General features: G+C 38.5%; 1 non-coding gene and 2 pseudogenes across 1 annotated transcript; all 3 read right to left on the reverse strand.

The window, feature by feature from the left end:
- Nucleotides 1–16,963: 16,963 nt before the first annotated feature.
- LOC113920380 lies at nucleotides 16,964–65,641 on the reverse strand (annotated as a pseudogene).
- Nucleotides 38,673–38,808, reverse strand: LOC113921080. The gene has a single exon (XR_003519490.1). It is a non-coding gene; the product is annotated as a U4 spliceosomal RNA (small nuclear RNA).
- A 4,143-nt stretch (nucleotides 65,642–69,784) lies between the features above and the next one.
- LOC113920586 lies at nucleotides 69,785–71,121 on the reverse strand (annotated as a pseudogene).
- Nucleotides 71,122–144,179: the final 73,058 nt, after the last annotated feature.

Here is a 144,179-nt window from a genome sequence, read left to right on the forward strand (position 1 = left end):
ACATTCACTCTTTCACTCAATCTCTTTTGCATATGTACAAATGGAAGCCTACTTTAATCTTTCGACTTCGAGAAGATGACAGCAGGGACCATTCCACCTCCACAAAGATCTAATGTTAGAATATGTTCCCTTAAATTAAACTGAGATTTGCATCCATCTAAACATAACCTTATTTGTTCCTGGAGCAAAATAAACTTGAACTGTTCTTGAGTTCATTCAGTTGGCCAACAGAACTAAAAACTTCCCCTTAAATTAAGAACATACTAGGAGAGATTAAGTGCTCGCGGGTTCAGTAGCACATTAGGTGGAGTATTTCCTGTGCCTTCACTAGAGCAAGGCTTCAATGTAAAGGAAGTCAAAGTATTCACAGAATAGTCCAAGCTGTTATATTCCTTTCAAAACCAGTCTTTTGAGTCTGCTCGATAGCTTCTGGCTAGTTGATCCCCAGACCTCATTTTTTTTTTTTTTTGGGTGTTTAAAGTAGTTTGGATTTTATTAACTAGATTGAGTTGAGGGTTAGGGTTGGATAATCAGATACTTCCTTCAGAAAATTGTTTCACTGGGGGTGAAGGTTGTTGCTTAGAGTATGAAGCATAAAAAAAGTCATTTGTTTTATTCTCAATTACATGAAAGGCTTAGAACAAGACATTACACAGGGAGCAAGTTCAGGGTCTCTATTCGAATTATACGGGCAACCTCATGAAAAGTGGACAGCCTCTGTGTTAATGACTTTCAGCAACAGTGTGATAGGCAGGAGGGTGAAGGAATGCTTCCTGGTTCATCCCTGTCTTCCAGAAGACCCATGTTTATTGCAGCATTATTCACAATAGCCAAGATGTGGGAACAACCAAATGTCCATCAATAGGAAAATGAATAAAGAAAATGTGGTATATGCATACAATGGATTTATTCCACCTAAAAAAAGAAGGAAATTCTGTAGTGTGCAACAACATGGATTCCACATATATGAGGTATCTAAAATAGTCAAACACACAGAAGAAGATAAAGGCCAAAAAAGCAAAAATAAACATGTAGGATGATATCAAACTAAAGTGTTTCTACATGGCAATGGAAACCATCAACAAAATGAAAAGGCAACCTACAGACAGAGAGAAAATATTTGTAAACCACAAGTCTGATAAAGGGTTAATATCGGAGATATACAAGGAACTCTTACAGCAAAACAAATAAATAAATGAAAAACCCAACATAAAAATGGGCAAAGGACCTGAATAGACATTTTTCCAAAGAAGATATACAAATGGCCAAGAAGTACATGAAAAGGTGCTAAACATCACTCATCATCAGGGGAATACAAATCAAAATGACAATGAGATATCATCTCAGACCTGTTATATTATCAAAAAGCAAATGATAACAAATGCTAGTGAAGATGTGGAGAAAAGGAAAACCTTGTGCAGTGTTGGTGGGAATGCAAACAGGTGCAGCCAGTATGGAAAACAGTATGGAGGTTCCTAAGAAATTAAACATAGTACTAAATGATCCAATAATCCCACTTCTGGGTATATATCCAAAAGAAACAAAACCATTATGTCAAGATAGATATATATCTCTCCTTGATGTTCATAACAGCATTACTTATAACAGACAAGGTATGGAAACAACCTAAGTGTCTGTCAACTCATAAACAGATAAAGAAAATATGCCATCTATATACAATAGGATATTCTTCAGTCTTAAAAAAGAAAGAAATCCTGTCATTTGTGACAACGTGGATGAAACTGGAGGGCATTATGTTATGTGAAAAAGCCATACAGAGAAAGACAAATACTGCATGGTATTACTTATATGTGAAATCTTTGAAAAATTAGTTGAATTCATAGAAAAAGAGTAGAGAAGTGGTTGCCAAGGGTGGGGGTGGGGAAATGAGAGATTGGTAAAAGGCCACAAACTTTCAGTTATAAAATGAATAAAGTCTGAAGATCTAATGTATAACATAGTGACTATGATAACATTATATTATAATTGAAATTTGCAAGGAAAGTAGAACTTAAATGTTCTCACCAAGAAAAAAAAAAAAAGTAAATACGTGAGGTGATGGATGTTAATTAACTTGGTGGGAGAATCCCTTTCACAATGTTTACATACCAAATCTCCACATTTTCCACTTTAAATATCTTCCAGTTTTGTCAATTATACCTCAATAAAGCTTAAAAAAAAAAACAGAAAAAGATAAAGAGGAAGATGGTGGGAAGGATGGTTTTCAAAGAGACGTACTCATTAACCATTCATTATGGAAGCTATGAATCAAGTGTTGGATACTTACAGACTACCAGGCTATGGGTGGGATATGCTGTTCAAACCAGAATGGTAAATGGCATAAAAATAGGGCAACAACACAGAACAGCACTCAGCCTTTGACCAAGTATTCCCTGCTGTATGCCTGCCCAGCACACCTGGCCCTACACGGGGCTCTGAGGAAGGGCAAGGATCCTGTTCTCCGTGAAGGCGCTTTCCAGGGCAGATCAGTAGAGCACACCAGTTACCGAGAATGAGGTCCCATGAGGGCTTACAGAGTCCATTTTGAACTCAGTGGACAGCAGCCTGTCCAGCCCTCAGTGTCCTGCCAGACAATGCACTAGCTCGTGCTTGAAGATGCAGAAGTGGGGTGGTGATGAGAGGTAAAGAACACTATGGGCCTGGAGAAAAGGTAAGAAAAGGCACAGAAGAGAGAATTGTCTGAGGGCAAAGATCTCCAGGGGACTTTCTGGTGTCCACATGGAGCGTGGGAGAGGAGCCCAGGCAGGGAGGTTGAATGACCGACTCTGGGAGGCCCTGATGGGATTTTAAATGGTCCTATAGGACTTGGAGAGGCTTTAAAGGGCCTGTCCAAGTAAGGAATCTTCCAGCAGCAAGTGGCCTTAAACCTAGCTCCAAATAAATGTATTGGCTTCTGTAACTAAAAATGTCAAGGGAAGAGAAAACTAAAGCAAATTAAAAGTTTAACACCACCACTACCACCCCCCAAAAATAAACACCATATAGAAGCAGAGTGGAATGGTGGTTGCCAGGGGATGGGTAGAAGGGGATATTGGGAATTGTTAATCAAGGGGTATAAAATTTCGGTTACATAAGATGAATAAGTCCAGAGATCTGCTGTACAACATTGTGCCTATCATTAACACTACTATAGTGTACACTTAATAATGTGTTGAGGATAGATCTCATGTTAAATGTTCTTACCACAATTTAAAAAAATGAAATCTCTATTGAAAACTCAATGAGAGCATCAGGAGAGGTTGCAAGGAAGGCCAAAGCACAGACCTCTGCTCTGCACTCACATTTTCCTTCTTTTTTCAGACAAATGGAGTGATTTGACATTCTTCCATCCATCCTTCCTTCCATCCATCCCAGGAATTCCTGGTTCAGTCACAGCATCTGTACCCACTGAGATTACTGAAATGTACATTAAAAGGAGTGCCCTGTTTCCTGCTCCAATTTCTTCTTTGGTCGTATGTATTGAGAAAGGAGGCTTCTGGGAGAAGGAGTATGTAAAGCTGTGTCGTATGTCAAAGATAGGCACGTATATTAGCTGATTTTCTTCCCTTTCCCTGGCCTTGACCAATCTCTCCATTTTTTATCTCCATGATAAGAACCAGAAGGTAAATGGGACGACATCTTGAAATTCCAAGGTTGCCTTGTCCACACACACACACACACACACACACACACACACCACACACACGCACGTGGAAATTTCTGATCTACCCTAAAGTGAAGTGCTTTTATGCAGCCCCAAATTGTTTTGTCAAGCATACAGCAGCTTCAAAATTATTTCTTGCTTCTATCATTAAAGTGCAATCTTAGTCTGCACAGAGACGTAAGAAATCTTTCTGTCTCCAGGATAATTTTTGTAATTGTGTTCCCATAGCCATTTGTCTTTGTTTTTTATTTTTTCCTCATAATCCTCTTGCCAACGTCTGTTTTAAGGAACGTGGGGGTATCATAGACCTTTAGGTGTTGGAAAGAATCCTGGAGACTTCTTGTCTAAGAGTCTAAGACCCAGGAAGGATAAAGATTTACCCTCAACATAGTCACACAATTATTAACAACAGAACTGCTTTGAGACACCAAGGTCTTAGAAAGTCCACTCTTCCATCCAGACAGACCCGGGTTGCTTCATTTGACTGTGTCACAAATTTGCCCTTCTCCTGCTGATGCAGCTTTCTATCGCCTTCCCTGATCACTCTTGATGGAGGCTATGGGCACAGAGCTTCTGGGTCCCTAAAGTATTCCTGGACATCTAGTTTTCTCTCTCTCATCTTCTTTTGTATCAAAACTGATAAGCCCAGAAATCACATCCTGCTTTCTCTTCCAGGAAGCACAAGCCTTTTAGCCTGAGAAGCACCTTGGCAACTCCTCAGATGGAATCCATCTGTTTTCCTACTTTTGTCCTGTTCTTCTGCCTTCCTCAAAGCTGCTCCCACATTCCCTGTCCCTTGGTTTCTGCCTTTCTTAAAACTCTGCCACAGTATTTCAGCATCCCCACACCACCACTAACTTTGCTTTGAAGAAAACAGAGGACGGACATGAGGAAGTCTTAAATTCCAGAACCTTACAAATTTCTCCCAAGTCCTGTTTCCAATTAAGTTGAAGCTAGTTAGATTCTAGCTTTTCTTTTGTATCCCGAGACTGGAGTTTCTCAAAAGCCATCTTGATTTTTCCCATTTTCTGCATTTTGAATAAGGCGTACATACTCCTTCTCCCAGAAGCCTCCTTTCTCAATACATACGACCAAAGAAGCAACTGGAGCAGGAAACAGGGCGCTCCTTTTAATGTACATTTCAGTAATCTCAGTGGGTATAGATGCTGTGCCTTTAGATAATTTCCATTCTCTTCACTAAAGGAAGCTAATAGTTTTATCTTTCTACATATTTTGAAAATAAAATATTCTGATTTTTAAATGGGGAAATGGAGCATATTTTACTGCCTCTTGGAAATTTGAAGGATATATAAGCAAAGTCTAGGTTCCAAGCAGTTTTGCCACAAAGAAATGTAACTTTATTTAAACCATTATTTACTAAGTCTGTTGAACTGATGCTGGAATCTCTGGAATCTAGGTTGTTGGTGCATATTAACATCCTAAACCATACGTGCCTGGAAACGTTTCTCTACTATAAAGGCATCACTGACTTGCTGTAAATGTTTCCTTCCTTACAATCCCATATATCTGACCCACTCCTTTAGAAAATAATTTCTGTACCTGAAATGTTTAGTCTCATTTGATCCATATTTTCTACATACCAGACATTACATATACCAGGTATTATTTCCACTAAACAAAGAAATTTGGATGAAACAATGTATTGGTGAGTTTCTGACTGTAAATAAGAAAACTCTCAACTCACAGTGGCCTAAGCGATTAAGGAATTTTTATTATTTATTACCCCCTAAAGCAAGAAGTCCTGAGGCAGAGTGATTCTAGTCCTGATTAATGCATCAGCTCCATGACATCATCAACAATTGGGACTCTTGCCATTGCTAGTCTCCCATCCTCAGCATTGCCACTGTGTCAAAGGCCAGCTAATCTCAGGGTCACACGTATGCCATGCAGATATGACAACGTAGAGCAAAAGAAGAGAAAGGCCTGGTGCGCCTGAGTGGCTCAGTTGTTTTGGCGACTGCCTTCAGATCAGGTCATGATCCTGGAGTCCTGGGATCGAGCCCCGCATCGGGCTCCCTGCTTGGCGGGGAGTCTGCTTCTCCCTCTGACCCTCCCCCCTCTTACATGCTTTCTCTCCCTCTCAAATAAATAAATAAATAAAATCTTTAAAAAAAAAAAGAAGAAGAAGAGAAAGGCCTCTCTTCAATAGCGGAAGTCATTGTTTTTCTATCAGCCCCTATCAGGAAAAAATCAAACCCTCCACAATTAGCTATCACTACACATGATAATTAAAGAAGATAAGTTCAAATCTCAACAAAACAATTGATTCTTAATATCTTACTGGACCAATTGTAGGCAACTCCTTTCACATTCTTCTAATCATGTTTCCTTAATTATCACTGCAGGGTCTGACCCCACCTCTCCTGCTATGGATTTCTGCTTTCTTCTACTTGACTACCCCAAACCCTTCCCTGGCATTAGCCACAAGGTAATTCCTTTTTTAAAAAAATTTTATTTATTGGGGTGCCTGGATGACTCAGTCATTAAACATCTGCCTTTGGCTCAAGCCATGATCCCATGGTCTTAGACTCGAGCCCCACATCGGGCTCCCTGCTCAACAGGGAATCTGTTTCTCCCTCTCCCGCTTCCTGTGTTCCTGCTCTCGCTGTGTCTCTCTCTGTCAAATAAATAAATAAAATCTTAAAAAAATTATTTATTTATCTGTGAAAGAGAGGGAAAGAGAATGAGCAGGGGGAGAAGCAGAGGGAGAGGGACAAGCAGACTCCTTGTTGAGCATGGGGCCCGATGCAGGGCTCGATCTCAGGACCCTGAGATCATGACTTGAGCTGAAATCATGGGTCAGAGATTTGACTGACTGAGCCACCCAGGCACCCCTGGCCACAATACAATTCTTAGAAGAAGTCTTAGCTTTTACCAGTGTACAAAAGAAAGTCTATAATTTTGATGTCTTAAAGAAGTGGGACTTGATGAATGCCTAGCTACTGGCTTGTTTAACATTTCCCTTCATCCTTCCCACAATGAATTCTTAGGAAACAATAAGGTCTAATTTAAAATTCTTAGTCTGTGGTCTAATTTCTGAGTAATGATGGAGCACAGACAAAACTGGGACTGTATCAGCAAAAAGAAATGAGTAGTGACTCTTTGGTCAGCATCCAATAATACTTGCTGTAAGTATCCTATTATCTGAGTATTAAATACACAAAGTTAATCGGTTCCTTGAAGACGCATGCTCATACCCTCTCATCTATACCTCCGTACACCACCTTGAACTCAAGTGAGTACTTGGTAATGAGGAAGTAGTGTTACCCTTCTGGGGCCCCAGCAACAAGGATCTCCAAGGAGAACTGCTGACCATTAGAATGAGAATACCACTAAAAATTACCAGTACATATTTATATTGTCATTTATTCCCTTGGGGTTTAAATAACATCAGCTTTAATTGTGCAAATATCATATGCTGTGCATCTATAAATAAGAGTTACTTCAGGGAAGAATATCCCAATCCAAATATTTGTAGCTTAAAATATATATTTAAAAAAGAAAAAAAAAAAAGTGACCCAGATACAGGCCATTTTTTACCTGGTTCAATCCAAATGGTTTGAAATTTATTGGCACAATCCACAAATCTAAAAGATTTTGAGTCTTAAAAACATGAAAGCCCCAGATGGTTTTATTGGCTCAGACATCTTTCCATAATTATATTTTGTCAGAAAAGTCACCTAAGAGCATAGATAACACTGATTTAAGTCAGACCCTTCAAAATGTGTCCAAAAATGATTGAGTCAAAGAGAAGAATACAGCAATAATAAGTTGTTGTTTCATTATGAAATGCAAGATGATCTGCATAGTTCAATAAAACTTCAGGGCCAGAAATAACTTAAATGGCAGTGGATTGCAGACATTGGCTTAACTTGATCCAAAAATTATTGGGTGAAAGATGGTTTAGGGATGATTCAGATGTTACTAGCTTCCAAATACTTGTACTTAGAAATATGGAAAATCTATGTATGCTATTTCTCCAAGTCCACCTGGCTGTCTAAAACTGACAGTCTACAAACCAAAAGGGAGTATTCCAGTGATAGAAGGAAATTAGAATTTTTGTGGGTTTTACACTTTTTTTCAGAGACATCTGCTTACAGTCATCCTTATAGACTCACTATTTTTATAGTTTTAGAACAACTACTTTCAATTTTGAGGCTGAAGCATGTTTTCTTTTTTCCAGACAATCTGTATTTTGTAGAGAGTTGGGCAAAGTGCTAAGTTTATATTAAATAAATTGCTCACTAAGATAGACAATCATAGTCAAAACTGAAAAACAGGATTCATTTGTATTCTTCAGAGTCCCCAGAAAATCCACTGTTTCTCTTCTCTATGTCTTCTTTCAATTTTGGCTAGCCAGTTTTACTCTCTTAGCAAAATCTCTTCTTGAGGACAGACATATGGACATATACACATATAACACACACATAGTGTGTATATACAATGATGTTAGTCATTTATACCTTAGTCTTAATGGATATTTGCATTTAAAAGTCTTTTAATAATTATAAATTAAGAGGCTTTGCATTTTCTGTAAAATAAAAGTAATCCAAACATTTCTGGACCTCACCAGTTTTTGGATGCAGGGCAACTTAATCACGATTACAAATTAAACATATCTTATCCTCATCTGCTAACCAGGATCTGTGATCTCCTGCAAATTCTTCTCCATCTGACCCATCAGCTCTAGCAGGTTTTCCTATGTGTTCGTGAACTGATCCATCAGCCACAGTCACCACTGGACCATGTGGTGTTTTCCACATTCCTCCTGCCCTGGTCTAACTCTTCTTGGTCAATGTCCTTTCCTCCTGGGATTCTGGCATGCCTAACCTCTGCCGTGGTTTGGTGGCCTGCCAGGAGAATATCAGCACTATGCTGAGACTTTGCTGCCAACGGTCCCAAACTTTGCCATCCTCGAGGTACTTAGAGTATGTTGCCATTTTGGTAGAAAGGAAATGGTTCTCCCTATTACTGAGACACACTATTTTATCCAGAAATCCTAAAAATGATACTTACATTGGCCTTATTTCTCTTCTTTCTGTGCACCCGTTTATCATTTCCCCCAATTTCTTTAGTTAAATAAACCAGGTCCCTATTTAACTTGATTCTTGCAGTTAGGCCCTAGAGGAGTGCCTTCTGTCCCTGGGGCATTTATAATCTTGTACGAAGACAGGTGTAAAGTATGCAAAAATAACCGTAGTAAAAGGACTAGTGTGTGATTTTAAAGTAGATATGTGATTTGTGGCACAGAGATTTTTCGCTGAAGGGGCTGAAGATTTGAAAGACAGAAATGTACTATTTGGACCAGCAGCCCATTGAGAGTGGACTAGAATGGACAAGAGAATAAAGGAACAGAGATAGGACATGCAGTGTTTACAGGGCACGCTGAGTCCTATCATTCAGGGTCAGGGTCACTGAAGGAAATACAACTAGAGAACCTGAGCTTCCCTCTGTGACAGTTACATTCACTACATTTTGTGCCATGTCCCCCCTCAATGCAGTTTGAACTTGATGGTCCAGATCCAAAAAGTCTTTTAAAAGAGAAAAACTGGTTTTCATGTGTGCCTATTTATATTGGAAAGAATATAATCACCAGAAGCTGCCCAGAACAGATTCCTGGTGATTTTTGAGACACATGAGGATGTAGATTGTGTTTTCATTTACTCTTGATAGAAAGGTATCACTTTGGAAATGAGAGTAGGATATGAGTAACGCATAGTACAGTGCTTTGCCAATGGTGGGTGCTCAGTAAATATTCACAGAAGAAAGGAATTGCCATAAATAAAGATTTTGCTTAACGTGACCACGGCTTGCAAAACTGTGCTCTGCAAGGGATTTGGAGCCACAGAGGTGTCACCTAGAGGAGGTCTGCTTCCCCACACACATACACCCTTCATCTAGAAGAACTTCACTTTTATCTATTTTACATTTAAGGGCTCTGAGTGAGATTTCCTTTAAAGGAAATAAGGATTCCATGACTTAAAACTTTTGAAAATGATATTCTTACAATAATTAAATTTGGTCCCCTGAAAAGGGACAAAGAACATTTAAAAAAATTCCAAGGGAATTATGATTCCAGGGAATGCACTAACTTGATTAAGAAATGTTGAGAAAGAAAAACAAAGCTGGGGCCATCACGTTGCCCGATTTCAAGCTATATTACAAAACTGTGATCACCAAGACAGCATGGTACTGGCACAAAAACAGACATATAGACCAATGGAACAGAACAGAGAACCCAGATATGGACCCACAACTCTATGGTCAAATAATCTTTGACAAAACAGGAAAAAACATACAATGGAAAAAAGACAGTCTCTTCAATAAATGGTGCTGGGAAAATTAGACAGCCACATGCAGAAGAATGAAACTCGACCATTCTCTAACACCATACACAAAGATAAACTCAAAATGGATGAAAGACCTCAATGTGAGACAGGAATCCATCAAAATCCTAGAGGAGAACATAGGTAGTCACCTCTTTGACATCGACCACAGCAACTTCTTTCAAGATACATCTCCAAAAGCTAGTGAAACAAAAGCAAAAATGAACTTTTGGGACTCCATCAAGATAAAAAGCTTCTGCAGAGCAGAGGAACAGTCAACAGAACAAAGAGGCAACCCACAGAATGGGAGAAGATATTTGCAAATGACACTACAGATAAAGGGCTGGTATTCAAGATCTATAAAAAAACTTCTCAAACTCAACACCCAAAAAACAAATAATCAAGTCAAAAAATGGGCAGAAGACATGAAAAGACACTTCTCTGAAGAAGACATGCAAATGGCTAACAGACACATGAAAAAAATGTTCATCATCATTAGCCATCAGGGAAATTCAAATCAAAACCACATTGAGATATCACCTTACACCAGCTAGAATGGCAAAAGTGGACAGGGAAAGAAACAACATATGTTGGAGAGGTTGTGGAGAAAGGGGAACCTCTTACACTGTTGGTGGGAATGCAAGTTGGTACAGCCACTTTGGAAAACAGTGTGGAGGTTCCTCAAAAAATTAAAAATAGAGCTACCCTATGACCCAGCAATTGCACTCCTGGGTATTTACCCCAAAGACACAGATGTAGTGAAAAGAAGGGCCATATGCACCCCAATGTTCACAGCAGCAATGTCCGCAATAGCCAAACTGTGGAAAGAGCCAAGATGTCCTTCGACAGACGAATGGATAAAGAAGAAGTGGTCCATATATACAATGGAATATTACTCAGCCATCAGAAAGGATGAATACCCAACTTTTACAACAACATGGATGGGACCGGAGGAGATTATGCTAAGTGAAATAAGTCAAGCAGAGAAAGTCAGTTATCATATGGTTTCACTTATTTGTGGCGCATAAAGAATAGCATGGAGGACATTAGGAGAAGGAAGGGAAAAATGAAGAGGGGGAAATCGGAGGGGGAGATGAACCATGAGAGACGATGGACTCTGAAAAACAAACTGAGGGTTCTAGCGGGGAAGGGGGTGGGGGGATGGGTTAGCCTGGTGATGGGTATTAAGGAGGGCACGTATTGCATGGAGCACTGGGGGTTGTACAAAAACAATGAATCGTGGATCACTGCATCGAAAACTGGTGATGTATTGTATGGTGACTAACATAACATAATAAAATTTAAAAAATAAAAAAAGTTTTAATGTACTATTTTCAGGACAGAGGGGAAAAGGAAATATTATGGCAGGCAGTAAGAATGATATATAAATAAAAATGATTATACTGGAGATTCATAGTAACAAAATAAGAAATACTCATTTTCTCTAATTTTTATAAGCTACCCACTGAATAAATGTTTTAAACAGTTAAAATTAAATTTTAGATTCTAACAAGTAAATATGGTCTTATGAAATGCTCACATTTTATAGTAGGCATTCATGCGTAAGAATGCAGAATGGGAAAAAATCACTTTTAGACAGAAACAGATCTAGTAATGGGGGAATAATTAATAGTACTACACCCCAAATGCTACTCTCAAGAAAATCTCTGAACTTAAGAATGGAGATTCATGTACAGAGTACCTCGTGAAAGTGTACTACAAGCAATTGGCCAGATGCAAGCCTTTTTGGGGTGGTTAGAAGGAAGGTAATAATACATTTAAATGAGTAGGAGGAAGAAGCCTGGGAAGGGGACAAATTCTACAATGGGAGATGTCCAATAAAGGTAAAAAACAGATGGAAATAATAACCATATTAAGATTAGATTGGCCTATAGGAAAGAATTTGAAACAAGACATATAACCACAATGTAAGTTGGGATCATAAATAAAACTGAATATAGAATGGAAGAACTATCTTGGTGAGGGCTAAGCCAACTGGGGGATTGGCTAAGTGCCATTTATTGTGGGAATTTAAAGGATAAATTTTGAACAAAGTTGCTATAGTTATATTTGAACCAATAATCATGGTAATTTATAATAATAAGACAGTTAATGCATCATTTGCAAACTAAATTGTTATTAATAAAGAAATATGATATGTTTTATTAATTAAAGATTTTTATTTGGAACATGTATACTGCTGTTCATCTTTCAAGTACTATAATAAGATATATAATGATTATGCTATCCTTGTGTCCTAAGAAGGTGAGTCATGCTTATCTCTCTATGAGAAGTGACAAATAAGGGCAAATAAATGTCATTTCTGCGTGATACTTGTCCTTGAGAGTCTTTAAGCAACATTTATCAAGTGAGTTGATAAAAAAGGAACAAGGAAATAAATTCCACCGATAATTATGAACCTAGTGTTGCACATCAGGATGCATTAATGTAATAGACCTGGTCAACAGCCTAAAATATTTGGATACTGCCAGGAAAGTGACTCACTTTGCCAAAAAGTTTTGCCAAGATAGAGGAGCAGAATATGGATTCTTTCATATGATATAAAAGAAAGGGTTTTTAATATGATCTTGATTAACTTGGGACAGATCCCCCAACACCCACCCACCAATCACTCTTTTTATTTGATAGAAGAAATCCACTCATAAAACCATTTGGCACAGAGCATGTCTTTCTGAACTGGCTCACTTGACAAATATTTTCAGCCTCGGGAATAATGTAAACCTTTCCATTAAGGCTCTATGGTCAGCATTATAAATACTGTTTAAAAACTAGGAGACGTTTTGGCTAAAGGGACATTCTGGAACAAAAGATTGAAGAGAGACAACTCTGAAAACTTCCCTTTGCTGGAGGAAGTGATTCTGTAGGCTCAAATCAAAAGCAATAAAGCCTTCTAAATTTTTAAGCAAACCAAAACCTACAGACACTTGGAAACAACACAGAATTTTTTTAGAAGCTTACTTCCTCTCAGATAACCTAAAAATGAAATGTGGATTCATAATCCTTATTTTGCTGACTTGCAGGCCTTATGAAAGTTCATCTCCTTGACTTGAGAGCAAAGGACATGATACGATAGAAATCCCACCTGAAGACCTTGGAAATTCTGTTGCTCATTGAAACAAATCTACTCTCATCTAGCAAAACCGGTAATGGGAGTTCTGATTCCATTGTTTTGCTATGCCAGACATTTGTCAGTTAGAGTCTCCAGCATTTGTAGACAAAGAAATGAAAACTCAGAAATGACTGTCAAAAGATGATTTTCAGCCCCAGCAGCCACAGCACGAGGCAAGTGAGGCGAGAAGATGCTGTAGCAGCCGCACCAGCTCCCAGCAGCAATGATGTGTGAAGTGATGCCCACGATTAACGAGGATACCCCAATGAGCCAAAGGGGGTCCCAAAGCAGTGGCTCAGACTCAGACTCCCATTTTGAGCAGCTGATGGTGAATATGCTAGATGAAAGGGACCGTCTTCTAGACACCCTTTGGGAGACCCAAGAAAGCCTCTCACTTGCCCAGCAAAGACTGCAGGATGTCATCTATGACCGAGATTCGCTCCAGTGACAGCTCAGTTCAGCCCTGCCACAGGATATCGAATCCCTAACAGGAGGGCTGACTGGTTCTAAGGGGGCTAATCCGCCGATCTTAAGATCAAATCATCCTGGATTTAAGATGGGCTCTAAATCTAATGACAAGTATCTTTATAAGAAGATGAGAGGACACTGAGAAGCACACCGAGGAGAACACCATGTGAAACTGGAGACAGATTGCAGTCATGCACCTACATACCAGTGAATGCCAAGGATTCCTGATAACCACCAGAAGCTGGAGAGAAGCATGGAACAGATTCTCCCTCAGAGTTTATACAAAAAACAAAACAAAACAAAACAAAAAAAACCTGCCCAACAACTTGATTTCAGACTCCTGGCATCCAGAACTAAAAAAAGAATAAATATCTAATATTTTAGGATTAAAAAAAGGTGATTTTCACAGTTATGTTAGTCATTCCACAATGTTTACTTCTTATTCAAATCAGAAAACTACCTGTGTTCTCATTGAAATTCAAAGTTAAACATGATTTAAGTTTACAGTTTAGTTTTATACACAATTATTATTGCTATAATTTTTAAGGCAAGTAACATTTTTCACATTAAAGTTGAGAATAAGAGAAGCCTTTTTTTTTAGAAAATTTGTTTTGTATTCTGTCTCCATGAAGGAAATGAATATCCAATGCAATAAAAAGACAGTATGAAGTTGTGTGTGTGTGTGTGTGTGTGTGTGTGTGCGTGTGTGTTTCCAGAAAGGAAATAAATAGCTTTCATATAATTCTCAGAGATTCGTGACCCAAAAAGGTCAAAACTACTAATAAAGCATTAGTTCACACTCACGTCCTCGGTTCTATTCAACTTTGTAATAAATATTCGGTTGAGCCATATACAACTGCAAATGTGTAACCATTTTGGACCCATAAAATTATAGGTCAATATTATAAGACTCAGCCTAACATCTTAGATCGATTTGTAGGAAGCATGAAAAACTAAGTAAGAAAAAATATGTTGGACCCAGAATCAAATTTGAAAGAAATCTGGGCATTCTGAGGTATGGGATAGAAAGCTATTGCAATGAAAAAGAACAAGGATAAATATAAAATCCTATACTGAGCAGGATAAACATTTTTCAAGTATAGAATAACAGAGCTATTTCACCGTGCAGGTGAAACTCCAAGGATGTAAATGACAATAGGCTCCACACGAGATAATAATGAATGCTAACACAATCTTAGCCTTAGGAGAACCAGAGAGGTTCACCAAGTACTCTCTTCATGCAAGACTTGGTCTCTGGTATTTTTAGATTTACTTTCTCATTCAGTTCTCACAATATTACTTTGAAGTAAGTATTAACGGCTCGATTTTACAGGTGATGAAACCGAGCATCAGAAAAGCCACATTGCTGGTCCATAGCTAGTGTCAGTGATGGAAAATCTAATAAGCATAATTATTAATAATTATTAATAATAATAATCATTGATAAACTTTACTGAGCTTTCTGCAAACAAGGAAGTATGATGAAACACATTACACTATCATTTCATTTAATAATGATATTCATATTGAATAACTCTATTAGGTAAGTATTATTTCCATTTTACAAATGAAAAAATTGTGGTTCAGAGATTGTAACTAGCTTGATGAAGTTCTTCAGACTCCAGCCCCAGACACAAAAGCAAAAACACAGAGAGTATTTAACCAGCTGTCATGATTGAGAAAGGTCAAATCCCTTATTTTATGTGTATCTCCAAATAGTTTTGCTCTTCTGATGAAATTGTGACAGATAGACATGTATAAATCCATCCATGTTTCGGGTTATATAGAACTCTGGGAGATTATATAATAAAATGTTAAATGGCTATGTCTGAGAAGTAGAGTTTGCCGTGATTTTTGACTTTTGTTTGCTCATATTCATGCTCTAAATTTTTAACAGTGAACAACGTATGCTTACTTGAGGCCTAATAATTTTTACAATAAAATAATTTTTAATCCTCCTCATCAGTGAGTCCATTTATTTAAAAAAATAGTATAACTGAACCCATGAATCTGAGTTCAAAAGTGGTACCACAAATGCATGCAAGTTCTCCAATACTCAGACACATCAGTAAAGTATGTGGGAAAAGGTGATAAAAGCTAAATTCGGCATTTAAAAAGCAGATTAGGGGAGCCAGAAGAGTGCTCTGCCTTCCAAATGCATCAGCTCGGGTACTAACTCTTTCTGCAAAACGTCTGGGGGGATGATTCTCCCTGCCGTCATGAAGTCTCCCTGAGCAGGAGGCGGGTGGGGATCGAGGGTGCCCGTGCTGCTCTGAAGAGTGTGGTCACACCCGCGGAGGCAGGGGCAGGGGGGGCAGGGGGCAGGGGGGCGGGGGGGGTTGGGTAGCTGCCTGCAGTGGCTACTTGCAGTGGCTGGAAGCAGCGCAAGGTGAAAGGCAAGCTGTAGTGACACTTACCAGGGGATGAGCCCGAGGGTTGTGCTGGGAAACAAACAAAAGGAGGAAGTAGAAATGAAAGACAGAGTCTGGTAAGAAGTTCAGAGACAAGTAGGAAATTAGGTGTGGGCAAGAAATGGGCAACCAAGGCTTTGGGGGTGAGACAGGAGAAATGGGGAGAAGAGGAGGAGAAGCCAGAAGAAAAGTGGGAGGAACAGAGTGACCCACCTCTCATCACACATCCTCTCCTGATGAGATGAAAACCACCTCCTTCTTGTGCTTGTCTCTTTCACCTAATTCATCTCTCACTTTTCTGGCGTTCCCTTCTCTCTGCCATTTTTCTCTCTTGCTGTGTTGCATCAGATCAAAATCCCTTTTGTCCTGGGAAGCCTAAATAAGACATAAATAGGGAAAGAAAAAGGCTTTGGAAAGAGAGCAAGGGGAGAGGTAAAAAGGTTGTGGAACTGTAGCACGTGCCTCCAGTGAATTAAAAATTTGCAGGTGAAACTACAAATAAATCTTAAGCATGATACAGAAACTCAGGTAGGGCTTGGGGCACTCCTGAACGCTAGTTTAATCCATGGCTCCTCATTTGCCTTCCAATTATTATTTGGGCTGAAAGTTGGACATGTTCACAAGCATGTGTTTAATAAAAACAGACCTGTCATTAGGATTGAATCTCTTGACAAAAACATAATCTTAGAATGTAAATATATATATATATATATATATGTATATGTGTGTATCTGCATTTGGAGGTTTTAAAAATAAGATTATTATTGAGGACAGGGGTCATACAACTACAGCCCAAGGGTCAAATCCAGTACTCCCTCCCCCCTCTTTTTTATAACCATTGAGCTAAAAATAGTTTTTATATTTTTAAATGATTGAAAGAAAAATCTAAAAAGTAATATTTGTGGCACATAAAATCTACATTTCGGGGTCTAAAAATACAGTTTTATTGGAAGAGAGTCACACCACTCTCTGTATTATCTACGGCTGCTTTCACTCTGCAATGGCGGAGTTGTGCAGTGGCAGGAGAGACTCTATAGACCACTGAACGCAGCATATTCACCATCTGGCCAATTACAGGAAGTTTGCCAACCTCTGACTTAGGGAACTGCTTACTGAAAGAGAAAGTGCTTTTTCCTTCATTGATCCTTATGGTCTGAAAGAAATAAGGTACTTCCAAAGGGCCAGGATGTCACTCTTCCCGTGCCTCCCCTTAGATTCCCTACTCTCTTTTCTCCAGTATAGTGCTGTTCCAGAAGAAGTAGGCTATGGGTGTGTTAGTCTGACTTAATTTCTTAAAGATTTTTTTGACCCATAAACAACAGCACCCAGACTATCACCCTGGTGTTATTGTTTCTATTTGGTTAAAAAAGAAAATGGTAAATGAGTGAATAATAAATGAATTTAAATGCCAAATATATTCTGTTTTTGCTTCTCATGTTTACACTTATATTTCTGGAGACTAACACATCACCAAACCAAAGGAAAACCCATCTTCTTCAGATAAACACCCTAGGAGGGAATAAAATTAAGTCTTAATTATTCAGCTCCTGTTTTGTATTTTCTTGAATGACAAAAGTCCTTTCTAGATATTAAGAAAACATTATGCTAAATGAAAATACATGACAACTTTCACAAGAACCTTGAGATTGTCATGCTTAGCCTTGGAGTAATGTTGATGCTCAGAGCAGGAGGCATTGCCAGGTAAATCAGCTACAATTTCAACCCAGGAAGTTGCTGTAGAATTTCCACAACGGAAGATAAACAACTTGGGAAAAAGATGTTGCTTAACCATGTGATTTTCATGTAGTTTACAAGTGTAGGAAGAAGATTTCAGAAATCACAGAAATAATGGACACATAATGATACTCTTTTCCAATTCCTAAGTGAACGCTCACTAAAATTTGCTTACTGAGTTACACAGGAAATCTTATTAACTCAGCATGTAAGTTCAACTAGAAAAATATGTAAGTAATACTTTTTTCTTTTTGAAATGGTAAAAATTCAACACAACTATAGCATCAAATACTTTCTCAGCAACCTTTATAAAGCCTTCTTTTCTATATTCACATTTATTGGGTTTTATGTAGATGAGACCATTGTTTTTATAAACAATGGAAATTGAAGCATGATGTTGATACTGGAAAATGAAAGCCAAAGATATTTTTTCTCTCAATGCATTTGTTTGTTTCCTAAACTGATTGCTCCACAGCATCCATCCCTTAGAACATTTAGGTAAGTAAAATAGTAAATCTATTAAGCAATATCAAAATAATCGTAATTATAAAAATGAATGAAGCTAAAGTGGAAAGTTCAGATGCTGTGTCTCACCCATATAGCCTCAAAATACAATACTGCTAAAAGCTGAGTCACCCCATTAACCGTTAACCTTCCAATTAGAACTTTGGGGGTAACCTTTTGTGTAATTGGTACAATATTTTAAAGTAACCAGTAATTATATAATTTATAAAAGTCTCCATTCATTTTGACAAAGCTACTCAGAGGAGACAGGAATACATGTAATGTAATAGAATAGGCTGATTGTATAAATGGCTTGGCCACATCACCGCTGTTACCATTTGCAGAACAGTAAGTAATGGTTCAGTTCAGTCTAAAGCTCATCACTTCCTGAGTGCTAACATCTTACACTGCTAGTTCAGGTCTGTCTAAGACAACCAGCTGATGATGTCAAATGTAATAGAAAAGTGACATCCCTAGACCCTTACTTAAAATCAGTGTGAAACAAGTTTGTGTTTCAATCCATCAAAAAGAAAATTGCTTTCAAAATAGGGCTGGTGCCATGAATTAAGAGTAAATGGAAGTGGACAGGAAGGATGTTGCTGTAATTTGAGAGGCCCACTGCTGGCCTCCTCACTCATTTGTTGACTCTGTACACAGGGGGTTTGCTGGAGATAATGTCATATTTTATGTAGAAAGTCACATCTAGCTTCCTTGTTACCATTAGTCCAACTACTCTCTTTGCAAACCTTAGAACTATGACACATGGATTACATGAATATTTTCTGATTTGGCACATGCTGTAACTCCTGCATTTAAAATTACATATTTATCTCAAATTGATGTTATTTACGATTGTTCAAACAACCAGAAGATGTCCACAATGATACAAAATAATTCTTAAAAACTAAATGAGGGGGAGGCGGAGCAAGATGGCGGAGGGTAGGAGACCTGGATTTCATCTGGTCTCAGGAGTTCAGCTGAATAGGGATCAAACCATTCTGAACACCTACGAACTCAACAGGAGATCAAAGAAAAGAAGAGCAACAACCCTCTGAACAGAAAAGCGACCACCTTCTGGAAGGTAGGACGTGCGGAGAAGTGAATCCGGGGCGATACTCGGGAGGATAGATGGTGGGGGAGGGGGCCTCCGTGGGCCACTTCTGGCAAGTGATAGAGCCACAGAGCACAAAATCGGAACTTTTAGAAGTCGGCTCCACTGAGGGACATTGCTCTAGTGGCTAAGCGGGGGGTGGAACCCTCACAGGACAGTGTGGTCTCAGGACCCTCGGGGTCACAGAAAGACCGGGGGTGCCTGAGTGCAGCAGAACTCCCAGGTATCGGAGCGGGGAAGCCGGCTGCAGAGACGGAGCCGAGGAGCGGGCACTCAGCTCAGGGTTGCCATAAACTGTGATCGGTGACAGTCGGGCCACTGCTCCTCCAGCAGGGACCCAACAAGTGGCAGATCCGGGGAGACTCCCCTTCCTCCCCCAGAAGGAGTGGCGCGGGAGCGCACCGCAGGGGTCTGCTGGGTTTGGCGACTCCACACGGGGTCGGGTGCCAGAGATAGAAATGCTTGGTCACAGGCCGGGTGAGCACGGAGTGCGGCCGGAGACCGGGGACAAGGGAGTGACTGACTGCTTTTCTCTGGGGGCGCACTGAGGAGCGGGACCCCGAGTTCTCAGCTCCTCCAGGCGGAGATTGGGAGGCCGCCATTTTCACTCTCATCCTCCAACACTGTGCGGAAAGCTTGCAGGGAACAAAAGCTCCCGAGAGAAAACCCGAGCAGATTGCTTAGCCCCCACACGGCAAGGGCGGGGCAATTCCGTCTCTGGCAAAGACATTTGGGAACCACGGCAACAGGCTCCTCCCCCAGAAGATCAGCACAAACAGCCAGCCAAGACCAAGTTTACCCATCAATGAGAACGGGAGAACTCCAGCGCTGGGGGAATAATGCACATAGAATTCATGGCTTTTTTATCATGATTCATTAGTCTTTCAAAGTTAATTTTTTTAACTGGTTTTTTTTTTTGTATTTTTCTTTTTCCCTTTTTCAACCAACATCTTATCAATCTCTTTTTTGAAAAAACATTTTTATTTTTCATTTTTAGAGTTATATTCTATCCCTTCATCGTAGTTACCCTTATCTTTGGCATATATACATAAGTTGTTCTCTCTTTAAAATTTTGAGATAGTTTCTTCTAACATATCAAAATATACCCTAAATCTCTAGTGATGGCTTTGTTCTAGTCTCCTGCCTGATCACATTCTCTCCCCCTTTTTTTTCTTTCTTTCTTTCCTTTTTTTTTAATCCTCTTCTTTCTTTTTTCAAACATCTTATCAATTCCTTTTTTAAAATTTTTTATAATTTTCTTCTTTACATTCATATTCCATCCCTTCATCGTATCAACCCATATTTTGTACATATATAAGTCTTTATTTCTTTAAAATTTTAGGAGGCAATTTCTTCTAAAAGACCAAAATACACCCAAAATCTAGTGTGTGGTACTGATCTATGCACCAGCCTGATCATATTTGATCATATTCTGTTTTTTTTTGGTTTTGTTCTGTTTTTGTTTGTTTTTATCTTTTTCTTTTTTTCTCTCTCTTTCTTTTTTCTTTCTTTCCCTTTCTTTTCCCCTGGTTTCAGGACTTTTCTGATTTGATTAGAGTATATTTTCTGGGGACGTTGTTAACCTGTTAGCATTTTGTTCTCTCATTCATCTTTTCTCCTCTGGACAAAATGACAAGATGGAAAAAATCACCTCAACAAAAAGAACAAGAGGTAGTACCGTCTGCAAGGGACCTACTCAATACGGACATTAGTGCAATGTCAGACCTAGAGTTCAGAATCATGACTTTAAAGATACTAGCTGGGCTTGAAAAAAGCATGGAAGTTATTAGAGAAACCCTTTCTGGAGAAATAAAAGAACTAAAATCTAACCAACTCGAAATCAAAGAGGCTATTAATGAGGTGCAATAAAAAATGGAGGCACTAACTGCTAGGATAAATGAGGTAGAAGGGAGAATCTGTGATAGAGAAGATCATATATAAATATGGAATATATAAATATTTCCATATATAAATATGGAAAATAAAGAAGCTGAGAAAAAGAGAGATAAACAACTACTGGATCACGAGGGCAGAATTCGAGAGATAAGCGATACGATAAGATGAAACAACATTAGAATAATTGGGATCCCAGAAGAAGAAGAGAGGGGCAGAAGGTATACTGGAGCAAATTATAGCAGAGAACTTCCCTAATGTGGGGAAGGAAACAGGCATCAAAATCCAGGAGGCACAGAGAACCCCTCTCAAAATCAATAAAAATAGGTCAACACCCTGACATCTAATAGTAAAACTTACCAGTCTCAGAGACAAGGAGAAAATCCTGAAAGCAGCTCAGGAGAAGAGATATGTAACCTATAATGGTAGAAACATTACATTGGCAACAGACCTATCCACAGAGACCTGGCAGGCCAGAAAGGACTGGCATGATATATTCAGAGCACTAAACAAGAAAAATATGCAGCCAAGAATACTATATCCAGCTAGGCTGTCATTGAAAATAAAGGAGAGATAAAATTCTTCCAGGACAAGCAAAAACTAAAGAAATTTGCAAAGACAAAACCAGCCCTCCAAGAAATATTGAAAGGGGTCCTCTAAGCAAAAAGAGAGCCTAAAAGCAGCATAGACCAGAAAGGAACACAGACAATATACAGTAACAGTCACCTTATAGGCAATACAATGGCACTAAATTCTTATCTTTCAATAGTTACCCTGAATGTAAATGGGCTAAATGCCCCAATCAAAAGACACAGGCTATCAGATTGGATTAAAAAAACAAGACCCATCAATATGCTGTCTGCAAGAGACTCATTTTAGACCCAAAGACACCCCCACATTGAAAGTGAGGGGGTGGAAAACCATTTACCATGCTAATGGACACCAAAAGAAAGCTGGGGTGGCAATCCTTATATCGGACAAATTAGATTTTAAAACAAAGACTGTAATAAGAGATGAGGAAGGACACTGTATCCTACTTAGAGGGCCTATCCAACAAGGAGATCTAACAATTGTAAATATCTATGCCCCTAACATGGGAGCACCCAATTATATAAGGCAATTAATAACAAAAGCAAAGAAACACATTGACAACAATACAATAATAGTGGGGGACTTTAACACCACCATCACTGAAATGGACAGATCATCTAAGCAAAAGATCAACAAGGAAATAAAGACTTTAAATGACACACTGGACCAAATGGACTTCACAGACATATTCAGAACATTCCTTCCTAAAGCAATGGAATACACATTCTTCTCTAGTGCCCATGGAACATTCTCCAGAATAGATCACATCCTAGGTCACAAATCAGGTCTCAACCGGTACCAAAATATTGGGATCATTCCCTGCATATTTTCAGACCACAATGTTTTGAAACTAGCACTCAATCACAAGAGGAAAGTCAGAAAGAACTCAAATACATGGAGGCTAAAGAGCATCCTACTAAAGAATGAATGGGTCAACCAGGAAATTAAAGAAGAATTAAAAAAATTCATGGGAACCAATGAAAATGAAAACACAACTGTTCAAAATCTTTGGGATGCAGCAAAGGCAGTCCTGAGGGGAAAGTATATAGCAATACAAGCCTTTCTCAAGAAACAAGAAAGGTCTGAAATACACAACCTAACCCTACACCTAAAGGAGCTAGAGAACAAACAGCAAATAAAGCCTAAACCCAGCAGGAGAAGAGAAATAATAAAGATCAGAGCAGAAATCAATGAAATAGAAACGAAAAGAACAGTAGAACAGATCAACGAAAGTAGGAGCTTGTTCTTTAAAAGCATTAACAAGATTGATAAACCCCTGACCAGACTTATCAAAAAGAAAAGAGAAATGACCCAATTAAGTAAAATCATGAAAGAAAGAGGAGAGATCACAACCAACACCAAAGAAATACAAACAATTATAAGAACATATTATGAGCAACTCTATGCCAGCAAATTAGATAACCTGGAAGAAATGGATGCATTCCTAAAGATGTATCAACTACCAAAATTGAACCAGGAAGAAATAGAAAACGTGAACAGACCTATAACCACTAAGGAAATTGAAGCAGTCATCAAAAATCTCCCAACAAACAAAAGCCCAGGGCCAGAGGGCTTCCCAGGGGAATTCTACCAAACATTTAAAAAAGAATTAATACCTGTTCTCCTGAAACTGTTCCAAAAAATAGAAATGGAAGAGAAACTTCCAAACTCATTTTATGAGGCCAGCATTACCTTGATTCTCAAACCAGACAAAGACCCCATCAAAAAGGAGAATTACAGACCAATATTCTTGATGAACATGGATGCAAAAATTCTCACCAAAATACTAGCCAATAGGATCCAACAGTACATTAAAAGGATTATTCACCATGACCAAGTGGGATTTATCCCTGGGCTGCAAGGGTGGTTCAACATCCACAAATCAATCAATGTGATACAATATATTAACAAAAGAAAGAACAAGAATCATATGATCCTCTCAATAGATGCAGAAAAAGCATTTGACAAAGTACAGCATCCTTTCTTGATCAAAATTCTTCAGAGTATAGGGAAAGAGGGTACCTACCTCAATATCATAAAAGCCACCTATGAAAAACATACAGCGATTATCATTCTCAATGGGGAAAAACTGAGAGCTTTTCCCCTAAGGTCAGGAACGCGGCAGGGATGTCCACTATCACCACTACTATTCAACATAGTATTAGAAGTCCTAGCCACAGCAATCAGACAACAAAAAGAAATCAAAGGCATCCAAAATGGCAAGGAGGAAGTCAAACTCTCACTCTTTGCAGATGATATGATACTGTATGTGGAAAACCCAAAATACTCCACCCCAAAGCTGCTAGAACTCATACAGGAATTCAGTAAAGTGGCAGGATATAAAATCAATGCACAGAAATCAGTGGCATTCCTATACACCAACAACAAGACAGAAAAGAGAGAAATTAAGGAGTCAATCCCATTTACAATTGCACCCAAAACCATAAGATACCTAGGAATAAATCTAACCAAAGAGGCAAAGGATCTGTACTCAGAAAACTATAAAATAGTCATGAAAGAAATTGAGGAAGACACAAAGAAATGGAAAAACGTTCCATGCTCATGGATTGGAAGAACAAACATTGTGAAGATGTCAACGCTACCTAGAGCAATCTACACATTCAATGCAATCCCCATCAAAATACCATCCACTTTTTTCAAAGAAATGGAACAAATAATCCTAAAATTTGTATGGAACCAGAAAAGACCCCAAATAGCCAGAGGAATGTTGAAAAAGAAAAGCAAAGCTGGCGGCATCACAATTACGGACTTCCGGCTTTATTACAAATCTGTCATCATCAAGACAGTATGGTACTGGCACAAAAACAGACATATAGATCAATGAAACAGAATAGAGCGCCCAGAAATGGACCCTCAACTCTATGGTCAACTCATCTTTGACAAAGCAGGAAAGAATGTCCAATGGAAAAAAGACAGTCTCTTCAACAAATGGTGTTGGGAAAATTGGACAGCCACATGCAGAAGAATGAAACTGGACCATTTCCTTATACCACACACAAAAATAGACTCCAAATGGTTGAAAGACCTAAATGTGAGACAGGAGTCCATCAAAATCCTAAAGGAGAACACAGGCAGCAACCTCTTCGACCTCAGCTGCCCCAAATTCTTCCTAGAAACATCGCCAAAGGCAAGGGAAGCAAGGGCAAAAATGAACTGCTCGGATTTCATCAAGATAAAAAGCTTTTGCACAGCAAAAGAAACAGTCCACAAAACCAAAAGACAACCGAAAGAATGGGAGAAAATATTTGCAAATGACATATCAGATAAAGGGCTAGTATCCAAAATCTATAAAGAACTTATCAAACTCAACACCCAAAGAACAAATGATCCAATCAAGAAATGGGCAGAAGACATGAACAGACATTTTTCCAAAGAAGACATCCAAATGGCCAACGGACACATGAAAAAGTGCTCAACATCGCTGGGCATCAGGGAAATCCAAATCAAAACCTCAATGAGATACCACCTCACACCAGTCAGAATGGCTAAAATCAACAAGTCAGGAAATGACAGATGTTGGCGGGGATGCGGAGAAAGGGGAACCCTCCTACACTGTTGGTGGGAATGCAAGCTGGTGCAACCACTCTGGAAAACAGTATGGAGGTTCCTCATACAGTTGAAAATAGAGCTATCATACGATCCAGCAATTGCACTACTGGGTATTTACCACAGAGATACAAATGTAGGGATCCGAAGGGGTACGTGCACCCCAATGTTTATAGCAGCAATGTCCACAATAGCCAAATTGTGGAAAGAGCCAAGATGTCCATCGACAGATGAATGGATAAAGAAGCAGTGGTATATATACACAATGGAATATTATGCAGCCATCAAAAGGAATGAGATCTTGCCATTTGCAACGACGTGGATAGAACTGGAGGGTGTTATGCTGACTGAAATAAGTCAATCAGAGAAAGACATGTATCATATGCGCTCACTGATATGAGGAATTCTTAATCTCAGGAAACAAACTGAGGGTTGCTGGAGTGGTGGGGGGTGGGAGGGATGGGGTGGCTGGGTGATAGACATTGGGGAGGGTATGTGCTATGGTGAACTCTGTGAATTGTGCAAGACTGTTGAATCACAGATCTGTACCACTGAAACAAATAATGCAATATATGTTAAGAAAAAAAAAAGAAGATAGCAGGAGGGGAAGAATGAAGGGGGGGAAATCGGAGGAGGAGACGAACCATAAGAGATGATGGACTCTGAAAAACAAACTGAGGGTTTTAGAGGGGAGGGGGGTGGGAGGGATGGGTTAGCCTGGTGATGGGTATTAAAGAGGGCACGTTCTGCGTGGAGCACTGGGTATTATGCACAAACATAATCATGAATCCATGGAACACTACATCAAAACTGAATGATGTAATGTATGGCGATTAACATAACAATAAAAAAACTAAATGAGGGAACAATTATTCCTTATCATTTTGCAAGCCACTATTTAAACCTACCTGCTTCATAACTTAAGTGTATCAAATATTAGCATAATGTACATAATTACAAGGTTTGGTTTGGTTTTGATTTCAGAGAGAATGTACCAGAGGTGGGGCTGGGAGAGAGGCAGAGGGAGATGGAGAATCTTAAGCAGGCTCCACACCCAAGGGCGGAGCCTGAGATCATGACCGGAGTCAAAAGATTTTAGATCTTTGTCTAAAATCTTTCCCTCTGTAGGGCTGGCCCGCCAGGCAATCACCATAGCAGTCTCTTTTCCTTCATTATCAAAATACTGAAAATTAGTCTAAACCCGTGGCCCCTGAGGCCTTGGTTTTACTCCTTCACCCCTTACAGTCTGGTTTCTGCTCCACACAGATACCTCTTTTATTGTGATCAAATCCAGCAAAATTTTCTATCCCTCAAATCCCCTTCTTTGTCTGCAAGATTTGAGGTTATTGGCGTCTTGCTTCAATTGTCCTTTCCTCTTTAATATTGTGGCATCAAATGATCTAGATTAAACTGCTAGGTCACTTCCAGTCTCTTCTCAGGACTTCTCCAAAGCTCTCTACTTTCCTCACAGAGAGAATCTCTTTGTCACATCCAGAGTCACACTGCCAACCACCCACTCTAGGCATTTGTCCTGGGATTTCCCCTCATGGTCTTGAACTTAATCTGTCTCATTCTGGTGTCAGCACCCTCTCATCTCGATTTGCTCCTTCTTTGGTGTTTACTTTCTATCAAAGTTATCACCTTCCCCTGGCTCAGTATGTTAGAATCATCTTTTGCATCCTTTAATTCTTTCATTTGCCATGTTATACCATTTGGTGAATCTTGTCCGCTCTGCTTCAGTGAGTGTCTTCACATTTGTCTCTTGCTTCTCATGCTCACAGTTGTCATCCCTGTATGAGCTGTTATTTACTGGCACAAGCTCTTAATTTGCCTCTATGTCTTCAGTTCCTCACTTTTTAGTATTAGTCTATAGGGAATGTTTTAAATTCCTGGCATGTTCAGAGCCTCACCATTTTGCAATTTGCCATTTTCAATGCCTGCAGGGGTACTTTCATTCTGTAACCCTTACCCTAGCAAATAGTCTTTATAAACAAAAAAATCAACCCTAATTCTCAGACTCATGATATTGGGAAGGTTATCAATGAAAATGATAAGCCTGACAGTTGTAATGTTCTCCTAAGCCCTCCAGTCATTGAATAATTCATGTAACCTTTACTTCCTGCTCTCTTCCAGGCTTGCTTGTGGCAGCAACTTATAAAACAGCGGTAGCATCCAGCCCCTGGATTTCCATTCTGACTTCAGCTCAGAAGAGAGCAGACTTGGCCTCCATCCTTGCTTGTTAGTATTATGATAATGCATATTATCCCATTCTTACCTGACCAATGAATAAATAGACAGAAGTCATTTTGAGTTAACTCCAAAGACGCTGGAACCATGAAGTGAAGAACTGAGTTGGAGTCTCTGCAGTTTGGGTTCTCACCAACAGACCTCCTGTCAATGATGCCCCTTTTTCTGGCTGCAATTTAGATGTCAGAGCAGCAAAGATGATGCAACAGTGATGGGAAGGAAGGGATGCTCAGGGCATCCTGCACAGTCTGCTGAGGACATAGCTGGCCCCTGATCTCCCCTTGATATAACTGGTGTCCTGTTGTAACAAGGGCTTCTTAGTTATAAAAAATAAATAATCACTATTTAATGACACGTGGTTGGGATTACTAGTTTTTGTCTTTGGCAAATTTATACAGAGGAATGTTAACCCACATGGCCCGAAAAGAAGGGAATGGGGAATATTCTGACATGGCCCTCATCTTTTGGCAGCTTAGAATGTAGTGATGATTAATTTTATGTATCAACTGACCGGCCACAGGGTACACACATTAAACATTATCTCTGGATGTGTGTGTGAGAGTGTTTCCGGATGAGAAAAGCATTTGAATTGGACTCAGTAAAGTAGTATGCCTTCCCCACTGTGGATGGGCATTATCCAATCTGTTAAGGATGTGAAGAGAACAAAAGCTGAAAAAAAGAGGAATTAGCCTGTTTTTGCTGCTTGTCTCCCTGCTCGAATTGGGATGTCTCTCATTTTCTCCAGCACTGAGGATTTAAACCATTGGTTCCCCTGGTTCTCAGGTCTTCGAACTCGGACTGAATTACCCCAGCAGTCCTCCTGGGTCTCCAGCTTGCGGATAGCAGATTGTGGGACTTCTCAGCTTCCATAATCTTAGAAGCCAATTCATCCTAACAAATTTCCTTTATATAAATAAAATATATTTACACTGCATGTAATATAAATATATTAAAATAAAATTAAAATCTTATAAATCTTCTACTGATTCTGTTTCTCTGAAGAAGCCTGTCTCATATAGATGTAGTGGGAGAAAGGACTATGTTTTTGAATAGAGATCCCCTCTAGGAGCCATATGGAGGGTCCTTGTTAACCCATCCTCTACACTGCCCCCTGCTGAGCTTTCGGCTAATGTTCCTACTGCTCCTTGGCTGGTCTTTTACCAAAGAGCCCGCCCAACTTAACATAGCCACTTCACTCTGGCATTAGAGGACCACCTTACTGTCAAAATCCTTCTGATACCCTAGAGTCTTCTAGAAGCCCTTATATTAAACTCACAGAAGATACGATCACTCAGTTGATCCACTTTAGACTTTGTGTAGACCATTTTTATGGCCCTTTTCTTACACTATAGGTGAAGGAAATAGAAACATACTGCCGATATGCATGTATGTATCACATGATGATGAAAATCACATGCTTTGGAGTCAGACTACCTGGTTTCAAATGCCACCACTTCCAATACTCATTGTGGGACCTTGGGAAAATTATCTGCAAAATGAGAGTGATACTAATAGCACCTACCTCACAAGATTCGGTGAAGATGAATCAAGTCGATATATGTAAAGCATTGACACATCACACAGTGACATGTGCCTCAAGAACCTGTCAGAGTCCCCCATCACCTGGGAGAAGTTTGCTTTCACTTCTCAGGTGTTCTCTCCCCAGTCCCCAGAATTGGGCCTTGGCCGTCATCAGGGTTCTACAAAGAAGACATATGGCAAGGTGAGCTTCCAAGCAGAAAAGTGAGTCATCAAGGGAAGCTGCAAGATGGGGAAGAAATTCGGAGCCCTAGAGGCAGGCCGAGATGAGTTCAAATCCACATCTGCCAAGTTATTCCAGCTCTCAGAACCTGTGTTCTCACATATAGAATAAGATTGTTATAAAGATTTGAGAATGAGGCCCACTCTTATGGTGTAACTTCTAGGGCCCAGGGAGAGCCCTCTCCTCTTCAAAGTGTTCAATAAAGCGAGACATCCCTTTATCAGAAACTAAGATTGATTCCATGATAACTTGGTCGAAAGTTCTCTTTATACCCAGGAGATATAGAAATTGTGTTCTTCAGAAAGCAGGACACTCTGTGATATAGACTCATTCTCTGTCTCTCTGAACAAGAAAGCTGTTTCTTGTTATCTACCTGTAAAGTCCCTTTGCCTCTCATGAAACTACTGTTTTACACTGCATTTGCTTTCCACATACATTGCCAAATTCTCATGTTAAGATTTTTTTAATTTAAAAAAATTAAAAACTTAAATTAAAAAAATTCACGCCTACCTATTATCTTAGAGAAGTGTCTAGCAATTCTGTTAATTCTGAGAAATGCAGTATTACTTCTGGCATCTAAATAGCACTCTTGAAAGAGAGATTTGGGGGCATATTTTCATGATGCCTCACAACCCCTAACAGAGTGTTACTGTTGAGATGTTCTCCGGAGAACCAGTCAGTGGCTGCTTTTCTAAGACAAAATCTCTGTGACCTCAATGTGACCTTTCATGTCTATAAGGCAGATACAATCCAAAAAGCTCAAAGCAAGCAAATACACACACACATACACACGGCTTTATAAACTAACACTGTCTGTAAGAAATTAGGCACAACTAGGGTGCCAGGAGTATGCTCTGACTTTTTACAAAAGTTACTTGAAATTCTGGAGCAGACACAGCATGCTTTCAAAGCTCATCACTCTGCAGAATTTAAAAGGCCTGGAGTTAGATCTTGACACCCTCTATGGTACATGCTGAGTTCAGCTCTTTATTAGAGCCATGGGTATTGATTTTGATCTTTCCATATTTTTAATGTCATCTTGATTTGGATACATGGGTTCTTGTGGGCTGAAATTGATTAGAACTGATGCTAAGAAAAATTATGAAGAAGGCAAAATTTATTTTTATTGGCCTTTCCCATCTTTTTATCAGCACCTTTTCTCCCATGCCCGCTGCTCACACACCAAGTTTCTCAATGCCTTCATGATGTTTAGGGCCCCCATTAATACTGGACCATCCTCCCTGGAAAATACCTCATACCAGCCTTGTGAAATTTATCCATTGAGCGTGGCCATCTCTTAGCCCTTGCTTAGTGACAACTAACCACTATGATTTATGCCATCCGTTCTGATGGGTTAGTGAGTACTTGTCTTAATCAGCTCAGGCTGTTACAACAAGATACCACAGACTTGGTGGCTTAAACAACAGACATTTATTTCTTAGGGTTCTGGAGGCTAGGAAGTCCAAGGTCAAGGAACCCACAGATCCTTGATACGGTGAGTTTGTAAATGGTCATCTTCTTGCTATATCTTTACATGGCAAAGAGCAGAGAGAGAGAGAGAGGAAAGCAATTATCTCTCACCTCTTCTTGTAAGGGCACTAATCCCATCACAAGGCCTCCACATTCATGACCTCATTACCTCCTAAAGGCCTCCCCTTCAAATACCATCACATTAGGGATTAACATATGAATTTCAGGGCAACACAAAAGCTCAGTCCACTGCAGTACTACTATCTTAATGAGCTTTTGCTCTCTCTTCCTAGAGTGAAACTCCTCTGCTCCTTTGAAAAATTAAACTCACCCAACTCAATTTCTCTGAATCTTTCTGAATTCCTTCTAGGAAAAGTTAAACATTATTCTGTGTTCCCATAATACTTTGTATAGGTAGTCTAAGCTATTGCTTATAAGACTTTATTTTATTATTTTATTTTTAAAATTATTTTCGGTGTTTGCATGTCCTTCTTTTCCCATTAAACACTGAAATTTTCAAAGACCAAAATGTCAGCTTTTTTGTTTTTGTTTCCACCACCTAGCATAGAGTATGGCACTTAGTAATTGCTCAATAAATACTTATTGAAAAAAATATATATATAATATATATTTTATATATATATATATATATATATATATAAAACTATAATAACGTGACTTTGAAGTCCTTTCGGTTCTCCTAAGCTATCCAGTCTTTGAGAGTTTAAAGAGAAAACAATCTGGTGTTGATCCACATTAAAGGATACTTTGAGCAGATTATTTTCCTCAGAAACCAGTCTGAGGACAACGGCTTGCTCAGAGTCATAGCCTTTTGTACCACACATACTTTATCATAAAACTTGGAAATGACAGAGCTCCCAACCACAGATTCCTTTGTTCCAACTTTGTCTGATCAGAGTGATTCTGTACTGTTGCTCTCTTTTGTGCCAAAGAAAATTGAGCTATACAATGTTCCCGTCCAAGGACTTGGTTTCCCAACGTCCCTGTGAGTCAACAACAGGTTCTTAAGGCAATGAGGATATATTTTATCATAAAATCTATTCGCTTGCTGGGTCTCTTGTCCTTTTGGAAAATGACAGCAATCAGTGATTCTGAAATCCAGCCAGCTAGAGGGGAGGATGTTTGCAGGCTGCAGGCCTTTCTTCGGTGCTTCCTCCCAGGCATATCACATCAGAAGCCATCTACGCGACCACGCAAACGCAGATGAGAAGAATCCATGGAAAATGAGATATTCTCATCATTCATACAGATGCTATTACTTCCCAGAGTAACAAAAAACAAAAGGATAATGCACCTCAATCCCTCATCATAAAAATTGCCTTATTCCACGTTTTAACATGATGAGAAGAGCATGATGAAAGATATTTGTAGTGGCACTTTACTAGATATTGTTTCTTGTTGCTATAGAAAACTATGTTAAGGGACACCTGGGTGGCTCAGTCGGTTAAGCGTCTGCCTTCAGCTCAGGTCATGATCCCACGACCCTGGGATCGAGTCCCGCATCAGGCTCCTTGCTGAGCAAGGAGTCTGCTTCTCCCTCTCCCTTTGCCTGATGATTCCCCTGCTTGTGCACTCTTTCTCTCTCTCTCTCTCTCTCTCTCTCTGACATATAAATAAATAAAATCTTAAAAACAAAGAAAACCATGTTAAATAACCATTTTTTTTATTTTTGTGGCCCAAGATATGTAATCACAAACATAAGATCTAGACTTTGGTGGGAAGCCAAACACATGTTAAGTTAGCCATGAAAAACACTGATCTTCTTTGAATCATTTGCTTTGGGAAATGTATTTATATAGCTCTTAGATATTTCCAGAAACAAATATAACATGTTGAATTGTGCAATATTAGGGATTACGGTTAAGAAAGACATAATGTAGGTAAAGCAAAGGAGAAAAAAAATCATCTGACTTTACCAACATATTCTGGTTGATCTCAACCCTACCTTTTATTTCCTCTGTTTCTCTTATTTCTCTCCTCTTCCAGATGTCTTTCTTTAACTAATCACTTTGTCTGCATGCTGATTCAGTTAGCTTTATTATCTGATTCCATATGTTTATAATCTTTTGCCTGAAATACTTCTGCTTGAGTTTCTTACATCCCGTTTACTAAATGTCTTTAATTAATTCCTCCAGCTATACTCTTAATCCTATCCTCTCCTAATTTATCCAAGACCCTGCCATCGGTTATTGGCAGATAACAGCCATCTGTTTTTCTCCCTTGGCATATTCTGCTTTCCCCCAAATAGGAAGATGGCAGCCTGAGTGGTCAGATCACCCCACAACTCATTAGCCACGTACGGAATTTTGTACAAGTGAGCTTAATCCTCTGAACTGCAGTTTTCTCCTCAATTTCATCTATTTTTTTCACTACACCCCAGATAAGCAAAAATGTAGAGGGCTTCCAGGGAAGAAACAAGCACTCAGAACTCGTGTCTGAAAAGTGTTTCACCATAGCCCTGGTATACAACAGAACTCCAGGATGGGTGTATGATGCTCAAGAGTAAACCCCAAAATGAGGCTTTACTCCAAGACAAAATGTCTGTTTGGTGCATCTATGTACTCCAGGCTATGCCTGCCCCACAGACGCCCCAACTTGAGGATGACCAGGAGGAGAGAGAAAGCTGCCAGGTCGGAAGGTCCGTGAAGAGACCTCTCAGCAAAGAGCCACCTGGGCCCACCTGAGCACAAAGTGGAGGTCGTACATCCTGGGAGAAAGAGGTACAAGGATAAATCCTTAACTAATCTGACATTTTCTCTTCCATGAGAATTTGAAATAGAAATTACATTGAGTTACAAACAATATCAACATAGTCTAGGTCTCGATTCTCAGTTTCTTCAATGCTTTACTGGTGTCATATTATTCCACTCACATCAGTTTACTCAAACTGCTGCTTCAAGGGTCAGTGATGACCAACACTTCGACGGGACCAGTATCCCTCTCTCTGTCTCATTCTAGGTGGCCTCTTTACAGATGTTGCTCTCCCTTGAGCCTCCCCCCAACCTTACCTCCCTAAAACATTTCTTTTCCCACTGCTACTTCTCCACATTCTCAGGAATCTCTTCTCTTTTCTCCTTTTTGAACAGATTTTTTAACTCTGCAGTTTCTCAGTCCAGTATCATTCTCATCCATGTCTTGCTCCATATTCCTTTCTCACTCTTCACTTTCTCCCAGATAATTCTATATACATACCATTAGGCTTTAATTGTCACCTTTACCCATGGCTCTCAAAAGTTTTAAAGAATTAAAATAACCCAAGAATATTTTTAGAAAACAGATTCCTGGACCCCATCCTCCAGAGAAACTAATCAAGTATTCTGTGATAAGGCCCAGGAATCTTCATTTTTACAAACACCCCAAGACCAGTATCTCTGATAAACAAGTTCTCAGATCACATTTTGAGAAATACTAACCTCTCCTGCTCATGGCTTCCAAGTCCAAATCACGGGTATCTTAATCTGCCTCTTGACTTCTAAATGGATCTTTCCATCTGGCTACTTAATACTTCCATGACTTAAAATGTAATGTAACAGTATGAAAAATAAATTCTAATTCATCCCCCATTTTATTTCCTTGTTTTCTTATTTCCTGTGTTAAGTCAAAATAGTATTGTCATCTTAATCTAGAAATGAGATATTTGCTCTCTTCATCATCTAAGAAGTCATCCAGTCCTTTTAATTTTATCTCCAAAATATCCCTTAAATCTATCCTTCCCCTCTGCCCAATTTAAACATCCATGGTTCCTTCCTGGGCAATTAAAATCACCTCTGTCTCCCTCATCTCCAATCTTCTCTTCCACACTGCCAGCACTTTGTTTTCTAAAAGACAGAGCCAAGCATATCAGTACAATGCTAAAGTAAAAATCTAAGACAGAGACAAAATAAGCCTTTGATGTTTTCTTGGCTTACAAAATTATTACTACCCCAGCATAGCATTCAAGAATTTACTTAGCCAGAATCTAACCTCAGTTCCAAACCCCTTTTCTTCAGCCTTCCCACCAAACACAATGGCAAACTCACTGCTCCCTTCACCCCTACCATGCTGCCATACCTCAGGCATTCTTCTCTGTCACCCAGAATGCCCTCTACCCCATCTCTATATGTTGAAATCCTTCCAAGCTTCAAACCACACTTCCCACTGAAATATGTCAAAGACAATATTTTAAACTAGCCCCATACGATTTCTCTAATTGTGAGGATGTTTTTATTTATTCATCAACCAAATATTTGTTGAACACCTAGGATATACCAGGTTCTGTGTTAGGCACTAATGATTCAACAATGAACAAGACAGACTGTGTGTGTGTGTGTGTGTGTGTGTGTGTGTGTGTTTGTGTTTGTACGTGCGTGTGCGTTTGGTTGTATGCAATGAGAGGTAGGAGAGCGAGAAGAGGAGAGTAAGGATGTGTTTTGAAGGGAGGGGGAGGAGTCCTGTTTTGGAGGGCGCTGTGAATTGGCTGGCTCAACATCAAACCCAATCAACAATTCCAGGTACAGACAGAAGCTAATGAGCTAAAATCCACATGCATTATATAGGGTAAGACTGAACTATTATAATCGAAAAAACCAAACAACATTCCAGTGACTTAAAGAAGATTCAAGTTTTTCTCACTCATGTAATCATCCAAAGTGGTCAAATGGACTTTGTTCCACAAAGTCATCCAGGAATCCAGGATGTACCTCTACATCCTTTGGCACTGTCATTTGCTGGGTCAGGTTGAAGCTGGGTCAGGTTTCAGCCAACAATGAAGAGAAAAAATGTGGACAAGCTATGACCATTGCCTTAAGGTATATGTTGTTTCCACTTACCTTCTCTAGGCAAGGACACAGACACACAGCTACATACCACTACAGAGGAGACTGAAAAACATAGTCTAGCCATGTACTCAAAAAGAAGAAAACTGATGATTTTAGTCAACAACAGCATTTTTCATAAAACATTTCGTACAGCCCCTTGTAGTGAGATTTCAGTATCATCTTAGTCTGCACACTGATTCATTTCAGGAAAAGAGCTTTCCATGTTGCTCATACAGAGTATGGCAAAGGCAGCCTGGTTCTGGAACAGGCAACTCTAGCACTGATTTCCTGATTCCACAGGTAGTTTCCTCCTTTGGCAGATTCCTAGCAAAGGCTAAGGTATCATTCTGGAACCAATAGTCATGATGACATCTTTCTGATTGTATCATGAAGTTTCTGATCATGGCAGAGGCAACACCTTGCCTGGCCCAATTCTGTCACATGGATTTGGAAATGCTTCCTGAAATCTCAGCATGGGGATTTTCTTTAGCCCGTGCAGTGGTTTTATAAGTCACATGATACCACATAATAACACCTTGTCTGCTCAGAGAGAATGGATTCTATTTTTGGTAAGTGAACTCTAAGCAAAACACTCTTTTTTTTTAATTTTAGCTTTATTGATGTATAACTGGAATATAAAATTGTAAGATGTTTAAAGTGTATATTGTGGTGATCTGATATACATATACATTGTGAAAATTCCCCCATCTAGTTAATTAACGCATCTATCACTATATATATATATGTATATATATATATACACACACACACATACATATATGTATAATGTGTGTGTGAGAGAGAGAACATTTAAGTTCTACTCTCTTAGCAAATTTCAATTATCCAATACAGTGTTACAAGTGTTTACATTAGATCTTCAGACCTTATTCATCTTATAGCTGAAAGTTTGTACCCTTTTATCAACTTCTCCCTATTTCCCCACCACCAGACCCCGGAAACCATGTTTCTACTCTCTGTTTCTATGAGTTTGACATTTTTTGTTTAAGATTCCAAATATAATAAGTGATACCATGCAGTATTTGTCTTTCTCTGTCTGGTTAACTTCACGAGCAATACACTTTCTATGTTTCCAAAAGCCTGAAATCTCCTTGGAAATCTCTGGCTTACATTTTCATGATGCACATATAATTTACATTGAATTCCAAAGAACATTTACTAAGAGATATGACAGTCTTAGATCCCCAAAGAGTATTCATTTTTCTAATATTTCTAAGATCCTACTCTCAAACATCAATACCGAATTGCGGTTTATTTTGTAGACCCCCAGAAAGATCTGTTATGTCAGAGGCAGGAAGGAAGAATCCAAGGTGCCTAGTGAGTGGGGCCACAGCCAGAGCTCCAGGGCAACTTCCTTTAAATGTATTTAAATATAAATAAAAATGTCATTTTTTAAAAAATATTTATTCATTTATTTGACAGAGAGACAGAGAGAGAGAGCACAAGCAGCAGGGGGGTGAGGGGGACGGCAGGCAGAGGGAGAGGGAGAAGCAGGCTCCCCGCAGAGCAGGGAGCCCGATGTGGGGCTCAATCCCAGGACCCCGGGATCATGACCTGAGCTAAAGGCGGACACTTAACGACTGAGCCACCCAGGCGCCCCCAAAATGTCATTATTTTACAGGGTGAAGAATTTAGGAGAAAATGGACTGATGTGTGCACTTTACTTTGAAATCCATCAAGAAAATAAAATGGAATGAGGAATGGATAGAAGAATAGATAAATAGATATATGATAAAGCAAGTAAAGTAAATGTTAACAGGGTAGATTCCAAGAGGTGTGTATATGGATGCATAATGTCAAATTATTTCAGCTTTGTTGTATGTTTGATACTTTTCATAATAAAATGTTGGAAAAAATATTATTCATTAAAAGTAATATTCTTCTTTAAAAGAAAGTATGTGCTTCTTGCAATATACAAAGAGTATTAATATATTTTGAAAAAAGTAATAATTTTTTCTCCGATTTATCTACTGCTAACTTAGGATGTATTCGTTCATATTTTTCCTTGTTTATCACAAATATAAAACATTGTGTATTGTGTAAAACTGACGAATCACAGACCTGTATCCCTGAAACAAATAATATATTATATGTTAATAATAAAAAAATAAAAATAATAAATAAATTTTTAAATAAAGGAAAAGAAGATTAGACCAGAGTTTGTCTATAAAGACTTTGTACACGATGGGTTACTCTCATCAAAGGTAGCGGGAAATGGCTTTTCAGGATATAGCACTGTTATTCTCTTTTTTGAAAATGTGGTTATATGGAAACTGCTGATTGTTTAATTAGAATGGAAACTGATACACAGAAAAACACATGAACTGTATCAAGTGTATTAACCTGATATTCATAACCAACATCTGATTGCTTAAAATTGACCAGATTTGAAATTCATTAAAATTTCTTATTAAAAAAATACATAAGTATAAGGATTTAATATCAAATGCGATGATACTGTATTTTATTTTGTAAACTGTTTTTTCACTTTATAAATGCACCGTGGATATCTTTCCAAGTCAATTTGTATAGATCTATATCTATTCCTTCCAAAAGATGCATAGTATTCAGAATATGAACTAATATGGTCTAATTTGTTCAATTATCCAGTTATTAACAATAATTGAGCCTGTCTCCAGTTCTTGGTTGCCAAAAGCAATTTCTTATATGTGTGCCTTTAAATACTGGTATTTCTATATCTAGTAAATAAGCAGAAGTGGAATTGCCGTTCAATGGGCATATATATTTTAAATTTTATTTAGTTCTGTCAGATAACTTTCTAAGAAGGTTGTTTATAGTCTAACCAAGAGTGAATAAAAATCTCTCTTTTCCCACAGTCTCACCAGCCCTAGAGATGATCACTTCTGGGCATTCTGATGGTGATCATGGGATGTTTTAGGACTTTTTCCAAAAGAAACAAGACTGAAGAATGAAGGTAATTCCAGAATAAATGATTTACTAGGACCACATAGTCTATTAAAGCCAGAACAGGTAAAGGAACTGTGGATTTCTATTAGCAATAATCGCGCCTCAGATAAACCTCCGTGGCTAAGATACCACCACTGCGCAAAGCTAGGAACTGTGGATTTCTAATTTGCAGCGTTACTTCCTTTGTTTGAACACAGCCTGAAGACACTAAGTAAAAGGACTTATGCTGATAGTTCTCATTTTTTATCAAAACAAAAATTTTGTTATCTTTCAGCCAAATTAGTTCTTTTAGTCTCTTAGCTTCCTGATGTTTCAGCTCTATGACCCTAATGGTAGGCAGTATGGTCATATACAGAGCGTAAAATATGAGGGATACTTCAGTGTTTCATCAAGTGGAAAGGGGTAAAAGTCTAACATGTCCTCTCATGCTGCTTCCAGAAATGGGGGCCAAAGTGATGATATTAAACATGGAGAATGGTCATTAAATGCACCATCTGCCTGGAATAGAGCTTCCAAGCTCATTTTACAAATGTAGGCAAATCTCTCCACTTACCTATTTGCATTTTCCTTACATGTAAAATGAACATGTAACATGTACGTGTTACATGTAACATGTAACATGTAACTTCCACATACAAGCAAGCTTATTCTAGGTTTTGAAACAAATTTTAGCCAAGCCTCTAGATAGTAAAACCTTATTTAAAAATAATCTATCCTATGGGGTGTGTGGGTGGCTCAGTTGGTTAAGCGTCTGCCTTCAACTCTCTCATGATCCGGGGATCCTGAGCTCAAGCCCTGCGTCGGCCTCAGCAGGGAGCCTGCTTCACCCTCTCCCTCTGACCCACCCCCCCAGCACTGCTCACTCTCTCTCTCAAATTAAAAAATCTATCCTACAAAGAAAATAAAATGAGAAAAATCAAATACTTTGAAACAAGTCTTGTTACATAGCATGCCTTAGTCTGATTCTGGAATATTTGAGTAATTATGTTGCATTACCCTGCATTATTTATTTTGACAGTATTTTTTTTTCCATAGGATGGAAGCAGCTAGTCAAACACTTCACAGCAAACAGTTAGGCAATTTAAGATATGTACTCTTGCCCCATAAAGTGGTACACAACCATTTCCGACTCATGGATTGAACCACTGAAAGGTGTTATTTGTATAGAACTCCTTATGCTGAAACTTAAAAGGATCTATACTACACCTCTTTTCTTCTCTATATTGGCCAGGAGGGTTTTTTTTTTTTTTAAATGTGACCTGGTTAGTAAATTTTCCCAATGTCAGAAAAGCAGAGAACCAATAGTAAATAATGGCAGGCCCTAAAAATTAATAATGCTACTAATCAAAAGGCAAACTAGTTGTTGAAGACTTTGAATGAATTAAAGTGGAGCAAATAACTCAAATTTTTCAGGTAACTAAGCGTGGTTAGGATTGATTGTGGCTGTTCTAAGACTTAGAAAGAAAAAAAAAAAGATTCACTTTTCTTTAGGCTATATCTTCAAGTTCTCAGGAACCCCAATGTCTAGGGAGTACTCAGATCTTTCCAAACATTCTGAATCAAGCACTCTGCAAAGAAAGGATAGCAATTTAGCCACAACCAAAACCCTAGGGAATGGATCTTTTTATTTAATCACTAACAAACCTGAAAACTTACATTAATATGGTATTAACTCACTGCATTTTTGGGTCAACGCTCTTCAAGATCATGGTCATTTACTATGTCACTTGTTTCTATGAGGTAAGAATATGTAGACTGGAGCTACCTACAGCTCAGAGTCATTTCTTACCCTTCCTTCAACAAGCACACACACACACACAAACAAGTATTCTGAGAAAGCCCTGGGATAGCCAGTCTATGTCAGCTGTTTTATTTCTTATTAAGCTTTTTAATTTTGATTCCAGTATAGTTAACATATAGTGTTATATTAGTTTTAAGTGTACAATATAGTGATTCAAAAATTCTATACCTTATTTCTCAGTGCTCAGTCTTAGGAGAACATATTCACTTTTCTTTGGGTTACCTCTTCAACGCTTTAGGTGTAACATCAAGCTACTAGATTATGAGAAAGAAACCAAGCCAACTAGTTGTCCTGCTTTTCGACTATAGTTAAGGAGATGCAGTCTTCCCAGGATAGCCTTAGTTAAATCTAGCCCTTTGGTTCCTAACTGAGGGTGATTTGGCAATACCCAGAGTCATATTTGGTTATCACAACTGAAGAGAAGGTATACCACTGGCATCTAGTGGGTGGAAGCCAGGGATGCTGCTAACCATCCTATAATGCAGAGGACACCCCCTCTCAACAAAGAATTGTCCAGTCTAACGGTCAGTGTCAGAGACTGAGAGTGCAGAGTTGAGTGCAGAGGTTGAGAAACGCTGATCTAGCCCACAAGAACTAGAATGTCACTGACAGGTTTAGGGCCCACAACATACTTAACGTCCTCCTTCCCTCCCTCCCTCCCTCCTTTGCTCCAAATATGGGAAACAGACTACTCAGTTACCACTCAGAATGATTCAAAAACTGCAATCACAGCTAACTCCTCTTTAGAAATATAACTAGTTGGCCATTTTTAAATGTCTTAGTATTTGCATTTCTTATGAGTTGAATGATTAAAGAAAAGTGAATAATGCCAGCTTAAAAAGTCACTTTGGGCCATAACTATTTGAACTGGCCATGTTAATATATTATTATGCAACTCAATATGTTCAACTTAAGTGTTCCTCAGTTTAAAGTTATTTCAGAAAAAAAAACTCAAGGAAAATGTTCAAACCAACCATGAGAATGGATTTTAGTTTCTTTGTACGCATGTAAAAAATAGAGTTACTTATATTTTTTGAATATGAAGAATCATATAGGAAAATTTTTTATTTGGTTTGATTCTGTGGATTGATTCAACAGGCCAAATGGCAAGAGTAAAAGTCCATGTAAATTTGTGCCAAAGGCAAACACAAGGTATTCTCTGGTCCAGGGAACTTTCCACTTATACTAAAAAATAAAATAGGGACGCCTGGTGGCTCAGCCGTTAAGTGTCTGTCTTCGGCTCGGGTCATGACCCCCGGGTCCTGGATCAAGTTCCGCATCGGGCTCCCTGCTCAGCGGGAAGTCTGCTTCTCCTTCTCCCACTCCCCCTGCTTGTGTTCCTTCTCTAGCTGTCTCTCTCTCTCTGTGTCAAATAAATAAAATCTTTTAAAAATATAAAATAGTTGTAAACATTGACAATTAACATTTGGGACATGGCTCAAATGTGAAAAGGGCATTTCCTCTATATTTATGGAGAGACCGTGTCACCTGAATCCTGCAGATGTGGTCTTTGATATGCTAAACTAAAGTAGAAAAATAATTTACTATCTCAAAAAGCCTGGCTTTTGAGCCAGTTGCCTTACTGTAAAATTCTACCTTGGATGTCAAAAGTTGAAAAGTAATTCTTTCTCTCTCTTTACAGTCTTAAATTATATTCCTGCTATTACAGTCTTGAACCACTCCCACAACCATTCAGTACCAGCTACATAATTTTTGGTACCAAGTACAAAATGAAAATATGGGGTTCCTTGTTTAAAACCTTTATTAAGAATTTCAAGATGATGACAAAAGAGCATCAAACCAAGTATGGGGACCTTCTAAGTCAGGAACTTCTGCAACTGCATGTTACCTGGTTATGAAGCCAGCTCGGCTTCCACCCCACCCCAATAGAGTTTGGTGAGGTCAAGTACATAGAAATGCCATTTCCAGCTATTACCTGGCGGGGCCTCCACATTCAGTTAAACAGATTCTACACTGCACAACAAAAGGGCATTCACGTCAGAGGCTAGGGGAACTGCATTCTCTGGAATTGTGTGGCATACCATCTGCATATTCTCATGTACCAGCCCTAAACACCAGTTACACAAACTATACTCTTCTCTATTTTAGCAAAGAAAGTCATAATACATAACTACTACCTTTTTCATCCCCCCAAAATGAGGAAGGATTCAGTTGATCTTTAAATTCAGTGACTCTTCAGTCTTTCCCCTTGTCACTACAGAGGGTGTTTTCCATTTATTAAACTTGTTCAAAGACCATAAGAAAATTCCTTGTATTTTTCTCATAAACAGGAGTATAGTTCATGTTTTTCCCAAAGGTTTGAAACATTAATTTTATAGGATTTCCATGACACTATCACCCATTTATAGACTAGTTCTGTCATGATTTACATATTACTTGAGGAAGCACAAGGGTCAATGGAAGATTTCCCAATGTAGGTCAGAGAGAGTGCCCCATGAACACTGAGCCAGCACAGATTTAGAGAAATAGTAGACCTGAAAGTGATCTAGGAAATTATCTTTTCTCATCTTCTCCTTAGATAGATAAGGAACTGAAAACTGGGCTTGCCACAGGTCTCATAGGTAGATATTGGAAGACTAAAGACTAGATCCCAGATCCCAGGGATCTTGATTTCCAGTATAATCAGACTATAATGTATATGCTTAAATCAGACCCAGCCTGAGAGAAACATGATAAATGCTTCTGTCAACAAGAGAAAAATCAATGTCTTATGAATAATGTTAACTGTGACTCAGATTTGACAGATGACAAGTTAGCAGTTACCCTAGTCAGATCCCGTGAACTCATACTATCACTACAGCACCACTGCTAGGAATGGATGCTGTTTGTCACTGCAGTATATTAGCACCTTTGTTAAGATTCCTTATGTGTTGTCACTGTAAATCCTCTCTCTTCAGGTGTTTATAACAAGCTCATAAGCATTCTGTTCATATTCAGACATCTGAAGCATTAAAAACTCTCAGCAATAAAAAGAATTCAGAAATATTTGCTAATAGTTCAAAACCATCTCTGGCATTTACAACATTTTATCAAACAAGAAAGGGAATGTTTACCGGTCTTAAATTATTTTGCAATATATTTAAATTTGAAAATCATCACTAAATCCTGAAAGAAACATTTTATTCTTTCTGCCTATACAACAACCTGTCAGAATTATTGCCCTCTGAAGTGATTTCACTTTGTCATTGTCTTTCTTTGTCACTTGGAGTGAATATTCCTCTCTCCCATGGTAACAGAGGGGGACACTTCTTATCACCAGAACCAGGCTGTGTGAGTTCTAAATATAAGGAGACAAAGCTTCCTTAGAAGCTCATGCTGCCCACTGTCCTAATAATACAGAGCTGATGGTTGTCCTGCCAATTCACTACTTCCTGATATTCTTTGCCTCAAATGAACTATAAGATTCTTTCTTTTGTAAGTATTAAAATTGAATCTCTCACAAAATTTGCCCATCAAATCAATATCAGATACCAAGTAATCTGATACCTCCTAGTTCTAAAAAAGACATTCATGATTTCTATAAAGGCTAGTCCTTCTCTTAAGGTGACATAATTGTAACTTGGTGAGCCAACACTATTTTCAAAAAACACTGCTAAAATAAATAAAATCTTTTTTTAAAAAAATCAAAAAGCACTGCTATAAGATAATATGTACAACAGGAACAGTTTCTAAAGCAGTATATCAGATATTTCCTCATGTTAGTATAGGCTGTATTATTGTTCCAATTCTTCATCCCTCCTATATCCATACTCTGTCATGTAATTTTGCAATTCTGTCCCTTGACCTTGGACTTAACCATGTGACTTATTTTGGCCAAAGTGATATGAGTAGAGACAGTTTTCCAGTTGCTCTTTCCCACTTTTTTCATTGTCACGAGAAGGGCTTGCTCTGGCTAGTCCATGCGAGGAAGATGAGTGACAGGTGGGAAGAACAGAACCTCCCCAGGTGACCCACAAAGGAATATTGAGAAGCAGTGTGGCCCTAGGCTCTGCTTCTGCAATCTGAAGCTGAGCTGCCCAGCCAAGCCCAGCCTAGATCAGCCGAACTCCCAAAGTCCTAGAGACACATGGGTGATAATGATTCTTGTTTAAAGCCACTGAATTTTGAAGTACGTTCTTATTCAACAATACTTAGCTGATTCATTGGCCTTTCATTGTGAAAACCAGGAACAAGACTAGCTAAAAATATATGTGCTGGACTTCTCCTGGAGTCTAAAACAAGGCCAAAAACAAAAACCCTGTCTTAATTTACTATGTTTAGCATCCTCAAATGTAGAGGAAAAAGCTTCTATTGGAAATGACAGTAGATGAAAATGGTCCATATTTGTTGAGTTTGCTGAGAAAAACATGGTTTCCCATCTCTGCTGAAGTAGTAATTTCCAAAGTTTAGATACTCTGGAAATGTCTCTCTAGAGACCAGAGGTTCCTTCCCATTCTGAAAATAGCTCACTTTAGCTAATCTGCATCTGTCACTTAGAATCACAATGCTATTTCCCAAAAATAAGATGTTTGATTCTTATTTAACAAGATGGACAAGGTAGTCAATGGATAACTACTATACTTTCAATTTACTAAATAATGCATATTTTTTATTTTGTTTTGTTTTAATGCATAGAACAGAGGCTAGCAAATTCAAGTTGGGGAAACAGAGACCTTGGATGATGAATAGTTCTCATGAATACTGTAAACTTTTGACCCAAATATCAAAGTAATTTCAATTGTACTAATATTTAAATGAATGAAAGAAAAATAAATGGGTTGGGACAATACATTCTTACATCATGTTTGTTGGTTTCCTAAAGCATTTTCTGACTAAAATATAGAAGCTTCCCCGCAAGCATAATCTCCCTAATGATTTACAACAGAATCTTGGTCTGAGACTTGCTTTGAGAATGAACTAAGGATGTTTACTCAAAAAAGCAATGGTGCAGAGTAAATAGCTAATGAAGATAGAAATATTATAAATAATTTTAAATATTAAATTAAGTACCTAAAATGGATTGTGCTCTTGGAAACAAATAACTATTTTTCATTTACTTCCCATACAGTAAGCAAAATGGCTGTAGAGGTTTAAAAAAAAAAATCAATGTTTCATTACCTTAAGACCTTGCTGAGGATTGAGAATATTTTTCTGCTGTTGACATCTCATTAAGATTATTTAACAACTAAGCAATCCATTTGCCTCCTTGGTGCTAAAATTGATATATTTTTCAAAATACAGTCCAGAGTTTTCAGAGAAAAACCCATAGATTTTTGACCCAGTGTCAATATCTATCACTGAAAGGTGTGAATAAAATGAAACAATGTGTTGAGTCAAGAAAATACAAAATGTATTAAGCAATAAATAAAGTTTTTCCTTAATGATGCTATTAAAAGTGGCAAAGACATAACGTGAATATTCTTTTATAATGAGATTATTTTTTAAAACCCCACTTTGCATTAATTGGATATTGATAATATATGTATTTTATTTTATAAGCATGAATAGAAAGCATGAGTATTTTCTTTATTGTTATCTTATTTTCACATACAGAGAACAGAGGTATTTCCCAGATTCTTTGAAACAGAAAACAAGATTTCTTTGTTCATTTTTTATATAAATTCAGGCTCACAGAAAAATTGTTAAGAATAGTACCCAGAGGCGCCTGGGTGGCTCAGTCATTAAGCATCTGCCTTTGGCTCAGGTCATGATCCCAGAGTCCTGGGATCGAGCCCCGCATCGGGCTCCCTGCTCTGCAGGAAGCCTGCTTCTCCCTCTCCCACTCCCCCTGCTTGTGTTCCCTCTCTCGCTGTGTCTCTCTCTGTCAAATAAATAAATAAAATCTTAAAAAAAAAGAAGAAGAAGAATACCCAGAATTAGAATTCCTATGTACCCTTCATCCAGATAGTATAAATGTTAACATTTTACCATATCTGCTTTATCACCCCAACTCTTAATCTATGTATTAGAACTGCTTCAGGCAGACAAGATACTGTATATACCCTGAAATATTTCAACGTGTATGTCCCTAAAACAAGACTGTTGTCTTACATTATCACAGTACAATTATCAATGTCAGGACATTAACATCAATAAAACATTATCAGATAATCTATAGAACTCATTCAATTTCACCAATTATCTCAACAATGTTGCTTATAACAAAAGAAAATCTCAGTTTATGTGTTATATTTAGTTGTAATGTTTATTTCATTTCATGGATATTTTCAAAAAGTACAGTCTCGTGATTTTGTTGAATGCCCCTCAAATTGGGTTTGTCTAATGGTTCTCCATGATTAGATTCAAAACATGCATTTTGGGGCCAGAATATCATAGAAGTGATGTTTTGTTCTTTTAAGTACAACATATAAAGATGCACATGATGTCAACTTGTCTCACTGCTGGTGATGTTAATTTTGCTCATTTGCTTCAGGTAGTATCTGTTGAGTTCCTCACTGTAAAGTTACTATTTTTGGCCTTTTAATTAATAAGTATCTTGAGTGGGGGTGTTGCCTGGGTGGCTCAGTTGGTGAAGTGTCCGACTCTTGATTTCCGCTCAGGTCATGATCTCAGGGTCCTGAGATTGAGCCCCGCTGAGCGTGGAGCCTGCTTGAGATACTTTTTCTCTCTCTCCCTCTACCCCTTCCCTTTTGCTCACACACATGCATGCGAGGTCTTTAAAAAAAAAAAAAAATAAGTATCTTGTGGAAACATAGGTTGAGGCTCTGTAAATATCCTAGTACTTTTCACACTTTCAACCACTAGTTAGTAACAATTGCTTTTTTTAAAGATTTTATTTATTTATTTTGAGAGGGAGAACCCTTGCAAGCAGGGGGAGGGGCAGACGCAGAGGAAGAGACAGAATCTCAAGCAGACTGCGCTGAGTGCAGAGCCCCATGTGGGGCTCAATCTCACGACCCTGAGATTATGACCTGAGCTGAAACCAAGAGTTAGCTGCTCAATGACAGAACCACCCACGCACCCCAGTATCAACTGATTTTTGACTGAATCAGATATTATTATGAAGATTGACAAACAGTGACTTTTGAAATTCCATCCCACTCATTGGCTGGCTTTCTACTGTTAGAAGATCTTTTCCTTTTTCTCCATGTATGTATATGTGTGTGTGTGTGTGTGTGTGTGTGTGTGTATGTGTTTCTTTGTGGGAGTCATGAATTCTTATTTTATTCAGTGGGTTATAATGCTTACCTATCATTATTTAGAAGACCAGATGGTCCCAGATTTGGCCTTAGTGAGCCACTTCATGTTGGTTCCCCTATCCTTATTTCTCAGAGAACTTTATTTTATGGCACTCACAAAAAAATGTCCCTTCCCTAGAACTAGCCATTTCTCTAAGGAGCCCTGGTTCCTATTAGTGTAGTATTTAGAAAGCAAGATTTGGCCTGTAGGTGGGTCATTACTTCTAGGCACTCTCAGCAGAGAGAGCTAAGAAAAAACTTAAAACACCCATGCATGCCCACATCCACATCTATTTCTCTATCTACCTTTTTATCTCAGCATTTCTCATCCTCAAGATATTGACATTTTGGATCCGATAATTCTTTGCTGGGAGAAGTGGGGGGAGCAGTGCTGTCCTCTGCATTGTAGGATGTTTAATAGCACCCCTAGCTCTTCACTAGATGCCAGTGACGTATCTCGCCTCCCAGATGTGAAAACCAAAATGGCTGGAGGTTGGTAGAGGGAATTGATTTCAAACGACACAAGAGAACTTTTGAAGATTATATCTTGATTGTGGTGGTAGCTCTAAAGTTCTCAAAAGCTGACAAACTATACTTTTGGAGGGTAGAATTTTCCATCTGAAAATTACATAACCATAAACATGAGTTAAAATGAATCTCTGTAAGATAAAAAGAGTTACTGCTTTAATATCTAGATAAGTAAATTGAGGCTAAACAAGTCTAAATGGTCTGTTAGAAACCACCCCGGGGCGGGGGGGGGAATGGCAGTGGCAAGGCTTCAGTCGAGATCACTGAACCCTCATCTGAAGCTTGTTCATGATGTTACATGTTTTTCCTCTGATACAAGCACATTTATGACCTTTCTTCACAAACAATGTAATACGAAGAGGATTTAGCCTTGAATTGTGTCCTTCCACTGGAGTCATATTAGGTTCAGTAGACCAATAGGTAGAAGTTGTAGCAAATCAGACTTTTAGCTCAACATAAAAAACTACTTAAACAATGAAGCCTTCCTGAAACAAGCTGCTTATTGATAGTGACCAAGTAAAAGCCAACAAGCTAGAGAAAGTAGAACAGGGGAAGCGACGGAGGAGCTAGATTAGGCGCACAGTGGCAGCAGCTTGTCTCTAAGGGTCCAGCCATCACTCCTACTTTATAAAGAGGTAGAAGACATGTATTGCCCCTGATAATGTGAAAAGTACAGCCATAAGGCCTGTGAATGTTGCAAAGATGAAAAAGACATAACCACCACCTTGAAGTTGATTATGATAAAATGTTAGAGTCTATACCTGCAGAAAGTGGTTGTACATGTGATGTTCTAAAAGCAAATACACAGCATAATAGAGTTAAATACACTTCTTTATATAGCCCAGATAAGGAAAAATAAAGATTACTACCATCTCAATCAACAATATAAAACACTTGGTGCAAACTGTGATAGACACTAAGAAAAATCTACAAATAATGTGTACTGATTAAAATTAAGCTAATTTAATTAATCAGAGATGGAATATAAAGCTTTTTCTATTTATGGATTTCAATTTAAATCATTATGTTGGGGTGGTGGGAGTAGGTGGTTTGAGCCTTTTTGGTATGGCAAGAAAGTATTTTAATTTTAAAGCCTGTAGGATAAAGAAATGCAGCTAATTGCTGTATATACAAGAGGTAGGCTAAACATCCACTGGGCTGGGACTCAATTAAAGCCCCTGAACTCAAGGACAGAATTTAGTCCAGATCATTTGAAAATAACAGCATCCTCCCTCATAATTATAAGATCAATGACTGACAAGATAATTAGTATATCTGGTAATTAAGGTAACAGCTTTTACAGACCTAATTAGAGTATATTCTGTTGCTTGGAATACATGCCAAAGGTGTTAAACTAATCTTCTGTACTTAAACATGATAGCTGAGTCTTAGGAAACTAATATGTATAAGCTGTATTCCTCACTTCATAAACAGTGGTAGGCAATGAATAAATCAATACTAATTATGATTATAGTTTTAGAGCATGGTAAGAGCGAAGCAACTATCCTTTCAGGAAAAGCATCAGTTTGAATACCTAAAAACCCCATCAACTATCTGACTCTGTGTCACTAATATCCTTTCAATCTAACTTTTAGATGTGTATTAGAGATAAGCTCAGGATACTTACAAATCACAAAGCTAGTCTGGTCACCATCCAAAACATCTGTCTATGGCAGCTTGGTCTCAGAATTGTACAGGCCTAGTTTGAAGTCTGTGCTATGAGATGTAGACCTTTGACAACTTTTACAGTAAGTATCTTGCTTTGCTTGCACACCTTGTCTTTGGGTCATAGTGCCTTCATTTTCTTTGGAGAGTCCTCCAACCCTGATAGCATACAGTCTGGGTGGGACTGTAGAATTTATATTCCAACCTTGCCTGTCATAGACTGAGTTCAAGGCCAAGATGGTCAATACCTATACGCCACATGTCTAAGAATGAGAATGCGAGCCAGGCAAGGACAAGAAGAGTACTCTCCATGGTTGATATAATTGCTAAGTCAGTGGTGGTCATTTTTGTTACTGAGCCAGCCTACACATGAGAGTTAAGCCACCAAAAGAAAGCAGAGCTGAGGCTCTACATGTAGAGAGATACAGAAAGAACTCTAATAACATTGCTTAAATTTCAAAACTGTGTGTGCCAAAAAGCCAGATTCATCCATCAAAACTCCTAGTAAAAAGATCAAAATACTCATTTGCTTAAGCAAGCAACAAGAGAATCTTGACTGATACAACCTGCCTAGTATTTTTATGCTTTGGTTTCCTAGTATATAAAATTGAAAATGAAAGTTACTGTTTCACAGAATTATTGAAATTAAAACAATTGTTGTTTTACTGCTTTTAATATTTGTGGTGACCCTATGAAATAAGTGTTAATTTTATCTCCATTTTACAGATGTGGAAAGTTAAGCTTGGAGAAGTTAAGGAATTTGCCCAAGGTCATTTATTAGTCAGGATAATCAGCATTAATTAATGTAAAAATATCTCTAAATGTCCTATAATGAAGGTGCCTTTCTTTCCTATACTAGAAGAAATAGATAATCTAAACAGGCCTACATTTGTTAAGGAGATTTAATTAATAATAACTTTCCAACACATTAGAAATCATCAGACCCAAATGGTTTCAAAGGTGAATGCTACCAAACATTTAAGGAAGAAATTATATCTATTCTCTACAATCTCTTTGAAAGGATGGAAACAGAAAGAATATTTCTTAATTCATTCTATGAGGGCAGATTACCTTAATACCAAACCAGAAAAAGAAATTGCAAGAAAACTCAGACCAAAATCTCTCATGAAAACAGGTGCAAAAGTCCTCAACAAAATATTAGAAAACTGAATACAAGAAGGTATAAAAAGAATTATACACCATGACCAACTGGGATTTATCCCAAGGGTGCAAGCAGGTACAATGTTCAAAAATCAATTAACATAATCCATTATTTCAACAGGCTAAATAAGAAAAATCACATTATTATATCAACAGATGCAAAAACAGCATCTGACAAAATATAACACCTATTCATGACAAAAACACTTGGCACACTAGAATAGAAACTTGCTCAATTTGATAAAGAACATCTACAAAAAATCTACAGCTAACATTATACTTAATGGTGAGAACCTAGAAGTTTTCCTTCTATGACAGGAAGAAGAAAGGAAGGATGTTCTCTCTTACCACTCGTTTTCAACATTGCGTTGGATGTCCTAGCTAATGAAATAAGACAAGAAAAGGAAATAAAAGGTATATAGACTGGGAAAGAAGAAATAAAACTCTCTTTGTTCACTAATGACATGATTGCCTAACTAGAAAATCCAAAAGAATCAATAAAAAAGCCTCTTGGAACTAATAAGAAATTAGTTGCAAGGTTGCAGGATACAAAGTTAATATATAAAAATCAACTGCTTTCCTATGTACCAACAAATGACATTTAAAATTTAAAACAATTCCGTTTGCATTAGCACCCCCAAAAGAAAATACTTAGGTATTTCTAACAAAATACAAGATCTATATGAGGAAAACTACAAAACTCTGATAAATGAGAGAGGGGAGGAGAAAGATGGCGGAAGAGTAGGGGACCTCGTTGCATCTGGTCCCTTGAATTTAGCAAGATAACTATCAAATCATTCTGAACACCCATGAATTCAACCGGAGATGTAAGAAAAGAATATCTGGGATTTTACAAGTAGAAAAGCAAACACTTTCTGCAAGACAAGAAGTGCAGAGAAATGAATCTGAGGGGATAAGGGGAAGGGAGCCTGAGTAAGCCAGTTACTGGAAAGTAATATAGCCCTAGAGGGCAAAATTAGAACTCAGAAATCTGCTCTAATGAGAGACATCCCTGCCTGAAAGGTGCTCAGGTGGTGAAAAGGGGCAGAATTCTAGGTGGGACATTGTGATCCCCAGAGTCACAGAAATAATGGGGGTGACTGAGCCAGTAAAGTTCCCAAGCATTGAAGTGGGGAAACTGGTTACAGTCAGCAAGCCCAGAAGGGGGCTCTCAGCTCGGTTTGCCATAAACCTTGATCGGGTGACTGCTCTCCGTGTGGGAACCGTGCAAAGGACAGGAACGTGGGGCCTCTCCACCTTCCCCTGGGAGGAAGGGAGTGGGTGCCCACAGGACCAGGAAACAGCTCTCAGGGCAGGGGCCCTGTAAAGGACAGTAATGGTTGATCCTCTGCCTTCCCCCAGGGGGCGCGGATTGGGTGCACACACAGTTCTACCACTGCTCTCCCCACCAGGGCCCCACAAAGTGCAGTAACTCAGGACTTCCCGCCTTCTGCCAGGAAAATCAGTGAGGGTGCACACTGCGGGTGTTTGCAGAGTCTGGCACACACAAAAGTGAAGACTGTCTATCCTTGAGGGTTTACTGAAGAGAAAGGACCGCAAACTTTTGGCTCTGGAGCTAGAGATCAAGGAGTGGCCATTTTAATTTTGATCCTCTAAAAAGGGATAGAAAGCCTTCAGGGACAAAAGCCACACAGAAGACAACCTAACACTGAGCCCGGCCCTCTGGAAAGGGGCAATGCAACTTTGCCCAGGCAAAGACACCTGAGAGGCAGGGCAGCAGTCCCCTCCCCAAGAAGACCAACTGGAAGAACAGGTGCACAGCAAGTTTATGGACCATATAAGACTGTAAAACTCCAGCGCTAGGGGAAAATAGTATATAGAATTCATAGAACTGAAGTTTTTTCTCATGATTTGTTTATCTTTCAGTTTAAAATTGTCCATTTCTCTTTTTTTCCCTTTTCAACTAGTTTCTTCTTTTATCAATCCCTTGTTTTTAAGTCTTTTTTTAACTTTCATTTTTTACATTTACATTTTATAGATATATTCTTCATTTTTGGCTTCCTTTCACTCTATTCAATTTTATTTTTGTATAAATATATATATATATATATATATATATATATATATAAAGTTTTCCTTTCTTTACAATTTTAGGATTTAGTGTCTTCTAATACACAGACAAAAATACACTCAGGAACAAGTGGATCACCCTCTTTTGTCCACCCTGTGAGATTATATTCTCTCTTTTTCCATATTTTTTTATTTTGCTTTTCTTTTTTGGTTTCTGACCTCTTTGGATTTATCTAGTATGTATTTTGCTTGGGTTGTGGTTGAAATTTTTGATCTGTTCACTCATTCATCCATTCTTCTCTGGGCCAAATGACCAGAAGGAAGAATTCAGAACAAAAGAAAGAACCAGAGGTAATACTCTCTGCCACAGATCTAATCGATATGGATATAAGTAAAATGTCGGAGATGGAATTCAGGATAACAATTAAAGTTATTAGTTGGGCTTGAAAAAAGCATAAAAGACATGAGAATATCTTAGTACAGAAATGAGATCTAATCAGGCTGAAATTAAAAATGTTCTGAGATGCAGTCTAAATTGGATGCTTTAACAATGACGACAAATGAGGCAGAAGAGAGAGTAAGTGACATAAAAGACAAGATGATGGAAAGGAAGGAAGCTGAGAAAAAGAGAGAAAAAAAACTAATAGACCATGAGGGGAGGCTTCAAGAAGTCAGCAATGCCATAAAATGAAACAATATCAGAATTATTGGGGTTCCCAAGGGATACGAAAAAGAGAGAGGGCCAGAAGGTATATTTGAGCAACCATAGCTAAGAACTTCCTTAATCTGGGGAAGGAAACAGGCATTCATGTCCAAGAGGTAGAGAGGACCCCTCCTAAAATCAGTAAAAATAGACCAACACCCCAACATATAATAATGAAGCTTGCAAATTTCAGAGATAAAGAGGAAATCCTGAAAGCAGCTCAAGACAAGAGGTTCCTTACCTACAGGGCAAGAACACTGAATTGGCAGCAGACCTATCCACAGAGACCTGGGAAGCCAGAAAAGGATAGCAGGATATATTCAGGGTACTAAATGAGAAAAATATGCAGCCAAGAATACTTTATCCGTCAAAGCTGTCATTCAAAATGGAAGGAGAGATGAAGAGCTTCCAGGACAGACAGAAATTGAAAGAATATGTGACAACCAAGCCAGCCCTGCAAGAAATATTAAGGGGGATCCTGTAAGTGAAGAGAGAACCCAAGAGTAACATAGACCAGAAAGAAACAGAGACAATCTACAGAAACAGGGACTTCCTAGGTAATACAATGGCACTAAATTCATATCTTTCAATAGTTACTCTGAATGTAAATGGGCTAAATGCTCCAATCAAAAGACACTGGGTATCAGATTGGATAAAAAAGCAAAACCCATCCATATGTTGTCTACAAGAGACTCATCTTAGATCTAAAGTCACGTCCGGACTGAAAGTGAGGGGGTGAAGAATGATTCACCATGCTAATGGAACTCAAAAGAAAGCTGGGGTAGCAATCTTCATATCAGATAAATTAGATTTTAAACCAAAGACTGTAATAAGAGATGAAGAGGGACACTATGTCATACTTAAAAGGTCTATCCAACAAGAAAATCTAACAATTATAAATATTTATGCTCCTAATTTGGGAGCAGCCAATTATATCAACCAATTAATAACCGTAATAAAGAAACACATTGATAATAACACATTAATAGTAGGGGACTTCAACAACCCACTCACAGCAATGGACAGATCATCTAAGCAGAAGACCAACAAGGAAACAAGGGCTTTGAATGACACACTGGACCAGATGGACTTCACAAATATATACAGAGATCATTCCATCCTAAAGCAACAGAATGCAAATTCTGCTGGAGTGCACATGAAACTTTCTCCAGAATAGATTGTATACTGGATCACAAATCAGGTCCCAACTGATACCAAAAGATTGGGATTATTCCTTGCATATTTTCAGACCACAGTGCTTTGAAACTTCAACTCAATCACAAGAGGAAATTTGGAAGGAACTCGAACACTTGGAGGTTAAAGTGCATCCTACTAAAGAATGAGTGGATCAATCAGAAATTAAAGAAGAATTAAAAAAATTCATGGAAACTAATGAAACTGAAAACACAACTATTCAAAACCTTTGGAATACAGCAAAGGTGGTCCTAAGACGGAAGTACATTGCAATATAAGCCTCTCTCAAAAAATTAGAAAAATCTCAAATATACAAGCTAACCTTACACCTAAAGGAGCTGGAGAAAGAACAGCAAATAAAGCCTAAACCAAGCAGGAGAAGAGAAATAATAAAGGTTAGAGCAGAAATCAATGAAAAAGAAACCAGAAGAACAGTAGAACAGGTCAACGAAACTAGAAGCTGGTTCTTTGAAAGAATTAGTAAGATCAATAACCCTCTGGAGAGACTTATCCAAAAGAAAAGAGAAAGACCCAAATTAATAAAATCATGAATGAAAGGGGAGAGATCATGACCAACATCCAAGAAATACAGACACTTTTAAGAACATATTATGAGCAACTATATGCCAACAAATTAGGCAATCTGGAAGAAATGAATGCATTCCTGGAAACTTATAGACTACCAAGACTGAAACAGGAAGAGGTAGAAAATATGAGCAGACCAATAACCAGCAAGGAAATTGAAGCAGTAATCAAAACCTCCCAAAAAAACAAGAGTTCAGGGCCAGATGGCTTCCCAGATGAATGCTACCAAACACTTAAAGAAGAAGAAATAATACCTATTCTACTGAAGATGTTTCAAAAGTAGAAATGGAAGAAAAATTTTCAAACTCGTTCTATGAGGTCAGCATTACCTTGATCCCTAAACCAAAGACCCCATCAAAAAGGACAATTATAGACCAATATCCGTGATGAGCATGGATGTCAAAATACAAGATACTAGCCAATAGGGACTCAACAGTACATTAAAAGGATTATTCACCACGACCAAGTGGAATTTATTCCTGGGCTGCAAGGGTGGTTCAACATTCACAATCAATCAATGTGATAGATCCATTAATAAAAGAAAAGACAAGAATCATATGATCCTCTCAATTGATGCAGAAAAAGCATTTGACAAAGTACAGCATTCTTTCTTGATTAAAACCCTCCCCAGTGTAGGGATAGGGGGAACATACCTCGATATCATAAAACCCATCTACCAAAAGCCCACAGTGAATAACATTCTCAATGCGGAAAAACTGAGAGATTTTCCCCTAAGGTCATGAATATGACAGGGATGCCTGCTCTCACCACTGTTGTTCAACATAGTACTAGAAGTCCTAGCATCAGCAATCAGATAACAAAAAGAAATAAAAGGCATCCAAATTGGCAACAAAGTTGGAGAACTAACACTACCTGACTTTAAGACTTAGTATAAAGTTATAATAATCAGTAAAAAACAGTATTAGTGAAAGAAAAAAATTGATGAAAGAAAGAAAAAAATTTACTCAAGTAAAACATATGAAACATTCAGGAAAGCAGGAAAATATGACCCATAATCAAAAGAAAAAGTAGTGAAGAGCAGACTCACAAAAAATTGGAGTCCCAGAAAAAAAGTCCTGTAAAGAATATTTCAAAAAAAATAAAAAATTTTCTAAATTTTTATTTTTATTTTTTAAGACTTTTTATTTATTTATTTGACAGAGACAGAGACAATGAGAGCAGGAACCCAAGCAGGGGGAGCGGGACAGGGAGAAGCAGGCTTCCCGCCCGGCAGGGAGCCCGAAGTGGGACTTGATCCCAGGGCCCTGGGATCATGACCTGAGCCGAAGGCAGGCGCTTAACGACTGAGCCATATGACCCAGCAATTGCACTACTGGGTATTTACCCCAAAGACACAGATGTAGTGAAAAGAAGGGCCATATGCACCCCAATGTTCACAGCAGCAATGTCCACAATAGCCAAACTGTGGAAAGAACCGAGATGCCCTTCAACAGACGAATGGATAAAGAAGATGGGGTCCATATATACAACGGAATATTACTCAGCCTCATCAAGAGGCAACCCATCAGTTTACTATCTTTATGTGAATCATTCTGTTTTGGAACAAAAATATATTCCGTTGTATATATGGACCCCATCTTCTTTATCCATTCGTCTGTTGAAGGGCATCTCGGTTCTTTCCACAGTTTGGCTATTGTGGACATTGCTGCTGTGAACATTGGGGTGCATATGGCCCTTCTTTTCACTACATCTGTGTCTTTGGGGTAAATACCCAGTAGTGCAATTGCTGGGTCATATGGCTCAGTCGTTAAGCGCCTGCCTTCGGCTCAGGTCATGATCCCAGGGCCCTGGGATCAAGTCCCACTTCGGGCTCCCTGCCGGGCGGGAAGCCTGCTTCTCCCTGTCCCGCTCCCCCTGCTTGGGTTCCTGCTCTCATTGTCTCTGTCTCTGTCAAATAAATAAATAAAAAGTCTTAAAAAATAAAAATAAAAATTTAGAAAATTTTTTATTTTTTTTGAAATATTCTTTACAGGACTTTTTTTCTGGGACTCCAATTTTTTGTGAGTCTGCTCTTCACTACTTTTTCTTTTGATTATGGGTCATATTTTCCTGCTTTCCTGAATGTTTCATATGTTTTACTTGAGTTCTAGGCATTGTATTTAAAAGAATAGAGGCTGAAATATGATTATTTTTTGCTTTTATTTTCTAGATAATTTAAGCCTTTTCCTCTGTTTGGCAATTGGAAGAAATGGATAAGGATTTAGATTTTTTTCAAAGTCTGGGTGAGCTGAGGCTGAGCCATAGAGCATCAGCTAGACTGAGTTCACCTTTGGTTAACCCTTTCTGCACTCTCCTATTCCACTGTCGTTAAGGCCTGACCATGATTTTCCTGACAGCATTTGAGCTAGATGGGGTGGACCAAGCAGCTTTGGCTTATGTTTAGATTCAATATCCCATTGGTTTTATTTCTCTAGAGAACTGTAATACAATGGCAAAAGGGATTTTTGCAGATGTAATTAAGTTTATAATCAGTTGACTTTGGCTAATCAAAAGGGAAATCCATCTAGGTGAGCCTGACCTAATTACATGAGCACTTTAAAAGCAGAGTTTTCTCTAGTGAACAGTGGAGGAGGAAGTCAGATTTCTGGCATAAGAAGGAGTTGAAACAAGGTTCTTGGCTTGAAGATAGAAGGGGCCTCGTGGAAAGGACCTGAGAGAAGCCTCTAGATGCTGTGAATAGTTCCCAGCTGACAATCGGCAAGGACATAGGGACCTCAGTCCAATAGCTGCAGGAAATGTAATCCTGCCAACAAGAATAAGCTTGAAAGCAGATTCTCCCCCGGTAGCCTCAGAACAAGAACTCAGCTCTGCCAACATTTTGATTTTGATCTTACAAGATCCTGGGCAGAGAATTCAGCCTTTCTGCCCTGGGCTACTCACATAGAAGACTGTGAGCTAATGAATGGATGTTGTTTTAAGCCACTAAGTGTGTGACAATTTGTTATACAGCAATAGAAAACTAATATAGCCAAGACATAAAAATGAACTACACTACCAAGGATAAAGGTGGTTTGGGTAATGGCCACCTGCTTGGTCTGAATACATATAGTACTACAAATTCCACATTTCAAAAAATAATAATCTCTCTTGTTTACTATTCAAAAGTCAGTTGATGGGATGATCTAAAAAAGTATCCTGACCACATGCTGTCTAAAAAAAGCTTCTCACAAATCTCTACATGCCTTTTTTTATTCTCACACATATACATTTAAATTTATAATCAGCAGCATAAAATGTCAAGAATCTAGAGTGACACTGGCTGTCTAAGGGGTATTGAAACCAGAGTAGTGGGAATTGCCCCTCAGGAGCTGAAGATGCAAAAGGTAAACTTGTTGGTACATGATGGTAACTTATTTGAAGTTCACTCACAGGAACTGTGAATCTTTTTTATAAAGATTAAAAGAATCTGGTTCTTCGGGACAAAATTGACATCTGCTAGTACATATGTATTCTGCACAGGTGTCAGAGTATTGTAAATTCGACATCTGCCTTCACTGTATTGAACAACCTGGTTTTAGCTAAATTGTTTTACAAGATCCTTATTGAAAACCCAGGAGCAGAGAGTCATTTTTTTTTTTTTAACATTTTAAAAGCATGTTTCCTTCTTAACATCAGGCTGCAGCTGTAAACAGTGGTCTGAAAAAAACAAATGCCCTCCTCAGAGCCCTTGTTCGCATAACTCTGTTTACCTAACTGTTCTCAACCTGCCACCAAGACAGCTGGCTGATTATGGATGGGGACAAGAACAAAGATTTTGGAGTCCACAATATATAAGTATACATGCCAACTTTACCACTTATCAGTTGAATAAATAACACCTCTGCACCTCAGTTTTCTCATTTAAGAAGTTCCTTTTAGAGCCAAGATGAGGATTAAAATCAGTCCAGAGTTTCACTGTTCTAATCTAATTCATAGTACCTATTTTTGTTAGTATTTTTTTCTGAAATCGAATTGTTTTGATCTCTCCAGCTCATTCCAAGTTTCACCAAAAAATTCTTCAATTGCACTTACAAAATTTTTTCTCTTGCTGTTATTTATTCAGAACCTGTTGCTTTTGTCAATCGTTCTTTTGCCTCATTATCAAGGAATGAACACTAAAGTCACCCGTATGAGTTAAGGACACTTTCTATAAGGAAGACCTAGTAGCTTAAAGTAAATTTGAAAAGGTATTTTAAATTTAATCCTCTAGTTGTAATGGGGATATTTAGTATTTTCAGTAAAGGTTTTATTGGTCCAGACCAGAGGGACCATATTGTAACTTTTCTGTATTTCAGTTGCTGTAACCACTTTATGCCAAATTCTGTTCAATGGTAATCACTATTATAATGATATGGTAGTATTCATTTCCCAGGTTTTACTATGTCCAGCAAATATCCTTTTTACGCATGAAAACCATACTCACCAAGCTCTACTTAATGAGTCTAAACTAGGCCATTCAGTATTTTATAAATTCAAGGCAAGACTCTATTATTTATTCCAAATGTGACAGCATAGCTTTAGAGGTGGGCAGCCTCCACACAAGTAATCTGCTGATTAGTAAGAGTATGCATATCAGAAGCCAGCAAACTCCAATTTGCATTGAATGCCAGCCACATAACAACTTATCAGAGAAGGCCAGATAGAAGGGTAAAGAAATATCCCTTCCGTAATTATGAGCATGTGTATGCCAGTGTGAACCTGCATCAATATGACCGCGCATTCTGGGATAATAAGTTAATGCTATTAAGATTCATTACATATTCCTAATATGCATACCAATGCTTCTTAGCAGTAATATGTTAGATCCCAAGCTCCAAGTCTGTGCTGACGAACTCTGGTGAGAATGGAAAGAGGTCCAGCCAGGAATGCCAGTAGATGTCCTAATAATGTTTTGCAACATTTTGGGAAAGATACTTTTGGTGATTGTACATACTACTAATTCAGTATTAACATCAGGTAATCTTAATTTTCATTAAAAAAATAACTTTCCTGTTTTGGATGTAGACATCTAAGTTATTTGTAAGAATATAAGGACAACTGATGTTAAGTGAAGATCTAATTGGTGAGGGCCTACTTTGGCTTCAGACCTATTTTATTGGGCTAAAATTTAAATTTGAATGACATTAGGTGGCACTTGCACTGCCTGAGGCCTATTGATTTTTTTTTAAATTTTATTTATTTATTTGAGAGAGCGAAACAGAAAGTGACAGAAATAGTGAGAGAGAGCACAAGTAGGGAGGAGAGGGAGAAGCGGGCTTCCCGCCGAGCCGGGAGCCCGATGCGGGGCTCGATCCCAGGGTCCTTGCATCATGACCAAAGCCGAAGGCAGACGCTCAATTGACTGAGCCACCCAGGTGCCCCTGGCCTATTGCTTTTATACTGGATTTATTCATTTACATTTTCTGACTGGTCGCTGAAGGCAGTTGAGCTTGATGCACCAGTTCTAAATGAAGATCTATTTGAGAAGCCAAACGTTTTCTTAAGAGACAGACCGGGCAAGTGAATGGGACTCTGGATCTTTTGCTTACTTGTTTATGTCAGACTCTGAAAAAACACAAACATGGGATCCTTTTGACATGGGAGACTACAACAAAATGGGAAATGTCTTGATTTGGGAGATAGGAAGTAGTGTTTCATTCATCTAATCATTTAATCATTCAGTAATTCAGATGACCAACATGTATGACCCCGCCCTTGTTTTTTGCAAACAACTCCCAAGCTTTATTATAAACAGACTGTGGCTCCCCAGCAAAGGAACGCCACAGACTGGCGAGAGTGGTGGCTGGGCCGAAGCTTCACGCCCGCAGAGGCTCCGGGCGGCAGGGCACAGGCTTCTGTTGAGGCAGGTCTGGCATCGTGGGTGGACGGGCAGACACGTCTGCTGGCCGAGACCCACCAACAGTCCGTTGATCTCCCTCCACAGCTCTCTGTGAAGGTGAGAGGTCAGGGGAGATAGCAGAAGCCCCGCCAGCCCCCACCCTGTCGCACCAGGGCAGCCACTCTTCCTGGGCAGCCGGAGTCTTCTCCGGGGACTTGGTTGCTGTCTTGGTCGACCCAAGTCTGTTGGCAATTCTGTGCACGTGCGTGTCCACAGCAATGTCGCACACGGCGCCCGAGGCCACCGCCATGGCCAAGGATGCCATCTTGGGCCCAGTGCCCCTCCCTGCCATAGCGCTGCTGCAACATAGCACTGGTCTGCTTGATGTACTTTACCTTGTTCCTCCAGAAGCCTACGGGGTAGATGAACGTGCCCAGCATGCTGTCATCTGCCTGCAGGATGCTGTCCACTGTCAGGCCCCGAGCTGGTCTTCGGTTTGACTGGAGAGTATCAGTGACAGCAGCACCTGGTACCTCCACCCCTTTGGGGGGTACACTGGGATCATAGTGGTGCTCAGTCCCCAGCTGGTCCACAGGTGCGTCCTTCCCACTCCTCATGGTGCGAGTGTTCACCCACTGCTGCCACCAGTCCAGGGTACCCGGACTGCCCACAGGGTACCATTATTGGCATACACCAATGAACGGGATAATAATACTGATCTCTTAAGACTGTTACAAGGATTCAATTTGATAACGCATCTGTACTGGGTACAAATCTTCTTTTCAGATGCCCTCGACTGCCTCCATTTGTCTCTCTCTTGGTCAGCACCTCACTGAGCCGCACAGCCTCTTTATGGTTGGGTGAAATCCATACCCTAGGGATCTAGCTTGCTGAATGGACACCAGGCTGCTGGATAAGCCCTCCTGGAAGTGTGAGAACCTGAGCTTCCTGTAGAGTAAATTTCACCACGGAGAAATGATATGTGAAATGAGATGAGGCAGATAAATTCCTCCTCTTTCTCTCTTCATGGACTGCTTCTGGCCCCCAAAGCCTATTTTGTATCTCCACATTAAAAGGAATTGCAATAGGTAATTTCTAAATGAGCCAAACATCTCTAAAATTCTATAATTTTATGATTCCCTTTGGACAATCTCGTGTCTGAATAGGCTTCTTCAGAGGGGAGAAAGGAATACTTTTATGCCAAAAGTATAGTGCTAGGCCCTGAGCAATTTACTTTATATACATTATTTAGTTTTTATAAATGCCCTGGAAGGCAGGAATTATTTTCTCTAATACTGAAGAAACTAAGGCACAAGAGAGTAATAAATTGTCAAGTACGCACAGCTACTAAGAGGCAAGCAAAGGTGAAAAGCCATCTGCCAGGTCCAAAGCCCAAGATCTCTCACTGAGCATGTTGTTTCACTTTTTAAATTTTAATCTCCTTCCCCTACTCTTCTTTCCTCCATAAAAAAAATCTATTATTCAGAAATCATTCATTGACCCACAGCTACACAAATTTAATACCCTTTTAATTATTTACTTTTTGCCCCCATGGTAAAACATCTGGTAATTTAGAGCTATAATATCTTGTTTAAATAGTACATGTGGCTGTGTCAAGGGTAACTGACAAGTTTAAAAATTCTTTGACTTAGTACCTCACAATATGTACTACAATTCACTTCCTGGATACATTTCAACTAGTTCAATATTTCATTCATTGTAGTAATAGCATCCAGCAGTGTTTATTAACCAGCATATCTGTGCTTTGCCAGTACGACTATAAAAGAGTTCACAAGGTAATTCTCACATTTAAGAAAGACAAAGGGTCTTTTTCCATTTTCAAAAAAGGCTTTGATTATATTCAATTTTACTCTAAGCATAAGTTGATTTTATTATATTTAAATAATTTAAAACCAGTAATGCATACATGGACTAAGGTAAATCTATCTTAGCAAAATATGAAATTATACCAATATATCACTCACTAACTTTAGGAAGCATGACATGAAATAGAAAATTAAATCTATTTTTTTCTGACACAAATTGAGCTCAGTTTTTTTAATCACTAAATTATCAATATAATCAGACATTAATAACTTCTCCGTGATACAGCTAAACACATCAGTGAGAAAAAATGTTTACATTAAGTATTAAACATAATGAAATGCTATCCTCAGAGCATAGCTTAAATAAATGTCTCAAAAGTAAAATAATCTTATATATCTGTGCCTGGTTCCTACACACTGATTAATAATTATGATTCTGACTTAAAACTTGATCTAAGTGTTGACTGGTTAGAATACTCTAAATATCCTAGTTAAAACATTTGGTTATTAGAAACCTTTATAGTATTGAATTTTTTACGTATTACAATCGTCTAAAAAATCTGAGTCAAAAACTGTAAGATGGCATGGAAGGACAGAATGTAGATAAGACAGAAACATGGGTAACACATCTACGGTGCTTCACTTTTAATATAAAGCAAGGAGCCTCATTACCAAACCAAATAAAAGCTTCCAAATGACCCCATGTGGTCCCCAGAAGCTCAGCCAAGAGTTCTAGCTCCATCACCTATGGATGATACAGAGTTTCTAGGGAAATGACTCCCAAATGGCTGGATAGCGAGACACCAATACTCCAGATCAAGACAGAACCCAAATTTAGTCTTTCAGGTGGTGGGGGAAATAACACAATTATTTTTAAAGTGTTTTGTTTTACCCAAAGCCTTCTCACTACTGTTCTAGGAATGGTGTAATAAATGTCGATCAACATTTCCAGATTCTTAGCAGCCAAAGTCAAAAACAAGAAGGAAAGTCCAAAGCAGATGAAGTTGTCATCAGGCTCACACCTCCCTCCTGCATATTCTCCCCAACATCCCGCATTCCAGAGTCCTTTGGCTTCCTGCCAGCTTTTAAGAATGTCTTATTTCAGCCTTCAGCCTAAGTAGTCATTCCCAGATCAAGCTGTTGTATGACACATTATTAAAGGTGCTGGTAGGTTATTTATTCATACACAAATAGATATAATGATTCATTTATTCATTCAGTTATTCAACAAACATGTGCTGGGTGTCTCTTTAGCATCAGGTACCATGCTAGTCACTAGAAGAATACTACCATCACCAAGTTGGTGAACACAGTAGTAAGAAAGATCGATCCTTACTCAGTTATTCACAATCCCACTCTGCTGCATTTTTCAAGAAGTACTTTGTAGATTGTTAACCCAAAGACGTAGACACTGGCTAAAGAATTTTAAGCAGAAATATACATATTTTAAATAAAAATGTCTGTCCTAGAATTCTCAAATCCCAGGGTATACAACCATTCTCTCTGTTCAGAAAATCAGCCTTGAACTTAACATACAAATTGTTCAACAACATGTTAAATGGAACTTGTCCTGTTACCTTGGAATTTGAGATTAAGTCCTAAACAGGACAAAAACCAATAAATTGCCTTATATTATAAAACGCTGCCAAATAGGGGCGCCTAGGTGGCTCAGTCACTTAAGTGATTTGACTCTTGATTTCGGTTCAGGTCATGATCTCAAGGTTGTGGGATCAAGCCCCGTGTCGGCTCTGTGTTCAGTGTGGAGTCTCCTCGAGATTTTCTCACTCCCTCTCCCTCTGCCCCTCCCCCACTTGTGTGCACTCTCTAAATAAATAAATAAATAAATAAATAAATAAATAAATAAAATCTTACCCAAAAAAGCTGCCAAATACATCCATGTGAATTATTAAGAGTTGACAAAAATCAGTCCTCACCTCCAAACACCCCAAAGAGCCTATATAATTAACTGACTAGCAATTCCCAGGGGAACCATAGAGATTAAGTAGTTACCAGGTCTTGGACACATTTTGACTTTTCTTTTCTCAATAGGGTGAAGTAGAGAGGACTCTTCCCTTTTAAAGAAAGTAGGGAAGGTTCTGCAGACTACTCATGATAATTAGACGGGCAAGGAAAAGAGATGCCCATTTCCCTTCACTGTGAGTAGTCATAAGCTGCAGTTCAAATCCACTGTGAAAATATTCTTGGGAGAGTTTGACATGCTTCCCTTGGGTTTGGGAGGCAACGGGGCACCTTGAAACTGGTGCCTGCCTCTGCCTTCAGGATTCTGAATATGGAGATCAACCACAGCCATTGTACTGGGGTGAGGAGGGGGAGCAGCTGTGGGAGCAGTCTGTGCTCTGATCATTTGGCAAGGCCAGCTCAAAAGGATGTCATGCAAAACCCAAGCCATCTGGAAAGTACCTGTACTTGTTTCCCATTACTACTGCAAGGGATTCCACCAATTTCATGGTGTAAAACAACACAAATTTATTCTCTTAGAGTTCTGCAGGTCAGAAGGCTAAAATGGGTCTGCAGGGCCACTTTCATTCTAGAGCTCTAGGGGAGAATCTGTGTACTTGTCTTTTCCAGCTCCTAGAGACTGCTTACATTCCTTGGCTCATGTTCCCTTCCTACATCTTCAAAGCCAGCAGTGTAGCATCTTCTGTCCTCTCTGACCTCTCCTTCTGTCTTTACATGTTCTTGATATGACTCCAACCCTCCACCCCCCTCTCATAAGGACCCTTGTAATTACACTGGATCCACCTGGATAATCCAGGCTAATCTCTCCATCTCAAGATCCTTAATTTATTCACATCTACAAAATCCCATTTACCATTAACATTCAGATTCCAGGGATTAGGAAGTGGATATATCTTGCCCAAGAAGGCAGCTTGTTGGGTCATAGGGACTCCGGCATTAAGAAACTTGGAGGTATAATACTGGGGTGTGTGCATCTCAAATGACTGAGGACAAATGGCCCAAGTCAGAGCTCTCAGAGGACTTCCAAGGTACCACATAAATATGTCCCATGAAGGATCCAACATCTGAACCTCTGCCCCACAGAGACAACAATGTTGAATCCCAACAAGTCAAGGCTTCCTTCGGTCAGCCTTCTCCTTCCCCTTGGAAGACCCAGGGGTGATATTTGGGGTTGAAGTGAAGAACGAAGAGAAGTGAGAGAACACAACAAGCCCGGCCCTCTGATCAGGCCTAAGACAACAGGAAGTGAGAGGCTATGAACTAAACGTGAGATTGATTTAGACAACACTGAAACTTTTACTACCCCAACATGAGTCTCTATTAATAAGTTGTGACTCTGCTAATATTGGAAAAGCATGAATTCTGCCAGCAAGGCAACCAAGGGATAGGGAAACAGAAATCCAACAGAGCACATTGGAAGAGTAGGGTTGAAAAATAATTAAGCCCTTTCCTATTTGTAGAAAACAGATTTCAGCCTATTCAACAGAGTGGTTCCAATGGGTTTTTTGCATATGTAACCAAGTCTGTGGCTTCTGATTTTTTTTTTTTTTTTATATTTTTCTGCCTCTGATTTCCTATATGCACCTGCCTAGAAGTGCTCTTTATGTTAGCTGCTGTGCGGTCTGCCACTCCCATACTTCGCAGCAACCTGCCCATTCCAGATCCGCCTATGCTCATAATTATTCAGAGCCTGCCTAATTCTCTAAATGTATTAACTGGCACTGGATTGACACCTTGTATGTTGTTCAGCAGTTGTTACACTGGCTTCGAAATTATTTCAGCTTGGCATTACAGAGATAATCTGTCACTAATGCAAACTTGTGTATTTACAATATTAGAATCGCTATCTTGTTATTTTTTCATTACTACTGTATTTTCTGAGTCTCCCTCATTACCATGTGTATTGTTTCATTATTTACATTTTGAATGCTATTATCTCTAAGGCTGTCAGCAGAAGCATTGAGATAATGATGCTGTGGGAAGAGAATTATCTAAATATGGATCTTCCTGCTTATGCTCAAATAAATTATTATCTAACTCTTAAGATGCTTCTTCTGGGTCCTCATTAAGACACTCGTGGCCTCGGGGAATTACGGAGCATCAGCTGCCTTTGTCTGAGGGTCTGAAGGTACAGACACAAAACTAGAGATAGAGAAACCGATCAAGACTTGAAGTGAAGGACGTTCCTGATAGTAAGTAACAGGGGATGTGAAAACATCCAATGACATATGTATTTAACAGCAATGGCCTTGAAAGAGAATGGTACTTGAAAGTCTGAAGGTAAAACAATGACTGAAATGAAATGTTGCAGGTGTTTTGTTTCATTTTGATTTAGATATTGCCTGTTAAAAAAAAAAGCAGACAATCTCCATGGGACTTTACCAAGTGTCATGGTTTTAAAAACCAACTACACATCCATTCCTCCCAAATTTCTATTTTTATCTCTGTCCTCCCCACTGAGCTTCAAATTCAAATCTCTAATTGCAAATCTGACATTTACATTTGCCTGTCCACTGTCATCTCAAATGTAATATGGCTAATTCAAAACCTTTTCCTCCCCAGAAGTCTTTCTCTTCTTGTCCCCAGTCCTTCAGTCTCAGTTCATGGCGTCACCATGTACTGTACAAAATCCAAGAGATTTCCTTCGACTCCCTTCCTCTCTTCCTGCCCGCATGGAGTTGGTCAAGTCCTGTAGGTCCATCTGCAGGGTGCACCCTGAGCCCACTGAGGGCTCTCTGCCTCCACGGAGACCACCCTTGCCCAAGACATCCTCATCTCTTAATGCGCACCACTCTCACCAGAGGGGCCAGCATGCCCTCTTGCATCTCCACCCACGGCAGCTAAAGTAAACTGTACAAGATGTGCATCATGTCATGTCTCTCTTCTGCTCCAAGCTCTGTGGCTTCTCATCACACTTAGAATAAAATCTCCACCCTGCGCCATGGCCTACAGAGCTCCGAGTGACCTGCTCCTGCCCATCTATTAGATCACATCTCCTCTCATTCTCTCCATCAACGGTGGTGTTCTTCTAGGTCACTCCTGCTTCATGCTCTCTGCACAAACTGACCCTTCCGTCTAGAATATTCTGCTTCCAGATCTACACATGCATGGGTGTCTGCTTCTCCTCATTTAAGCCTCTCCCAAACTCCTCAAGGAGAACTTTCAACTCCGCAGACACTCTCCCTCTTATCTGGTACTCCTTGCTGGTACCTATCACTCTCTACAGCATCCAGTCCATTAGTTTGTTCTCTTATTACCTGTTTTATCCCACCAGAAGATAAGTTCCCTGAGGGCAGCAACCTTGTCTCTTTTGTTTTCTCCACTGTATATCTAGGGTCAAGTTTGGTACCCAGCTCGTAGCAGTCCCTCAGTAAATATTCATGGATAAATAAATGACTGGAATCCAAATTACTTGTGACTCAGTGTCAGAGGCCCACACTGCCAGTCTTCTTAGTTATACTAAATAGGCTCATCTCTGGCTATCTTTCTACATGTATGAAAGGATCCAAGTTGGAGACTCAATTTCCAGGTATAGGGGTGGATGCTCACTGCCTTTTGCAAAATCAGCACCTCAGGCTCTGCCCAGTCACTTCACCATTTACCTATTATCATCATAGTGAGACATCTGTGTCCCAGCTCCTGTTCTAGTGTGGGGAAGTCCTCTCCATTCTCTCGACTACTAAAGCCCAGAACCTTCTTTTCTGGAATGTGTCTCTTTGGTAACATTATCTCTCCTGACCTCTTTCTTTACAGATTTCCCAGTCATAGACAAATTAGATTTACTCTCCTCAGGTCCCAATAAGAATGCCAGGTTTACTGGAAAGACAGAAATTTCTGTTTTAATACTATTGTTTCAATCCTTTTTGACATCCTGCCGTGGTGATTCAGCATAGAATTTAGTTATAGGTTTTTGTTTATTTTTGAGAGGGGTAATATAAAGGAAGGAGAGTGAGTGGCAGAATTTGTCTCAAAGAATGTTTCTTGAAGCCCTATATTCTTTACCATTTTAATGCCAAAAACAAACCAAAAAAGTGTGTCCTTAGTTCCTAAGACAGGTATCACCCACATACAACCCATCCGTTTCTCCACAGATAAAACAAAATGTAAAAAGTAAACAATCAATGCCACCTTTTTTTCATCTGTGTAAATACTTTATTCTGTTTCTACATAGGATATTGAAATTTACACATGATTTTTAAGACAACTAATATACAGCTAACTGAAATAAAATATACAAGAAGCGTACGAGTTATGAGATACAGATGAGAAAACCTGAGAAGTTTTTAATTTAATTTGCCCTACTGGGAACATCAGGACTCCTGGACTTGATATTGGCCTTGTGTATCAATACTTTTTTCTGTAAGTACTAGCTGACACCCTTCCAAAGAGCACATTGTACTACTGTGTCTAAAAAAAATCAGTGAATAACTAGGTCTTCCATCTTATCAAAGTAAAACCATTACTTCAATTCTAGGCTCTCTGACAGAATATATCTATTTTTACTAAGTTCTTTAATGAAATTTTATTAAGAAATTATTGATTCAGAAAGTAAATACAAGGCATCTTTATATTACAAAGAAAATCAAGAAGACAAAAATCTAGTATTTTAAACAAATTCCAGATTCTGACATTTGGAGCAGTATGATTCCCCGATTATCTTTTTCTAAAAGAGATTTCTTCCAGTTTGTTTCCAGACTTCTTTTACTCCTTTAATGCTTTCTCTTTTCACACATTTCCAGTATTCCTGTACACTTTGTTGTTGTGGTACCCATAAACCTCGATGCATCCTGTTTTTTAAAACCCCGAGAAACAGTCCATGAGTAAGACATTCATCAACAACCACATCAAAGATCTTGAAGACAGTGTCCAAAATATAGTTTGAGAGCTCTTGTCCTGTTGCTACTTTCATGGCCCTCTTAAACTCAGCCAATCTGACAGGACGATGAGCTAAACTGAACATTTGCATAGCAATAGCAAAGTCTTCCAAGTGGGTCCTAAATGACAAAATGACTTGAACTCATCCAAACTAATGCTCTCTCCTGCTGACAACTTCTCTCTTACATTTTTCCAATAGAGGTCTTCATTTTCAGTGTTAGTGAAGAAAAGTAGCCACTCTGCAGTCTTCTTTTCTCATGAAACTCAAACCTTTAGGAAACTGAAGGAATTCCATTTCTTGGACCTCCGTTTGTAAATTCTCCATAAATCTTCGAAATTCCCTATAATGAAGTTTTCTTTCTCCTCTTTTTCTGAAGAAATGTATCTGAAGGGTTGTGGTAATTTCAGGTTCTTTCACTGTTGATTCCTGGCATTCTGTTTCATTAGCTATTGTTGTCTTCAAGTCATCTTGTTTACTTACGATCTTCTGTAGCTTAAAAAATTCCTTTTTCTCAACCATCTCATTACCATCTGCATCCAGCATTTTAAAAGCAACATGAAACCCAGTATGAGGTTTAGTGAGCATTGTAAGCAAGAAAAGATACTCAGTATACTAAATTAGTCCTTTATCGCCAAGGTCTCTAAAAAAGGTTGAGCCACAATGAGCTGGTCAGATTCCTGCTAGTATATCCTGGATATCCTCTTTTTGTCAGCTTCTTCACTGAAGTTTTACGTTCCATTTTGTCAAACATTACTGAAAAGAGGAAGTCTCGTGGTGTCATATAATATTCTCCTTCATTTCCAGTGGAGGAAAAACTGCATGAATTGCTGTTTACGAAGGGACAATTTTTCTCCCATCTCTCCAGAGTCAACATTTTCCTGGGCTAAGACGGTGAGGTGGCCCTCAGGTGCAACGACATTCATGCGGCCATGGTACCATGCCACTCCTGTGCCTGCCAGGGCCACACCAGCCACTGCCGCGGTCCAGGGGCCGGGGCCGGGTAAACCTCGCCGGCCGGCAGCAATCCCACACCGCAGTCTCCCTTTCGCCCCAGGCCGCCAGCCAAGCGCCTCTTGCCGCGGCGGCCGCCATCTTTGCGGAAGCGCCCCGTCACCTCAATGCCACCTTCTACAACTCACCAAGATCCCCAGAGAGAGGAGATAATGAAGAGCTGTTGAACTGTTTTCTTGAAAAAATGTAATGCAGATCATATTTCTGAAGGTCAAAAAGAAGGTCAGTAAATGGTTCAATGTTTTATGGTTAATGTTTGCAGAACAGTTCATATTTGAATAGTAATAATACAGAATAATATAGAATCTGACTATTCAAAAGATACAAATGAAATTAGTTTCACAACTTAGACATCTGTAAACTATCAAGACAATTATTTTATCTAAACGTGTCAATTTAATAGAAAAGTACGATAATTCTGTGCTTTTAAGGCAGATATAAATTGTTTGCAATAGAATTACTGCTGTTAAAGAGTTCTATTTAGTTTAGCGCTTACTATGGGTCAGACAGTATTGCATGTGCTTTCTGGATGTTCATGCCTGTCCTCCTCACAAGCCCCTCTGAGATGGCCAACAATGCATGTCTAGTTAGAGCAAAGAAACAGAAGCATAGAAGGATAAGCCACTGCCCACTGGTAGAGGGCTCTTAGTAATAAGCTGGGTTTCAAACCCAGCTATACTTGATTTAATCACCAAACTAAGCTACCTGTACCCTACTATCGGGGTGGTAATTGGTGACATTTACTGAGCCCTCCCACTTTGCCATGCACTATGGAGAGCATGTTGCCGGTTTTCTATCACCCGATCTTTCCAACAATCCTGAGTGGAGGAACTATTATTATAACCATGATTTAAAACGGATGATGGTACGATTTTGCAGCAAGTTTCTCCCATATTGCTCACTGCTAGAAACAACTTAGGTTTTATTCAATTTTGCAAAGCATGAGCAGTCGCTGGCTGCTCAGATCACCCTGTTTTCTTCAGTAGCCCCACACAAGGCCCGAGAATTGCCAGGTGTGTGTCATTTCTACTTCTTTAATGTAACCTCTGTTTTTTGCATCTAGAAAAAAACCTTAATCATTTTTTAATAAAGATTTTATTTATTTAGTTACTTGTCAGAGAGAGAAAGAGAGAGAGCACAAGCAGGGGGCACGGCAGGTAGAGGGAGAGGGAGAAGGAGACTCCCCACTGAGCAGGGTCTCCATCCCAGGACCCTGGGATCATGACCTGAGTCGAAGGCAGACACTTAAATGACTGAGCCACCCAGACATCCCAAATCTTAACCCTTTTATTCTTAACTGAGGCAGGCATATTTTTAAGGTGATGCTTCTAAGTTTTCTAGCTGCACAGGCCTGTTTCATTCCAACCCAGCACTAGGGCTGAACACTCCAAGAGAAAGCTTATCCCCACCGAGGAGGCTCAATAATACCCCAATCTAAGAGGGCTGCAAATCATAAAATATGAGTCCCTTCTTCAGCTTAATTAATTGGACCATATAACAGAAACACTAACAAAGGACTTTTATAGACTCCAGCCAGTGAATCTTTTTCAAAGTGAAGCCTATAATATTATTTTATTAGTCCACAAGTAACAAACGTAATGCAGACGTCAATCTCATTGGAATAGTAAAGAAATCTCTGGAGCCAACAGAAGAGAACTGGGAGCTCCATCAAACAGCGATAACAGGGTGATTTAGCAACAATCACCATTAATGGCAAAACATGCATGCCTAATAAGGGAGGTAAACTAATACTAAAATTGGGACTTATCACTTACAATCAAGAGTTAACAGGGATGCCTGGGTGGCTCAGTTGTTAAGCGTCTGCCTTTGGCTCAGGTCATGGTCCCAGGGTCCTGGGATCCAGCCCCGCATCAGGCTCCCTGCTCAGCCGGAAGCCTGCTTCTCCCTCTCCTACTCCCCCTGCTTGTGTTCCCTCTGTCCCTGTGTCTCTCTCTCTGTCAAATAAATAAATAAAAATCTTAAAAAAAAAAAAGAGTTAACACCTGTTCCTTATGATCTGACATGCACTGTTCTGAACACTTCAAATGAATGATTTCAAAATAACACACATGGGGAGTTACAATTATCATCTCATATTACAGATTGGAAAACTGAGGCTTAGACAACTCAAGTAAATTGTGCAGGGTTATACAGCCTGGAAGCAGCAGAGCCAAATCGTGATCCTACATTCTGGACCTTACATATTTTTAGTTTGTTGTGTTTTGTCAGCCTTTAGTGACTTAGAGTTGTTAACAGCGCAGGCTGGCCACACTGAACTGCATGCAGTTCCCACAGCACGGCAAGTACCTGTGCCCCTGTGGGCATCCCTGCCCAGACCACCTACCTCAGCCAACTCGCTTTCTTTTTTTAAGATTTATTTATTTTAGAGAGAGAGCACGAGCGAGTGAGGGAGAAGGACAGAGGGAGAGGAAGAGAATCTCAAGCTGACTCCACGCTGAGCGTGAGACCGAGGTGGGGCTCCATCACCATGAACCGGAGATAATGACCTGAGCCAAAACCAAGAGTTGGATGCTTAACAGACTGTGCCACCCAGGTGCCTCTCTGCCAACTCACTTTTTCCTAAGATTCAGCTTAAGTGTCACTTTAGAAAGATTTCTATTATGCCAACCACTCCTGTTCCAGTCTTCTGCCAGTGGCATGCTAAGACATCCTTTCTCTGGCTTAACATACATGATCCATTGTGTGCAAAAAAAGAAAAAAATGGAATCAAATAGCCAACCTGGAGTGAGAAAGAAAACACTGATAGCCAGAACTACCATGGTCTTATACAGAAAAAAAGAAAGCTACATTCACCTAACTGTGGCTAAATACCTTTGATTTTTTTCAGTCACTGACTATCAGGTAATGTTTACACTATTTGTCTATTTTACAAATGCTTAGGGGTGAAGCTATAATGAAATATGCATCCATTATTTATTTGAGCCTTTTGACAGTACATGGTTCTTCCTTATTTCAGTCCAATTTAATTTCAGCAAGCAAAAACAAATCATATTCTAAAGATAAGCTAAACGATTTTTTCCTTTCCTGGTGTAGGAGGAAATCAACTATATGGAGATCTCTGGATGATAAATAACTTCTCCACCTCTTGCTTTTCTTGGCAGGCTTGTGAAATATTTATTACATTTCTTTCTAACAGCTTAAAAGTATCTTTCTCCTCCAGAGAATATTATCCTATGACCCAACGCATGTCCCACTGTTGCCTGCTTCGGCCGTGCTTGCATCTCCTGCCCCCTCGCCTGACCCCTGTCTTTCAATGCTGCCTTTGGGTTAACGTCTTCTGACAATTTCTGTTGCCTTTCATTTAAGCTGTTACACTCCATATGGCTTCTCTTTCTTTGATGTGGCCCAAAACATATTATAAACCACTGAACACAAGCTCAACGATGTACTAGTTCACCTAAGAATCTCTGCAGTATTCTAACAAGGGCAGAGCTTAGCACAACTCTAAAGAAATGGAGAACACCTAGACAAAGAGGGAGAAATCCCCATCCGTGTATCAACTCAATGTGTAAAGGAAACTATTCTTCAGAACCATATGGCTACTTTTTACCTGTGGGCAAATGTAAGAGCAAACCAACCACTGGGGATATACCCAGCGATGAAAACCAGACAAGCTGACCACTGATAATCAGTTAGTGAGCCCGATTGGAGATTCAGACTTGAGATTCAATGGCAAATTGATCCAAAGCAGATTTTTTTTAAAAAATCCCAGAACTAAAAGCAAACAGATTCAGATAATGTTTTTAAAAATTATTCATCCAAAAAAAAAATTATTCACCCATTCCCCCCCGCCAACAAATGTACAAGAGGAGTTAAGCAGCTTCAAGAGAAACTGTTTATTGAGTCAAGCTAATAGGACAATAGAGAAGAGAATAAAAAATTGTCTGTCTTTATGACAAATATTGGTGAATGTTGAAAATGAAATGAATTCCTCAACTGAAGATTAAAGATTCTTCCAGCATTTATAGACTTAGTTTTGTGTATAGTTAAGTGAGATAGAGAGAGAGAGAGAAGGGGGAAACAGGGAGGGAGGACTAAGCTATAGGGTATCAAGAGACTGTGTTCAATTCAGATTGTACAGCTGAGCTGCAGAATATCCTCGAGCAAGAGTCCCAACCCCTGTGACCAAACAGACTCATCAGCTGGGCAAGGCTAATTAAGACCATCCACCTTCCCCACCTAAAAAGCAGAGTTCATGGTAATTAACTTGGACATTTTGAACAACCTGAGCTCCAGACACAAAAGGTGAAAAGGGTATTTCATGGTTGTTAGCAATTACCTGTGAAATTATTTAAGTTGTCAGAAAGACAGAGATGGATCTGCCCCTGGGAGAGATCTCCCATGCTACTGCACTGACCACACAGTATATGTTTTTAAAGAAAGGTATCCCTCCCACTCCACTCTCATTTCTTCTTCTGTCCCTCTTTCTCTTGTCTCGTTCTCTTAAGTATTCTTATTCTCTAAGACTGTCATTATCTTTTATAATTTTATATTGTCTTCTAAAAACTAAGAAGCCACTTACAGTAAAATTTGATGTACCTTCCTCCACATTTTCCCCATCCATCCAAAACCCCAACAGATACCTTATTATTTCTTCTTCCTCTATTATACCAAACCATATTTTCTAGTCATGTTATATTAGTAAACAAAATTCTTTGCTCTTCTCTACTAATCCCATGAAACAGATTAATATGGATGCACTTTTACATAGCATTGGCATCCAATTCTGGACAAGTGAAAAGAAGAAAACTTGAGGACTGACTTTAATGTCTTGTTTTGTGTTTTAATGACTACACACACACACACACACACACACACACACACACACAGAGGATGCTAAAGAGTTAGCTTTATGCTAAAGTAAATACATCATGAAACTATCTCACTGGATGTAAGTCCTTGTGTTGCCTCCGGACACTTGCTTTCTTTCCCCTGAAGTGCTTGTGAAGAGCAGTTCCACTGTGATTTGCAAACACACTTCACCTTCTCTGACTTTTGGAGAGTTCCTAGAGTCTTGTGTTTTAAAAGGTTAGGTTATATATATCAAAAGTATACTGCAAAGTTATTAGCTTGATCTTTGAACCAGAACGGGTTATCTGGTGTCCAATTCATATTTTGTCAGTAATATATAAAACAAGTAGAATGGAAAAGGGAAAACAAGGAAGAAAAAAGAAAACCTTTTAAAAAGTACTATTTAAATAACTATTTTTATATAAAACCTTTAAATATCACTAACTAACAGAAGATGTTTTAGGATAGACCAAACTAGAAATCATAACTGCATGTAGCCTTAGAAATTAAGTCCGAGGAACTCTGAAAATTATCTTACAGGAATTCCTTTAAAATGTCACCATTATCCATTCACCAGGTTTATTCTGTTATAGAAATAATAAATTTACCTGTTAGTTAAACTTTAATTATGGATTTGGCTACTTTGTTCCGGGTACTATAGTAGCTTCTGGGAATAAATCGATGAAAATGTGGCCTTTTATCACAACTCCTTATAGTTTAGCCAGGGGGAAAGACAAGTATGTGAACAATTTCAATAATGTAGGAGTACACAGGAAGCATGCTTATCTTTGTTGATCTATCCAAACCACAATTAGAAAGGGTACAGGGGTAAGAAAGGGAAAGGCAGGAGGAAAAAAGTCTGCAATGCCACACATCAGTGAAACAATGAGTGTTTTAGTACACTTAGAGCATGAGTGTGACAGCTCCCAAGCACAGAGCTGCAGAAGAAAGCACAGAACAGAGCACAGGGAGCCCTGAATGACATGAGAAGTAATTTTTACTGCAGATAATGGCAGGCTATGGCAATATCTAAGCAGTGAAATGATAAAATCTTGTTAGAGTTGCACTTTAGAAAGAGCACTCTGAAGACAGTATGAAAGATCTATGTGAGAGATTGTCCCTTGAACACGAAAGATCCAAACATACGGGTTTTTATTGACTCCTCTCTAAAACTGACAAAAAAGAAAAATGCAATTAAAATGGTGTGAAGCCAGGAGGACAAACAAAAAAAGGGAAGGAAATAGATTTTTGCATGATGGCAAGTCAATGGAAGAGTATTTATGCAGTGCAGAGAAAACTGAAGTCTAAATGCCTACAGGGAGAGACGGGAATGAGCATCAGAATTATTCACAGGAGAAGGCTAGACTTAGCAAATAGAGACTCAAGGTGTCTGAGATGGAGGGGGGTGGAGAATGACGTGGCTTAAAATAGGATTGATTTCAAGCTTTTATGAGGAATAACTAGATCTCAAGTCTCCACTCCAGCTCACACAACTAGGTGACTCTGTTCCCAACCTGGAGGAAGAGCAGCTATGTATTCTGTAGAGAAATGGAAGTGGAAAGGCTCTAAAATCAGCACTACAAGATTCAGTAAAGGGTAGGCATGAGATCCATTTAGAAAACAAGAAAAAAAAAAATCAGTGAAATTCCACATCCTAAAGAGATGAGAATTCTCTTTGATTCACAGAATACTGACTTCTTTTGGGAGAAATTAGCTAGCCTAGAGAAAAGAAATGCAGACATCGATAGTTAGGACTTTCCAATAAATTGGTCAAATTTCCTTTAATCATCCTACCATAAAGCCAACTCAATGACAGTCATCTCTCTCCATAAGACACACATACACACCACATAAACACACTCATGACACAGAGTTTCCATATGACTTTTACTGCTTCAATCTTATGTATGAACAGAGAGGCAAGAAAATTACACATCCAGACATATGACAGAACCCTCCTGCAAAAAAGGCAGAAAGGCAGAGGAAAAAAAAAGAAAGAAAAAGAAAAAGGAACAAAAGAAAACAGAATTAATGGAGGAAATATAAGAAAATACTTCAAAATGGGATTCTATAATTCACATTCTAAGTTAAATAAGGTGTTACATCCATGAAATAAGAACAAGAGGTTATAAAAATGGAACCGTATGAGAACATCAGATTAAAAAATTTGAGAATTAAATAGAATAAAAGTGTTTAAAGATAAAGCTAGAGAACTGTCACAAATAAGAAAACAAGAATATAGATGGAAAAAAAGAGCAAAGAAGAGGATAAATCCAGTAGGTCCCACATTTGAATTATATGAGTACTGTGGAATACAGAGAGATTTATATTAGAGATACAATAGCATTTCCCAGAACTGAAGAACATGCATTTCTCAACTAAAAGTACTGTATGCATGCTCAGGAAAATGTCTGAAAAAGACCCACACCAAGTTACACTATTGTAAAATCTCAAAATGCAAGGGATATAGAAAAAATATTGACAACTTTCAGAGAAGGAAAAATAAATCACAGAGAATGAAGAAGAACAATGCTGTGATCGCACTTATATGTAGAATCTAAAAAAGTTGAACACATAGAAACAGAGAGTAGAATGGTGGCTGCCAGGGCCTGGGTGTGAAGAAAATGGGGAGATGTTGTACAAAGGGTACAAAGTTGCAGTTATGCAGGATAAATAGGTTATGGGGATCTAATGTACAGCCTGGTGACTATAGTTAATAATACTGTATTGTGTACTTGAAATTTGCTAAAAGACTAGATCTTTAAGTGTTCTCACGAGAAAAATGAGAGGTGATAGATATGTTAATTAGCTTGCTCATTTTACAATATATACATATATTAAAATGTCACTACATTGTACATCATAAAAGTATACCATTTTTATTTGACATTATACCTCAATAAAGCTGGAGTTGGGGGGTAAAAAGAGCAATATTGAAAGCAGACGAAAGGAAACCAAGATTGGAGCCAAAATCAGTAAAGTTGAAAACAGAAAAATAATAGAGAATATCAATCAACTCAAAAAGAGATTCTTTGAAAGGATTAAACAACTGATAAACCCCTATCTATTTTGGGCAAGGAAAACAGAGGAGACACAAATTACCAATATCAGGAATGACATCACTACAGATAATACAGCTATTGAAAGAATAAGGGAATATTATGAAAATTTTACCCTAATAAATTCAATGACATAGTTGACATGGACAAATTCCTTGGAAGATACAAATTATCAAAGCTCGCTCAAGAAGAAATAGATAACCTGAAGAAACCCACATCTACTAAAAAAATTAGTAAATATCTTCTTACAAACAAACTTCTTACAAAAACTCCAGGCCCAGATGTCTATACTTGAGAATTCTACCAAACATTTAAAAAAGAAATAATATCAGTTCTGCAGAAACTCTACCAGATAACTGAAGAGGAAACAACTTTTAAACTCATTCTATGAAGCCAGTAGTATTCTGATATCAAAACCACATAAAGACATTTCAAGGAAAGAAAACTATCTACCAGTATCTCTCATGAACATAAATATGAAAAATTTTAACAAAAAATTTAGTAAACTGAATATTATATTAGTAATAATATATAAAAGGTATAACACATCACGACTGAGTGAGGTTTATCCCTGGGATGCAAAGCTGATTTAACATTCAAAAAAATCAATGAAATTTACTATATTAATAAGCAAAAAAGAAAAAAAAACATGATCATGTCAATAGATGCAACAAAAGCAATGGACAAAATCCAGCACCTTTCTGATATAAATTCTCAGCAAATTAGAAATAAAAGAGAACTTCCTTGATCTGATAAAGAGTATCTATGAAAAATCTACAGCTAATATCATAAGTAGTACTAAAAGGCTAAAACCTTCCTCACTAAGATTATAAAAAAGGCAAGGAAGTCTGCTCTCCCTATTTCTATCCAACTTTGTTCTAGAGGTTGTAGCCAGTGCAGCAAGATAAGTAACAAAAATAAAAGGCATCCAGATTAGAAAAGAGTAATAAAAGCTGTTTTTATTTAGAAATGGCATGGTCATATGTTGACCTACATAAAAGCTACTAGAATGAATAAATTAGTTTAATAGGCTTTCAAGACATGAAATCGAAATTTCAAAAAATCAACTGTATTACTATACACTAAAAAACTCAGAAATTGAAACTTTTAAAAAATACTATTTATAAAATATCAAAAATATGAAATAATACAGATAAGTATATTTAAATATGTGCAAGACCTTTACACTGAAAAGCATAAAACAATGCTGAGAGATATTAAGGAAAACTTAAAAAATGGAGAGGTAAATTGTGTTCATGAATCAGATGACTCAGTATTGTTAAGTTGGCAATCTCTGAAAATTGATCTATAGATCCAATGAAATTCCATCAAAATCCCAAAGTGTATTTTTTTGTAGAATTGAAAAGCTGATTCAAAAATTTATATGGAAATGCAAATGACTTAGTATAATCAAAGCAACTCTAAAAGGATGAACAAATTCTTAGGACCTATACTACCTAAACTCAGGACTTATTGTAAAGCTATAGTAATAATAACAGTTTGGGCTTGGCATAAAGATAGAACAGATAGAGTTCAGAAATACAACCACAGATATGGAAAACTGATGTGAAAAAAAGGTTCAGAGGAAATTCAGTGGAGAAAGAATAGTCTTTTCAACAAATGATTCTGGAGAAAACTGATTTTTGACAATGCTCAAAGGATAAAGGTGAAATAGAGAAAGGACAGTGTTTTCAATAAATAGTATTGGAAAATTTTAGATATTCATATCAAATAAAAAACTAACTTAATCCATAGTTTGCACCATACTTAAAAATAAAGTCAAAGTGGACCACTGATTTCCATACAACACTAAAATTATAAGCCTTCTAGAAGACAAAGAAAAGTTTTGCAACTTTATGTTAGGCAAAGTGTTCTTATATACTATACAAAACATGATTCATTAAAATGTACAAACACACATATATTCCTCATCAAAACAGACTTCTGCTCTTCCAGAGAAACTGTTAGTAAAATGGTAACACGATGCACTGAATTAAAAAAAATATTTGAAAATTAAATATCTGCTGAAGCATTTGTATCCAGAATATATAAATAACTTTCAACACTCAATAAGAAAACAAACAAAAAAACTAAGAGAAAGGGGGCAAAAAATCTAGAGACACTTCACCAAAGAATGTACCACTGACAAGCACATGAAAAAGCATTCAACAGCAATAGCCATTAAGGAAAATACAATCTAAAACCACAGTGTGATAACACTAATATCTAAAATTAAAAGAACTTCCCATGCCAAGTGTTGGTGAGAATATGAATTGACTGCTAAGAAACAATTTGGCAGTTTCATACCAAATTAAATATATATTTACCTTATGACCCAGTAATCTCTTCCTAGGTATTTACCCAAGAGAGATGAAAGCAAATACCCCAAGACTTGTATGTGAATGTTCATAGCAGTTCTTTTTGGTAATAGTATAAAACTAGAAACAACCAAAATGTTCATCAATAGGTGAATAGCTAAACTGTACGATATCCTTACAATGGAATATTATTCAGTAACAAAAAAGAACGAGTTACTGACAAAACAACATAGATGAATCTCAAAATAACTAGGAGTGAAAAAGAACCCAGAGCATATATAGTGTATGATTTCATGTATATAAAATTCTAGAAAATGCAAACTAATCTATAGTAACCTAGGCAGATCAGTGGTTGCCTGGGTACTGGTGAGGTAGATGGGGCAGAAGGGAGGGATTAGAAGGAACTCAAGAAAACTTTTGTGGATAATGGATATATTTACTTTCCTTGATTGTAGTGATGGTTTCACAGGTGTATAAACATGTCAAAATTTATCAATCTGTATATTCCAAAACTCTGCATTTTATTGTATGTCAATTTATCTTTAAAAAGTTTTAAAAGACCTTAAAAGTAGAAAAAGAAAATTGAGTGAAAAAAATTTATTTTTACTTTTTTAATTTAATTTAATTTTATTATGTTATGTTAGTCACCATACATCATTAGTTTTGTTTTTTTTTAATTTTATGTTATGTTAATCACCATACATTACATCATTAGTTTCTGATGTAGTCTTCCATAATTCATTGTTTGTGTATAACACCCAGTGCTCCATTCAATACATGGCCTCTTTAATAACCATCACCAGGCTAACCCATCCCCCTACCCCCCTCCCCTCTAGAACCCTCAATTTGTTTCTCAGAGTCCATAATCTCTCATGGATCGTCTCCCTCTCCGATTTCCTCCCCTTCATTTTTCCCTTCTTACAATCTCCTTTTTTCTTTTTTTTTAAACATATATTGTATTATTTGTTTCAAAGGTATAGGTCTGTGATTCATCAATCTTACACAATTCACAGCGCTCATCATAGCACATACCCTCCCCAATGTCTATCACCCAGCCACCCCATCCCTCCCAGCCCCCCAACCACTCCAACATCGTCAGTTTGCTTCCTGAGATTAAGAATTCCTTATAACAGTGAGGTCATATGATATATGTCTTTCTCTGATTGACTTATTTCACTTAGCATAATACCCTCTAATTCCATCCACGTCATAGCAAATGGCAAGATACCAGTTTTTGTTGATGGCAGCATAATATTCCATTGTATCTGTGTACCACATTTTCTTTATCCATTCATCTGTTGATGGGCATCTTGGCTCTTTCCAGAGTTTGGCTATTATGGAAATTGCTGCTATAAACATTGGGGAGCATGTACCCCTTCGGATCACTACATTTGTATCTTTGGGGTAAATACCCAAGTGCAATTGCTGGGTTGTACGGTAGCTCTATTTTAAACTTTTTAAGGAACCTCCATACTGTTTCCCGGAGTGGCTACACTAGATTGTATTCCTACCAACAATGTAGGAGGGTTCCCCTTTCTCCGCATCCTCACCAACATCTGTCGTTTCCTGACTTGTTAATTTTAGCCATTCTGACTGGTGTGAGGTGGTATCTCATTGAGGTTTTGATTTGGATTTCCCTGATGCCGAGCGATGTTGAGCACTTTTTCAGGTGTCTGTTGGCCATTTGGATGTCTTCTTTGGAAAAATGTCTGTTCATCTATTCTGCCCATTTCTTGATTGGATCATTTGTTCTTTGGGTGTTGAGTTTGATAAGTTCTTTATAGATTTTGGATACTAGCCCTTTATCTGATATGTCATTTGCAAATATCTTCTCCCATTCTGTCGGTTGTCTTTTGGTTTTGTTGACTGTTTCTTTTGCTGTGCAAAAGCTTTTTATCTTGAGGTCCCAATAGTTCATTGTTGCCCTTGCTGCCCTTGCTTTTAGCAATGTTTCTAGGAAGAAGTTGCTGAGGCTGAGGTCGAAGAGGTTGCTGCCTGTGTTCTCCTTTAAGATTTTGATGGACTCCTGTCTCACATTTAGGTCTTTCAACCATGTGGAGTCTATTTTTGTGTGTGGTGTAAGGAAATGGTCCAGTTTCATTCTTCTGCATGTGGCTGTCCAATTTTCCCAACACCATTTGTTGAAGAGACTGTCTTTTTTCCATTGGACATTCTTTCCTGCTTTGTCAAAGATTAGTTGACTATAGAGTTGAGGGTCCATTTCTGGGCTCTATTCTGTTCCATTGATCTATGTGTCTCTTTTTGTGCCAGTACCATACTGTCTTGATGGTGACAGCTTTGAAATAGAGCTGGAAGTCTGGAATTGTGATGCCACCAGCTTTGCTTTTCTTTTTCAACATTCCTCTGCCTATTCGGGGTTTTTTCTGGTTGCATACACATTTTAGGATTACTTGTTCCATTTCTTTGAAAAAGTGGATGGTATTTTGATAGGGATTGCATTAAATGTGTAGATTGCTCTAGGTAGCATTGACATCTTCACAATATTTGTTCTTCCAACCCGTGAGCATGGAAAGTTTTCCATTTTTTTGTGTCTTCCTCAATTTCTTTCATGACTATTTTATACTTTTCTGAGTACAAATTCTTTGCCTCTTTGGTTAGATTTATTCCTAGGTATCTTATCCTTTTGGGTGTAATTGTAAATGTGATCAACTCCTTAATTTCTCTTTCTTCTGTCTTGGTGGTGGTGTATGTAAATGCAACTGATTTCTGTGCATTGATTTTATATCCTGCCACTTTACTGAATTCCTGTATGAGTTCTAGCAGTTTTGGGGTGGAGTATTTTGGGTTTTCCACATAAAGTATCATATCATCTGCAAAGAATAAAAGATTGACTTCTTCTTTGCCGATCCGGATGCCTTTTATTTTTTTCTTGTCTGATTGCAGTGGCTAGGACTTCTAGTACTATGTTGAATAACAGAGGTGAGAGTGGGCATCCCTGCATGTTCCTGACCTTAGGGGGAAAGCTCTCAGTTTTTCCCCATTGAGAATTATATTTCCTGTGGGTTTTTCATAGATGGCTTTTATGATATAGAGGTATGTACCCTCTATCGATACACTGTGAAGAGTTTTAATCAAGAAAGGATGTTGTACTTTGTCAAATGTTTTTTCTACATATGGTTCATATGGTTCTTTTCCTTTCTTTTATAAATGTAGTGTATCACATTGATTGATTTGAGGATGTTGAACCAACCTTGCAGCCCAGGAATAAATCCCACTTGGTCGTGGTGAATAACCCATTTAATGTACTGTTGGATCCTATTGGCTGGTATTTTGGTTTGAATGTTTGCATCCATGTTCATCAGGGATATTGTTCTGTAATTCTCCTTTTTGATGGGGTCTTTGTCTGATTTTGGGATCAAGGTAATGCTGGCCTCATAAAATGAGTTTGGAAGTTTCCCTTCCATTTCTTTTTTTTGGAACAGTTTCAGAAGAATAGGTATTAATTCTTCTTTAAATGTTTGGTAGAATTCCCCCAGGAAGCCATCTGGCCCTGGGCTCTTGTTCGTTGGGAGATTTTTGATTACTGCTTCAATTCCTCAGTGGTTATGGGTCTGTTCATGTTTTCTATTTCTTCCTGGTTCAGTTTGGTAGTTGATACATCTCTAAGAATGCATCCATTTCTTCCAGATTATCTAATTTCCTGGCATAGAGTTGCTCATAATATGTTCTTATAATTGTATTTCTTTGGTGTTGGTTGTGATATCTCCTCTTTCATTCATGATTTTATTTATTTGGGTCATTTCTCTTTTCTTTTTGATAAGTCTGGCCAGGGGTTTATCAATCTTATTAATTCTTTCAAATAACCAGCTCCTAGTTTCGTTATCTGTTCTACTGCTCTTTTGGTTTCTGTTTCGTTGATTTCTGCTCTGATCTTTATGATTTCTCTTCTTCTGCTGGGTTTAGGCTTTATTTGCTGTTCTTTCTCCAGCTCCTTTAGGTGTAGGGTTAGGTTGTGTATTTGAGACCTTTCTCGTTTCTTGAGAAAGGCTTGTATTGCTATATACTTTCCTCTTAGGACTGCCTTTGCTGCATCCCAAAGATTTTGAACAGTTGTGTTTTCATTTTCATTGGTTCCCATGAATTTTTTTAATTCTTCTTTAATTTCCTGGTTGACCCATTCATTCTTTAGTAGGATGCTCTTTAGCCTCCATGTATTTGAGTTCTTTCCGACGTTCCTCTTGTGATTGAGTTCTAGTTTCAAAGCATTGTGGTCTGAAAATATGCAGGGAATGATCCCAATCTTTTGGTACTCGTTGAGACCTGATTTGTGACCTAGGATGTGATCTCTTCTGGAGAATGTTCCATGGGCACTAGAGAAGAATGTGTATTCTGTTGCTTTGGGATGGAATGTTCTGAATATATCTGTGAAGTCTATTTGGTCCAGTGTGTCATTTAAAGTCTTTATTTCTTAGTTGATCTTTTGCTTAGATGATCTGTCCATTTCAGTGATGGTGGTGTTAAAGTCCCCTACTACTACTGTATTGTTGTTGATGTGTTTCTTTGATTTTGTTATTAATTGGCTTATATAATTGGCTGCTCCCATGTTAGGGACATAGATATTTACAATCGTTAGATCTTCTTGTTGGATCGACCCTTTAAGTAGGATAGAGTGTCCTTCCTCATCTCTTATTACAATCTTTGGTTTAAAATCTAATTTGTCTGATATAAGGATTGCCACCCCAGCTTTCTTTTGATGTACATTAGCATGGTGAATGGTTTTCCACCCCCTCACTTTCAATCTGGAGGTGTCTTTGGGTCTAAAATGAGTCTCTTGCAGACAGCGTATCAATGGGTCTTGTTTTTTTATACAATCTGATACCCTGTATCTTTTGACTGGGGCATTTAGCCCATTTACGTTCAGGGTAGTTATGAATTTAGTGCCATTGTATTGCCTGTAAGGTGACTGTTACTGTATATTGTCTGTGTTCCTTTCTGGTCTATGTTACTTTTAGGCTCTCTCTTTGCTTAGAGGACCCCTTTCAATATTTCTTGTAGGGCTGGTTTTGTGTTTGCAAATTCTTTTAGTTTTTGTTTGTCGTGGAAGCTTTTCATCTCTCCTTCTATTTTCATTTTTTTTTTTTTTAAGATTTTATTTATTTATTAGAGAGCGAGCAAGAGAGAAACAGCATGAGAGGGGAGAGAGTCAGAGGGAGAAGCAGGCTCCCCACTGAGCTGGGAGCCCGATGTGGGACTCGATCCCAGGACCCCGGGATCATGACCTGAGCCGAAGGCAGTCGCTTAACCAACTGAGCCACCCAGGCGCCCTCTCCTTCTATTTTCAATGACAACCTAGCTGGATATAGTATTCATGGCTACATATTTTTCTCGTTTAGTGCTCTGAACATATCATGTCAGTCCTTTCTGGCCTGCCAGGTCTCTGTGTATAGGTCTGCTGCCAATCTAATGTTTCTACCATTGTAGGTTACAGACCTCTTGTCCCACGCTGCTTTCAGGATTTTCTCTTTATCTCTGAGACTTGTACGTTTTACTATTATATGTTGGGGTATTGACCTATTTTCATTGATTTTGAGGGGGAGTTCTCTGTGCCTCCTGGATTTTGATGTCTATTTCCTTCCCCAAATTAGGGACGTTCTCTGCTATAATTTGCTCTATTATACCTCTGCCCCTCTCTCTCTTCTTCTTCTGGGATCCCAATTATTCTAATATTGTTTCATCTTATGGTATCATTTATCCCTTGAATTCTGCCCTCGTGATCCAGTAGTTGTTTATCTCTCTTCTTTGCAGCTTCTTTATTCTCCATCATTTTATCTTCTATATCACTAATTCTCTCTTCTGACTCATTGATCCTAGCAGTTAGAGCCTCCATTTCTGATTGCACCTCATTAATAGCCTTCTTGATTTCAACTTGGTTATATTTGAGTTCTTTTATTTCTCCAAAAAGGGTTTCTCTAGTATCTTCCATGCTTTTTTCAAGCCCACCTAGTATCTTTATAATCGTCATTCTGAACTCTAGTTCCGATATCTTACTAATGTCCGTATTAAGTCCCTGGCAGTCGGTACTGCCTCTTGTTTTTTTTCTGAGGTGAGTTTTTCCATCTTGTCATTTTGTCCAGAGGAGAAGAGATGAATGAGAGAACAAAATGCTAACAGGGTAACAACGACCCCAGAAAAATATATACTAAACAAATCAGAAGAGACCTTCCAGAAAGTGGTCGCTTTTCTGTTCAGAGGGTTGCTGCTATTCTTTTCCTTGATCTCCTGTTGAGTTCGTAGGTGTTCAGAAGGTTTGATACCTATCTAGCTGAATTCCTGGAACCAGACGAAATTTAGGACTCCTACTCCTCCCCCATCTTGCTCCTCCCCCCACCTACACCATTAGTTTTTGATGTAGTGATCCACGATTCATTAGAAAAATAGAAGTCTCAAAATGAAGAGAACAGGAAGCTGGGACAATATTCAAATTAAAGGTAATGTCCTGTACTAAGGATTTAGCGAATGGAATGGAGAGCAGTAGACAAATTTTCAAATATTTATTGAATTTTAGTAATCAGAACTTGGTATTTGCTTGGTAGGGTGGCAGTGTGAAAAGATCAGTAAAGAATGATTTCAGATTTGGGACGTGGATTCTAATTGGCTGGAACACCAGTGTAGGGGTAAGACTTGGCATGAAAACATTAGTAGTTTAATTTTCAATATATTGAATTTGAAATACACATAGAATAGAAATGCCCAAAAGGTAGTTGTGTAATGGATCTGAAACTCCAAAGGGTGAGGTAGGATTTTAAGTCCTCACCAGACAGTTGATAAGTGAAGCAAAGTATTAATTGGTGAGATCACCTAAGAAAAGTTGAGATATGATTTAAATGCTGAGGCTAAAACCCTGAGAAATACTAATATTTTATGGTTGGGCAGAGCAGAGGATCTCACTATGGCAACAGAAATTTATTTTGGCAATTCAACTTTTAAAACAGGTACCTAGGCATTAAAATTCATCAAAGTTAGAACTTTCAAATCCAAAAATATCAGTCTACAGTGGCTCGCTATGAACTGGTAGACATTATCAACAGAATAGGCATTCTGCTATTAGTTGGGAGAAGCAATAGTTCTTAGTTATTAGTTGGGAAAACTCTATGATGGACATTTGGTCATGCATACAATTCGACAACCCCGCCAACACACACAAAATAACATCTGCACTTAGAATAATTCTCACAAAATGGCTCTCATTTAGACTTTTCACTAATTATGGCAGTTACAATCATGTGATTAAGAAGAAAAATTAGCAGAATTCCACATGGCATTTTTAGCCTCATAAATTTGAAATGAGAGAATTTTTCAACCACATTGCTGCTAATATTTAACCTGCCCACACCTGGTATAATATTCCACATTAAGTAACATACTTGGAGTTATCAATACCAGCTTTGACTGGACCAATATAATGACTTAAGATTGTTCATATTTGCTGAAATAGAAAAAAAAAATTAACCAGTGACAGACATATAAGTGTGCTATTATGTTCCCATGAAAGATATTTCCATGGATATTATAAATATTTAATAGAAAGCTATTCCTTTGGGCTTATGTCTAATGCTAAATATGAAATCCTAAGTAAAAATGCAAATAAATGATTAGTAATCCATTATATATTAACTACCAAGAAATACATCCATTAAACCTCATACATTTCATTCCTAGGAAAGTCCTAATCAGATTTAATTCACTCCTATTTTAGAAATTTCTAACAAGCTTGGTTAACTGGTTTACTGCCTAAAAGCAAATTAGAAGTAATAAGCTGGCTGCAGACAGGACCTCATTTTGAGACATGCACATTAACGGCAGCAAGCTGTGATGACAGATAAAAAAGAATACGAAAGAAAAAAGGCTTTAGAAAGCAGAAATAAGAGCTCCAAAAGTAGACCAGTCTGTGGCCATTTAGTGTGGAGTAAGCAACCTTCTATAGTTCACTAGCTTCTGATGGTAGCACTAGCCTCTGATGATTATAATAGTCACCAAAAGGCTAAATATGTAATATTATATGAAATTCATTTAAAAGATATATTAATAGTTAAAATCGGTTAATAGTTACGATCCATTGTTTACAAATCTTGCTTATGCAGTTTGTTTTCTAATAATGAATGTTCTCCCTTAACAATAAAACCCATTCATAAGTAATAATGTATCCTTTAAAGACTATTCATGATTTCAAATACATAGTACTTGTTAATTGACCCTCAGATGATCTCTTTGTGTGATTCAGAACTCCTTAACTTCTACCTAGCAACACAGTTATTTGTGAAGAATTGTTTTAGCTTGTTAGATTATTAGCTACTTGAAGATAGAGAAGAAAAATCAGACTGTGTAGGGGCGCCTGGGTGACAGTCAGTTAAGCAACCGACTCTTGAATTCAGCTCTGGTCATGATCTCAGGGTGGTGGGGTCCAGCCCCACATCCGGCTCCGTGCTCATTGCGAGTCTATTTGAGATTCTCTCTTTCTCTCTCTCTCAAATAAATAAATAAATCTTAAAAAAATCAGACCTTCTAATTCATTTTGTATCATGTGTCCCCCAACACATTCTGCAGCACCTAAGATGCAGAAAGTGCTCAACAAAAAAAGAGACACACTTACATCCCTTAATTTTTTAGTGACAATAAATAGTGTCAAAACCCACATTTGGATAACACTGTAAAAAGTAAATTCCCATAAAGAAATTAATATATGTAATCTCAAATTCAAGTTAACTGGGAGAAAAGTCAGTTCAAATGGGTGAATGAAGAACAATATAAATTATTGAATATCCTTAAGGAATTAGAGTGTAGACAGCACTGTTGTTGCTTATTAATAAATTTTCAGAATGTATAGATTGAAATATTTTGTTAGTATCATACATCATAGTAATTTTACAGTCTCATGTAGATTGCAATTTGCATTTCATGTTGAGAAAAAGCTTTAAAACAAAGTTTTATGGTAATATGCTCTCTTACTAAATATTTTTAAATTTCTAATTAATGGGGTCCAAAATAAATGATTTTGCCCTATATATATCAAAAAGTCATGAGTCTTGGCTCTCTAAGGCAATTTCTATTTAATTTATTTTATATTCAAGAAATTGTTAAACAGAATATTTAAACCTTTGAGAGACATTTATATAAATGTGTTCATAACTCTTGTCTTATAACATTTTTATTTTGAAGAATATTTTCATTATCTCTGTATTATATTCATGCTCATGTTTAAGGCTCAATCACAATATATTTGGTATAACAGGATTTATTCAGAAATAAATTAACAGTTGAACATCCTAAATTTCATAAAGATAACATTTCTGATAAATTATCAAGCATTTTTTGATGCTTATAGTAAAATGCTATAAAGAGGGAGAGACTAGATTTTAGTTAATAAGAGAATGCCATTTGACTGTAGTGTGCAACTTTGCTATCTAGGTATAGTTTTTGGGTTAGAGAAAACGAGATGATTTCTGAACAACAGACAAATCCTCAGGATTCAATCACACTAGAAGATTAGAGGTTTCCTGTGTATAACAGAAAGTTTTCTCATATCTGAAGCAGGAACAATTGGTAAACATAATAAACATTCTAGTGTAACTCATGGAGGAAAGTAGATAGCAAGATGTACAAATGTCAGAGCTGAATCAGCTTGATAAGCAAATAGCCAATCACTTGTTATTACTCTTTTTGCTTGTTAAATCCATTAAGCTCTTTTACTAATATAACAATGTAGGTGATCCTGTTTTGAAAAGATAATTACTTGAACAGGGCATTCACTCACTCATTCAATACTCAGTGCCTAAAATGTGCCAGTCAACTGTGCCAGAAGCAGAAGATATAAATACGAATATGACATTTTTCCCTTACAAACTGGATTGTCATCCATGAAAAAAATAGTTGAAAAGCTGGACTTTATTAAAATTCGAAGTTTCTGCTCTGCAAAAGATAATGTCAAGAGAAGGAGAAAACAAGCCACAGACTGGGAGAAAATATTTGCAAAAGACACATCTGATAAAGGATTATTATCTAAAATATACAAAGAATTCTTAAAACTCAACAATAAAAAAATGAACAACCTGATTAAAAAATGAGCAGAAGACTGAACAGATACCTCACCAAAGAAATATGCAGATGGCAAATAAACATATGAAAAGATGCTCAACATAATATGTCATTAGGAAAATGCAAATTTAAACAACACTGAACTACCACCACATACCTATTAAAATGGCTGCAATCCAAAACACTGACAACACCAAATGCTAGCGAGGATGTGGAGCAATAGCGTTACCCAAGCCCAAGTCAGCTGCCTGTCACTCGAAAGGCCAATCCTCAAAAGATGAGTTTTGACTGGAAAGGAAAAGGAGCTTTATTCAGGAGGCCGGCCACCTGCGGAGGAGACAGATTCTTGTCCAAAGGCCAACTCCAGGGTTTCTGCCTAGTGCAGAGATTTTTAAAGAGGTTTAATCAGTTAAGGAGTGCAGTGGTCTGTGACATTTCTTGATTACGTGCAGACTTGATGATGCCAGCTCCAGATTTATGTCAGTGCTCGGAGGTTGTGCAAGAAGTTCTAGGTCCTTGGTACCCAAGGGCTGTGCAAGAGTACTCTGCTCTTTCTGCAAAGGAGGGAAAGGTCTACAGATGCACAAAGGGAGGTCAGTAAAGTCACTTGTGTGACCTTAAAAAAAGAAAAACATTTTGCTAAAAGATTGCTGGGCTAATCAGAAAGCTAAAAGGGCTTCTAACAGACATGCTGGCCTCTGTGGCCTGGAAATCTTCTAGTCCTTTATTCTCCAAGGCCAGATGTCTACAAATCTCAAAGAAAGTTCTGTTACAGATCAAGGGTCTTAAGTCAGCAAGCAAGGAGTGTGTGAACCTGAAGCAAGTTAACCCTTAAGACCAATTGGAGTGCTCTTACAAAAAGAATTCTCATTCATTGCACGTAGAAATGCAAAATGGTACAGACTGTTTGGCAATTTCTTGCAAAAGTAAGCATATTCTTACCATGTGATCCAGCAATTATACTCCTTGGTCTTTATGCAGATGAACTGAAAACTCACGTCCACACAAAAACCTGCACACATATTTAGAGAGTTTTATTCATAATTGCCAACACTTGAAAGCAACTGAGCTATCCTTCAGTAGGTAAATGGATAAATTGTGATACACGAAGACAATGGAATATTATTCAATACTAAAAATAAAGGAGCTATCAAGGCATGAAAAGACATAGAGGAACCTTAAATGCATATTACTAAGTGAAAGATTCAAACTAGAAAAGCTACATACTGCATGATTCCAACTCTGTGACACTCTGGAAAAGGCAAAACCATGGAGACCGTGAAAAGATCAGTGGTTGCCAAGGACTGAGTGGGAGAGAAGGATGAACAGGCAGAGCAGATCTTTAGGGCGGTAAACCTATCCTGTATATTACAGTGCTGGATATTTGACACTATAGACCTGTCAAGACACATAGAATGTACAACACCAAGAGTGAACTCTAAGATAAACTATGGACATTGGTGATAATAATCTGTTAGTCTAGATTTATGGATTATAAGAAATGTGCCCCTCTGGTGGGGGGGGTGTTGATAGCGATGGAGTTCAAGGTTTTAAAAATATCATGCTTACACTAATCAAAAGAAAAATGGAGCGACAATATTAGAATTAGACAAGACAGGATTTCAGAGCAAAGGAGTTTAGCAGGGCTAAAGAAAAAATCATTTCATAATGATAAAGGGGCCAATTAATCAAAAGGAGATAAGAATGTTAAACATTTGTACACCTAAAAGCAGAGCCTCACAATATATGAGGCAAAAACTGATAGAACCACAAAAAGAAACAAATCCAACATTTTAGTTAGGCATCTTACCACCTCTCTTCAATCACTAACAGAACAAGTAAACCAAAAAGCAGTAAGGATGTAGAAGATTTGAACAATACTGTTAAACTTGATCTAATTGACATTTATAAAGCACTCCATTCAACATCAACAGAATATATGCTCTTTTCAAGTGTACACAGAACATATGCCAAGAGAAAATACATTCAAGTTTGAGGAGCATTGCATTTTTCTGCATGTGAAAGTGAGATGGTTATTTGTGCTGTTGGGACAGAAGGTGAGGTAAAGAGAGGGTTATGGCAGAGAGAAGTCAGAGGTCAGAGCTTGATTTGGAAACAATGGCCAAGGAACTTTATGAGGCCAGAAAAATTTAATATCCAATTTCAAGTTATCTGTGTTGTATATGCCCCTTCCCTACACTATAAAACCCCAAATCTCAGTGAATTTTTTGCATTCACAGCTGCCTCTTGTGAGCAATAGAAGGACAAGCAGGACATAAAATAGAGGAGAAGGAAATGCTCCCACATCTGACTTGAAGGCAGGGCAAAGACAAAGCAGCCTCAAGACTCAGAGTAATGAGAATTCAACAAAAGCAGGAAACTGGAGTCAGAAGGGACTAGCACAAATATATGTGCAGAAATCCTGAAGGCATTGGTCTTGCCATAAAACATAGTTGCAGAGTTTGACCTGACCCTATCCTATCCTGATGCTGAGGAGTGGGGTGACCCCAGTGAACATCTGTGCTACATTTTTTTCTCCCTCCACCGGTCATCATAAGAGAAAAGAAACAGTATAAATTTAACTTCTGTTATGAATGATTCCAAAGCCCTCCACCTAGGAGGCAAAAGTTGCTACAAATAGTTTCTAAATAACCATTCCATTATATACCCACCACCCAGTTTAATTTGAGCACAGTATCTCAAGCACTACAGCAACAAGTTGGCCCGGCAGTAAGATAAGATAAACATCGGAGGATGTGTGCAGGGAGGGAAGCAGAGATGGAGACAAGGGCTTCCTTTTCAAGAGTGCGCCTGAAAGCTGAGCCCCAGGTGTTTATGTCTCTCTGCCCCCACATATTTAACATGTTTCAAATGATTGTATATAGGAGCAGAGAAATGCTAATCAAACTTTTTGGCTAATATAGGCAGGAGATAAAAGAAAAGATGAGTTTTAGGATAGTCAGAGTGAATTCGAACTGTTTTAAAACATCTTCATAGAGGGGAGGGCTTGGGGGCTCAGTACCTAGAAAGTTCAAGGAGGATCCCTGACCAAAATTCTCTGCATTTGAATTTTTGAGAAATGCCAAATCTCAGTAACACTTGTCACTTCTTACGAATCAGTTTTCTTGGTGCAAACTAAAAAGTTCCATGGCTTCATTACTTGGACCATAAGGCTGCCATGCAAAGAACATCTGCATCATCCAAGACCTCCATGATCAGCAGCTCCGTGGGACAAAGGTGATAGTGAACCCAGCTCCCAGAGCAGGAAGGATCTTTCAACAGGCTGAAATCAGCATGTGACACTCTTATGTGGCTGTCTTTTTACTCGTCTGTATTGCCCAGATATTACTCCATAAGGTGGTGACATTGTCTAGATTACTCACATTTGTCCCTCCGGTACCTGGCATAGTGCCTACAGAGTGCAAGAAGGGTGCTTAATAAATAGTTGTACAGTTGGACTGCAGCCACATTCAAAGAGTATGAACAAGTCTGAAATACAACAACAACAACAACAAATGTTTATGATCCTGGTCATGACTGAAGCTTCAACCACTACCGAGTGGTAATAAATCAGGTGTCCCTCTGAGAGATGGAGTTGTGATTTTTCCCAGCTATCAAAGCAGGACAATTCCTTAAGCTCCAGAGACGTGTGGTCAGCAAGGGTAGTTAATGTTACAGAGATTTAGGAAAAGCATTTGCGGGTTTTGTTTTTTTGTGTTTTTTTTTCTCAGCATACTATGTAACAAAGTTCAAATTGTAGGCCAACCTGTGAGGTAAGGAGACAGTTTTACAGATGACCTCCTTTCTCTTTCTGTGCCTTTTTATCATCCTTTCCCAGCACTGACCCCCTATTCTATTTCCTTATAGCCCTCCTCCTCCGCATTCCTCTGCCTTCACCTAAATAAGCCAGATCCACATAGCCAGCAGCCAGGTAATGCTAAATTTTCCGATATTAAAAGAGAGCAGTTTGGTGAGCACATTTTTAGCAAGGTGTTATGACTGCTAAGAACTTCATGTGTTACCCCTCTCAAGTGTCTGCATTTGCAGTGGAAGAAACCATTTTTATCTTAACTCAAGAGAATGCATGAAAATGGGGCTATCTGAGCAATCAATAAATCTGGATAAAAAAATTTAAAGAGGAGGGCCATATAGTAAGGATTTTAATTCAACATAAAAAAATTCTGTTTTCATTGAAACTAAGTAGGAGGAAAAGAAAAGCAATTTGTTTGATGTGGTACTTTCTACTGGCCTTAAGACATTCGATCCAGAAGAGCATTTTCATTAGAACAGTAAGAAATCTAAATCAAATGTCTAGTAATATCACTATGGGGTTTTACTCCATCTCTATGAAAACTGCACAGAAGCTTGCATATGTGTGCCTCCTTACTCGACATTCACAGAAAATATAAAACACAGTGTGTCTTGTAAAAAAAAAAAAAAACAAAACTAAAGCAGGCATCCTAGAGGATTCTCAATTTCCCCTCTGCCTTCAACTGTGGCTTTATCTCCTGTTTTTTCTCTCCCACCCACGCTTTATTTTTTTATTTTTTTGCGCTACTTCACCTACCCCCTGAACCTTGACTAACCAACAAACTACAAGGCTTGCAAAAACACAGCTCTTGGGAAGTATGACTCTGACTGTTATCAGACAGGATGGCACCACCAATCCTGAGCCAGAAACAAGAAAAACAGAACAATCTCTAACAGCAAATTTCACGGCAATTTAAGATAAAATTGCTACCTGAGCCAAACCACAAAAATACATATTTCCGTCACCTCTTACCTTGTAAAAGTTCAACCCTGATTCAACTCTGTCACCTGGTCATCAGGTTTTTACTGCTGTACATCAACTGTAGAAAGATTTAAAGTCTATTTGAATTACTTAATGTGTCTTCTTTTGAAAGTCTTCATGTGATTGTTGACATTTAAATATAAGCTTCTGTGCATTGAGTAATATAAAGTCATATATATAGCAAATTTTCTCAAGGATGCTTGAGACCCCACTTCATTACTCCCTGGGATCAAGACAGGTGGGGCAGCATAGGGGTTTGACTAAGGTGTGGCTGCTCATAAGCAGGTAGATTCATTTCTCTCCTTCATCTGACTCCTCTTTTCCCAGTTTCCTTATCTTTGCAGCCTAAGATTATATCAAAAGGTAATTTGCCATGGATTCTTTGAGATCATTTATTAACCACTTGCAGACATAACAGATCTATAAAACCTTCTGCTTAAAACAGAGCAATCAATCTGCTTATTCTTAAGCTATGACCAGTTGCTGAATCTGCATGCATGACATAATTTTTTGCTTGTTAAAATTCCCTACTTTATTTTGATGGATTCACAGATTCATTGAGTTGAAAAGGAGACTATGAAAGTCATCATTCATTTCTGCAATGATACTTCCCTCAGAATATATGTAACAATAATAACTAACATCTTTACATTGCGGAGTATGTTTTACAATTTACAAAATATATACAAATGCACTCTTTCTGGTGTATGAACCCAGACATACAGAGACATCCTGTCTTTCCTTAAATACGACTTACAATGGTGGGCTCATTACATTTAAAGCTGTCTACTTCTCTGAATGGAAATTGTGCGAGCCAGGGAAAGTAAATGTCATTCCTTCTACTGATAGCTGAGCCTCAGGGGTTCCAATCTGTCACCCACACAACTGCAGGAAGTCCAGTTTTCCCAGAAAATTCCTGGGACTATGTACTGTGGTCCTTGCTCACCACTCTACCCAGTGTACCTGGGATGTTTCCATAGCAATTTCAGACACTTCTACCAAGACTACTCCAACCTCAAACTCCGCCCCATCACTGTGACCACTGGAACTGGATGCCCTCCCTAGAAGCCCAGCCTAGAAACATGTGCTTGCTTACAAAGAACACGCCCTTTTGTATTATTCCCAGTTTCTCAGAGAACTTGTGGCAAGATTGCTTAGACACAAAAATGTTAAGGCAGAATGGTTCTTTCGATTCACAAACACATCCCCTTTTCCCTTAGGGCATGCACAAACAGCCAGGATGGTGGGTCAAACAAAATACAAGATTAGCCACCAATGGAGAAACTAGATTTGTCATTGCTTTCCAGCACGCAGACCCAGTTACTGCACCTGGGCCACACTTTCCTTTTTTAACGAGCTGTTCTCTCGAGGGGCCAACTTTGTCTTTTCTTGCAATCCGACTTCCACAGAGCCACTCCTATCAGTAATATTTTTAAAATATGCTCGAACTCTGGTATTAGACAGGCTTAAACTGATGAGTACAACTGAATACTCAGCAGTGGAATTGCTGTTTGGATTCATCACGAGAAGTCCCAGCTTCTGCCAGGCCAAGACTCCTTTTTACATTTCTTCTAAAAAACTAAACTAAACTTTAAGAAATTCTACATCTTATTACCTCCTCCCCTTTCATTCAAGTTTGGGCCTCTGGAGAAGACTTCCTCCTTTTGAAAGTCTATTCAGAGCTTAGATACCTAAGACCATTTACTCCTTTCCAGCCTGAAGATACCAATTCCTTCCCATTTCTCATAGGCAATAGTGGTGGGTCATTTATCAGGCTAGATCAGCTCTAGTTTGCTAAGGTGACTTTTAAAATGCAGAGCTCCGGGGGCAGTCAGTTAAGCATCTGACTCTTGATTTTGGCTCAGGTCATGATATCAGGGTCATGAGATCGGAGCCCCACGTTGGGCTCCATCCATGCTGAATGCAGAGCCTGCTTGGGATTCTCTCTCTTCCTATCCCTCTGCCCCTCCCTTCACCTCTCTCTCTCTCTCTCTCTCTCTCTCTCTCTGTCTCTCTAAAAAGATAAAATAAAAAGTAAAATGCAGAAGCTCCACCTAAAGTCCAACTCCAATGGGGTAGATTTGGATGTGTCCCTCCCTTAATTTGGGTACCATATTTCTATCAAAAAGTCCTAAGACTGTTTTTTCTGCTTATCTTTCATTAATAGACAGATACTGAAGTAAGTACTTTTAAACTTCACAAGGGTTTAGCTCACCCTAATCAGACCACACCACTCTTTTTTTTTTTTTTTTTAAGATTTTATGTATTTATTTGTCAGAGAGAGACACAGTGAGAGCAGGGACACTAGCAGGGAGAGTGTGAGAGGGAGAATCAGGCTTCCCGCTGAGCAGGGAGCCCGATGCGGGGCTTGATCCCAGGACCCTGGGATCATGACCTGAGCCGAAGGCAGACGCTTAACGACTGAGCCACCCAGGCGCCCCCAGACCATACCACTCTTAACATAATTCTAGTCAAAGTTACCAATAACCTTCATTTGCTGAATCTAGTGACACTCCTACATCCAGCAGCTCACTGGCTAATCCCATACCGGGTACTTCAGACTTCACATATTAAAAATTTGGAATTTAAGAAACAAAACAGATGAACATAGGGGAAGGGCAAAAAAAAAAAAAAAAAAAAGGAAAGAGAGCGGGAGTCAAACCATAAGAGACTCTTAACTATAGAGAACAAACTGAGAGTTGCTGGAGGGGAGGTGGGTGGGGGATGGGCTAAATGGGTGATGGGCATTAAGGAAGGCACTCGTTGCGATGAGCCCTGGGTGTTATATGTAAGTGATGAATCGCTAAATTCTATATCTGAAACCAATTTTAGCATTTATTACTAACTAACTAGAATTTAAATAAAAAACTTGAAATAAAAAGTGCAACTATCATTCCCTCTGCCAATGTACCCCACCCACACTCTTCCTCACTGGATGGAGTCTCTCAGTTATTGATAACGTCCTGCTTCCAGTTGCTCAGGCCAAACACCTGGATGTTATTCTTGAATGTTTTTTTTCACACCCCTTGTCGAATTCAACAACAAATCTGGTCAGTCCTTCTTTTTAAATATATCCAGAATCTCTGCAAGCACATCTCATTATCCCTCCTAGTACTGCCCTGATTCACACTATCTCTCTCACCTGGCTTTGTACAGTGGCATCCTAACTGGTCTCCCTGCTTGTCAACACAGTAGCCAAATTGATTCTGTTAAAATACAAACCAGCTCATGGCACTCTTTTCAATATCCTCTGACAGCTTGGCATCTCTTTCTGAGTAAAAGCCAAAAAGATTTTATAATTGCCTACCAAAACTGGCAAGCCCTGCCTGCCCCTTAAATTCTCACTGCTCTTCCCTCACTCTCTCTGCTTTAGCCACCCTGGCCTCCTTGCATCCCTGAACACACCAGGTACACTCCAGGCTCAGGCCTCCTGGAATATTCCTTCCACAGATAGCAAGAGACCCTGCTTCTTCACCTCCCTTAAGTTTCCATTCAAATATCATCTTGTTAAAAAAAGAAAGAAAAAGAAACGGAGTTCTAAAGGACCACTACTAAAAATTATTTCCCAAATCAGGCAAAACTCAATTGTTTTTCTACCATAATACCCATGAGAATGTTTTGGTATTTCAGGATGAGAATTATTTTTTAGAATTTTTGAGAATTCTAATTAAAAAATAGCCCAAAGCATGTTTGATTTTAATCTTTTTATTTTTGTGATGGCATTCCTGTAAATCTAAAGTTGATCTTTTCTAAAGTATTCTTTCAGGTGATTTGATTAGCCAAGATCCCCTCATTAGATGCCCACTCTGCACCCTTGGAGGTTACACCCTTGCCCAGTGGATGTCCAGCACTTCCTACCTCCATACCTTTATGCACACTAGTCCCTCCACTGAAATCATCCCTATCTGTACTCATATTGTTATAATTCTCCACATACTCTGCCCCAGATCTGATGCTACTTCCTCCACCAAGCAAGCTTTCTCTGATCTCTGCTGCAAAAAAGGCACCTCTTCTTCCGGAAAACTCAGAGCACTAATTTGTATTTCCTAATGTATCTGTTCTTGTATGTGTTCTTTTTATGAGACCTGTGTGCCCTAAACGGGTATTATGTATTTCTTGACACTATAAGCTATATTTTATTTGCTATTTTATTCCCTGTAGGACTTAGAAGTACCTCACATAAAGTGTAATTTCAATAAAATGTTCATTGAATAGTTAGCTAAAAATGGGATAAATAATAAATACATTAAGACACATTCTTAAATTGCCCCTTTTTTAAATTATTGTTTTTAAGTAGACTTATTTAAATAAAGGTATCATTGTTAAATTAATAATATTAATGACAATAGTACTGGAATTGCCTCCAATCATTTTGAGGCCATTATTTAAAACATGTTTTCATTATTAAAAAAATATCTACTACTAATATTTTCTTGGGATTTTTATTTTCAGGTGTGGTTGTATTATATAAAACACATATATAATGCATCATATGTCTGTATATATTGGATATGGATTTATATGCATAAATATTCAACAATGTTCATCCTCCGCAAAGAACATGTACATGTGCACAAGTTATATTTTCTATGTAGGCTTGTGTTTGTGTGTTTGTGTAAGCATCACATAACTTTTCAAGCAGGACTATTGATCAAAAATGGGAGTAACTAATATAAAAACCCCTAGGCATTTCCAAGGACCAGAACACTCTGAAGTATTTCAGCAAGAATATATATTGACCTCTTTTGGGAAAAGGATTGTGTGCGGCAATCAGACATGACTATCTAATGTTGAAGATCAAAGGGTATTGACTGAAATCTGCAGTTGCCATAGCTACTGAGCCCTGTGAATTTACTATAGTTCTCTTATTACAAGCACAAGATTTATAGTTAAGACCTGCTTTATTGACTGGAGAGGTTATCTGTTCACTAAATCTAGGAGTTTACTGTAATGATTTTCAGCCCACATTGTTTTGCTAAATTGAATCTGATCAGTGAAATTAAAATTAAAATACAGTGTTCTCAAGGCACACATTCATAATCTACTCAAACTCCATCAATCTTTTAGGATGTGCAAAATATTCTAAGAACAACTCCAATCTTAGAGGATAAGATGTTTATGAAGTATTTTTTACATGGGGCCAAGTTCTCAATTGACTATAGCACCTGAAACAGACGTTCAGTGGTGAAGTTGACAAGTAGAACCAAGCCAGCACGTCTCAAATTGCCTCCCATGAAATAACTTAATGCCTTTTCCCTGGTGACACCAAGTGGATTTCTGAAGCTAGGTTTTGAATCCCAAAATCTCAGTCATCAAAGCATGTCTGGTTATCTGGAGCTACTTTCTGAAACCTTCCTTCAAATGAGGATTTTTAACATAATCCTACGTTTGGCTGCCTTCTCTATGATTGACGTGGTTCTCAAATTATTTGGTCTATTATTCTAAAAACGATTTAATATGTTCATCTGATTTCTGAATAGATATTTGCCTGCTGGGTCACTGTTCCCAGTGAGGTATTTTCATAACTAACTGGGAGTGGTTGACAGAGAGAGGACAAATGGAGAAGCCAGCCAGTAACTCTCCGGCTACTTGTGGGAGTAACTGAATTCTCTCCAGTTGTCAGTTGCCTTTCTAGTCATCAATGTGCCCTTGTGTTGACCTCCTAGGGCCTCAGAGGAAAGAATCTCCAAAACCTTTCTTGTTTATTATTCTGGAAATAAAATGCGCAATAAGAAAAGCACCTACATGGAAGTCCAAAAGTGTGATCCTAGCAACTAGGCCAGGTTTGAATTCTTGGTCAAATCAGTGAGTTTCAGTTTCTTCCACTAGGAAACAGAAAAATGAATAGTTTCTACCTTGCAGTGTTTTGTAAAGGTAGAATAAATTATATGAGGTGTATAGCTGAGTGATGGACACATAAGTGCTCAGCAAACTTTGGTTATTTTTAGGACATACCACTCTGCTAAAACGTTTTTAAAACTAAGAAGAGAAGGGCGCCTGGGTGGCTCAGTTGTTAAGTGTCTGCTTTTGGCTCAGGTCGTGATCCCAGGGTCCTGGGATCGAGTCCCGCATCAGGCTCCCTCCTCAACAGGAGGTCTGCTTCTCCCTCTCCCACTCCCTCTGCTTGTGTTCCCTCTCTCGCTGTGTCTCTCTGTCAAATAAATAAATAAATAAATAAATAAATAAATACATCTTTAAAAAAATAAAACTAAGAAGAGAAAGGAAATATGAAAAATAATTCTTATGATTCCAAATACCATTTTTAGAAGGTACGAAGAGGTCACTTCTAAATTTATTGTACGATCCCCTCTTTCCCTCTGATCAAGCAACACATTTTAAATTTGTTCTTAGGAAACATTAATCTCTTGGGAAATGCCACAGTTACACTGCAGAACTTAACAGAAATACTTCATAGTAGTTAGAAAGAGTGACTACTTATCCAAGCTCAGATTCTTTAGGATAAAATGAAGTAGCGGAGCAGTTTTTGGCAACTCATTACAACTAAAGTTTTGTTGCCCAATTGGAAAAAAACGAGCAACAACAAACAAACAAAGAAGCAACAACAAAACCCAGAGCTTTCTGCTCTATTTTTAAGCTTTTTCCTGGGGATGCCATCAGCAGCCTTAAAAAAGATTTTTAAAAAAAGGCAGTAAAATACACTGGAACCCCAAGGCTAGGGATCATGAACACGTTTGTCTGTTTGTTTGTTTTTTCACTAACACTGGCCTAAGTTCACACGGTCTTAACTAGATAAACATACAAACGTAGGCAGTATGTTGGTCAGGAATAAAGTTTTTTGTTTAACATACAAAAGCATCACACCTTCATTTCCTTTCCCCCAAGCATTCTCTCTGTTCATCGGCAAAGAAGAGCATAAGATGAAGTGTAGCCATGTGATTAAAAAAATCAGAATCTGTTTAATACCCATTTGGAGCATAACTCAGTATCTCTCTCTGTTTAAAATACTCCAGGATATGATGATCAAATAGAAATCATGCTGGAAAAGTAGTGCATGGAAAATTTCCATTTTCTCAGGCTAAGTGGATTCACCCAATTGCTCACTCATCCTTAAGTCAGTAATTCTTTTCTCTTGCTCAGGTGATTTACAGTCTTCAGGTAATGCATTCTAGAACATTGAGAGCAGATCCCTTGCGTCCCTTCCCAAGACTTTCTCTTTAGCTTTTTATCAGCACCAGTTACCTCTGCATCAAACCTAAGGAAAAGCCAAACTGGAGTTTTCATACCAAGTGTACCTACAGGAATCAAGAAAACACGTGAAAAAACAAAGTTGCTATTGTAATATGTAGAAGTGAGAGCATGCATTCTGTCCTACTGAGCATTAATGTTTCTCAGTTGTTCTTATTCTGAAACAGCTTTGTTGTAACTTGGCAAGATTGAGGTATGCGAGAGTTTTTTTCTGGTTGGCCCAGGGACAATTTTTATATGAGATAGAACAATAATTGCTGGCCAGAGTATTAAGGCCCAGAAGATAATTAAATAATGCAACAGGAACAAAGTGGAATTTGCAGGCTGTCTTACTACTTCCCAGTATCTACCCTGCAGAGAACTCAGATTGCTACTCAATGGTTTTATTGTGTAATCTTGCTGTGACCAACATATAAACTATAATTTAACCAGGGTTTTTAATCTAAACAAATAAAAAATTTTAAAAGAAGAAATTTTTTAAAAAATTTAAAAAAATTTTAGAAGAATAGCTAACTATTGAATGAACATTTTATTGAAATTACACTTTATGTGAGGTACTTCTAAGTCCTACAGGGAATAAAATAGCAAATAAAGTATAGCTTATAGTGTCAAGAAATACATAATACCCATTTAGGGCACACAGGTCTCATAAAAAGAACACATACAAGAACAGATACATTAAGAAGTACAAATGAGTGCTCTGAGTTTTCAGGAAGAGGTTGTAGCTTCCAGATCTTCCAAATTAACTATACTGGAATAAATATATCTTCTCTGAAGTGCAATAACTTCTCTGAAGTGGGTCTGGGAGTCTAAGCCATGAAGAGGGTCAGGTTTTTATGTACTCGCCCCTTACAGTAAAATGGAACGTATCAGGGATCCAGAGGTTGTGGGCATAGACACAAACTTATCAGCAAATGCCTTTTAAGTAAGTTCAAACGTTTCCTAAGTCACCTTGTAAGGTTATCAGTGATTTCAAATATTAGGACTTCCCTAAATTTGCTCTCTTTTTAATTCTAATTTTATACATTTCAGTTATGCTCGAATCATAGAGTCAGATTTAAATTCTTTTTCTTCCCTGAAAACAGATTTGAAACTGTGGCTTAGAGATTCCAATGATCAATAAATACCCCTGGAGCAACCAAAGCAGAAAGAATTGAAAGTGAACACTTCCAGCAAATATCTTCTTTGAAATCCATAGTTTAAAAATACAGCCAGAAGTACTGGTTTCAGATTATTTAGATAATCAAACAAGGCCTTACAAAGAAAAAATGAGATGAGCACAATCCCATAAATGGCTCAAATGGACCCAAAATGAGAAAGATTGAAAATACTTCATTAATGGCGCACCTGGGTGGCTCAGTCGGTCAAGCATCTGCTTTCGGCTCAAGTCGTGATCCCAGGAACCTGGGATGAAGCCCTGAGTTGGGCTCCCTGCTCGGTGGGGAGCCTGCTTCTCCCTCTCCCTCTGCCTGCCTCTCTGCCTCCTTGTGTGCTCTCTTTCTCTCTGTCAAATGAATAAATAAAATCTTTAAAAAAAAAGAAAAGGAAAGAAAATAGTTCATTAATATATTCTGTTTTAGAGTAGTCATTATTCTATTGAAACTGAATTCAAGGATATAAAGAGTTAACAACAGACTGTTGATAAATATACATACATACACATATACATATGTACACATATATTAAACCACCAGTAAGTTATATACTCAAAGGAACTGAATTGTAGAGAGGGATGAGCTCTTCCTAGTTGATCTGAGGTGAGTTACCACTTTCATCCATAGGTGGAACTGCCGAAACAGAGTATCTTGCCTCCCAAAGGCCAGGGAGAGGAAAGGGCTGGTATGCTGGGGAAGGAGAAATCAACAAAACTTTTAGAAATCTCATGAACCTGCTTGAAGGACTGAAATCTAGGCCAGTTTCAAAGGCAGAAATAGTTCCTCCCAGTTGCCACTGATTCTATCCCACAAGTTCGTAGGGGTTCAGGATGCTCAGTGCTGGGCTGGAAAGCAAGGAAAGATCTCCTGCAGTCCTAAAGGTGCTTAGATCCCAAAGTCTCACTAGGGAGAGATGCCTGTAATACACATAGAACAGATTTTGCCCTGAGGACGTTTGACACAAGAGGTGAACTGAACTTAATAAAGTTGTAACCCAGCCTCGGATCTAGCTCAACTCCTGAATGGATCAAAAAAACCATTCTCTTCCTCTAAGTATCTGACAAAGGAAAAAGCAGGACCTCTATTGAGAAAAGATTTATTCTAGTATCTGTGAACCTTTTAAACACAGCATCTGCCATACCATTTAAAAATTATGATAGTTTTTAGGGGAATATGACCCATAACTGAGATTTTTTAAAAAAGCTTATAGAAGCAAAACCACAGATGATCTGCATGTAAAAATTAACATACAAGGACCTTTTTTTTAAGATTTTATTTATTTATTTATTTATTTATTTATTTATTTATTTGACAGAGAGAGAGAGACAGTAAGAGAGGGAACACAAGCAGGGGGAGTGGGAGAGGGAGAAGTAGGGTTCCCATGGAGCAGGGAGCCCGATGCGGGGCTCGACCCCAGGACCCTGGGATCATGACCTGAGCCGAAGGCAGATGCATGACTGAACAACCCAGGCGCCCCAACATACAAGGACTTTTAAATAAAACAAAGCTTTAAAGAATTTAGAGGAAAAGATGGGGAATTTCAGCAGAGAAATGAAGACTCCATAAGGAAACAAATGGAAATTTTAGAAGTAAAAATACAATATCTGAATTAGTGATTTGTTGGACAGGCTTAACAGTCTAGATTCAGTAAAAGAAACAATTAGATAACTCACAGGTCAATAGAAATAATAGTAACTGAACCAGAGAGTTGAAAAAAGAGCTTCAGAGACCTGTGGGACAATAACAAATGGTCTTATATATGTGTAATTAGAATACCAGATAGAGAAAAGAGAAAATCAGGCTAAAGAATTATTTGAAGAGATTATAGCTGAGATTTTTTTCAAAATCAATGAAAGACCTCAAACCACTGATTGTAGAAGTGAAGAAAAACTTAAGATCATTGCCACGAAAGTCATTCCTAGGTATATAACAGCCGCAGTCCCTAAAACAAAAAACAGAAAATCTTAAAAAAAAAAAAGTGAGATCAAAATATCACATTACATTTGCAGAAACAATGATAAGAATTAGAGCTGACTTCTCTCAGAAATAATGGAAGCTGGAAGAAACTGGTTTGATATCTTAAAGCGCTTTAAGGGGGGTAAAACATCAATCTAAAATTCCATACTTTGCAAAAACGTCCTTCAAAATTGAAATTAAAACAAAGATATTTTCAGTTGAACAAAATCTGAGGCAATTTGTCACCAGCACATGTGCACCACAAGAAATACTGAAGGAATTTCAGGGTAAAGGGAATTATTCTAGATGGAAGCCTTGACCTTCAGAAAGGAAGAAAGAGCCCCAGAAATCTACAATGCCATTTTTTTTAAAGATTTATTTATTTACTTATTTGAGAGAGAGAAACAGCATGAGAGGGGAGAGGGTCAGAGGGAGAAGCAGGCTCCCCACTGAACCGGGAGCCTGATGTGGGACTCGATCCCAGGACTCCGGGATCATGACCTGAGCTGAATGCAGTCGCCCAACTGAGCCACCCAGGCGCCCCTACAATGCCATTTTTAATTTAGAATAATCATTTTTTGGTTAAAGCAATAACAGTTACATATTATGGGGTTTATAAGATATACAGAAGTATATGAAATGAAATTATTTGCCAACACAAGTAACAGAGAAATTCAATTACAGTGATTCATAGCTAGACATAATTGTGGTTTTAGTTATTGTGTAGACAAATTGATTTTTTGACCATATAGGAATTCATACACCAAAATTTTGCCACATAGATAATATGGGATTTGCATTGTCTTTGAATTAAAAAACTGTAGCCCAGTCTGTTGTTACACAAATGTTTGTTATGTCTTCCAAATGGTTCACAGGTTTGGTAGGGGAAAGACGTAAATGAGGCTACAGGTGAGAAAGGGGTGTAACATGGAAGACTCCAACAGTAGGCTTGGGCAGTTGAGGGCTCTTGAGAGCCCTGTATTTGGGATGTGGCATGACCAGACATGTGTTTTCTGAAGCTGATGAAATTTATGATCAACTCTTGAGTGCGGAGGAAGGCCACCACATTCCTTAAGAGCTTTCCCCACATTCCAATTCCTTGAATGATAGACTTTCATTTCTATAAACCCAATTTCCCTTCACTTATTCCTAATTATCATGCACTGGCTCACCCAAACCTCACAAACCTTCTTTAAAAAACCCACATGGTTGTTCTTAGACCAAAAATTTTCATTTGTATGGCTTTCCTCTCTGACTATCCCAGGGGCCTCAGATTGAGTTTCCAAGCCGAATGTTTTTTTCTCTTTACATCACGTACTTCTATAAAAAGTTATACAGAGTTCCTTTTCTTTCAGAGACCTATTTAGTCATTTAACTTTTTCAGTTTTATATGTCTTTGATAGCACCAATGTTTATGATGACTTATTCATATGTGTGATGATTTCCTTAGTGATTTGAAGTCTCCTTTGTGCTTTCTCTCTCCACCCTACCCCTTCCTCTCCCTCCTTCCTATTTACCTTGGGCTGTTGAGTACTTCTCTTTTGTAGGTTTCTGTGGATCTTCCTGTATCACCCTGTGCTTATTCTTTTCTTCTTTCTCCCTCATTTTCCCTTGGGTACAATACCCTTTCTCAATCATTAAAGCTTTCCTATTATACAGATTCTAAGGAGGTCTGTTTCTTCTGAGACAGGTATATCTAATCTCTTTTCCTTATCAAGAACTTCATAATATTTTATTAAATATTCCAAAAACATAGCTTTCCCATATACCTCAGATGCCTCTAGGCTTCCTCCTCTGGCACAGGCCACACATCCTTTTTTTATTACCATGGCACTTCATGCTTGGTCAGGTTTCTCAGAGTGGCAGATGTGAATTTAGCTATATGACCTTGACCCAGTTTACCATTCTTAAATTGTAGTTCTGGAATGCCTAAAAGCCCCCAATATCTCTGAGACCAAAATTGCTTCACAGTACTACGACATTCCTCTTCTCCCATGAATGTACACTTGACATGCATTGACATCATTTCCCTACTGGCTAATGGACTGTGTACTTGTGTATTCTTGTTTATTCTCTAAAACTTTCAAAGATAGTAGGTTTAGGGTGTAAACACATGTGTTTTCAGATATTTATTGACCTTTTCCTCAGTATTTCCACTACTCTCTTACTAGCTCTCTTCCATTAGAGCTGTTAGGATCTTTATAACCACTTTATTCAGTAGATCATCATGTGTGGAATTCTAAAGTGTCTCCTGCCCCTATGTGGAAACACAATAATAAGTACATACACTTTATGGTCTTGTTTTGCAATGGTATTTCAAAATTGTTTTTAAAAGCTTTCTAAACTTTTAAATTTATTTATATATTTATTTTTTAAGGATTTTACTTATTTATTTGACAGAGAGAGACAGAGCAAGAGAGGGAACACAAGCAGGGGGAGCGGGAGAGGGAGAAGCAGGCTTCCCGCCGAGCAGGGAGCCCGATGCGGGACTCGACCCCAGGACCCTGGGATCATGACCTGAGCCGAAGGCAGACGCTTAACGACTGAGCCACCCAGGTGCCCCTAAACTTTTAAGTTTATTTAAAGTTATTTTATGATTCAAAAGTATTTTATTCTAAAATAAAAATATTCTATTTTTCTTATATTTCAGAATGGATCAGTGGCTTAGAAAGGGGGAGATTAAAAGATAAAGTTTCTCAAGCCACAGCTGTATTGCCTATGATTAAAGATGTTGACAATTATGAAACTGACATTATAGAGTTAATTCCAGACTCACAAAAGGGAAGAAAACACTCCAGAGAGGTTGAGAAAACTGTAATAGATAGACAAAAGCTATCTTTATCTCAGCTCTGTAGCTGTTGATAATTTACCTTTATGTGACCTTTGCAACACTACATTTTTAAAAAAAAAATTTTCGAGAGAGAGAAAGCACGGGCACACATGAGCATGGGAGGTGCAGAGGGAGAGAGAGAATCTTCAAGCAGATTCCACGCTGAGTGTGGAGCCCGATGCAAAAGTGGATATCATGACCCTGAGATCACAACCTGAGCCAAAATCAAGAGTCAGACACTCAACTGACTGAGCCACCCAGGCGCCCCAACGCTGCATTTTCCAACCAAATATTTGGAGTTTAAAGAAAAAGCAATTACATATTTTAAATGCCAAAACCCGGGATCAATACATTTGTAAAATACTGTAGAAATGAATTACTGGAGAGATCAAACGCGTCTGAGAGCAGTAGCTCTCAAACTTTAGTGGGCATTTCAAACACTTGGATGGCTCTTTGGAACGCAGGCTGCTGGGCTCTAGTGCTAGAGTTTCTTTCCTTTTTTTTTTTATTATGTTCTGTTAACCACCATACATTACATCGTTAGTTTTTGATGTAGTGTTCCATAATTCATTGTTTGCATATAACACCCAGTGCTCCATGCAGTATGTGCCCTCTTTAATACCCATCACCAGGCTAACCCATCCCCCCACCCCCCTCCCCTCTAGAACCCTCAGTTTGTTTCTCAGAGTCCATAGTCTCTCATGGTTCGTCTCCCCCTCCGATTTCCCCGCCTTCATTTTTCCCTTCCTACTATCTTCTCTTTTTTTTTTTTTTTTAAACATATAATGTGTTATGTGTTTCAGAGGTACAGGTCTGTGATTCAACAGTCTTACACAATTCACAGCGCTCACCATAGCACATACCCTCCCCAGTGTCTATCACCCAGCCACCCCATCCCTCCCACCCCCCACCACTCCAGCAACCCTCAGTTTGTTTCCTGAGATTAAGAATTTCTCATATCAGTGAGGTCATATGATACATGTCTTTCTCTGATTGACTTATTTCACTCAGCATAACTGCTAGAGTTTCTGATTCAGTATGTCTGAGGTGGGACTTGAGAATTTGCTTTACTAACTGGTTCCCAAGTGAAGCTGAAGCTGCTGGTCTGAGAATCACAATTTGGTAGAGCAATGATTCTCAAATTTCAATGTGCAAAAAAAAAAAGAATCCTTGGGGAATTTAACTGCAAAAGTCCTGGTTCCGCCACCCCCTCCCCCCACCCCACGCTAGAGAGTGGTTGAATAGGTCTGAGTAGATCTGAAAAGGTTACCAATTTCAGAAGCTCCCCAGGTGATTCTGATGACAACAGACAAAGGACTTTGCTTTGGTTTTTTAAAAAAGCTCCCCCCCGGTGATTTAAAACATTCAGCTAGGGCTAAGAACCAGTGCTTTGGCGCTCTCTTTCAAATGATCTGGCAGTACTTCTAACCATTTTTTCTATCCTTCCCCTCTGCATCTGGAGGAGTTGGTCTGAGGCCCTCCACAGACTACAGCATTACAGTGTTATCTGCCCAACAACCTCCTCCTCCCACCCCCACCTCATCTACCACATCCATCTCCCGGCTTCACTATTGGTTTGTAGGCATCTGATCCATGCTAAGCCATCAAGCTTAGGAGTTATTAGCAGCTCTTGCCTACCCTGCAAACAAGACAAGCAAAAAGCAAAAAATAAAACAACAACAACAACAACAAAAAAAAAACAAAGGTAAGGAACAGAAGAATAAAGATGTCTCACAAGAAAGTAAACGTAGGAGTATTAGAATCCCCGGATACAGTTGTTACTGAGGCATGGCTATAATCTAGTCTATTTCTGTTGAGACGTCACATATCTTCCAAAAAAATTCCATGCGTTTTGCTTTTGTTTTTATTTTGTTATGCTCATTTGAATTAGAGATCTATAACTTTCAGTCAAGAATTTAATGACATTATAAAAACACATGTACCCCTCATTGACAAGACCCAATCCCCAGGACAGCCTTTGAAGGAGGGCAGTTATTTTGTGGATAAGAAAAAACGAGGTTCCGAAGGATTAAGAAACTTGCCTGAGATCACACAGAAAGATAGGGCCAAAAGCAGAAGTGAAAATTGTTTAATTGATATCTTTTTTTCATACTCCACAGCCTCTCCAAGCATGAATTTGATTTACCTAAAACATCCAAAGGCAACATAGTAGCTTCTTCTAAAGTGGTGTGCATGGAAATCCTAAACCAAACATTGTGAGAAGAAATGGGAATTTCCAATAATTATTTAGCTATTGCCAATCTAATGAATTAAACAATATGTTTGGGCTTGGTGGACAGACATCTCCAGGATCTGTCCTTCAGGATTTCCACCCCTCCTTGGGAAAGGCCAAGTGCACGAATGACTTTCTGGAGAAAGAGTCCCTGACCTATTGAATAGTGTACTCAAGTGTATTGTTAATGTCTGTGGAATCCACAAGCTGGTCACAATCCTAGCTGAACCACAGCCGAGGCACATGCCTTGGCTTTTATGGCACTTGAATAATGATGTTGTACTTTAAAGAGTGTGAGGTGTTTTAAAAATTCTGGTCTTATACCAAGTTTTTTCACTTCATGTAAAAGGAATTCTTTCCCCCTATCTATATGAAAGGGAGCAGAAACCATAGAGAAAGACAAAAGAAGTTGTTCTTGTCTATATTTTTTCTATCTTCAAACATAACCTACTGTGTGAGATGTTGGACATACTCAAATGACCCCATCAGAATTTTCAATTGCCAGAGCTGTCTTCTGAAAGCTGGACTTTTGTAAAAGAGATGTCTAGAAAAATGAATGGATTCTGTAAAATTACTAGTCATTTTCATTTATCTAAGTTTTCCAGATAAAATTTCAAAAACACTTAGAAAAATGTGCTGTAACAAAATCCCACAGGGTTTTTTAAAATGAATACAGGGGTGCCTGGGTGGCTCAGTGGCTCAGTGGGTTCAGCATCTGCCTTCTGCTCAGGTCATGATCTCAGGGTCCTAGAATCGAGGCCCACATCTGACTCTCTGCTCAGCGGCGAATCTGCTTCTCCCTCCCTCCCCACTCTCTCTCTAAAATAAATAAAATCTTTAAAAATCAATCAATAAAATGAATACAAAGCACAGATTTCCACAGTCATGTACCCCACATACAGAAAGAGCAGTAGTGACTTTTTTTCCTCCAGGATGATAAACTTTAGTGTAGGCAACTCAAAATATTGGGTGGCTATGTATGGACTGGAGGTTGTGGGTTATATAGATAACTAGATGCTTTCCTGGGGTGGGGGGGGAAGGTGTTCTGAATAATTTGATCCCAGGATGATATTGTGAAATTAGTCACAGGAGTTCTTCCCTCTTCTATAAGGAAAGGAGAATGTAAGGAGGCTTTAGTAGTAACGAATATGACTTATAAACAGACTTTATAAACGTAAAAAAAGAGCAGTTAAATAGAAAAAACAGTTACCCTAATTGAACAGGCTTTGCTTAATTAGCTTTCTTCTGTTCTAAAAATATTAAAATTAAGAAGTTTTCATTTTTATCTAAGTCTATTTGGGCTGCTATAACAATATCGTCCAGACTGGGTGGCTTATAAACAATAGAAACTTCTCTCTCACAGTTCTGGAGGCTGGAAGTCTGAGATCAGGGTGCCAGCATGGTCAGGTGGGGCCTCTCTTATAGTCTACGAACATTTACTGTGCCCTCACGTGGTAGAAGAGCTATGGAGCTCTGTCAGTCCTATTTTATAAAGGCACTAATCCTAATCACCTCCCAAAGGTCCCACTTCCTAATACATCACCTTAAGGGGCAGGTTTCCAACATGAATGTGGGGGACACAAACATTCAGATCATAGCAATTCCCTTTCAATGCAAGGAATAACAGCTGTCGGTGTTGGTGCTGACAGTGATGGTGCTGTTCATAAATTAGCACACTTAATCATCACCACCATCCTAGAAGGTGATTCCTAGTTTGTATTAGTACCTATGTGTACTGTTTAACTAACCTCCAAGTTCATAGCTTAAAACAATAACCATTATTATCTCCCTGGAGACACCAGCTCCTTGCCACATGGGCCTCTTGATTGTGTTGCTCACAACTGGCAACTTGCTCCCCTCAGGGCAGAAGGTTTAAGAAAGAACAAGAATGCACCCCCAAGCAGGAAGCTACAATCTTTGTGTAACCCAACATCGGGAACAAAGTCCTATCACATCTGCCATATTCTCCTCATTAGAAGAGAGTCACTCCATACAACCCACATTCCAGAAGAGAGAACCACACAAGTATGCAAACACCAGGAGGTAGGGATCATTGAGGCTCTCTTGGAAGCGGCCGATCATAGAGTTCTTATTATTTTAATAGTTGAGGAAACCAAGGTGTAGAGGAGATAAAGAACTTTCCCAAGGTCATTTGATTGTTCTATGATGTAACAGATATTCATTTTAGGCTACTGGAACTCAGAGATCAAGTTCTTCATCAATATGCAATAGAAAATAAATATATTTTAGGAAATTAACCTATTTCATGCTAAATAGGTTTGGATGACCATTTCTCCTTCTACAGGAAAAGCTTAAGACCAATGCATGGCAGTAACAGATTTATCAAATGCACTGCACTATTAGACATACAGACCTACACTGCTGGACTTTCAATATATTTTTATACATTTCAGTATCTAGCAATTTTCTCAAGTTCATCGCTCCTTCAGGTTTGTATACTAGTTGATAAAACAAGAAATGATTGACACACGTTTTTGTATGTTTTTATGAACTGGGATGATTAGAAGTGTGTATTTGGCTTAGGGTTATTGTGAAAGAATAATACAGGATTTTGCACAAGGTTAGCTTTATTAGAGAATGATTACAAACATCCAGCCTCAACCTAGGTGTTGCACTACAGTTGAAGAGCCAAAATTTCTATTCATTTTTTTATCTCAAAAAGAAAGCAAATGCAGAACTCTTACGAGGCTATCACACCGTAGTCATTTATATAGGGGATACTGATATCCTGATATTTCTTACTTAGGTCGAAATGCTTGCCACGAATTAAATGAGTCCAGAGAGCAAGTAAAGAAAGGATTTTCTAGGTGCACGTTTTATCACAATACAGGAATTAGCAACAGCAGAACCAGAGAGGCTTTCAGACAACTGTGTTATCAGTTCAATCAAGCCCTCTATGCACACCCAGTGGCCTGCACCCCAGTCAGCACAGAGGAATTATCCAACTGTCACCTCTCTCCCACCTGAATTTGTCACAGCTGAACCACTACATCAGGGCTTTCATTTTTATGTATTGCTCCTGTGGAGAAAACTTTGGCATTACCTACAGTCTTAAGATACTCACCTGCATTTCTTTAACACCTAACACATTGCGAGCTCTTAAATGTTTAAGAACTGCCCTGCAATTTTATGAACACGTGGATAGTTTGAGCTTTGGATTTTTCATCTTTATATTGATTGCAACCAGCTGGTAACATAAGTGACAAAATTCTGAGAGGTTGCTTGTTCACAATATACTTCATTCAGCAAAAAGAGAAAAGGGTATAAATTTTTCATGATGAGTATTCCCTGTGGGATTTCCAGATCACTAGCGTCTAAACTTTGAGGATTATTCTTTAAATCACACTTTTGTTTTTCACTTATCCATCAGGCTGAAAAATCCAATTTGTGCTGGAGAACATTCTCATCATAGAAATTAGATAAAAATAGTTTTCATGCTTGTGAATCTAGGCATCTGTATTTAATAGCCCCTCATGGCCCATTAATAAGGTGAAGGAGGAAAAGTATTTCTCTTTAGAGAATGATATTAATATTAGTAAAGAATTTGATGTGATTGTACCTCTTGTTATAATCTACATTTCTGTATTTCCAATACACTGCTATATTTAATGCACCAAGTACTATTTATTTATTCTCAGTAAATTTCAGAGTACCACTTGTCATCATTCCATGTGAAAATTAAAAATGACAGTATCTATGATTTGCATAGCAAATCTTTACCATATAAAAAGAAACATGAAAAATTGGTTTAATTGGCTATAAACATTGTTAACATAAATAGCCAAATGACATATCTTCATATAATTATTTCACTTTAAATTTTAAAAAATCATATTGAATCTGTGCAACACAATTTAGTAGACCTGACATTACCAGGGCTTGGGACCAAAGTTTTCTCTTCTCAGTCCATCTTGTTCTATTCTTGTTTTGTCTGTTTTGAGCTTTTTGGAGAAGAGCAAATTGGGACTACTGAGTTTGAACTGGCAGAAAAGAAAGAAGGGGGATTTGTGTGGTGAGAGAAGCCAGAAGTCAGTTTTGCTCACCCTTGACCTTGACCCTGCCTCTACTTATTGGTTTGCCCTCAATCAAGTGTGAGGACACTGTCAATGATTCCATTCAGCAGTGCATCCCCCTTGAGTTACTTTGCTTTTAATCATTCAGCCTTATGTTCACCATGAAGAAGAATAACATTTATTGAGTGCTGAGTGCTTGGCGCATTCTCTAATTTTTACTACCACAATCTCAGGAGGTAGATGGTAGTATTCGCCTTACTTATGGAGGAGAAAAGTGAGGCTTCAGAATCAAGTAACTGGTCCAATTTCATAGACGTAGGGACTCGGCTGGAGCTCAGGTCTTCCTAACTCTGTACGTATGCTCTAAACTTGCTCACGTATTTTTGAGATGGTCACTGGGGACTAGGGATGCCATCCATGGGTCACAGTGAATGTTATCAAAAGGGAAACAACGCTTTGATTTTCGGTTCATTAACAAACTATTTTACCCAAATCTTAAATTCTAACATACCTACTCATACACTGCAAAAAGGTGAGTAGTATTCAGCTGAATTACACAGTCCGCAAGATGACATCCTACCCAAAGGATTGTCTATGTGTTCTTTAAGAGTGAAGTAAAGCAGAAAAAAAAAAGTTTTCTCTTTATCATACTTTAAGTTTACCCATGAATCTCTACAGTGAGATTCTCTGTGGTTTGAATATACACAATAAGGTAAAAAGTTTCTCTTTATCATATTTTAAGTTTACCCATGAATCTCTACAATGAGAATGTACACAATAAGGTATTTTTTAAATGCATCATTGTGTTTTCTCAACCAAATATCTAAACAAAATGGCATCTCTATTATGACTAAATCCTAACTTCACCCTCTCCATCAAATTTTTAAAAGATATGCCATACTTAAAATCATTCAGAAAATTTTAATGTTTTCTTGCTCTGGGGGCGAATTAGATCAGGTAACATTTCCATAAATATGAGTGTTTTTGCTTTCCTTTGTTTTGCTCTTTGTCAGCATTTGGTCCACCTGCCCGATCAGTAAGCTGTGAATGAAGGCAGAAACCTTGCCTTATGGCTTTAGTTATGGTTGAAAATGCAACAATATTTTCTATTTTACAAAACCTGTCACATGGTCAAACACATGCAGCCAAACTGCTAGGACTCAGCACCGCAACGTGGCAGGTTCCTCTCATTCATTAAAATGATTTCCCACTGTTTTAAGGAAAGAGCCTAGACATTAAAGACAAGTGTTCTATTTCTATATGTAGACATTTTTTTTAACCCGCTGTTGTTTACAGCCAAAATTCAAGTTCTTGGCTCTGGAGTCCAGACTACTCACTCTCACATTAAGTTGTTTCAAGACATGTGCTCTACATTTGTTTCCTAGGATGCAAATAGCTTGGGCATGTGCTGACTAAAACTCGTAACACCAAGAGGATTTAGTTAGACTCATACAGCTTGGCAAATGTTTTGCTACAGAATTTGGGTAAAGATCACAAAACAATGCCTTTTTCTTCTTCTCCTTCTTCACCTCTTACCATTACACTGCTTTTCAGATTGTTTCCAGCCAACTTTATTAAGAAATTGAATCAGCCTTCACACCAGAATATATATATAAAAAATTGAGGTCAGAGAATATCTTTCAGATGAATCTGGAATACATCTTCACATCCATTTAAATGCATTAATTGATGAAGATGAGCCTTTGGCCTCAGAATAAGAGAAATTCTGACACCAGAGGGCACAGCCACTCATATAATCAAAATAGGAAGATGGAAGACTTTCTTTCAGGAACACTGGATCTGGGGAAACATGGAGGGACAAAGCCATAATATTGCTTTATATTCACATCCCAGTTACTACTTTCCAAAGCATTTTCGTTCAGTGTTGGCAGGCTTGTGTCAAAAATCCAAAGACAAATGGAAAATGGTGATTACTTCATTTCCCTTACAGATTAGTTGTCAAAATTTCTTTTTTTCTGAGGTTGTTCAGTGGGCCACGAGAGTAAAATAATGTTTACAGTGCCCAAATGTTAGAATCTTGGGGACTATCAGCCAGAGTCACATTAAAATGAAAGGTGTTTGGAAAGTACATTGCAATTCCAAAGAAAAGGCCAATGCTTCAACTCTGATCTTAAATAAAGTTCTGAGAATGGAATAGAGATTCTCTTTTCCTTGCATCTTTTTCCTTGCATTTTTAAGTGAGATTTTTCATCATGTACGTGTTTTCATTAGAATTTTTGAGTCACCTCTGCTTCTTTTTTTTTTGGCCTTTTGTAAATTTTTGTGTTTATTTAAATTTGCTTTGAGTTCTTATTTATGTACCTATGTACATTTACATACGTATTTATATACATATATATGGGATATATATACATATATCATATGTACCATTTATATACACAAATACCTAGTAATGTATTTGTAAGAAATGGTTCCACTGCCACCTCCCCATTAACGAATGAAAACATTATTTTCAAGATTGCCTCTGTAACCTGTGAGCACTTTTAGATAGTGCTTTATTTGCTCATTATAAATTCATTCAACAAATGATTTTATTTGACCATGTGTCAACACTAATGAAAACTTGATAAAACTCACTAGTATCTACCCTGCAAGCTGTGAATTAATGGTGCTTTTCTTGAAGATGACAAGGAGAATATTCGTTGCAATTTAAGCCTGAATATATAAAAGTCAACAGGACTATGGGACACAGTTCCATTAAAAACAAATTTTTGTGAAGGATTGGGTAAAAGGGAGAAAATTTCCTCGCAAAAGATCTTACCATTTATCTGAATGAAATGATAATACCAGAATCAGACTCATCCTGGAATCTTCCCATCTCTCTCTTTTTTTATGATCTAATGAAATACTTATCTTCAGTAATTCTCCAGTCATGGAGAGCACACATAACCTTGCTCTTCTCCCTCTCCTTTCTTCACATTCACTTTGAGTACTGAGTTTGTTTATTTATTGAAATATACATTACAGACTATATCTTTTTCGAGGTTTATTGAGATGTAATTGACATATAACACAAGAATGCACCCCCAAGCAGGAAGCTACAGTCTTTGTGTAACCCAATGTTGGGAAATAAGTCCTATCACATCTGCCATATTCTCCTCATTAGAAGAGAGTCACTCATGCAACCTACATTCCAGAAGAGAGAACCACACAAGTATGCAAACACCAGGAGGATTCCTCAACTATTAAAATAATAAGAACTCTATGATAAGCGACCTCTAAGAGTGCCTCAATGACCCCTACCTCCTGGTATTGTATTTCAATAAATAAACAAACTCAGTGCCCAAAGTGAGCGTGAAAAAAGGAGAGGGAGAAGAGCAAGTTTATGTGTGTACAGTGTGATGATTTAATATACATATATATTGTGAAATGATTACAGCAAGATTAGTTAACACATCCATCACTCCCTGCACTTATATTTGTGTGTGTGTGTGTGTTAAGAAGTTTTAAGATATGCTCTCCTGGCAACTTTCAAATATACAAAACAATATTGTTAACTATAGTCATCATATAATACGTTACATCCCCAAACCTTTTCAAAATCTTATAACTTGAAATATATAGCCTTTGACCACCTTCACCCATATTCCCCATCTTCAGTGCCCCACCCCCACCCCTGGCAATCAGTAATCAACAAATTGCTCTCTTTCCTATGAAATCAGTTGTTTCACATTCCACCTGTAAGTGAAATTATACAGTATTTGTCTTTCTCTCTGATTTAGGTCACTTAGTATAACGCCCTCAAGGTTTATCCATGTCGTTGTAAATGGCAGAATTTTTTTCTTTTTGGTGGCTGAATATTCCATCACATATATACTTTAATATAATTCATTAATTAGTTATTAATTATTTATTTATTTGTATCAAGCCTGATTCTCCCATCAGGCTTACTGGTTGGGAGGGGCTGGAAGCTATACTCAGCAGTTAAGCAGGGCTACAGATTTGCTTTCTTACCCTGGCAGGGCTGTAGAAGACTCCATAGCTAGTTAGACAAGCTGGCTAGAGATCCAAACCAAGCTGAACTGCCAGCTGAACCTCCTGACCAGATAGGGCCACATCTGCAGAGCCGCTAGCTGGCGTCTCTGCTCAGGCACCCTGCAAGGAAGAATGCAGTCCACCCAGACCTAGTGCTGGCTGCTGTAAGCCCCACCACCTTCTCCCTATCTCTCTCATCCCCAATGGTTTCCAGAAGGCAAGATCTGAGTGGGCCTCTTGAGAAGCATCCCACAATGCCAGGAAAGCTTGTTGTTCACCTCAGACTCTTCCCCCACTGGAGAAACTGTAGGCCCAGGGGGATCCTGATGTGGCCCTTTGCTGGCCTGGGGAAGGGGCAGTGTCATCGGAGTGTAGCAGCTCCTCTCCCCTGTCTAGTGCTGTTTTCCTTAGTCTCTATTGTCTAGGGACTACTTCAGCCTCACCCCTAGATTTGAGGATTTTCTCAATGTTGTACTGTCTATGAATTGTCTATGCTCTTCTTGTGAGGGGCACTGAAGTTAGGAACAACGTATGATGCCATCTTGATGGTGTCATGATGTTTATTCTTTTTTTTAAAGATTAATCCATATATTTTAGAGGTGGGGGGAGGGGGCAGAGGGAGAGGGAGAGAGAGTCCCAAGCATACCCTGCACTGATCATGGAGCCCCACACAGGGCTCATCCCACAACCCCAAGATCACGACCCCAGCCAAAACCAAGAGTCAGAGTCTCAACCAACCGTGCCACCCAGGTGCCCCTTCACTCTCTCTTGCTGTAATCCATTGGTCTGTGGATGCCTGGATGCCCAGCTAGATCTGTCCCTTTCTATTTATTGTGTGCACAAAATTATCAAAGGTAAATAGAGAGGGAAGGCAAGCTGAGCTCTAGCACCACAAAAGGACAAAATCACACCTCTGAACACTTGGACTCAAGCTGAGGTACAGCCTCAGGCCCCGCCCCAAAGCCATGAGAAGGCAGGAACTTCGAAAGGCCAGAAGTCAAGCAGGCTAGGAGGGCAAGCAAGGATGAAGACCACTTTAAGGGGAATAGGAAGTTGGTAATAAGACATCCTAAGGCGGGGGGTGGGGGGATGGGTTAGCCTGGTGATGGGTATTAAAGAGGGCACATTCTGCGTGGAGCACTGGGTGTTATGCACAAACAATGAATCATGGAACACTACATCAAAAACTAATGAGGTAATGTATGGTGATTAACATAACAATAAAAAAGACACATCCTAAGGCATTTTTCCTTCACCACAGACACATACCCCACCTTCTGACATCAGCCACATGGCTTCACTCCTCTTAGCACTTCTGAACATACCACACATAGAGTGCAGACAGGGGAATAGAACACACTTCTTATGATTCTAAGCTATTTTGAATAATCAGTAAGTTACCTTATATTTATTTTTTTTTAAGATTTTATTTATTTGAGAAAGAGAGAGCACTAGAGAGAGAGAGCACACGTGAGTGGGGGTCAGAGGAAGAGGGAGAAGCAGGCTCCCCCTGAGCAGGGAGCCTGATGCGGGGTTTGATCCCAGGACCCTGAGATCATGACCCGAGCTGAAGGCAGATGCTTAACTGACTTAGCCACACAGGCACCCCTATATTTACTATTTTTAAGGTGAATTTAGCATTGAAATTCTGGAAAGATTAAGAAAAAACAGTTTTGATAATCTCATGGTTTTGGATATTAACTTGAATTATTTGAACACATAATAGGTATTCAATAATTTATTAATTCCTTTGTTTAAATACAGCAGGTGAAATCATATACCTACATATCTATTAACTACTAATAGTAAATACCCAATATAAAATAGTTTATAAAGTAGGAGGTTTTCTAATCTTTCAAAGCAAGCATTATAAAAGAAGTCTATTGCATTAAATAATCTCCATTAGTTTTATCAAAAGAAATTTAAAAAATATTTGTCAGATGGATGCTTTCTACACTTTGTTTTATTAGAAATCCTGGCTCGTGAGAGACTATGGACTCTGAGAAAAAAACTGAGAGTTCTAGAGGGGAGGAGGGTAGGGGAATGGGTTAGCCTGGTGATGGGTATTAAAGAGGGCATGTACTGAATGGAGCAGTGGGTGTTATATGCAAACAATTAATCATGGAACACTACATCAAAAACTAATGATGTAATGTATGGTGATTAACATAACATAATAAAATAAAATTAAAAAAATAAATAAATTTCATTTTCTCTGGAAAAAAAAAAAAGAAAGAAATCCTGGCTCAGAGAGCTGGGGGTCACAGATCACCATCCAGCTCAGTTAAATGTTTAAGAAATAAGGCCTGAATCTAGTCACTCTGAACCTAGCAGCACTGAGATTCTTCATGGAACAACTTTATTGTTTCTCCTTAACATCATGGAAAAATTTTACTAAATGGTACATAGTATGTTTTTCTCAAGATTTTAAACATGTGAATAATCACGTTGTTCTTTGCCCTATCAGATTTCTGATGTGAATCTAGCCAAAATTTCATGACTAACACATAGTTCTAAGCCAGCATCTAATTAGTATTATGTAAGCTATAATACAACTCAACTCAAACTAGAATATTTTTAAACCAAAATACGCATCTTCCCGAAGTCTTATCTGTTAGGAAAACCAATGTGTATATTTAGTTGAATCCATTCTTTACACCAGATGTATATTTATTTCAAAGTCAATGTATTTTAAGTCAACCTTCAAAATCCTTCTCTTAACCACTTTGTAATGTTCTCACCACAGTATATTATTTAAATGATACTCCATTACTAACTTTGTGGGTACAAGAGGATTACAGAAGAAAATAGAATCTTTCAAAATTAAAGGTATTTAGAATCAACCAGGATCAGCACTTTATAGAAATAGAACTACATGCACCCACAGAAGAAAAACAATTACCCACGCATCCCACTTTCTCCTGCAATAAAATACATAAACAATGAATCTATTTATCACTAAGCAAATGGGAAGAGACACAAAATAGATCCTTATGCTTCCCAGGAAAGTCATGGATTCTGTGACCTTGTCTCTCTTTCCCTCTTTTTAATCACAAGTTCTTATCATTTGAGTAGTTCTCAAAAGACTAGGAAAGGAGAAGAGATGAAGTATTTTTATAGTTTATATTTTTATTTCCTAAGACAGTAAGTATACCTGTCTTATTGTGGAGCAATTAAAGTAAAACCAAGAGAAATAATAATGCCTGGCATTTATTGAGCATCTATTACATGCCAGACACTATCTTAGACTCTTTACATGTTTCATTTGAATCTCCCCATAACCTTACAAGAAAAATGGCAGCTTCAATTTTTACGGAAAATCAAACTGACTATCTGAAGTTAAGGAAATGTTGGAGGTGGACTCTTAACTTGGGCCACCTGTCCAACCTCAGAGACCATACTTCCTCTTCACTTTGTAATCTTGACCATAATCTCTGTACTTCTCTTTAAAATATGGACCATTAGGGCTAGCTTTGTAGAATGCCACAATTTTGGGTCCAGGATATTTTCATATCCTCTAAAGATATTCAAACAACAAAAGCCAAAAGAATTCCTGTTTCCCATTCTTGTTTTCCCCATGTTCTAAGCTTCTATCGTTCACAGTGCCAAAGTCTCACCCGCTCATAATACAGGACTAGCATTATCACATTCTCTAGAGTTCAAGACTCTTGCCAATCATTCTCATACCTGCCATTCACTCCTGAGAATGCTTTCCTTGATCCCTCATTCCTGGGGTAGACATTTATGCATTTTTGCTACAATTTTCTTGCTACCTTTTTAGTTAAGGATATCCTCACTTGAATTGCCGCACAGTTAGCAGTCTTGTGGGTCTTTCCCAACAAGTTCAGGGGCAGAATTAGTCCCCTTGGGAGCTGCTTTCACTAACCATTTTTCTCAACCAAAAGGGGAGTGCATGGCTAATACCACTCTAGGTGCAAGAGAGATGAAATAATTTATTACCTTCGATGGATGTCTTCGGACATTAGGATCTAATGCCCTCTCAGAACCCTATTGACAAGGCTGGTAGAGTGTCTTCTATTTAGTCTGTGTCCACTCTGCATATTCTCCTAGGATGATAACATTTTCACAAAGGTCAGGAAAATATTTCAAGATACCTCTGGGTTTTGTTTCCTCCTTTTATTCCTGTGTCTTCCTTCACTTAGTTAGGTACCCTGGACTCGTAGCCTTGGCACAGTGTTGTGACAAGATGTAAAAGAGAAGAAATATATGAGTCCCAGAGCTGAAGAGGATTTTCTGGTAGAGATAACATGTCTTGGTCAGGAGGGTGAGGGATGGGGAGCAGGGACAATAAAGCTTTCCCCACCCTTTCCCCAGAAAAAGAAGTGACTCTGCTGGGTTCTGAGAAGAAGGGAGGTCAGCTTCTGATTCTGAAAGCAGAGGAGTTTCCCAGCCCACGTTCTAGACCCTGCACCTATGTGTGAGCAAGAACTGAGAGAGAAATGGTGGCTTGCAAAGGTAGGGCTACTGGAAGATTTGCAAAATACCTGGCACTCCAAATGTTATCTGGAAGTAGAAGAGAGACCCTCTGGGCCAGTGGAATGGACATCTCATTGGCTATGGTTGTCGACCCCCAACCAGTGACTGCCTCACCTGTTCCCAGCAAACCCCAAGCCTTAACACCATGTAAGATGCTCGAACTCAAGTAAAACTTGGGAGGGGGAGGGGAGCGGGGGCAAGGATATGAAACTCCAGGAAAAGCCAGGATTAAGTTTCCTATCGATGGGACAGAATGAGGGCTGAAAGTAAAAATTAAAACAAACAAAAGTAATGCCTGAGTTTTGCACCAAGGTCATACCCATGGTGGTCTTCAAAGCAATACCAGAGTGTTAAAAGGGCAGAGCTATTTGATTTGTTTTCTCACATATGATTAAATTTCAACTTAGATAAGTTGTTTGCCACAGGACTAAGGAGCAGGACTGAGACCTGAGGCTTCCTGGTTCAATTTATATCCTACTTATATTTTTTTGCATTGTTTCTTTATTATTACTGATTTCTTGTTTTATTGACTATTTTTTAAATTCCAGTATAGTTGGGCACCTGGGTGGCTCAGTTGGTTAAGCGACTGCCTTCGGCTCAGGTCATGATCCTGGAGTCCCTGGATTGAGTCCCGCATCGGGCTCCCTGCTCAGTAGGGGGTCTGCTTCTCCCTCTGACCACCCCCCCTCATGTGCTCTCTCTCTCTCTCACTCTCTCTCTCAAATAAATAAATAAAATCTTTAAAAAAAAATAAATTCCAGTATAGTTAACATACAGTGTTCTATTAGTTTTAGGTGTACAATGTAGGGATTCAATAATTCTATACATTACTCAGTGCTCATCATAAGGGTACTTTTTTTTTAACAACACCCAATGCTCCATCAATACGTGCCCTCTTTAATACCCATCACCAGGCTAACCCATCCCCCACCCCCTCCCCTCTAGAACCCTCAGTTTGTTTCTCAGAGTCCGTAGTCTCTCATGGTTCATCTCCCCCTCTGATTTCCGCCCCCCTTCATTTTTCCCTTCCGACTATCTTCTTTTTTTTGTATTTTTTTAATTTTATTATGTTATGTTAATCACCATACATTACATCATTAGTTTTTGATGTAGTGTTCCATGATTCATTGTTTGCGTGTAACACCTAGTGTTCCATGCAGTACGTGCCCTCTTTAATACCCATAACCAGGCTAACCCATCCCCCCACCCCCCTCCCCTCTAGAACCCTCAGTTTGTTTCTCAGAGTCCATAGTCTCTCATGGTTTGTCTCCCCCTCCGATTTCCCCCCCTTCATTTTTCCCTTCCTACTATCTTCTCTTTTTTTTAATATATAATGTATTATTTGTTTCAGAGGTACAGGTCTGTGATTCAACAGTCTTACACAATTCACAGCGCTGACCCTAGCACATACCCTCCCCCTCCCCAATGTCTATCACCCAGCCACCCCATCCCTCCCCCTCCCCACCACTCCAGCTACCCTCAGTTTGTTTCCTGAGATTAAGAATTCCTCATATCAGTGAGGTCATATGATACATGTCTTTCTCTGATTGACTTATTTCGCTCAGCATAATACCCTCCAGTTCCATCCATGTCATTGCAAATGGCAAGATTTCATTCTTTTTGATGGCTGCATAATATTCCATTGTATATATATACCACATCTTCTTTATCCATTCATCTGTCGATGGACATCTTGGCTCTTTCCACAGTTTGGCTATTGTGGACATTGCTGCTATAAACATCGGGGTGCACGTACCCCTTCGGATCCCTACATTTGTATATTTGGGGTAAATACCCAGTAGTGCAATTGTTGGGTTGTATGGTAGCTCTATTTTCAACTTTTTGAGGACCTCCATACTGTTTTCCAGAGTGGCTGCACCAGCTTGCATTCCCACCAACAGTGTAGGAGGGTTCCCCCTTTCTCCGCAACCCTGCCAACATCTGTCATTTCCTGACTTGTTGATTTTAGCCATTCTGACTGGTGTGAGGTGGTATCTCATTGAGGTTTTGATTTGGATTTCCCTGATGCCCAGCGATCTTGAGCACTTTTTCATGTGTCTGTTGCCCATTTGGATGTCTTCTTTGGAAAAATGTCTGTTCATGTCTTCTGCCCATTTCTTGATTGGATCATTTGTTCTTTGGGTGTTGAGTTCCATAAGTTCTTTATAGATTTTGGATACTAGCCCTTTATCTGATATGTCATTTGCAAATATCTTCTCCCATTCTGTCGGTTATCTTTTGGTTTTGTTGACTGTTTCTTTTGCTGTGCAAAAGCTTTTTATCTTTTTAATTTTTTAATTGTTATGTTAATCACCATACATTACATCATTAGTTTTTGATGTAGTGTTCCATGATTCATTGTTTGTGTATAACACCCAGTGCTCCATGCAGAACGTGCCCTCTTTAATACCCACCACCAGGCTAACCCATCCCCACCTCCCCTCTAGAACCCTCAGTTTGTTTTTCAGAAAAGCTTTTTATCTTGATGAAGTCTGAACAGTTCATTTTTGCCCTTGCTTCCCTTGCCTTTGGCGATGTTTCTAGGAAGAAGTTGCTGCGGCTGAGGTCAAAGAGGTTGCTGCCTGTGTTCTCCTTTAGGATTTTGATGGACTCCTGTCTCACATTTAGGTCTTTCAACCATTCTGAGTCTATTTTTGTGTGTGGTGTAAGGAAATGATCCAGTTTTGTTCTTCTGCATGTGGCTGTCCAATTTTCCCAACACCATTTATTGAATAGACTGTCTTTTTCCATTGGACATTCTTTCTTGCTTTGTCGAAGATTAGTTGACCATAGAGTTGAGGTCCTACTTACATTTTGAAAACAGTTTCACTGTTATAAAGTTAACCTGAGCTCACCATGAAAACCTTCAGACAATGTGAAAAAATATGGAGATCTCATGAAAATCATCTAAAAATCTCATCTTATTGAATATCCTTGAAGACCTATCTCTGTAATCAGAACAGTGTAACCCCTGAATATAATAGGTGTACAAAATATGGCCTGCTGGATAATCTGCACCTTTATTTGTATAGTACATGAATTGATGTTTCTTTTTACTTCTCTAGTTCCCATTACTACAATTTCTATGCAGATTTTGCATACTGAGAGTCCTGTGTCCTCATGGAGTACTTCTGACTTAGCTTTTAATTTGTAATAATTCTCAGATAATTCACTTGTTAGATGTTTATAAAAATATAAGTGCACCAAATGTGTAAAATTCAATTATCATAATGAAGAAACAATACCTTTCATAACTAAATGACTAGAACACTTCCACTAGCCACTTCACTTTTGCCACAACAGACAAAATTAGAATGTTAACAACGTATTGCTTGATGCATTATCTTTGGAGTGTTATTTCGACATTTCTAAGGTCACTAATTCATGAAATTCTGTTTTATGTAACCCAGAACAGTGACATTGATGAAAATTTCTGCCTATCAGATCACAGAGGTAGCAGATCTATGATATTAATTTATGATATTTGCATATTCAGATGTATTTTATAGTTTATGTATGCCCGTTAACATTTGCTCAGCATGTACAATATCTCCTTATATTTGAGGATAGAAAACTTATGTACATATTGTGACCTAGGAATACTTACAGAAGAGAATTTATTAAGTAAAGTTTAAATTCATACAAATTGAATACATAACTGATGCACTTAGAATATGCAAAGTAACTGTTTAGTTTAGATTAGATTAATTGGAAAAAGATTTCTGGAGGAAATGAATTGGCACTTGCATTTTGAAGCAATTAATAGATATAAGCAAAGAGGAAAATACACATACAGAGGAATGGAATTCAAGACATGCAATTTATGGCATATTGGATAGGTAAACTACTCTTCTGAGAAGTATCCATCCATTCTTTTATTCAATGGACATGCAATGAGCACAGTTTATACCAGAAACAGTGTTAGTCATGTGATACAGCATTCCTGTCTTCAAGCTTATGGTTTTATGGAGGAGATAGACAAGTACAAATATACTAGGATGCAGTAGGGTAAAAAAAAAATTCATTTCCCGGAACTGTAGGATACTGGTAGGAAACAGAAATGAAGTTACGAAAATCGGCTTTGGAGTGCCTACTAAGCATCAGCTAATAATCACAGAGCCCATCCCTCTCCTTCCTTCTACATCAAGCTTCTCTAAAAAGAGGTCCACGTTTGTTGCTCCAAGACCACTCATGCTGTAACTCCTTGCAATCAGGCTTTTGGGCCTGTAGCTCTATTATTCTATATAATCAGAAGTCCTCAAGGACTCCTTGGTTGCCCAGCGCCTAGGTCTTTCCTCATTCGCTGGAGTGACCCCTTCTTTAACCTCTACCTCCCTTCCAGAACACTTTCTCTGCATGCTTCCCTGTCACTGCAGAGACCTCTGGGGTCTCTTCTCACTCCACTTCCTTTTTCCACCTCCTCAATGCAGGCATTCCTTGAGATCTGTATTTGGTCATCCTCCTTTCTCTTTTACATGTTCTCTCTCTCCTGACAGTGTCATCCGCTTGTATGAGCCCCATTCTATATAGGTGATTGCAAATTCTGTTTTTAGAATCCTAACTTTTCTTCAGATCCTCCAGTATCCAGCTTTTGAGGAGTAAGTTCTACCTTGACCTATTATGTAGGCAACTACTATTAATCATGTTTTTTGTGGTTCTGTATTTTATGAGGCTCTGACACCTGGGGTCTTGCTGACTGGGAGAGACTGACCCTCCCAGGGCTACTAGCTAATTCCTAGAGATCGCAAATAACTTGCCTTCCAGCACACCTTTGATAGACAAAACAACCAATTCCAAGTCTCTACTCCAGCCTGCCTCCTATCAGGCTCCTGAAGCCTGGGACACTATTCCCTTACCCTAATCATCCCAGGGCCAGGCACTAGAAACCTAGAAACCACTACTATATTCAAACTATCCAATCCTAAGCCTACTTAGCTGCCTACCCTGCCTTGCCCATTCCTTCCCTTGAAAATAATAATAAAGGCTTTTGCCCATGCTTTTCCCTTGTTCCTTCTGTCTCCTGACCAGTACTGGTGCTTTCCCATATAGTTCTGTATGGCATGCCATGCTTCCTATTGCTAGAGATCTATGAATATAAAAACTTCTTCTTCTGTGATACTCATTCTCATGTCTATGTGTATTAACACACCTGATTAAAACAAACCCAAGGTACATTTTAAAACACAACTGAACCTATACCATTGAAAATAAACTTCTCCTCCTCCTATACTCCCCATGTTCATATTAGTAGCATGATTCTTGAAATCAACAAGACCCAAACCTTCAGTCACTTTTGGTATCTCCTTCTCTCTTGCCACATACATGTTATTGCTTACACAACACCAACAGTTATCTCTACACAATTACATCTTCCTCTTTCCATTGACACAGCCCTGATGTGATCTTCCTGAGATTATGACAGTCTCCCAATCCAGCTTCCTATTTCCCACTTCTCCCAGGTCCAATCCATTCTACAAAATGGGACCAGATTCATTTTCCATAAGCCATCCCCAGTCATACAGCCTGCCTGTTCAAAAACCTTCAGTGCCCCCTCATTCATCATCTACTAAATAAAAATCATATTCTTAGGCCAATTCAAAAGATAAAGTATAGTCCAAGACATAGAATAAGAGTCAAGAGGAGCCAATGTCTTAAAAGCCAAAGGGAAAACAAACTAACTGGACGATTATTATGACCATCCATTTCCATGTTCCATTTAGTTAAAATATTGCATTAAAATGAAACACAAATAATCATATATACCAGTAATCATATATTTGCAATCACATTGGAGACAGAGATAGAGACATTTCAGGATTAGATAGTGGTTTGTTAAGGAAAATCCAAAGGTGAAGCACATTAGGGGTAGAAGGTCAAAGCCCCTCCAGCCTTTACTGATTCTGAAGCCCTCAGGGTGATTTTCAGGCTTTGCCTGTGTTCACTGATTCCATGTTGATGGGAAAACTATCACTCTTCTCCAGTAGAGACCTCTTTATCCCAAAAGTCTAGAGATAATTTTGTGTTCAAACTGGAATACTATATACCTAGTCCAAAATTTTTAGTGTAATCTCAAAACAGAGGAGCATCTGTTCACATGCAGAATAAATAATGGTCCGTGATATGGTTTTCCATAGGAGCATAGCTTGACAACAGATTGTGGTCTAACAATTTGTATGAGTTGTCACAACAATGAAACTATATTGAGTAATACAGAAATGCTTAAGTTCATTAAAGCAGGAAACATGCATACCATTATACAGTATATGCTAGAAAAAAAAAAAATCCCTAGAACCAAGCAAGACATTTGTTTTCCTTCTTTCATTGATATTCACATTTTTCCCCTTAGCCAGACATAGGATATTATTGGTTATAAATAATTTGTGGTCAAGCTTTGGCTTTTATAACAGAATGAGAAATATGTGATAAACTATGTGGATGCTGAGATAAACACTGAGCACATCCTGGGCTGAAAACAAAACAAAACATGTCCCACGCCCTCTCCCGTCTCAAACTCAAAGACTTGTGCTTTGCTGTGGCAAACCACTGTTGCACAGCATCGTGGCGTTATATGATGGGGCAAGAGAGAGCCACACGGAGAGGTGACAAGGTAGAAATCTGTGATGTGTGACTGTCCTGAAGGCTAGTGATGCCTGCAGTCTGTCCTGAGCAATTTGATACTCCCCATATTTTCACAGGAGCCCAGAGTCGGTACTGGTTCCTGCCTGCCATTTCAGGATTCGGGGATCCCTTCCCGGAGTGTGCTAAGGAATTTCACAGTCAAAACAATTGTTTGAACATATGGTTACCCTCTCCGAAAATGCAGCCTAAAAATTTAGGATGAACTTAAGTGAGAAGATGTAAACCAGCAGGCAAAGTGTAGGGTTTTTTTAAATGTATTTTTACAATGATCTCATAGTATCAGAACAGACCTCATTCGAGTAAAGAAAAAAATGAGACTTTTCTCACAGTTATTGGATGTACTATTGCTGATTTTATTTAACACAGGGATTTCTCTCATCCCAGGAAGCTGTCTTATCCTATTTACAAAGCCAGATGTATGTTGATTCATATTTTTAAAAAGAAAGGAGAGAGAATACTATGCCAAAGGGATAAAATCAAGTTTTTCTCTTTGTAGATTTTAATTAACATCAATCCATTTAATTTCATTGAGCACCTAGTGTTGTGAAAATTACATTCAATAAGGGTAAACAAAGCAAAAAGTAAAATCATCACCCCCACCTTTAGAGTTTAGCACCTCAATAGGAGAGACCTGTAGAAAAGTGGAAAGAAACTCTACCATATAGGGTAATCAGCACTACAATAAAGGACAACAGAGGGTCCCCTAGAGCACAGAAGAGGGGCATCTAAGGATTTCTGGGGGAGGAGCTCCCTAAGCTTAATGTCTAAGGATATAAAAGAGTTAACCTGGTGAGCAGAGGAGAAGATGAGCTTTCCAGACAGGGGAGGAGCAAGTGCAAAGCCTGGAACTGTACATGAGAGAGATTGCACCAAGCAAGGTTCAGGTCTTATCCCCAAAGCACTCTCAAAGTGCATGAGACTTGCATGGGACATGTTTCTCAATGCCTACCCCATGGCCACAAACACATACTTTTAAAATCAGATGTGCAGGGGATATGAGCCTTCCATGGTATTAAGATCATTGGAGGAGCTTTTTAAAAACTATGTTTCCTCAGTCCCAGCCTCATGATTTTGCCTCAATAGGTCTGAGGTAGGATCCAGGCACAGTATCTCCCGAAGTGATTCTAATGTTCAACCAGGGTCAAGAATCAACAGTGGGGCCACTGAATTTTAACAAGCTCCCAGGTGATTGTGATGTTCATTACCTTTCTAGAATTGCTGCCCTGAGGCTTGTTGAGAACAAGTTCAACACCTGTCTTCACCAAAGCAATTGTCTTCCAAGTGTGGTCCCCGGACTAGCAGTATCAGCATGACCTGGGTACTTCAAAATGCCAATTCCTGGGCCCCACCTAGACTTACTGGATCAGAAACTCCCCAGGTGAGCACGGGTTGTGCTCTAACAACCCGCCAGGTGATTCTGATATATTTAAGTCTGAGAACCACTCAGTAAAGAGAAATTGGTGTATTGGGTGTGTGTGCTGGATGGAAGGAAGAAAGAAGGAAAGGTGATATAACACACACTTCTCTCCCTATGTTGCTACTCAAGGTAGAACATTTTTTTTTAAGATTTTATTTATTTATTTGACGGAGAGATTGAAAGCACAAAAAGGCAGAGCGGCAGGCAGAGGGAGAGGGAAAATCAGGCTTCCTGCCGAGCAGGGAGCTAGATGCGGGGCTCGATCCCAGGACCCTGGGATCATGACCTGAGCCGAAGGCAGACGCTTAACCAACTGAGCCACCCAGGGGCCCCAAGGTAGAACATTTTTATAATTTTTTTTTCTTGGAATGAGGCACATTTCTCCATGAACTGCAAAGCAAGAAAAATAAAACAGACGACAAATGATGCTTTTAACTTGCCTTTTGCTGGCATTTGACTCTCTACTGGTCATCCCATCTTCTTAAGGCACCTATAGCTTGATTATTATTTAACAAGGGCCAGGAAATGGTAAGAGTTTAAAATGCAAACTCTTAATGAAACCCTAGGCATGTGTTTTCCACATTCTTACTTTTTCAAAATGCATTTGACTTGGCACATCACATTTTGCCTCCCCAGGATTTCAATTTAAAAGGCAGGGAAGGAGTGTCAGATATTCTTGAGATAGAGGTATGGAGGTTCACTGTAGCCACAGGTTTGGTCAGTGCTTTAGGTATTCTCAAATGTCTGCATTTTTGGGCCAGTTTTTAGAAACTGACATTATTGGCAAAGCAAGAAATGGCAATTAAGTTTTAGAGAAAAGCACTTTGAATTTTGATGTCATCTATTATTTCTGGCTTTAGGGTCTCCTTTTTCCCTAGGGAGGCTGCATGCACTTTGGCATTATAGAGACATGGTTTCAAGTAAGGACACTGTAACTTCTGGCTCCAGACCTCCGTCAAGGTATTTAATATTCCCGAACCTCCATTTCCTTTAGATGTAAAATAGGGATAATAATTCGCCCCTTTTTTAACATGGTTACTGTTGGGAGTAGATAAAACAAAGCATAAGTCACAGTGGAGATGTTCAGTTATGTTCTCTTATTAGCCACCCTTTAGCTGAACTGTCATAGAAGTTCTAGGTGGTCCGGAATATTCTGAATTTTTTTTTTCTCTTCCCAGTGATAAGCCTGGCATAAGAAAAAGCACTGCAATGGATGGGTTATCTCATGGGGGCTAGCAAACTCTATTCACAATTGAGGCACAGTCACTCAAGTTAATTATAAACATTAATTCAGTTAATTCAGCTCAGAAGCCAGTGAACTTTAGACATGACTTTGACTCCATCCTTTATCTTCTTGTTTGGACAGCTTCAAAAATATTTATGGAACAGATTTCATGGCTCAGCCATGGATGCACCACTCCCTCAGTACACAGAAAACTGCAAGAAAATGATGTAGAATGGGGCAGTTAGCTCTGGCCTGAGTGCACATTCAGACTCAGCCCATGTCATATACATTTGGAAACTGCAGTGCATAATTCTTTATCTGATAAGACACCTTAAAATAAAACTTATGGTCATACAGGGCAACAATCTGACAACTTGTGCATGGAAAACGATGTGTTTTAAAATGCATTTTTTTTCCTAATTTTATAGAGGTGATATTGCTCATTTACCTTATATTAAGTAACCTCTGGCAGGTCTGGGGCAACACCTGTAATCAAATCTAATGCTATTTCTGCAACATAATATGTAAGTATTCACATTAGTAAAATAAATAATGACCAAAAGAACCTCACATTCAGTTCATGTTCTGCCACAAAATCAGTTCAGATCAAGTCAAGATTCACAACCAAAGAAGAAGGAAAAATTGTATAGTTTTCAGAACTTTTTGACTTTCAGAATTACGGATAAATTACTGAGGACATGTACTATATCTTCCTTTGGGGAGTTTTCAATCCTATTAGTTTGCTATATTCAAAAAGCTACACATCTCATGGGCAAGATCCAAAATAGCATTTAAAACCACTTGCTCAAATCATAAAAGGGCGTAAATTATTTCAAATTCTGCTACCATCCTTAAACTTGTGTTGATAATACAAGAAATGTGCACAAGTTATGGCTTTTAGTTTAACTGTGATGGTGTTAAGTTATTGGTGGGAAAAGATAATTATCAAGTTAGAATTAAATGTAGTCTACCAACTTATTTAATAAATGTTTTCCAGGGTTGATAGAAAGGAAATTTAAGGGAAATTATTTGTCAATTAAAGAAAATAAGACTTCAAAACAATCACTGACATTTTAGCTCCTAAAAACTGTTGAGAAAGTGATCATTGAGCCTGATTCTTCTAGCGCATTCACTCCTCTATTTTAGATGGTTTGCTAAGTCCTAGAGGACTGTAATAGCTTGCTGAGCAGTAGAGCAGTCAAAGGGATGGATGCAAAAGTTCCATGTGACCAAAATGAAAAAGAAACGTGCTAGGATTTCCTGGGCATTATTATGGGAAAAACACTTCTGGCTGGGTCTGTTTTGGATTTTCCCAGCTATACCTATGCTCAGAATATCTTTGCATGTGATATTGTATAGTGATCTCATAGGCATTTATTTACTCAGTCTGTTTCCCGATGAAGGGTAACGGAATATGCTATCCAAAGTATGCCACTTTGGCTAGATCTGTCTTGAGATGAAGCAGACAAAAAAAAAATCTCCCCTGCCCAACCCCTATTTGTATAAAAGCAGGACACAAATTTTCAAAGGTGTCCCTCCCTACCTCTCTACCAAGAAGGACAAATGTTAATCATCTGAAGACAACTTAAGACCCTATCAGCCTGGAAACAGTACCAGAGTAATCTACATGACAAACTTTTCTAACTAGCCTTTATCTTTGCCCTTGGAAACCTAAAACTGCTGTCTTTGTCCCGCTAGTTTTTTTCCAGAAATGTATTGTTCTTTGTTGATGATGCCATATAAGTCAGTTTGAAGCCACCTCAAGTTACTCATTTTTCCCTGGGTAACTCCCATGTGTGTATATAAGGTAAACATGTTAATAAACTTCTGCTTGCTTTTCTCTTATCTTCTATTATAAGGTCTTAGCCAAGAACTCAGAAGAACAGGGGGAAATTATTTTTTCTCCCCTACACAGAAAAAGAAGGTAACTTTTGTTGACCTTAGTAAGTCAACTCCCAAATTATATGATGTACAAATGGATGCTCCGTTAATACTACTTTATTATACTAGTTGGAGGAAATAAGACCATATTTAAATTAAAAATGACATCAAAACTACTAATCTCAAAAAATTAGTAAATTACTTCTTATTAGTACATCATTTTGCATTATTCCACTACAAGAATATAGTAATACTTAAATGTTCTAGTCAGCTTTACTGAATATACTAGATCTGCATAATCTGTGATAATTGTCTGATCAACATCATGTAAGTAATGTATTTTGCAGAGAGCTTCTTAGCCTCACCTGCCCTTATATGAAGATATGCAGCTGTTAATAAAAGGAAAATGAAGAAGCATTCCAGTCTTCAAAAGACTTACTTGCTTCATTGCCCTACCCTTCTCTGAATAATTCTGCTCTATCAAATGCTTAGTCTTTCATTTTAATGAATGTGATCTATTTATTTTTGGTAATAGCATCTCAGGAGCACTTAAACCATGCTTGAGCTTGACAGTCTAGGAAGACATTTGACTATTTAGAAGGAGTGTATATGTGTCTCTAAAAAACCCAAAGTATACAGAGAAAACCAATAAAGGAACTGGTTAAAAGAAACACACATCAGTCCTTTGGGCAAATGGGAGCATGGAGTGAAAACGATGTTTTATCTACACATCTGGTTTGCTAATATATGCGAGTAAGGACTGTTTGAAACATCTTCTCTGTAATTATTCCACTTTAGGTAAAGAATGTCCTCAATTCATTCAATGTTGGATGGGGGGGAGGGGTGTTGTGGGGGAACGGCAGCAAATGTTTATTGAGTGCCTATTATAGACCAGGCACTGGGTAAGAAAGGCCCCCACATAAAACATGTGAATAAATTACCCACCCACAATGTTCTTAGTATATGATTGATTGTATATTCCTTTCATAAATGCCATGAACTTCTAGAAATAGGGGAAGTGATTTTGAGTGTGTTACTTTAAGTTCCAGCTCTTTAAAGCTATTAATATGTTTGTGTTTTAACATGTTCTTCTTATAAATTCATCTTGCTTCCAATTTTAGCAATATCCACAAGAACATGTTGACTTCAGGACACATGGCTTTAAATCATGACTATAAAACAGGATTTGGCACTACCCTAAAGGACCAGGATATTTGGTGCAGAAGCCTTGTTTTTAAGCACTTCTTAATGAAGAGAAAAGAGGAGGCCAGTTCTTTGATGGACTCATTCTTTCCCACAAACACTAGCCGCATGTTTATACAGAGAACATAATGGAACACCTCCATCGTGAAGTTCTACCATCACCAAAAACAAAAATTCCTACCTCTTGAGTTCCTATCACTTAAAAAAACTGAAACAAATCTAAGGGGTGAACACATTGGATCAACCATTATTCAGCAGGCACATGTCTTGCAAGGAAAGAGTCACAGTTAACTATCCAAACACTTGGGACCCAGAAGGTTTAGAGATTAGCCAAGTGATGATAGAACATAGCCATCAGTGTTCGCATTTAGTATTTAAAAGCTGTTCATCAGAGACTTCAGGGCCCTTGAGATAAATGTCTTCTTTGAACATGTTTACAGTGTTCATATTCAGTATAATTTTTAGACCTATGAACAGAAAAAATTTCCCTCCTATGTTTCTCCAAAGGAGCTTTAAGAAATCTACCAAACTTTAAGCAAACCACCAAACTTCTATAAATCTGTTTCCTGCCCCTGTTGGATATATAGAAGAATATTCCCATGCAGGGAAAGAACTGTTGATATACTTAAGATTCATCCACAATGCAGGGCAGGTTATTTACAGCAAAACAAGTCAGCCATTAGTCCTGTCCATTAACAAGTTCTGGTCACTGGCCAGGCAAAGAGATATGTATATAACTGGGCCTGGACCAAAATGTAAGTCCAGTTCTCAGACCCAGGAGCCCCATTAAAAAACTAGCAGTTGTAGAGGTGCCTGGGTGGTGCAGTCAGTTGGGCGGACAACTCTTGATTTCAGCTCAGGTTATGATTTCGGGTTGTGGAATCGAGCCCCACATTGGGCTCAGTACTTGGCATGGAGTCTCCTTGAGACTCTCTCTCCCTCTGCCCCTCCTCCACAGAATAAGTGGATAGATATTAAAAAAAAAAAAAAACACAAAAAACTAGCAGTTGTGTTACAAGGAGAGTTATGATGTGCAGAACAAGAGGGTAACTGCATTTCAGCACTAAGTCTTTCCTAGTCAAATAAATTAGGAGAAAATGATAGATAAGGGGCAATAAAGGTATCCAGCTTACCTTGGGTAAATCACTTAACTCTCAGTGTTATTGCATCATCCATAAAATTAGGACATCAACAGCACCTATCTCATAGTGTTCATGGTAGATAGTAATCATTATCTAAGAGAGAGCTTATTATTAGGAAGTCACACCACAAAATTAGCCTACATTCAAGTATACAGCATCTGGAACATTCACATTACTTCTATCAGTAAGGCCTTGTCCGCTAGGATAATTTTTGAAACAAGCTCTAGGCTCATTTCTCTCTGGCCTTCATTTTGACGGAAGACTTCACCAACTTGCAGATAGGTCCTAGTACCTGAAGTGAGTTTCTTTTCAAAGTTTCACCCAATGAAAAAGTTTCACACTTTGAAAAGAAACTCACTTCAGGTACTAGGACCTATCTTCAAGTTGGTGAAGTCTTCTGTCAAAATGAAGGCCAGAGAGTTAAAAGGAAATGTGTTTGGGTCGGGGCGGGGGGGCGGGGAAGACGTTCAGAATGAGAGTGGAACAAGGGAAAGTTAGTCTGATTAGTGAGTTCTGCCTGAATCTTGGAAAGAGACAATGGGCCCTCATTTGCAGGAAAGAACACGCCCCCTGAAGAGGAGAAAAATTATGATCACAGCCTCACTGAGTGTCCCAGGTTTGCACATCACCAGCCTTGAGCCCAGAATCCTAGATCTGTGCAGACAGACTTAATGAAAATAAGTCAGTAGTTCTAATTAGAAATATGTCATTTTCTTCCCCCACTCTTTCTCTTCCATCCTTTCCTTCCTCCCTTCTCCTCCCTCCCTCCCTTCCTCCCTCCTTCCTTTCCTTCCTTCCAGCCCTCCCTCCTTCCCTATATATTCATTGGAGTTCAGAGGATGCATATATTTGCTTCAGGCAACTGTCCGGGTCCTATCAGTTTTTCAACAGAGAATGTTTTGAAGACTGGTTTAGAGGTGCGCCTAACAGCACGTTGGTGAATATCTAAAATTTTATAAACTAAAATGAAATGAAAGGCTGTGTGAAGCCATCCACCTAAATATTGAAAATAAGCCTTAAATGCCTCAATGCAGGTAAAGGGAAGTGACATGAATTTAAAGCAGTTGAAGAGATGATATGGGCAGAAACAGCACACAGAAATGAATTTAGAGCTCATTTCAAAAATTGGGGAGACTTTACTGCATCAATGCTTGTTGTGAGCTTATCTCCTTTTTACAGATGTGGAACCTAAAAGAATTTGATAAACTTTCTTTCTGAGGTCTATATTAAGAAGGGATATTTCTTTCACTATAGGTGAAGCATGAAAAAATATTTAAAGGTTATATGCATAAATATATGGATATGTGTGTGTGTGTTGTGTGAATACACCCTGTTTTGAGTTGATCTTAGGAGAGATAGCTGACCAATAGCCTTAGCTATGCTTAACAAACTTGGTTATATCATCATTGTCTTCATGAATATTCACCTCTACTTAAAGAAGTGAATATTCATGTGTATATACTACAGAGAAGAGGGAGCCAATGGGTGAGTGTCAGTGTCCAAATGAGTCTCACCAGCACCGCAGAAAGACTTTTCAACCCAGAATTGCTTAACTACCTTTACAGTATCTGAACTGCAGATGAGTTCACATTTATTAGTGAGTTGATAGGGTTCAGAGCATGCCACCCCAATGTATGCCACACCAGCATAGGACTATTTTGAGCTGAAGGCTGAGCTTTCTACACTCACCTTATCTACCTGTAAACAGAACATAAATTCCCCCTTGTGAAGGTGTCTCCTCTTCCCATACCTGAAAGAGGATAACAACCTTATCATCAGAGATGAGATGGCACCAAGAGTCTACATGAACAAACCTTATTAACTTGCCCTTATCTTGCATTAGGTTCCCCATATATTTGCCTTCCCATAATTTGCCACCCCTAGAAGCTCAAAGTCCTTTTCTTTTTTTTTCTTTTTTTTTGTCACTTCTCTACAAAATTATTGTTCTTTGCTAAGATGCTATATAAGCCCAAGTTCTAACCACTGCTTTGAGTTACTCATCACTTAGTATTCCCATCTATGTGCATTATACACATGTTAATAAGCTTCGGTTTGTTTTCTCTTGTTAATCTGTCTTTCATCATCTAATTTGCATGGCCTCAGTCACTGAACCTAAGATAGGTAGAGGAAAATGATTTATTTCTCTCCTACAGAATTGAACTTAAGAGTTTATGATATATGCCCTTGGGCATGTGGTGCAGCTCTACCACAAACAGTCCCATGCTTAACTGCTGATATATCTGAGACACCTTCCCAGTTACCAAGAATTTATGACAGGCAGAATGAGAGAGGCAGAGGGGAGTGAACTATGTATATCCCACTGAGTCCCAGCTCTTTTATTTATCAAAACCTTAAAACTACAAAACACCTCATAGTGGGAAGGAAGGCTGAAAGAGGGGGAGATTGGGAGCTTCAGCTCCTCTTAAGTGCCCACACCAAGTATCTCTGTCTAGATGTCTAACTTCATCCAGGGCAGAAATTCATCTCTCTAGTGGCCAGAAACAATCCCACACCCTACACACATACACACACACACAGTTTCCTCTGGGCATTTGATGACTATCTCAAAGAGATGATAAAGCAGGCCCCTCCACAGGGGATATGTATCAGATATATCAGGAATTTGGCATACATTGCTTTCTTAATATCCTCAGATCAACAGCATAAGACATTATAATCACTCCCATTTTACAGATAGGAAACCTGAGGCTTAAGACCAAAATCACATGGCTAGCAAATGATAGAACTAATGGTAAAACCAGGTCTATATGACACATGCTTCCAACCACTGCCCTCTTCATGTTGCCTACAATGCATGATAAGGATGCCTATAATTTTGCCAAAGAAGATATGAGCATAATTTCCATGTAAAATCCTTCCCTCCTGTCTACATCCAGTTTAGTGGATTAATCAAACTGAAAGAAAAGTAAAGCTAAGAAAAATGTTTTATGGAAACCCTAAAAATTGAGATTCTATTCAAATGTTTCACGAAGATGACTCATCCCACACTCTTCCTGTAACAAGTTCTCTGGCTCTTTATTGAGCCTAGTTTCCCTTTGCTGAGGTTACACTTCATTACTGCAGAATTCCTTAAAAATAAAAACATCAAACATCAAAGCAGAAGTTGTCTGACCTATTTTTGATGATCATTGGAAACAATGAGGTTTCTATGCATTTCCCTCACCTTTATGTTCTTTCTTTGTGATTACTACCATCTTTTGTAATTCATCATACCCCAAGGCAATTACTGCATTTTGTGAAATGCACAGCATTAAAAGGAATTTCCATGCAGGGTTACAGAAACTGAATGCCACATTTCTGAGTAAAGCACCCTTCCTTAGGGCATTGTGGATTAGCCTTTCCATGCCAAAAGGGCTGGATGGAGACAATTTCTTTAGCAGTCCCACAGTGTATTGAAAAGTCCATGAACATAATTTTTCTTTTTGGACAAGTCTATTGGCGACTGCCCAGGACAAGTTACATCCTATGGATTTCTCTCCCTAAACCCAGCTGTTGCTCATTTAGCCACTTAGCTGAGGATGCCAGCCTTTCATGGAGATAGAAATTAAACATGGATCAATCTGAAATCTTTCTGTGATTATGGGTCGTACCCACCTCTAACCAGGACATATCAGAGCCCTGGTCTGACACCTTGGACTTTCAAGTGTAGGCATTTGAGCCAATTGCCACCATCTAAAACCTACATCATCCAATGTAACCCAGACCCGTCTCAACCAATGTTGTACTTCAGCATACATGGCCTGAAATTTCATGAGCTTTGTTGAAACAGTGAAAATTTGAGATTTTTTGTCTTATTTTATTTAACTGAATTAATACTTCCAAGAATTGGATCATAATGAGATTTCTACAGCTTTTTCTTTTTTTAAGATTTTATTTATTTATTTGACAGACAGAGACAGCGAGAGAGAGAGAACACAAGCAGGGGGAGTGGGAGAGGGAGAAGCAGGCTTCCCACAGAGCCAGGAGCCCGATGCAGGGTACCATCCCAGGATGCTGGGTTCATGACCTGAGCTGAAGGCAGACGCTTAACGACTGAGCCTCCCAGGCGCCCTCTACAGCTTTTTTTTTAAACCAAATTCTTAATTAGCTGAAGAGCCAAGATGTGTGGCATTTATTTCAATATTATGTTAAATCTATAATAAATGCTTAATCTAAAAGAAGACAAAAGGAATCTTTAACACCATTCAAGGCTTTTCTAAAGAGAAATAAGAAAGTGTGTGGTAGAGGAGAAAAGCAGGCAGGCCTGGAAGATACTCACCCCAGAGGAGAACTCTTCAAATTCAGCATCGTAAGAACAGATATGTTGAAGTCACAAACAATACTAAATAAGTAAGGAGCCTAACTAATTCCCCCTGTCTGGCAATAAACAAGTCGCCAAATCTTCCAGAACCTTAATTTTCTCATCTTGTAAAATAACGTTTACAATGTCTTTTTCAGAGAGCTGCTGAAAAGGATACATGAGGTCACATAGGTCAAAGTGCTCTGTGAACTGAAGGGTCCCTACAAGAGGAGTACCACACTGTCAGGAGGACAGAACGTAATGCAACTTTGTTCTTAATCCTGCTCAGCAAACTGATTAGAGAAAACCATGTCATTCTTTCCCCTTTCTTCAGCTTCTTGTCTCCCTCTAAACCCTTACCATGTGTGTGTGTGTGTGTGTGTGTGTGTGTGTGTGTGTGTGTGTGTGTGTGTGTGTGTGTGTGTGTGTGGAATGCTCTGCTTCTCAACAGTATTTGTCTCATAACTCAGGTATTGACACTATCGTTTGCACGATAACACTAAATTTTGACTATTCTGAACTAGTGTATCTACCATCAGTGACCTGTACTCTTCTGTGAACTTTCACCAAAGTTCAAAGAAGTGAATTGGCTTTTTAAAAAGAAGCTCTACAGTACAGTTATTTCTAACTAGAGAGCTAATAGCAGTTTCTCCTTTGTGGCAGAGAAAATCTTTATCAATTTACCAGAAGATTTGTTTGAGTCTCCTTTTCTATATGAGTGAAAGAAAAGTCTACATGCTATACTAGGTACTGAAAATAAACTCAACAAAAACAGTCATGGTCCCTACCCTTGTGAGGCTTGCAGCCCAAGTAGTAAATAATAAGAGTAATGAGAATATTAAAAGCAGCAGCTAACACTGATTGAAAGCATACTGTGTGCCAGGGATTGTTCCAAGAAGTTTAAATGTATTATCTTATTTAATCCTTGAATAAGTTGTCTTTACTCACTGTCTCTGCATCTTCACCTCCTCTTCTTTCTTGAAATGACACAATTTAGACTTTTGTTCCTACAATCCATTGAAATCACTGTGCTCAGGGTCACTAACTTTCACCAAGTTGCCAAATCCAATTGAGCCCTTCTCAGTCCTCATCTTGTTCAACCTCTCGGATAGATCTGACAAAGCTGACCTCTCCCTCTGTCTTGAAATACTTCCTATACTTGCCTTCCTGAATACCACTCTCCTGCTTTCCTCTTATAGGGCAGCTCCTCTTCCATCTCCTTTGCTAGTTCTTCTTCATCGCCCTGATGTCTTGATGTGGGAGTGTATCAGTCCTCGGCTTTCAGACCTTTTCTCACTTCTGGCCTCATACCTTCCTAGGTGATCTCTTTGCCTTTGGTAATTTTAAACACCTTACACATACCAATCACTCCAGCTTCATTTGTGTCCCCTGAACAGTAGACTGCCTATGTAGCTATTCAACATGTATCAGTTTGCTAGGGCTGCCATAACAAAATAGCATAGACTGGGTGGTTTCAACAACAGAAATTTATTTTCTCAGACAGTTATGAAGGCTAGAAGTCCAAGGGGTCAGCCGGATTGGTTTCTTCTAAGGCCTTGCTCCTTGGCTCCCCCTTTCTTCCCATTGTCTTCCTTCTGTGCATGTCTGTGTCCTAATCGCTTCTTCTTATAAGAAACCACTTGTATTGGATTAGGACCCACCCATTTTACCTTAATTACCTCTTTAAAGACCCTGTCTCCAAATAAAGTCACATTTTGAGGAACTGGGGTAAGGACTTTAGCATATGAATTTGGGAGGATACAATTCAGCTCATAACAAAACCAGGTACTCAACTTCTCCACTCCAGTGAATAATGGGAATCTCAGACTTAACAAGGCCAAGACTGATCTTTATATCCCATTCCACCCTCACCCCACTGCACCTTCCAAAAACCTGGCTTTTCTCTCAGTGCTCTCCATCTTCATTCAGTTTCTATTCAATGTCCCCTCCTATCTAATGTATACTCTTACTTACTCTCTAAGCCCACAACATGCTACATCTTTATATATTTATTGTCTCTCTCCCACTAAAATGTAAGCAGGACAGGGATTTTGTTCTGTCCTTTGCCTTATATCAGCATTAGGAATGGTGGACTGATACATAGTCGTTCCTTAATAACTATGTGCTGAATGAGTAAACATAATTATCACAACTCTATTATATGGGTAGGTTATCGTTTCCATTTAATAGGTAAAGAAATAAAAACTTGGAGAAAATATGTAACGTCCCTTGGGTCACAGAGCTAGTAAGGAATAGAGCTAGGGTTTGGAACCAGTTAATCTGAATCCAGATCGCTGATAAGCAGTAACAGTCCAGTGTGGCAAATGTTATTTCTAGAGAAGCACAGAGTGCACTGGAGCCCTTAGGAGAGATACCTAACTCAGGAGTTTAT

The sequence above is a fragment of the Zalophus californianus genome, chromosome 3, assembly GCF_009762305.2.
Source record: "Zalophus californianus isolate mZalCal1 chromosome 3, mZalCal1.pri.v2, whole genome shotgun sequence".
NCBI classification, from domain to species: domain Eukaryota; kingdom Metazoa; phylum Chordata; class Mammalia; order Carnivora; family Otariidae; genus Zalophus; species Zalophus californianus.